Consider the following 117,797-nt stretch of genomic DNA (forward strand, 5'->3'; position numbering starts at 1 on the left):
ATTAGGAGAGGAGCTCAGTGAAAGCCCAGACCATTAGGAGCCCTCACGAGGATCTGAACAGAATGGAAGTTCCTGATGCAAACCTGTGCATTGTGACTGCCAACGCTAACATAATCCTAGAACAGAATAATCCTAGAACAGCGAGCGCCATTAACATTGCTAAGCACGCAACTGATGAAATTCAAGTATATAATATCTTAATTCGACACATTCAATTCTAAACGTGTTAATTATGATTTAATAATAAGAAAAAGTCATAAAAAGCTAATTTTCTACTTAATTTACCACTGTAATAGTGCACGATAGTGCGGTAACGACTGCAGACGGTTTCATAAGCAAAGGCTTTATTGGGCAGAGCTAAACGCGTAGCCGGATGCCGAAGATACTATATGGTCCAGGTACAAATAAGGCCACGTCAATGCCAGGTAGCAACTTTGAAAGAAGGCAGGCACGGTCTTGGCACGAGAGACGATATCAGAAAACGAAAACTCTCCAATTAATGGCAGCACGAAACTGATGCTTTCACGTGCTGCAGGTTCAATGGCAGGTCAAATTGATTTTCAACGAACGCATGCCAGTTAAGTGAGTTAACGACTGAATACACTAAAACAGAATTTAGGTACCACAAAATGAAAGAAGCTTTTAGTATCGAATTCACTGGAGAATTCGAGCTAATTCACTAAGACGTGTTAACATTATTTTAGGTTTGCTCCTCGAAATATTATGAAGATTGAAAAGCAATGTAATGGCTTCTATCTGGAGTCGAAATAGCAAACCACGAGTGTGTGGTTAGTCTTTGCACGAAGCAGAATAAATATAACTGCAAATTTTGGTAAAATATATGTATGTTACAGAACATTGATTTAAATTTTGCATAAAATTGTCAAATTGATGTTATGTCTGCATTGTAGATATGGCTACTTATTTTCCAAACCTTTAATCGTTCAGAGTGGGTAAGCCTTAAATTTGCTATCTCATTTCGACCCGCGTGCTCGAGTATCCTTGCAGCAAAAGCTCAAAATATAGAGCAAAAGCTTAAAAACCTAACGGTTCAATTCCCCACTCGATATGCTGACAAGGTTTTGAAACCAAAAGAGTCAAGTTGCGATTTCCAGCAGCTAGCGAGCGAGGCCCAACCTTTACGCTCACGAGCTATGACTAATTTGACTATACAAATCTTTTTCGTGGATTCTGACAATGAGGACTTTGACAACTTCTTGACTAACTTGCCGAGCAGACGAAGTAAAGTTGCCCTCCGATGGTCATTTAAACAGAGAAACAAGCTGTGAGATGACCGCACAAGTGATGGTAGTCCAAAATATGACGCATCTGCTTCAGTCTGATAATAAATTACATAATAACCTTTCAGCATTTAAATATCATGTCGATAATCAAGGTTTTCACTCGAAAACTGAACACCAAAGTCAAAATTTGCGCTAGAAATTTGACTTTTTCTAATTTTTAACGTCTTAGCGGTAACTCTGAGAATAGTTTGAAGAGAAATTCATTGAAAGGATTTCTCCTGAGAGATGTTGTAAAAAATTATAGTCCGAAAAGAATTTTCAAGAGTTTGTTTTCGTTCGACCCGAAAAAAAATTCAAGCTGGGAAGCCCAAATTGCACATCATGGAAGTTAATGGAATTAAAAATCAACATGAACATTTTTCGGCTAACATGAAGTAGTACACAAGATGAGGTTTATATTGGAAATGTCAATCAACAAACTACAGAAAAACAAGCTCCACAGGCAGGCAGCCACATTGTCTGTTCAGCAAGATTGGCAAGCGGCCAACAAATTGTACATTAGGCAAAACGGTGGCTGTTTCATAAGCTTTGTTTTTAGCGCATTTTCTCATTTATGGAAAAAATGCACTATTGTGCTCGGCATGTCCGTCTGTCTGTCCGTCCGTGACTTCACGTTTTCGTCGACGAGAACATGCGCTTTCGCGATCTGTCACTCACTGCAATGAGTACTGAGTTATATTTTTTTGATAGTATTTCTAACAAATGGTCGAAGTAATATAAATAATGGGTGGCAAGAAGATGATAAAATCATTCAAGATTTAATTCATGAAAACATAAAGGCTGGCTTCGCTAAAAAATAATTTATAACCACAGAACTTATAATAATTCTATATTATATTATAAAATTTAATTTAAAAAACATTCAGTGCAACAAACATGATTATCAGTCCATATTTGTATATACTTATATGATATAAAGCCAATAACGGTATTTCCATCACATTCATATCGAACAATAAAATACAGATATATTTGTGGTTAACAGTCCTAAAGAAGACAACTTTATCAACAGCTACAAAATGAAATTTAAAGTTTATGAAAATTAACAAAAAAATATAAAGAATTAGGAACAATTTTACGGCCAGAATTATTGTTCCGGCAACAACAACAATAGCAATCTAGCAAGAATCTGATGGTGCAGCAGCAAAACGACAAAGATTTCAACCAAAACAATTCAAAAACAACAGAAAAATAATAAGAGGATGAGAATATAATTTCCTCCAATTTGCCCATCGTAGAAAAGCACAAACGATGCGCGGGATGACGGATGAGTCTGTAAATTCATCTCGAAGTTGGGCTCGACGCCAGGATACGGAGACGCGCGCTAAGAAAACATCAAACACATCTTTAAAAAATACTCATTATTTGTGGAGCCAACAAATATAGTGGCATCAACGCCAGCCTGAGCAGGTAACCAGCACGCTGGCAACCTGCCACAAGAATGAACATAGGATAATAATGTAAGTGTTCACAGTGAAAACCTGTACGAACAGGCTTCTGTATTCAATGGTTTCGCAGGCGCCAGCCTGAGCAGGTAACCAGCACGCTGGCAACCTGCTTTCACTGTGTGCGTACCCTTACGCTCACGAGCTATAACTAATTTGACTATACAAAACCTTTTTCGTGGATTCTGACAATGTGGACTTTGACAACTTCTTGTGACTAACTTGCCGAACATAATAACCTTACTTGCAGCATTCAAATATCATGTCGATAATCAGGATTTTCGCTCGAAAACTGAACACCAAAGTCAAAACTTGCGGTAGAAATTTGACTTTGTCTAATTTCAACGTCTTATAGCGGAAACTCTGAGAATAGTTTGATGAGAAATTCATTGAAAGGGTTTCTCTTGACAGATGTTCATATAAAAAATTATAGCCCAATAAAGAATTTTTAAAAAATTTTTAGTTTTCGTTCCACCCGAAAAAAAACGAAACTTCAAGTTCGGGAGCCCAAATTGCACATCATGGAAGCTAATGGAATTAATAATCAACATGAACATTTTTTGGCTAAGAAGAAGTAGACAAGATGTTTATATTGAAGATGTCAATCGACAAACTACAGAAATACAAGCTACAAGCGCCACAGGCAGGCAGCCACATTGTCTGTACAGCAAGATTGGCCAGCGGCCAACAAATTGTACATTATAGGCAAAACGGTGGCTGTTTCATAAGCATATTCGCTATGCAGAAGTTCGTTCAACATCGGTTATATTTTCCAGTGCGTTTCACAGCAACCATAACCAAACTTTCATGGTGCCAACGCGAGAGTAACGTTTTCTCTTTCGAGACGTAGCACAATCTAGTGTATGTGTTACGGTAGTTTATTTAGTAAATGGGACAAGCTATAAATCAAATCCTCCAATGAAACAGATATTTTTTATCTCATGTTTCTGAGATCGGAACACTTTACACAAGGCAGCAATAAACCTAACCCTGCATGGTCTGGCGTGCTTAACATCAGCCAGCGTGACTCACGGCTCATCAAAACACGTCTGTTATTTCATAGCTGGTATTTCCCACTACAGATGCCGGCGGTTTGTACAGGAAGCTGACCGCGTGATAGCGGCATGCACAAATACGCTCGATATTTCCTTCGTCATTTTACGCCAACAGAGATGGTTTAACTAGCTACGATTTTGAACCTTTCTGTACGGACTCGTACAATCTGCACGCATTACAACGTTGTTTTTAGCGCATTTTCTCATTTATGGAAAAAATGCACTATTGTGCTCGCCATGTCTGTCTGTCCGTCCGTCCGTGACGGATATTTTTTTGATAGTATTTCTAACAAATGGTCGAAGTAATATATATAATGGGTGGCAAGAAGGTGATAAAATCATTCAAGTTTTAATTCATGAAAATATAAAGGCTGGCTTCACTAAAAAATAATTTATAACCCTAGAATTTATAATAATTCTGTATTATATTATAAAACTAAATTTAAAAACATTCAGTGCAACAAGCATGATTATCAGTCAATATTTGTATATATATACTTATAAGATATAAAGCCAATAACGGTGTTTCCACCACATTCATATCGAACAATAAAATACAGATATATTTGTGGTTAACAGTCCAAAAAAAGACGACTTTGTCACCAGCTACAAAATGAAATTTAAAGTAAACCAAACAAAAGACTTTGAGCTTTGTTTCGGTATCAGCGATACGCATGAGACTATAAAACCTAGCGATGTGGGCCTATACTTTCAAAACTCGCTAAGTAAACGTAAGTACTTACGCTCTATTTTCTTGTCTTTGATTGGTGGATTTTGCTTGAAAGGCCATCAATGATTGGCTGATTAACTTAGGATCTCTTAAAAAACTCGCTAAGTGAACGTAAGTACTTACGCTCTATTTTCTTGTCTATGATTGGTGGATTTTGCTTGAAAGGCCATCAATGATTGGCTGATGAACTTACGATCTCTTTCCTTTTTTGAAAGTACGTATAGGCCATGGTCTACAGGTCGACAATGTGTCGATTTCCGCTCGCACTGACCGATACCTAAAAAAGTCTGGAAAGTGTTACCGTATATAACCACATGAACAGAGGGAATAGAGTCGTTTAAAGTAGATTTGAGGCTGAAAGTCAAGTGCAAAAGATAAAAAAAATGCATCAACCGCGTATTTTTACGGCTTTTTGGGATTTAACGATAAATACTGCAAAATATTTTAAAATTCCCGTCCGTAAAATTGTTGTCTATGCGTGTAAAATTAACGTTAAAATAGAGGTTTAAATAAATGACTATAATGCAAAATATTCCTTTCAAAATGAGGGTGTGAAATCCTTATAACATTAAAACGGAACCTAGATATATACAGCGAGTTACAAACAAACTTCTTAATTTGAAATAGAATCATAAACAAGGTACTATTAATAAGATGATATTTACACGGTATACTTGGCAAAGCAACGCCCGGGATATCGTATAGAGAATATCGTGCCAACCACAAGAGAGTAATCAATTGCACCCACTGCCATTATCAACAAACATCTCTCTGGTCAAATAATTTAATTATTAATGTAAAACACTCGTGAGGGCATAGAAGAGCGCTCATGGTACAATGCACGTATATCAATTATGTAGTTAGGTAGTAAAGAGCAATTGTAGTAAAGAGCAATTGTAGTAAAGAGCAATTCTATGGGAGGGAAAATTATGACATCAAATTATGTAGGAAGTTGAACGTCGTTTCTCAAGCAATAATTTCTTGTTTCATACGTGAATAAACGCCGATCATCGTAAGTAATTTGAAATCCCGGCATCCCGTAATTAAACCTCTGCATTCTTCAAGCGCTAACGATGACGATATTTTGCCTCAAACAGGGCGGTAATTTTCTGGTGGAATCTTCAAGAACTTAACTCAGATAATCAAGAACGGAGTGAAGATAGCATGTGAGTTGGGCTGCAAATATATGGCAGAGCAGAGCATTAGTTAAGGAGACTTGCTAAGCTCGCTTTATGGGGCGCTAAGCTTGCACGAAATTCTAATCAGCGTTAAGTTTTCTCGTCGCTCGGCCTGCCAAGCTTAGAGATACAGTACAGTGGAAATACCTGCGTCGAGATACTGGGCTTCATCACGGGGAATACGCTCATGTCCAAAAACTTCTCTAGTGGACATTCACTAGAGAAAATATAACTCAGTACTCACTGCAGTGAGTGACAGAGAGCGCATTTTCTCGTCGACGAAAACGTGAAGTCGCGGACGGACAGACAGACGGACGGACGGACAGACGGACATGACGAGCACAATAGGGCATTTTTTTCCATAAATGAGAAAATGCGCTTAAAATATGCCATAACAGGTTACTGAAAGCCAAAAGAGTCAAGAGCAATAGCCAGGATGCGAGGAAATTCCCCTTAAATGCAGGGTACGTATGGAAATAAACGAGTCATTGGGTATGATGGCCCTTGTGTATGATGAGCTTTTAGAATGAAGTGCAACACAGTACAGAAACATAATAAAATGTCGGTAAACATCAAGAGTGTACTGAATATCCTAATACAAATCATACACCTCATGTGACATCCTTAATAATTTTGTGCTGAAGCCTACACGGATGAATATCCCTGCATTTGAGCATTCAGAGTGTAGTAATTATACAGAATTTGTAAAAGCCAAAATCTCAACACAGATCAACCTTGAATTCTACGCACATTATGAACCATAGTCGGCATCGCGGGTATAAGCACGGAGAATAAATCCGTCAGGAAATTCGAGGCATATTAACAGTGCACTGTTAGTAAAAACGGTGAAAAAACGGTCCCACCGGCATCCTAGTGGCCGGTCGCCCCGTGAAAATAAACTGTTTCGCCGTTTTTATCAGATGTTTTACGGATTTCTGGTGTTAAATTTGAATAAAAACGGCGAAACGGTGTTTCTTTTCACGTTCCGACCGGCCACTTAAATGCCGGTAATACCGTTAACGGTCATTTTTTCTAACAGTGTGGCCGTTCTCCCGTCGCCGACTCCCCGACCTTGGCACGCCGAAAATTGTGAACAGGAAGTCAGAACACCTGTCGCGGTGACTGTCATGAGCGCAGGATAAATGAGCTTGCGAACGCAACACATGAAATCTATCTATTATTGGCGGGGTGCCAGAGCCTTCATAGAAAGCTTCAAATTTAGACAAATAAAATATTTTTCGTTGAAACTTGTGTTAAAGTGATAAGCTTCAATTGAGAGACAATTCTGCGAATTAAACGTTATTTCGTTGAATTAAACGCTTTTTCGTTGAATTAAACGTTGTTTCGTTGAATTAAACGTTGTTTCGTTGAATTAAACGTTGTTTCGTCGAATTAAACGTTGTTTCGTCGAATTAAACGTTGTTTCGTTGAATTAAACGTTGTTTCGTCGAATTAAACGTTGTTTTGTCGAATTAAACGTTGTTTCGTCGAATTAAACGTTGTTTCGTCGAATTAAACGTTGTTTCGTCGAATTAAACGTTGTTTCGTTGAATTAAACGTTGTTTCGTCGAATTAAACGTTGTTTTGTCGAATTAAACGTTGTTTCGTCGAATTAAACGTTGTTTTGTCGAATTAAACGTTGTTTCGTCGAATTAAACGTTGTTTCGTTGAATTAAACGTTGTTTCGTCGAATTAAACGTTGTTTTGTCGAATTAAACGTTGTTTCGTCGAATTAAACGTTGTTTTGTCGAATTAAACGTTGTTTCGTCGAATTAAACGTTGTTTCGTTGAATTATACGTTGTTTCGTTGCATTAAACGTTGTTTCGTTGAATTAAACGTCATTTCGTTAAATTAAACGTTTTTTCGTTGAATTAAACGTCATTTCGTTGAATTAAACGTCATTTCGTTGAATTAAACGTCATTTCGTTAAATTAAACGTTTTTTCGTTGAATTAAACGTCGTTTCGTTGAATTAAATGTTTCGTGGAATTAAACGTTGTTTTGTTTAATTATACGTTGTTTCATTGAATTAAACGTTGTTTCGTTGAATTAAACGTTGTTTCGTTTAATTAAACGTCATTTTGTTAAATTAAACGTTGTTTCGTTGAATTAAACGTCATTTTGTTAAATTAAACGTTTTTTCGTTGAATTAAATGTCGTTTCGTTGAATTAAATGTTTTTTCGTTGAATTAAACGTCGTTTCGTTAAATTAAAAGTTGTTTCCATTAAGTAACGTTACTCAAACATTGCATCAACGTAATTTTTCTGGGAGGATATATCTCTAGTGGAAAGATCCCTAGCACCAGCCGCGCATTATTCATCCTAGAAGCTGTTAATCAATCGCCAATGAAGAATATAAGGATGGCTAATTTTATATTATGATAATAGAAGTAAAAAAACAACTCGAGATGGGAGTAATGAAAATAACGCTATTTTAAAGGGCTTCAGATGACACTGACCTTTCAGTGTAATTTTCGACTCTTATAAACGTCGGCTCTATTTTAAATGATGAAAATTAATTATCTGCATCCAAAAAATTATTTGTCAACATAATGAGTAGGTAATGAACATTATAATTGAATAGTGTAAACGAGAAAAAAAAATTCGAAAATAAAGCACATCCTTAGCAGTAGGGCTCCGTATCCTGATTCACTCGTGAAGACCAAATTCCTCGCACGTTCACCAGCGCAGGGTTGGTGATTTTTTTGATTTTTTTTAAAAAATCAAAAAAATCAAAAATCAATGATTTTTTTTATTTTTTCAACTTTTTTGTCTTTTTGAAGTGTTTTTTTTTATGCTGCAATTAGCCTACTAACAATAACAGTATATGGATCATAATGGATGGCTAAAAAGGGCACTGATTGCCTTCAATAATGGCCAACAGGCCAAGGTGGTGTTTACCACTTAGGGATTTTTGGGTAAACAATTATTGGTAAGTCTATTCATTAGCTTTGTAAAGTTAGTATGGAGCAAAGTAATGAGCTAAATATTGACCATTTAACTGGCTTCAATATACAAAAACACTTCAGGATGCAGATCTTCAAAACATTGAAGAGTCACACAACAGATAGGTAGCTGATAGCACAGTGCACAGCACTATCAATAGATCTACTAGTTTTATGTCCTATAAATCTACCAGACTCTACCCTCTATACACACCGACTAGTAGTGACTGAGTGACTGACTGCACTGTTCCTATTTAATTCAGACCAATAAACCAATACTAAACATAAACTGAATGATAACCAAACAAACCTCATACGACTTGAAACGAGACTTAAGTTATGAGAAAATCTATTACTGTTTGAAATAAACATGTGCACAATTCAAATATTTTATATCCATTCACTGCATTCAATTGTTTTATATATAGTCTTATAACTGTAATTGTTTTGTTTCTAGTTTTAAATTCACATATTTAAAGATTGAAATGAAGTATTTTAATTAGAATACTCCTATTAAGGTGGAAAATTTTTCTAATTGCCTAAAAGGTCAATACAATCTCAACCTCTCAATATACAGGGTGGGGGAGAACCGATTGATCAGTTTTGAGGTAAAATGAAAGAGTAATGGAGGTACATAAAGAAGAAAGTTTATTTTCCTAGAGGTTAGCATAGCATACCATGTAGAATACTTATGTTTTTAAAACAATATCTAGAAGATGGGGGCCGTTAGCATACAACACACTGTTGGAGTCGTTCTCGGAGTAGGGAGTAATGGTAACAGTGAATTCCGATCGCTATGTTGCAATGTTGCAAAATTTCTTGAAGCCCATGATGGAAAACATTGTTGAAAATGAAGCATTGGGAGACGTGTGGTTCCAGCAGGATGGGGCTACAGCTCACACAGCCTGAATGTCACTCTAATAAGAATTAGCTAAGCTGCTAGCTACGTACAATGTATTGCACACTTGATGCCTCTGTACCAAAAACATTCAATTTATTGGAACCTAATACACACTAAAGGCAACAAGTTTATATACCAATTTGTCATTCATATTACATTTATACTAAACCATGAATAACAATACCTCAATATAAATTAAAGAATGCCACTCAATATATTTAAATATATGAAAAAATAAAAAAAATCGAAAAAATCAAAAAAATCATAATTTTTTTATAAAAAAATCAAGTGATTTAATCACATGATTTAATCATTTTGATTTAATCATTGCCAACCCTGCACCAGCGTCAGTTCAAAATCGAATTTGCAATTGATTGAAGCCTCAGAAGAGGATTTTTCAAGACCTGAGCTCATATTGCGAATGGTCTACAAGCAACAGGCGTTTCTTTCCAATTCTCTTAAAGCCTATCGGAAAAAAACCTGGGTCAATTGAAAAGGCTTTGCAGCAACTGAAGAACGCAAGCCAGTTCATATATACTCATCTAAGCTTCAGAAGCTGGAGCCCGGAATTGAGCGAGATATAAATGACAGATAGAATTGAGACTGAATTGAAGTAAGTATCTATGCATGATTTATTGAACATTTGAAAAGAATTCCCTCTTTCTATCAGTAAAAATTAATACCAGCCGGTGAAAACATGAATGTAATGCGAAACGGTACGTCAATGCAAGTGATGCTTGCAGCTCATACAATGACGAATAATTGAAATTTTGATTCAATTTTTCTCTACATCTTAATGACCTAAAGCGCTCATTATATTGAAATTAAGGCGTTTGTAGAACTTTAAATGAACCGGCACCTTTGCGCCTATAATTTAGCATGTAATCAGTTAAAACAAGCGTTATTATATTTTCTTATTAATAAATCACATATTAAATAGATTTAGACACTGTTGGGGGAAGATGAAGGCAAAAAGTAAATGTTTTAAAGATCCTCCTTGCTGTTTTGAAGATCTTTGTTTGAAGTTAAAGTTAAATATAACTCAAAACTGAGCAAGCAATGGCTAGAAGTGAGCAATGCAGAAAGATTTAAAGGAATGAGTTTAAGAAAGATCAGCTCTGATCTTTTTCTGAGCCCACTATACAGTCAGCTTCAAGTCTAACTTGAAAATCGGGTAGGAATACCATTAGAGAACGTTGACCACTTGCTGCTGTAAAGTGCGTCAGAGCATCTCAAGTTGAACGCAACATGCACATGTGAGCTAAGTGGACATGACAGTCAAGTTTGGTGTGCTAGTGAGGCTAGTGAAGTGGTAAACAGGATGAAGACATCAGAGTCTGTAGCACCGTTTGCGCCCTCAGTTTGTACACACGAGCCGCGGATTGCATCGCGTCAGGGGAATTGCTGCCTTGGACTTACATATCAAATCACCAACACTTCAAGAGTCAGAGACTCGAGTCTCGACTGCAAGAAATTTTCGAGGAAGATACACGTTAAGTTTAATATTGAGCATAAAGACCGTTTTTAATAGCAGTTGTATAACAATATAGAAAATACTCTGCACGCGATGAACGAATGCATGAAAAATGCAATAATAATGAACAAATGCAATTATAGACAAGTCTCAGAACACACCTATGAAGAGATCACGGAGAGATGAATCGAAGACATGGATGACATAGCAGCATGTGATGGTATTTCAAAGATTATTTCACTTTAAATGTTCAAATTCTTTAGTAAAACACGCGGAAACCAACAATACTCGAATAATCAATAAACCTTAAATAAACAAATATTTATCCTGTAGGAGACACATGGTTGGAGATCAGGGTCAGGGAGAGTGGCGTCTCTAACAATTACCGAATTAACGTCCGAAGCCATGGCAATCATTTAGGAAACGCATTACTTAAATAGCCAAGAAGATGAAAGTGTGCTTTATTGCGGGTTGATTGGGTACACACGTTCAGAATATGGGTAGACTTCGTCAAACAATAATTTACTGAAATAACTAGATCCCTTCATGAAGTTGGTCTGAGATACCATGCAAAAATTGTGGCACACTTAAGTAAATTCTATCGTTTAATCGTCAAAAGTTTTCAGTTTTATAAGAAATTGCTCGGTTTTTGATCATTATGTAGAGCCTGCATTCACTCAAATTGTACATCAGCCATGACTACAAACATTTAAGAGGTTAACAGGCTAAAACAAGCCGCTGCTCCGGCCACGAGAACATCAACCAATCATTGGTAAGCATTTATTACACAATACCAATCAAGTCAGCGATAAAATTGATTAGCTGATGAAAAATATGTAATTCACGTTTTTATACGGTTAGCGGCTTAGCGTTTCTATACTTCTAGCGTCTCGATCACAGCGGCGCGTTGAGAACATCATATAACTATTCATATGAACTCTTCACACAGTACTAGAAGCGTCGGAACTAAAATGATTAACACGCGACTCATATGTAAGCGAAACGAGTCACGTTACACGGTGGCGCAACTCGCGAGCGTCTCGCCAGGCGTGTGACTCTCTCGCAGCACACGCTACAACTGCAGCAGCTGTGAGGCTGTGCATCTGCTTCCTCCCATCCCGACAAGCAGCTGTAGTTAAGCTCGCAGCTGCACTTACACAGCTCTAAATCCCTCATTCACCAACTGCGACTCGCGGACAGCGCAGCTGCCGGCAAGCCAAATAAAAGTAGGTACATGAGCGAGTTTCAGTTCAGTCTCTCCACATGGGTAATTTTCAAGCTGAAGAGCGGCAATTTAACACAGCTGAACTCGCTTATGGCATGTCAGTTTACACAAAAATTTCAGGCCATTTTGTAGCCGCTTTGGTCTCCTCTTTTCGAAATGGTAAAAAACAATCGATTAAAGATAATAGGTATGTTAAAGAATCACACATTGGAAAACACAGGCTCCAGTCACCATGGCAACACGTTGGACTTGCACTTTAAGAGCTGTTTTAGTTATGTACTTACGATTGACGCACTATACCACACTACAGTACCGTCACCGTTACATACCTGCAAAGAAAAACATACAAAATTATAGAAGATATAGTACCTAGCACACACGCTGGTAATTGTCACGAAATATAAGATAAATTGCATTGGAAGTTTGATCTCAACTAGGACGCTTGATAAAAAAAACGAAACCCAAATACCCGCGACTCCAACACCGTGCAAGAAGCATTGTTTCAATTTTCATCATTAACCCAATCAAAATAGATAGATGCATTAGATCTATCAACGTTCTGTTTTCACTTTGAACAAAAGCTCAGGCATTATTACGGGCACAGTGTGCCAGGAGGGAAGGTCGAATCTATGATAAGCGAAGCTCACATGCGAATTTTATGCCGAAATTTAAAGACAAACGTTGTATCGAAACCATCGATAATGCACCAAGAATGCAGTCATATATGACGGCATTCTGTGTAATGAATGCAGCGAATCCTTAGTCAAGTGTAATTAAATAATTGAAGGACATAACATCAAAAGATAAATTCAGAGTGAAGTTTATAAACTAGTTGATTTAAAATCTATAAAGTTGCATAAATTGACCTCTATCCCGAATATGCAATGAGGACTGAGAAGAGCAATAGCAATTTTTCAACTTTTGTGTAAAATCAAATGAAAACCCTTCAACAAAAATCCAACACGAATATACCACTGGCAGAGAGATACACAAACGTCACTCGGAAAGGAATCGAAAATCGCTTCCAAAATCGCCACAAAAATCACATGTACGGTACTCATTTAGATCTAATTAAGTAGCACCTTATGATTGTAGACGATATGAAACTAAAGGACACATAAGGAAAGTGTCACCGACCCCCATTCAACACGATGGGCAAATTCTTCAAGTAAACTACTTCACCTCCGCGGAAATCAAGAAGCTCATAACCGAAAAAGTCTCGTCTTGACCGCATCAATGATGATCAAGCGACACTCTTGTACTTAAAGTTGAACGTCCGTGATGCTGCTGACACAACCGAATATGAATAAACATGTTACGTTGATACAATGTGTACGCAGATTTCCAAGATCGCGCACATTCTTAAAGTGTAGTTCATCACAGATAAAGCCTAATGTTATAAGCTTGCCAAGTGCTTGTAATAAAAGGGTGCACGTCCTGAAAAATGAGAAATATTGATAAATATACAGTCTAAATGAACAGTATATTCGAGTTTTAAGTATTTGCTGGGTAATGTGACCGATGATGCAACTAAAAGTGTACCAACACTACTGCCGCATGGCAAGCTGTAGGCTGAACAAAACCCCAGTGAATGGATTAAACTCGGTCACAGCTGCACCTGAACGCTACGTAAAGTGCTTCGTTAAGGAAGGTGTTGGTACTGGCAGCTATGTGATCTTGATCACACTCTGTCATGAAGTGTTACTTGTACAGCGCACATAGTATGAAATATGCGTTTAAAATTCACTTTCCTTAAAACTTTTATCATTTTCATGTTATGAGGACAGCGCCACATTGAAATGAATCGAGTTAAGACTTTGACTTCGATTGCTTCATCTTGTTCACTGCTTCATCTTTTTGGTAGGTACTGTTTTTAAACAGGGTTGCCAGACGGTCGTTTTTTCCGGACAAATTCCGCGATTTAGTTTTTCTCAATTGCGTTGGCCGGCTACAATTTATGATAGGAGTACTTACTAATTAAATTTTAAATACTGCAAAAAGAAAATAAATGGAATTTTTAAAGCGGAACCTACAAATAAACTAGTATATATCGAACTATTGGCTTTTTTGGCCTTTTTTCTCGGATATGGCCGATTTTAGGCAACCTGAATTATGTACCACTACGTCCTGGAGAAATACATTTCGTGGTATGCATATGTACCACTTCAGAGTCAACGTGTTAAATTATATACCTACGACAATACAAAGGCCGGTCGACATATTTGCGAGTTCGATAATATGTCGCAGCGTGGGTTTCAAGTCACGAAACGAAAGACTCATTGACATGACAATGACATGACTACAAAATTTTAGCTCCGACACAATTCATTCATAAACTTAAAATGATTCCGGCTTCCAAATTTATCGTGCCATAAGTAACATTAGTTGCGTCGCGCATGAAATAAAACCAGGTACGCAATGAACCACCTCGCTCACTATTTGAGTTACACTGAAAGAAGTTTTACGAAGTACCAACGTTTGCAGATAAGCAATTCTACTCCTATCTTGATTACACTCAGAACTCGCGATATTATTGCGACAGACGAAACACTTTGAAATTTGCCGTCGGAATCATAAAAACATGTATACTTTGAACAAAGATAGCAATTATGAAATAGCAACGATGATGCGGGAAATTTTTTAGGACCATATAACGACAATAATCTAAAATATTGTGCACTTATATTTTTCACACATATGCGTAAAACAGCAGAAAATTTTACAACAATTCTACAAGTTACCAAAATGATGGTGAATTATCCAGTCAATGAGGAAGTACAATAATGACAACATGAAATGGCAACCTAATTACATTTTTTTGAACTAATTCGAAAAATATAATAGTAGACGATAAAATATGTTTGCTAAATGGGCACGTACAACATCACCAGAGAGAGGTATCAGCAGTAACTTATCTCAGTATCTTATCATTCACTGATACAAGGCAGGACGATTTACACGGGCAAGGATCATGGTCTTAAGGAACGACCCAGTGCCGTTCTTGATGTGTCCTGCAAAGCTTTATTGTAGCAAGAATGACCAAAACACATTCTTTGTTCACAGTCATAAATCAATGCATGTGTAACAACAAAATCTTAGTATTTCGTGAAAGCGAACCTGAAGATTCAGAGTTCAGACGGAAACCTTCGGACAGATTCAGATGGGAACCATCTGCGAAAAAAGTGCCTTAGTATTTACAAGCATTTTCGCGAAAAAAAAAGTGCCTTAGCATTTACAAGCATTTTTGCGAAAAAAGTGCCTTAGTGTTATTGCATGCTTTTGCGCAGAATGCATGCATGGTTCTGCACATCAATGGTGAGTAAAAAAACATCAATAACATCTTTTCAGATTGTGGTTTTGTTGAAAATTAAATAACAATGTTCCCATTTCAAATTCAGGTGCGGCCAACTCTTATATCATCATAAGCTACTCTTCATTTAGACTGCCCAGGTAACAGCAAAATATCGACAGAACTAACAGATTGAAATACAGATTAAAAGTATCGAATACAAATGGTCAGGCAGGCTTAATTAACGAAAGACAAAGACATCAAAGAATATTTAATTCCATTAAAGTCCAATGGGAGCTAAAAATTACCATGAATAGGAGTGTTCAATGTTTAAATGTATTGAAGCATAATGGTAAATTCAAATTGCAAGAGGAACCTAAAGAGTTAGTGCACGAATATGTGCTCTGCATGGTTGTCTCAAGAATGCAAGCCGAAGGCCACATGAGTTAGGAGTAAATATCACGCAATTCCCTCAAGGCTTACAAAATTAAACCGATTACAACTGATCGACGAAAGTTCCGGGCACCGACACATACACCCGTGGCACGATCACACCCGTGACGCTTACTGAATACAAAGTATGAAATACCGCGTCAAATAAATAAATAACGCAGGTATAAATACCGCGTCAGGAGCTCCTGAATAAAGTACAGAGCCGATGACAGCCGATCGACGTATCGTAATGACAAACGATACGTTATTGGCACTATCACACCCGTGACGCTTACCGAACACGAAGGAGGAGTTGAATTAAGTACCGCATCAGGCACTCCTGAATACAGTACTGAACCGATGACAACCAATCGACGTAGCGTATTGACAAAAGATACGTTATTGGCACTATCACACCCGTGACGCTTACCGAACACGAAGGAGGAGTTGGAGTATGCAGCGGCGCTTCAAAATTAAACCGATTACAACTGATCGACGAAAGTTCCGGGCACCGACACATACACCCGTGGCACCATCACACCCGTGACGCTTACTGAATACAATGTATGAAATAACGCGTCAAATAAATAAATACCGCAGGAATAAATACCGCGTCAGGCGCTCCTGAATACAGTACTGAACCGATGACAACCGATCGACGTATCGTATTGACAAAAGATACGTTATTAGCACTATCACACCCGTGACGCTTACCGAACACGAAGGATGAGTTGGAGTATGCACCGCCCCAAGGGCTCGTGAATACAAGTCTGAACCGATGACAACCGATCGACGTATCGTATTGACAAACGATACCTATATTATTGGCACTATCACACCCGTGACGCTTACCAAACACGAAGGAGGAGTTGGAGTATGCAGCGGCGCTTAGGCGCTCGGTGGCGGACGGGGGACCACTTCGAGGTCCCGACCCGAGCGGCGACATGGAGTTCGGTGCATGACAATCAGGGGTTCCCAGCACCAGGGCTGATGGCGACATTACTGTTGATTTTCGATCAGGACTGGCGGACGATATGCTAGTTAAAGAGCACTCTTTTCGATCAAGAATTTCACTTAAAGCCATCGAATTCCCGTTCGAAGTTTCCAAGTCAAGATTTTCAGTGGATGAACCATTGCTTTTTGTCGTCATTTTACATCAGTTGGTGACTTGATTTATACAGATCATTGCGATACACATTACTGATATGCGAACTCATTTGCCGTTCCACTGATCCTATTAATAGAAGATTAACGTAAATTTAAACGATGAAAAGCCGTCCATAGTTGCCGTATTAATCTATGTTATTCATCAACTCGAAATACTAGTTCATGGTCGCAATTAGTGGCAACGTTAAGGGTTATCACGAAAACAAGTCTATCACACAAAAAATAGTCATAGGCGGCAAGACAAGACCTCCTTCAACACAATAATAAATGCAATCGTCACGCATATAGATGCATATCTTAATAGCATACGAGTCATGCCACATCGAGTCATATCTTAATTGAACGCAACAATTATGCAGCCCCACTCTGCCCCAGCCTAAGCGATACACTAGCCATTGTATCCTGTAATCTGAGCCAACACAACTCCAGGAATTCAAGAACAACACAACTCCAGGAATTCGAGAACAAAACAACTCCAGGAATTCATGAACAACACAACTCCAGGAATTCAAGAACAACNCAAGTTAGCTGGCGCGTTATTAACTGCGATGTTCCGTAACAATTTTCCGGTCAGAAAAAATATATTGAAATTGCGATTCAATTCTTTAAACTAGATGAACTGAAATCGTAAAATCATTAGGCAGCCACAACGAACTATGCCTAACAGTTTGCTTCGACCTCAATTTAACCGCTTCTAGACCGGTTCATAGAGCCATAAATATGCACGATTTCTCACACAAAAGATAGAAGATTGTAAGACAGCACAACGCTATATACGTGGCATCTATACAGCTACTTGATGAAAACTGTGGAGGCATGATACATACCAGTACCAAAAAATGCAATGTAAGCGGCTGGCTAATTAAGGATTAATTAACTTTATTGCATCTGTACAATGATAAAAAAAAGTATAGAACCCTCAGCAATATACCTACCGTAGGCAGGCACACGCTTGTATCTAATTGTTTTTCTCGCCATCACAGAATTAATTACATAAAGTTATGCCATCAAAATTCAAATCAAGTACGGCACACATTTCATTTTACACATGAATGCAATAAGAATTGCAAGGCGTAAAACGTTCATGATCAGAATAAAAATGCTTCCTAAGTCCCGAAATTATGGCGATAAAAACAAAACAAGCAACAGGGCTGTTAATTGATCGAACTTTTTGTGTCACCTTCAGTTGATCTCATTAACGAGCGATAGAGTAGCAAATAAATGCCATAATTGCATACATTTCCTAATCACTAAAGTCTAAACACTTAGGAAACATCTAAATACTTGAGAAATCTAGATAAACTTTTTATTAATTCGGATTAATTGGGAAGAGATGTGCCACGGCACGACACACACACTGTACTGCGATAGCAATACGGTCCTGAACAGCCTTCTTCAGCAGCTGCATGGACAGCTCTAAAAACCAGTCAGGTCGACCGGTACGAGTGCCTCAGGCTGAACGCTTGCAAGTTTTTATTCCTACACCTACCAAACTCAATGAAATTTATAACACAATAAAAACTTCATATTCAACACAAAAATTTTATTCTGGATCACTAGATGCCGGCTTTTGCACAAACAGTGCAATACAAATTCGCAAATATGCTGCTGTACGTGAAGCTTTAACATGCAAAGCCGCATAACGACATAAACTTGACTCAAATTTTCATGTTCGTAAACAAATTCATGCGACTACAACAAATAAAACAATCACGCTCTTACGAATATCACTAATAAATATAAATATTACGAATAAAGTCAATACGCGTGAACGTAAACAATATAACGACCACAACGCATACGCCCGATCAGCGGCAGCAACGTGAGCAGAGCTGTTGTGTGACGCGGGCGCTTCGCGTTGCTAGGGCAGCACTGCATACACGTCGATGCATTGCCACGTTTTATAGCTTCCGACCAAGGCAGCTGGAAAAGGTCGAACTCTTCGTAATCGTTAACGTAATCAATCGGCAAGCAGCTGCGTAGAGGCAATCGATCTTGAAATGCAGCTAAATAGAGGATAAACTCACGTGTCTCACGCACAGTGAGTCACGGAATGTAAATAAATCCATCCGAATATCGGTTGTCAGGGTAACACTAATCTCAGTTCGTACTGCAAACACAAATAAACTACTTACGCAAGCGTTCATAAACAAATTATGATTATTAAACTAACCATTTTTAGCGCATTTTCTCATATATGGAAAAAAGACGCTATTGTGCTCGTCATGTCCGTCGGTCCGTGATTTCCCGTCACGGACGGACGAGAAAATGCGCTCTCTGTCACTCACTGCAGGGAGTACTGATCTAATTTTTAAAATAATGAAATAAATATGGTATTTTTCAGAGATTCCAAATTGGAATGTTACAATGTAACCGATACACCTAAATCAACAGGCATATTTCAGGCACAATTATATAGTATGTAGACATTGAGATAGAATCTTTGATAGCATAGTTATGATTTGAGATACTTTTGTTGGTTTTCAAACTGGAGTAGACCAATGTAAGCAGCCAGTTGGCCAAATATGCCTAGCATAAAAGCATAAAAAATATTTTTTGAGATCCTACTTTATTTCAGATTTCCTGATCAAGTTTAAAATCTTATTCAAAATCTATCTATGATGATACTTGGTGTCTATTATACCTTACTAGTCTACTCAGTGAACTCAAAGCAAAAGAGTCTAAGGAAGTCTTAGCTTGTACGCTATTACATACAACTAGCACACATCAAAAAATATAACTTGGTACTCGCTGCAGTGAGTGACAGAGAGCGCATTTTCTTGTAGACAAAAACGTGAAGTCACGGACAGATGGATGGTCAAACAGAAGGACAGACATATGGACATGATGAGCAAAATAGGACATTTTTTCAATAAATGAGAAAATGTGCTAACAAAATCGGCTTGCAAATTCATCTTTGTATGTCATATTCAGGTGTGTCATTAAATAGTGACAAACCAGAGATTTTTTAGAAGCAGTTCATTTTTAATTTCTTAATTTAAACAAGATTTGGACCAATTTCTTATGTATTATAATGTTGGTATCCATGATACTTTGCTGGTCTACTTACAGGACTCAGAAATGAACTTGAGGGAGAGTCTAAAAAACTCTCTGCTTTGCCACTATGTATAATAAATAACGTAAGCATTCTGCTAAGTTTGTAAATATTCTAGAATAGCAAAATTCGCAAGTATTGACAGTCATTATGATGCTTTGTTGTGTTTCAAGCATGGTTAATGGTTTGGACCATATAGGCCTATATACCGGTATCACAATCTGAAATATCAGGCTAAATTTTCCAACTATTGAATATGAAAATATTTCACAGGTGATTTCCAAAAATTGTGGCCAAAAATATGGCAGATCTTTTAATTATTACAAACAAAATTGGTCAAGGGAAACAAGAATGTATTAAATAAACTATAAGCACATGTCTTTTATGCATGCATGGGCATGGCCATGGGGGCAGGGCATGGGTGGCTTCTCAATTTTTCAGTTTGGCACTTACCTAATTAAAATAAAATGCACTGTATGGTAGGTTACCGTAGGTATAACAAATAAGTAATTCTGATGATAAAAATTTTAATGCTGCTACATTGCCAACAATTTTCAGACTTAGGTAGGGTAAACGCGGTATATTCTGACATCGTAGGTAATTCCGTCACCTCTCCAGCTTTTCCTTTATATTAAGCTTTGTTTTAGTTCCATGCGTTTAATATGGTAAAAGCCATCTGTAAACCAGACAAAAATGCCCTAGCTTGCAGATATTTTCACCTATTTTTATAGCATGGCCAGGCCAGACTAATTTCATGAAAAACATAAGAATTAAACCACTATGCCAGTTGCTAGGTATTTTTTTTAACTTAAGGAAATCATGAGTTCTTAACAGTATTCAATAAAAAATTCTGCAAAATATTTTCTGCCACAAAAATAAATCAAGCGAGGCAAATAAAAATAAATTCTTCCTATGACATTATAATTTTCAAAAGTGCTTCAATATTAATTAGTCTCACCTCGAAACAGGTTGTCGACGTCGGATCTATTGGTACGGTGAAATATGTCCATTGGCATGAATAAACGATGCTGATATCAACACTTTTCCAAATTATTTAAATATTTGAAAACAAGTGGCACTTCTGTGTTATGTAAATCATATTGAATGAACGGTTTCCAACTCGCTAGGGGGAAGTTTGAAGGTAGCAGCACACACCCTAATCTAGACGCAATGAACGATGCAATCACACTACCCGTCGGACTTCTCGGATGTTGTTGACCTAAACTAAGCATCCGGCAAGAAAGCAGATAACATTTTAAAATAACACAATACATTTCCCAAGTTAATTAATATTTATTGAAAAATTCAATGAATAGTTAAGACTGCAACCACTTATGGTCTCGTACTGTTTCTTTTATGCAGCCTCCATTTAAAGAATTCGTTTATATCGTGCTAACGCTGACATTTTAAGAGGTCAAAATCTCCAAAATTATTCAACCTTTAAAAAATCCAGCTTTGTTGTCTTAAGATTTCATGCTGAATCTGAACGTGTTTGGGCTAATCCCGTAAAATACCAATAATGGTAAGCAGCTCGACGGTTCGAGTGGTTGGAATCATGGTTGAACTGTTCACTGGGAGTTCAGCGTGATGTCACCTGTGTTAGTCATTGCGGGCTGTATAAAACTAATTATTTTTCATAGCGCGCTTTATTCTGTCCATCCAAAATATACCTCAAAATAATGCAAAAAAATTGTAATCCTAACTGCGTCGTTAGGTTTGGTTCACGTCATGGTTAAACAATATAAGGTTGACCCACGAGTGTTTCCGTCTTTCAGTTCAGCTTTCCTGTTACGTCACCGAGATCAAGAAACGTAAACAAACCCGTCATTCCCGTGACGGACTGGTTGACTGGTTAGATCGCATTTCGGGGCTTGCTTAATGCCCGTGCCGTCACTGAGATCAGTGAAGTCAAAGGCGGGCAACGTACTACATCCGCAAAATGAGCTTCTCATGGGTAAACCTAATAGTAGTTCAACCATGCTATACTGCCAGGCAAATGCTAGTCGAAGTCCGTTCCCCGCCAGGCGCATTTACATGTTCAATCCGGTCACGGGACGTCCTCACTTCATTTCCGTTCGTATCACTTGTCATTCCAGTCACGCAGCGTTACTAACTGGTATATTGCTAGCCAGATTTGAGAAATCTAGCATGTTCAGATGGTGTCATATATGGATATTTTTTATATGATAAATTCTCTAAAATCTGGTATGTTAAGGGGAGCGAGAGCGAGCGACTACCCTAAAAATCGAAATTTTCGGCTTTTCCGCTTTTTAAGCTCATCTTAAAGCTTACTTTCTCTCGCATCGAACGGTACTAGAACCATCTCTGCACGTTGATTTATGCGTTTAGGACAGATCCCGAAAGGGGGAGTGTGGTGGGGTCGAAGTCTATGGGGATAATTACGGCCAAGCCCTATAAAATGTGCTCTCACTGTAACGGCAGCTCAGTTACCACTCAGCCATCATGCGGAAAGGTGTTGATGTAGTCGTCCTATGCACTGCTGACTGGCTTTGAAGTGAGATAACGCTTACTTTTTATTTAAATTTAATACTTATCACAAGAAAAAATCTTGAATTAAAATGGATGATGTATCCTATATTATGACCGAGATTTATTCCTCAAAATTTTTTCATGGCTTGGTCCTAACTGGACCGTGCCTTACATGGCAGATGCCTTGCACGGCTGGTGTTAATGCTCCTATAGAAATGCATTGAAAAATATTGGACTGGACCGTGACTGTCTGCTGACAGAGGGAGCGCAGCCGTGGGTAACAAAATTGACTCGTAAATAGGCCCTGGGCCCAACGCCAACCATCAGCATGCAATGTCTACTCATAGCCTCAGATCAATGAGCTGTGGGTAACTCCGGCTAACAGTAAATCCGCTTTGCACAACACAGCCATGCACTGCTTCACAGCGCCGGAGCACAACTGGCCGGAGCGCAACAGGCCCTACCGCAACAGGCGGCGCAGGTTAGGTTAGGTTATATTATGTATGTATCATGCTGGTTTTTAAATAATATTTAATACTATTAAGTAAAATCTAAAGGCTTTATCTATAAATGTAGCGGTAGCGCTGTAGTTGCAAAATCTCGTATCGCTACTTAAATATGTAGCGGGCGCTACTGCCTTAAATGTAGCGGGCGCTACATTGCATATGTAGCGGGCGCTACATTGCCTTAAATGTAGCGCCGCTACCGCTACATATAGCGCGCTACTGCCCACCTCTGGAAGTGAGATAACGCTTACTTTCGGTCTCTAAGCTACGTTACATGCCTTTACAAAGCGCGCCGCGGTTTTTCGCCTCTACGGAAATGTTTGAAAACCTCTCTCACGGCAAACCTATTTCCTTCCAGAGTTTTGAAGCTACAACAATGAGACATATATCATTCGATTCGCACATAAAAGATCTACAAAGTTGTGTAGGCGTTTTTATAGTTTCGTTATAGTTTGGATTTTATTTAGTAAAAAGTGAGGAAAAAATCTAAAAATTTACGAAAAATGGCCCCCACCCACAAAAATTAGAATTTAAAAAACGCCTACCCAGTTTTGTAGATATGGTCTTTACGCATCGAATGATATGTGTTTCGATGTTGTAGCTTAAAAATCCTTGAAGGAGATAGATTTCAAAAGTACCCCTTTTTGGCTGTTTTCTAAGAATTTCACGTTTTCTTTCGTTTTTTGAAAAATTCACATGAACAAATGCGAGTTTTTTTCCATTTTATATATGTATGTATACCAAGTTTCAGAGTGACCCATCTGTAAATAGCCGAGATAAAGTTTAGGGCAGTCTGACACAATAGACAAAAAATCATTGGAAACGCTGCTCTCGTGTCCCGGTCAAAATTTTTTCATGGCTTGGTCCTGACTTAATGCTCCTATGCTCCTATAGAAATGCATTGAAAAATATTGGACTGGACCGTGACTGTCTGCTGACTGGCACCCGCCAGCCAATACGGTGTAAACCACGCCTTACATGAATTGTCACTTCATTTTTATCGCTGAACATATTCAATGAAAAGGTTTCAGTGTACCTTTCCTTCTATTCTCAATATTTTGTGCCGATATCACTTTAATAAGTTTAAAACTGGTGTGGAATGCTTAAAATATAACTACTACTAGTACTACACTTGTTGCATAGTCATCATGGACTCGACGAGTGTCTTTCAAGCGTTGTATGTGATTCCAGGACTCAAAAATAACTAACAAAAATAAGTATAGTATCGCCTTTACGAGGTCAATGACAGTATTAGCTTAAATATGAATTAAAGACGTGCGTTTTCGGCTCCATGAACAAGAGCGTGGGCAAATGGCTGAACCTCGACATGACCTGTTAATAGAGTTAAACCCATTAACTTTTTTGCAACCTGAGGTCGCCCAACTTCTTTAATCAAGTCACAAATACTTAGATCATTAATTATGGAAAATTGCGAGATAGAGACAAATTGCCAGACAAATGGGTAAATTGGTGGATAAAATTCCAATCTGCCATGTACTTTCAATCTGTCATGTACATACCTTTCAATCTGCCGTGTACACACCTGTCAATCTGTCATGTATATACCTTTCAATCTGCCATGCACACACCTGTCAATCTGTCATGTACATACCTTTCAATCTGCCATGTACATACCTTTCAATCTGACATGCACACCCCTTTCAATCTGCCATGTACATACCTTTCAATCTGCCATGCACACCCCTTTCAATCTGCCATGTACACACCTTTCAATCTGCCATGCACACCCCTTTCAATCTGCCATGTACATACCTTTCAATCTGCCATGTACATACCTTTCAATCTGCCATGTACACACCTTTCAATCTGTCATGCACACACCTTTCAATCTGCCATATACATACCTTTCAATCTGTCATGTACACACCTTTCAATCTGTCATGTACATACCTTTCAATCTGTCATGCACACCCCTTTCAATCTGCCATGTACATACCTTTCAATCTGCCATGTACATACCTTTCAATCTGCCATGTACACACCTTTCAATCTGCCNATCAAATTTTCATAGAAAATGTTTCGAAGTCCTGCTCCATCGTCAGCTCCGAATTAATTGAACTTATGATCGAGCTGGTCTCCGCAACATTTTGGATCGAGACATGATGACTCCCTTTTCATTTTCTTTCCTTTTAAACTCTTGGATATTTAATTCAGAGAAGCGGAAAATTTGATAACATATATTATACACCTTTCAATCTGCCATGTACATACCTTTCAATCTGCCATGCACACCCCTTTCAGTCTGCCATGTACATGCCTTTAATCTGCCACGCACACCCCTTTCACTCTGCCATGTACACACCTTTCAATCTGCTATTTACACACCTTTCAATCTGCATTGCCCCGTGGCCTTCACTGTACCACATCGGTAATTGTAATAAGAGTTCGCGCAGATAGCAATTCGTTGCAATTGCCGGTATTGCCAATTCATGACGAACGCCGGCCTCTAGGTACCAGCGCAATGCCAGTTTGATGACGCAAACATTTCATAATGGCCATTTCCCTAGCCACTGGCATCAATTAAATTTATTCCTTAAATGATTTAAAAGTTATGGATAGACCTTAAATTTCCTTCCTTTAATTAGTTAAATTAGGTACATTTTAATCTGACATTAAAATTATAAAAATTGTTGAAGGAATTTGAATGAAAAATGTATGATATATTTTTATAGTATGACTAAGAAATTTAATAATCGCCAAAAGAACTTTAAATTAAAATATATGTGTGATTGCATGGTATGACCAAGAAATTTAATACGCACAACAAGAAGAAAAGAAGAATCTTGAATTAAAATGTATGATGTATCCTATATTATGACAGAGAAATTGAAAACTCAAACTCTTATTTTGCTGTGCTTAACCGCCCGGTCCCCTCGCAGATTCGACCAGAACTTAGGCTATGCAGAGTTGGAATCGAACACGCATCCGGGTCGCCTGCCGAAGACCACAACTGCCCTGGATGTAATGGACCATCATGATTCCTGCCTTCCGGAACGTAGCCTTCAACACTTCAAGCCGTCCGTATCTAGGCCGTGGGTCGAATCAGCCCTAGGTCCAACGGCAACTTGTCGAAGGACGATAAATTTTGGAACAGAACTATGCTATCTGAAACCTAACATCAGATGTGGTGAACGTAAAATTACGTAATTTAACGATGCCCGGAAGTCAGATTCAATCCGCGGCCTGGTGGTGCACGGCAGGTGGTGGTCAAGGCCGGAGGAGGACAAAGCCGAGTGGTGCACGGCTGATTGGTGGATATCCGAAGAAATCCAAGGCGTTCGATTCAGGGCTTATTGGTGCACAAAATTGGTGGTGCACGGCTGCGCTCCCCCCGCATCCTAGTACTCAGGAGCCATACTTCCAAAACTCGCTAAGTAAACGTAAGTACTTTATACGCTCTGTTTTCTTGTCTATGATTGGTGGATTTGGCTTGAAAGGCCGTCAATGATTGGCTGATGAACTTACGATCTCTTAACTTTTTTTGACCGAACTGTGACCACTGGGCCACCTTGCCATACACCGAAAAAATGCGCTGTTGTGGTGGGCGCTTTGTGTCAAAAGCCGTGAAGATGCCCGGCTGCGTTACACTCGGGAAGGTATATGAATCGCAATGTGGACTTGGGTTATGCTGACCTCTAGCTATCCACCCCTGACAGACACCCGCCAGCCAATACGGTGTAAACCACGCCTTACAGGAATTGTCACTTAAGTTTTATCGCTTAACATTTTCAATGAAAAGGTTGATATGCGTAATTTTTGCAACAACACAATGTAATCGCCGATAAATTCGGTGTACCTTTCCTCCTATTCTCAATATTTTGGGCCAATATCACTTTAATAAGTTTAAAACTGGTGTGGAATGCTTAAAATATAACTACTACTAGTACTACACTTGTTGCATAGTCATCATGGACTCGACGAGTGTCTTTCAAGCGTTGTATGTGATTCCAGGACTCATAAACAACTAACAAAAAAAAGCATAGTATCGCCTATACGAGGTCAATGACAGTATTAGCCTAAATATGAAAGACGCGCGTTTTCGGCTCCATGAACAAGAGCGTGGGCGAATGGCTGAACCTCGACATGACCTGTTAATAGAGTTAAACCCATTCACTTTTTGCAACCTGAGGTCGCCTAACTTCTTTGATCAGGTCACAAATATTTAGATCACGAGTTATGGAAAATCGGAAGATAGCAACAAATTGCCAAATAAATGAGTAAATTAATAAATGATATGCAAAGTAATAAATACATAAAATGCTAAGAATTAGTAAATAGCATGTCAAGTAATTAATATATAAAATTCAAAGTAATTAAAAAATAAAATGCCAAATATATTCATCAAATTTTCATAGAAAATGTTTCGAAGTCCTGCTCCATCGTCAGCTCCGAATTAATTGAACTTATGATCGAGCTGGTCTCCGCAACATTTTGGATCGAGACATGATGACTCCCTTTTCATTTTCTTTCCTTTTAAACTCTTGGATATTTAATTCAGAGAAGCGGAAAATTTGATAACATATATTATACACCTTTCAATCTGCCATGTACATACCTTTCAATCTGCCATGCACACCCCTTTCAGTCTGCCATGTACATGCCTTTAATCTGCCACGCACACCCCTTTCACTCTGCCATGTACACACCTTTCAATCTGCTATTTACACACCTTTCAATCTGCATTGCCCCGTGGCCTTCACTGTACCACATCGGTAATTGTGATAAGATTTCGCGCAGATAGCAATTCGTTGCAATTGCCGGTATTGCCAATTCATGACGAACGCCGGCCTCTAGGTACCAGCGCAATGCCAGTTTGATGACGCAAACATTTCATAATGGCCATTTCCCTAGCCACTGGCATCAATTAAATTTATTCCTTAAATGATTTAAAAGTTATGGATAGACCTTAAATTTCCTTCCTTTAATTAGTTAAATTAGGTACATTTTAATCTGACATTAAAATTATAAAAATTGTTGAAGTAAAGGCCGTCAATGATTGGCTGATGAACTTACGATCTCTTAACTTTTTTTGACCGAACTGTGACCACTGGGCCACCTTGCCATACACCGAAAAAAATATAACTCAGTACTCACTGCAGTGAGTGACAGAGAGCGCATTTTCTCGTCGACGAAAACGTGAAGTCACGGAGGGACAGACGGACAGACGGGCGGACAGACATGAAGAGCACAATATCGCCTTTTTTCCACAAATGAGAAAATGCGCTAAAAAGTTTAACAGAAATGCATTATATTCCATAGATTGACCAATAAACTGAATACTCACCACAAAGTTTGGTATGTTGTCCAGAGGTTACAGGCGGCTGAAGCTTGCCTCTCCTTGGCGGCGGTGGGGGAGTCTTGCTCTGGCGAGGCGTGCGAGGTGAACGAGTGACGGGCGTGCTGCCCCCTGAACTTTTCCGCTCCACTACAACTTCTCTCTGAAGATATGAACAGATAAAGTGAGTCACCTTACTTGTATTCTTGCTAAAATATTCAGTTTATTGGTTTAGGATACAATGAATCATGATTGAGACTTCAACAATTAATATTAATAGTTCAGTAGCCTACGTCGTTGATTTAGAAGGATTACTGTTCTAGGTAAAACTCCACTTAATCATTCTGTGTTATATAGACCATCAAAATAACCAAGTCTTATGTGATTAGTATTTAATTGTCTTATTAACCTTGTAGCCCGCTGTGAGTTCTGTGATATTAGACCGTCAAAATAACCAAGCGACATGTGATTAATTATTTAATTGTCTTATTAACCTTTTAGCCCGCCGTGAGTTCTGTGATATTAGACCGTCAAAATAACCAAGTCTTATGTGATTAGTATTTAATTGTCTTATTAACCTTGTAGCCCGCCGTGAGTCTGGGTGGTGGGGGAGGAGCGCCATCTCCGGCCGCCGAGATGACGGCGCCGATTCTGGGCAGACCAGCGCCGCCCTGAGCTGCCGAGTCCCACAAGCCACCCTGGCGTCGCTCGTTTTGTTCCTCTCGAGCTTTCCCCATGAAAATACAGGAATTTTTACTTATTTCAATAATATTTGACTGTGCAAGACAATATACCAAGATAAATTTAAATCAATAGTTGATCATAAATATTTAAAACAGTCATGTCCAATAGTCCAATTCCGTAACTTTATTTGCTCGAAATCGTATAAATAACTGAGAAAAATTAGTAAATCATCAAGTTTCTAAGTGGCTGCTAGGACTTGAGACAAATGGCCAGGTCATAGGTTCAGTAATGCAGAAAATCATCACGTCTCTAAATGGCTGCGAGTATTTGCGACGAATATATATATATAGCCAGGTTTTGGTTTAGCTCAGTCCAACAATCTTTCGTTCAGCTAACGCATTTAAACACGAGTCACCATTCAAATCGCAACTCAACACTAATTTAAAGTCTTTGTGTTCAAATTTTTTAGAACAACAATATTGAAAAACGTTTTTGGCTTTATGCTGTCATTTGAGTTGAGTTTGATCTACAAAATTAGTCTTTATGGATAGACCAGTCCCAAAGCTTTTATAAGAATTTCTCTCGGCAAGCGTCTGTTCAAAGCGATCGAGTTCGGCCACTAATGATGTCCGGCCGCGACTTCTAATTGATTAATAGCGAGCTGGCAAACATGCTCGCTTTCGAAGGGAGAACTCTTTTCCATACATAGCAGGCACTAAATTATCTGGAGAACATGTTATATGAATTCTGAAATCAACACGATGGAGTAATTTAAATGACTTTAATTGTCTTGGTAGTCACGATAGCTTAATTGTTAAAAATAGATATGGTTGCCGTATCGATTAGTACGCATTTCAGCGCTTCCAAAAAACACGCCTTATAGAAGTGTAAATATTTATTCATCTGGTTGTGCATTTTGATATGCTACTACTACTACAAGTGAAGTTGATACGATCTACATTTGTATCAGGTTTATAGTGAAAAGTTTGCACAATATATGGAGTTCAACACTTAAAGTAAATTCTTAATTCTCAATGACTGTTGACACTCGTAATAATCACCTTTCTGTTTGGCCTGCCACGCCTCGAGATTGGACTTGGGTTGTGCGGAGTCAGATTCGTATCGCAAGTTATCGTATCCTTGCGAAGCATCGAGTGTAACGTTGAGCGGTCGCTCGGGCGATGGTACCTTCCCGGCAAGGGCCGTAGTTTGGATGAAAGTGGTAGTACTAGCGACTGGCGACGAAGCAGTAAAGGTGCTAAGGGTAGACAAAAGGTTTGCATCTGGGGGCTTGAGGGTCGAACCTATGGAAGTGAAGGCAGAAAGCGGGCTACTGCCAGGCTCTCTGAGAGACGTCGGATTAGAGATCGTGTAAATACGTGAAGAGGAAAACGTGGTCGCAGGCAATGTGGTTGGGGTTGGTCGGACGGACAGAGTTGCCAACGGAGTTGTTGCAGAGTACCTGCTTTTGAAGACGGACTCATACCGAGGGTATGATGAAGGAGTCGCAACTGGACTTGACGCAGCAGGAGTAACAGTACTTTTATGAGGCGGAGGAGAAGAGACTGGCGGCTGGAGATTTTCAACTCCGAGTCCTGGAGAGATCTGGGAGAGCGTGAAGTCAAGATGCTCCATAGGTGTGGTAGTGAACGTAGCAGGAAAGCTTGTAGGCTGAGGAAGAGAAGGATTACAAGAGTTGTGGGGAGCAGGAGTAGAGAGAAGGCCGATAGTGTAGGGACCGTGTGATCGGCGCATAGAGGAGCCACGGTCGCCTAGAACTTCTCGTCGGTAAATGGCTGCCTCTGATGCATGAAGAGGTTGCCCTCTTCATGACGTGCGCTCCTTGAAAAAAAAACTGCCATGAAAGGCACATTAAATTAGTTACTTCGATTGACAGTTATAAAATTCCTATATTATATATAAAATGGATCAAATCCTCCAAATGCCTCTATTTTGATCCGATAATAAATTCAAAACTAAAACGCGAAGAGACAACTTTTGAATATTTGTTGTTTTATTAAAACACTCGCAAGTTTCTTATCAAGTTAAACTTATCAAACTTTCAACATTTTGGTCTCAGCATGAAAGCAGAGCGGATGATTGACTTAGCAGCATTTGTACTAATATAACTCGAATAGAGGCTACAAAATCTTCCTGCCTTCATACTCATAACGTTAGCTCAATTAAACTTCCATTAAAAAAACTCAAAAAAGTTAACGAGGAAGTTTTCAACCAATAAAAAATCAGTCACGTTTTCCGCAGTTCTTTCATGAATACATGGAAGGCTAGCTGAGCTTTGAGTAGGAAATTTTACAAAATAGTTGGCGAAGAATTATCCCGATATTGATTAATATGAGCCGAATAATGGCTTCATCCATATTAAGGATAAAACTTGAATTTGGCTTTACTCTAAACAGTATGTAAAAGCTTTTTACAGGAAAAGGGACAAAACGTATTGTTGACAATGTAGGAAACGTTTTACCGCTACATTTTCAAACAACTGCATATCAGAATTTATAAATTAAATCCACGGAAAACTCTGATATTAATTCTTGACAGTCACCAAAAAGTTTTTGTCTTTGTTAACGTACGTAAAAACGCACCTTGTTCGATGATGCCTCAGCGTCACCAACTTGGGCTCTCAGAACCGATCAGGATCATGCTGCAGGATGGTTGCTTTTGAAATTGATGATTAGATTGATATTATTGATGCTGATGATAAGATTAAATAATTTAACAATTTTGAGCTATGGTCTTCTGTGGTTCACTAACTTGTGACTCACATGCTCTCTATTAGTCTTGTTTCAGAGCTGTTTAAAACTGTCATCACTTTCTTAGTTTTCGGATTTAATGAATAGGGCGCCTTTTATTCAAAGTTTTAAGTGCCCTTACTTTCCGTACGGGTAGTTTTACAGCATTTAAATTATTTCATTAGCACTACCGTAGATTCACAATTAGGCTTGCATTGACTTTCTTCAGGGGCACGGTTTTCGATAGTTGATTTTCTCGAGACATGATTTGTACTAAAAGGCAGTGCGGAGTTGTCACATCACTATTAAAGTGACGATAAAACAGAGAAAAGTCATAATTCGATGGTTCGAATTAATTACGCACTATTTTAGTTTAATAATACATGTGAGGGCACTTTGAGAACGTCGTCATGGACTAAACCATGAGACGAATGGCACAAGACGAAGGCACTGGACAAATAAAATTAATTATACGTTTTTTTTAATCAGTTCATTTAATATACTTTTAGCAATGAAGGAATACCCTGGAAGGAATAAATTTTTTTAAGTTACATGACCAACGATGTGTCTATTCTTGTCTATTATTCCTTTATAATATCCACTATCCCGAACATGTCCCATATCTCGCATTTTCGGCACGAATTATCGCGAGAATTATATTCATATTAAATGATAATAAAAAAGCTGCTTTTTTTTCTTTCTTCGAAAGAAAAAAAGATGCACAAGATTATAATTTTTCCGTAAGTAATCTTTTTAATTGTTTTGCACAGCATTACAAAAAAGTATAACTCCAGTACTCACTGCAGTGAACGACAGAGAGCGCATTTTATCGTCGACAAAAACGTGGTCACCGACGGACAGACGGACGGACATGACGAGCACAATAACGCCTTTTTTCCATAAATGAGAAAATGCGCTAAAAAGGTTATAAAAAGCATTATGCTGTTAGATGAAACATAAGGAAAATGTTATTTCAGAAATAATCTTGCACAACGCCGCAACAAGCGCCCTGCATGATTAATTTTATTTTTGGTACAATGAATTTCCCAAATTTGTCGACATGAGTTTTGAATTATTCACGGTACTAAATGATATTACTCCCGTAACCTAATTCTTATATTCCACGGAGCTTTACAGGAACAAGAGATAAGCGGGCTGAAACCATTTGTCTGTTTTATTTTTAGCAGGTATGCCTGGACGAGGACAGGGAAGAGCCACACCCTGCGCGGTATCGACTGTACACGGCAGACTCCTCATGTTCTCGTCCCTCTCTCGCCCTCTCCTTCTCTCTCTCTCTCTCTCACCTCTGGGCCCATATACTTTCAAAACTCGCTAAATGAACGTAAGTACGTACGCTCTATTTTCTTATCTATGATTGGTGGATTTTGCTTGAAAGGCCGTCAATGATTGGTGGATGAACTTACGATCTCTTAACTTTTTTTGAAAGTATGGGCCCAGGTCTTATGTAGGTCCGCCGGTGCGGATGTGCAAACAACCGCCCCGAGGTTCCGGGGCTAAATGATTCGCTTCATCTTATCGCCTAAAGAAATAATATACTTATAGCACAATGGGATTTATCCCGTGATTGGGATAAATATTGATTTCATTTTTTTTCAAATGTCTAATGTAATAATTTCAATTTGCCTCGAATTCATTATAAAATAGCGCAACCCCTGCGACGAAGTCAGTTAAACCTAAAAATTTAGTTAGTAAAGAAGCAAACTATTATTTTTTAGTGCAATATTTGTGACATTGCTTTGAAATACCCTTCATTACTGAGAGTCAGAAATAAGCTTTTTTGGTGTAAATTACCTTAAACACCAAGAAATTCGCTTCGAAAAGTTTTTTTCAAACTTTTGTTTGATTTATATAAGAATAGCGGGCATTGCGTGTTCGCATATGAAATGACCAGGTGAATGTTGTGAATATGAAGTCGTATTCCCAGTTGTTTGCAAGACACAGAAACTCCCCATACATAAAACATTTCACCTTTATCAGCAAATATTACTCGGTGATCACTTATTTATTTCTTTTTTTAAATACAGTCTTCATCACAGACAAGATGTTTATTGTTTATTAAAAATTTAAACCGCTAAACTAACTCTTCTTTCGGTTGTTTGTCGGCTCGAAAACTGCCAGTGTTTGATTGTCTAAAGGCAGCTACGATTTTTTGTTGCTTTTTTGAATTTTGTTGTATTTTCGAATTTTGCTGTATTGTTAAATTTTGAAGAAACCTTCCCTGATATAACCAGAGCGCCTACATTAGAGCACATGACTTGAAATATACAACAAGAAATCATTGTTATGAATTACTGCAGCAGGGCTTGAATAAATTAAATAATATCGCTGCGAATAAATTATGAAAATTAAAGCTAACATTACGCACCTCTCGATACTATCGAATACTAATAATGCCAGTGTAAGTGTATCCACATGGACTAATAATAAATTTTAAACTTATTACTATTTATTCAAAAACAATATCTTATATTGAAAAAATCCACCTCACACGTTTTTCATTCTTTCCTTAACCATATTCACTCTTAGTATTTATAATGTTTCACTCAAAAAAGGTATACACCGTAATCCTAAAATTCTCGTCAATTAACTTAACGAAAGTATCAATTACTCTGCAAAACGCCATGACACAACAGAACGTTTGGAAGACCGAGTGTCGCATGTCACTGTCTTGCGTGCGTGCTAGAAATCTCAACCTCTTGCACAGATAGAACTCACTTACAGCCAGTTCACTTTGCTCTTCTATTTAATTTCATATGAGTTTTCAGTTGAAAGTTCAGTTTAAAAAATTCCTGCGTGTCGGAGATAAATGAACGTACTTAATACGTTCAACGTTTCTGATTCGTAACGTTAAATTATGCGTGGCTGATTAACAACCTGAAAAAACATTGTCATTACAGTTATAAATTTCTTATAAACTCACACTATATTCATTTGCTCAATTAGACTAATGTCCAAAGCTTGTAAACATCACCTAACAGACGATCCAATCGCTTCTAAATTTTCATCTTCAATTTCCAAACTTTAAATCGCTTCACATTTCCAGTTAAAAGTTCTACGGTAGTTAAATAGCATAGGATGTGTCTAATATTTAAAAAATTAAAGAATTTTTTGCTCATTTGTCACCAATAAAGCCCTCAGCACGATACGACTCCGCAGACAGCCTCGCCGTAGCGATGGTGCTGCTGCTGCTGCCGCTCTAGTTCTCTCGCGGCTTCTCGTGTCGGGGCTCTTACCTGGACCAGCAAAGCTCTTTTTCCAACTGCCCTAACCCTTCCCTTGTGACCTCTTTCCATGCTGGGTTCCGCGCCTGGATCCTTCTATCTACCTGCATAGACCTCTAGCTCTACCCCTGGAGCAATATCTGGAGGTGGTCGCAATGATTACATGTAGGTCGATTATTTTCAGACACGAATATGTAAACATCTTGGAGATATCATCAGTGCGCCTTCATGATACCCACTAAAAATACATAATGAGCAACTGTAGTTGTTTACATGCTAAAGCTGCTTTTACTTCAAGTGTAGATAATCGAGATGTTTCATAAATTTAATGCAGTCGACAATACGACCAGTGTCATTTATTTGAAAATATAAATCAATTGGCAGGTCAAATATAAAATATGCCCTATCTATGTGTCTTGAAAGTCAAATATATGAATATTTTCAATGATTCGTATCGTCCAATCACCTTTGGATTACACCCACCAAAATCTTCCCAACAACGTCGACAAATAAAAGATAAATAATAACAGTTATTAATAATGTAAGCGATTAAAAGTTCATTTTTACATTGTTCGCATCGGTGGATGGCACAATTTAGGGCGAATTAGTTTTCGTGTCATCGCTAGGCTCGTTTCATCGCCGTAACGATGGAAGAAAGTGCCAGTAAACTAATTCTGATTAATCGACAAGATTTGTGAGGTAGAAAGTCGAACCGTAAACATTTCTAGTGGCTTTCAACACGGATATGAAGAGGGGTCGACGACGGGATGACTTTCCATCGCATTTGGATGAACGCGGACATCTTATAAACTTGAATACTATGTACAATTCCACTCGTGTTACGTAATTTTGTGTAGGTAAAAGATTAATGTAGAAACATTCATGGTTCACGACTGTAATTACTCAAATTTTCATTCTGGAGGCATCCAATTAGATAAAAAATACGAGATAATTTTCACCAAGTGGTGAATAATATAGTTGCTGTCTATGGCCCAAATCTAAATAAGAATAAGCAGATAAACGGTCCCCAATTCTGAGGGAGAAGTTATTTTTCTTATAACACTTGGGACCATCGACCTCGAGACCTCGAGGTTAGGGCCGCCCTCTTTGTTCTGACCCGAGTTACGGTGACCCTTTCCGATGCAGGGGAAAGGATGAGAAGCAACACTCATTTGCGATTGATACAGCGATACTCATTCATTTTATGTACTAAATCGCGAGAGCTGGTTTGAACGAATCGATAAATGATTATTAATACTTTGCTATTTATTAAAATTTGTCAACGATAGGTCCACTGCCGAATCAACTCTGTTTTAATAAAGGCAAATTGCCGACGTAAAAAAAGTCCTGACTGTGCGTCTACCCAAATTTGTTTGCATGTATTGAACTGATTAGGAACACTCACTAGGTTGATACATAAGTTCAAAGCCATCACTGTTTTAAATTCTACATCAAACTTTAAAAAATATAACTCAGTACTCACTGCAGTGAGTTACAAGAGCGCATTTTCTCGTCGACGAAAATTTGAGGTCACGGACAGACGAACGGACAGACAGACAGACAGACGGACATGGCGAGCACAATAGTGCATTTTTCCATAAATAAGAAAATGTTCTAAAAATATCAAAATTATTTATTTTTTGACATGCGATGCACACCAACCGAAGTAATGTCTCAAAAGACTGGTTCATCGACGGCAACGCGTGGCGAGAGGGTGGAGGCACAGAAGCGACTTCTTCAACAATGTTAATTAAGGAAACCCATCAGGGAAGTGAGACATCACATAACCATAACAATTCCATGTATATACAGCCAACTGCTAGTAATCCATGAATTTTTAGAAATATTATATCTAAGGAAATTATTTTTCCGTCGTTTATGTGTCGCAATAATTAAATTCAACTGATTTACATATTACTAGTGACCAAGGGGGAACTATATGGATGAAGGATGTATAGAAAAATTCCTAAGAATTAAAGACAACTGCTACCGAGATCATTGGTAGATTTCGATTTTAGGCAAACCTTCGTTAAGGTACCACTGGGCAGTATGTCCATGTGTTAACAGTTCAGAGTACCAGGATTAGAGCAGAGAGGTGCAGGTTCGATCCTAGCTCTGTGTGACAGTTTATGGTCAGAATCGGCGATGGCGGTTAAGCTCAGAAAAATTGTGGCAGTGATTTGCGTGTTCGAGACCACAGTAATCTGTGAATGCTCTGCGATGTTAAGAATCGGCGTTATGCCTAAAGGACTCATAAACGCTGAGACCGCTTAAAATAAATCATGATGTGCATTGCTCCTTTGAGCCTTTATAAATAACGCAACCGGGCAAAATCGTTTGCATAGGGTGAAACCTTGCCTGTCATAGTTATTCTCATACATCAGTGGTTCCCAGACTTTTCATACTGGCGCCCCCTTTGGTTCTCCAGTGGATCTCAAGACTCTAGCGCCCCCCACCCGGACAGACACATATAAAATCAAATGCCTCTCTCTTGATTATTTAGTCCGCTGCAATTTTAGAAGAGAAAGGTTAAACACAAATGTATGTTTCACAAATAGAACCCCCATTTAGTAAACTAATATATTTTTACAGTTTAAACTGTTTCTGCATGGTTGAACTATAAGTTCAACCATGCTGTTTCTGCACTAGAAATTCAAAAGGGCTCGGACAAATTTCCGGCTGGACTCAAGGCCGGTCTTACGGCCAATCTCCAAATCCAGTGACCAAGGAATATCTCCCAAACTAAGGAACGCAGCTCGATAAAACTTGGAACACGTATTCATGAGGACCTAACGGTGATGTTTAGCTTGGGAAAATTGTTTAAATTTCACCTTCATTCTAGAGTTACATGGCGATAGCCGATATGGGCCGGAGTTCGCAGCGATCAAAGAATTTCTTCCAAACTACAGAACAGGAACGAAATGTTGCCAAACGGTGATTTTCAGCTTGAGAAAATTTATTCGATTCGGAGTCATGTTCTGCATGTGTTGTCACGTTCAAATCGTCAAACAAACGTGCGAACTTAAGACTTCGACTTCTGGGACTGCCGCCCCCCTACTGCCCCTTTCTTCCTTCCCCCCCTCCAGATCTTTCCACCGCCCCTAGGAGGACGATATCACCCACTTTGGGAACCACTGTCATACACTAGCTATAAGGTTTCCAAATTTGAAACAAATTAGGGATCAATATGCAGCTCAGACAACATATTGACCATTGTACTCAAGTGCCAACGATAATTCATTGTGTCACCAGCTTGTTAATGCCTAACCGGGAAGACAAAGACACGTTTGAAGGTGAAAAGCGTCTGCGATCTGCATTATACGGTAGATGTATAAGTCTTAGTTTTGAAAGATAAGAAGGAATAAACATTTTCTTCGATGCAAAATACGTGATACGCGAAGGATAAACATGCATCATTAGGTGATGCTAAATAATTTTATTCATCAAACCGAATGAGATAATTACGAACAACCTTCCAGAGTACAACCATGCCACCATCAATCTTATTCCCAACTTTCCGCTAATGATTACAATTTTCCAACTGATAAGTAAGTGATAACCGATAGGCGCGATTATAGCTACGCGATAGAGTAGCCGGAGTGCCAGTGAGTCAGTCTAGACTGCACTGGTTGCTAGGCCAGCCGCCGGGAGAAGATTATTGCTCTACAGCCTCTACGTAATATAAATATAGCTGATTTGGGGCTTTCCGTGTACATTTGAATAGGCATAGGAGAGATTCTTCATAATGAAAACTGTTGGCATTATCGGAGCTGGAGCTGCTGGACTTTGTGCCTTACGACATGCACTAACGGCCTCACCAAATATTGTTCCAGTTATATGGGAACAGTCCAAGGTTGTTGGAGGCACTTGGGTCTACACTGACAACATTGATAAGGATGATCATGGCCTGCCTGTGCATTCAAGCATGTATAAATCTCTCAGGTAAATTTAAATACTTTTTCATTTTGCTTTTCAAATTTCAAGTGCAATGGTGGTTGGTGGAGCTGTACGGCCTGTACCAACACCAAGACTAGAGGGCAGAGGCTAAGTGGCTAGAGCTAGACTGACCATTAAATCAGCAGTGAGCAGTATTGTTTTTTTGAAATTAAATTTTTAAATTTTGTTTCACCTAACTTGGTTGCTGTTTTTTAAATAATACATGTATTCTACTCAGCTGTCAGAGACTGACACTGGAAAACACAATTATTTATGAGAGACATTATATAGGTACCTAGTACCTACCCATAATTGGGACTTGAATATATTGACTGTTCATCTGTTCTGTACCTAGGTATGTAGGCCTAGTATGAGGCTATAAACCAATCTGAAATATCAAGCAGATTTTTCTGGAAATAGTAGATAAAAATTTATTGACATTTAGGAAATAAGAAGTAGTAAATATGAACGATATTAAAAAAATGGTAGATTAAAATCTGAAAATGTGCCATATTTTTTTTGTAGGCTATGAAAGAAATCAGACAAGGCAACTTAGGCAAGGACCATAAAAAAGGTTGAAATTGACTGCAACTCTGCAAGTCATATCGCCTACGGTCATTTCTGTTTCATTTACAGGTAGTTTCTGCCTGATTTTTCATTTTGAAATTCAAGCCAGATTTTAAATTCCCAAATATTCTTAGATAGAAACTTTGCCTTAACAAACAAAGCCCTTAAAGTTTTTACCCGCTTCAAATTACTTATCATTGCATTTCTGTGCTCCTTGGATACTTTTTTATACTTACTTTAACTTGCATATGTTTTAATATTTTTCATGGAAATAAGTCTGCCTCTACTCTACTTTACTAATGATTAAAATGTGTTCAAGTAAGATATGATGCATTTACTTGGCATTTATATATGTTTTAATATTGTTGATTAACTTGCAATTTAAGCAAAATAATGAAAAAATAATTGAAGTTCTAGTATATTATTGTAAGTTTTGAATAATTGAGTGTTTATAATTACTTTTTTTATTACAGAACAAATCTACCAAAAGAAGTCATGAGCTTCCCCGACTTTCCTTTTCCTGCGGAGGGAGATTCTTTCATACCCCACGCAGCTATGCTCAGATACTTGCAGGATTATTCTCAAAATTTTGACCTTGAACGACATATAAAGGTAATGGAGTAACAATTTGTCTTTGAAGAAAATTCTTGAAATCTTTACTGACTGTCTTTAAGAAGATAATTATTATATTTCAAGTAAAAGATATCCAAATTTGGTCATATCACACTTTTAAGGCAGTGAATGATCTATTTTGATTTTATTGCTTTTGAATAATAGCTTTCTAAAACCTTTAAGATTATTATTTTCAGTTTGAACATGTGGTACTAGAAGTGGTGCCAAGCAAGCCTGGTGCCAGTGACACAGAATGGATTGTGACAGTTCGTGACTTGACGTCAGACAAGCTCACCACCACACTCTGTCATGCTCTGCTAATCTGTAATGGGTCAGATTATATAAAAAATTGTTGAAGGATTTTTTTTACCATCACTAATTGTAGAACTGTGAGCAGAGGCAGATATTGCTGACCTTCAAGAACATTTTTTCCTTTAGATAGGTAGGATATCAATAAATATTGAATCAATTTGTATGGCAAACAAAGAGTCTCATTTGCCTTTACTCATTTAAATTTAATTTGTCACATGATATATGTATAGGTAATACATTTTTATGTTCCAGATTGTGTACAATTTTTTAGTTGTCTTTTATTTGATGAGTGTGGAGATCGTGACTGAAATAAAGAATTATATCTAATATTTTATGTGCAGCCACTACTCAGTTCCATACATTCCTTCCATTGATGGCATTGAGAACTTCTGTGGCTCCACAATGCACAGTCACAGCTACAGAGAAGCTTCACCTTATTCTGATCAAACTGTTGCTGTGTTGGGGGCTTCTGCATCTGGTTTGGATATCTCTGTTGAACTTTGCTCAGTTGCTAAAAAGGTAACTAGTATCTTATTGATTTTTTATCTAAAACAGTGTAAATGTTGACTATGAACATTTATGTTTGTAAAATATATAAACCCTGTGCATGGGATAAATGTGGCGTAAGTTTAGTGTTGAACAAGTATGTTTTTTACAATTTTTTTGTGAGCAAATTTATATATGCCATTTTCTGATTAAGTATTAAGTTTTAACTGAATTATCAGTGAAATGTAGCAATCGATTAATTTTTTTATTTTTGAATTTGATGCATAGGTGTATTTGTGCCACAACCTTCCCATCCCTTTTCCTGCTGCTCTACCCAGCAACCTGGAGCAGAAGGCTGGCATTGTTGGAGTGAAGCAAGGCACCAGCAACACTTTGGTGCTCAAAGATGGCTCTGAACTGGAAGTTGACGCTCTGCTTTATTGCACTGGTAAATAAAACCTTGCATTCTCCTGCTAATGTTCATAAATATGTTATTTTACTAGATTTGTTGAAGCATGAAATGTACCATGTTGTAGGTAATGTAGTAGCAGGGTGGCCCAGTGGCATAGCAGGGTGGCCCAGTGGTTAAAGTTCAGAGTCCCAAGATTGGCGCAGAGAGGCGCGGGTTCGATCCCAGCTCTGTGCGCCAGTTTCTGGTCAGAATCGGCAAGGAGGCCGGGCGGTTAAGCACAGCAGAATTGTAGCAGTGAGTTGCGATATCAAGCCCATAAAATGCTGTGAATGTTCTGCGATGTTAAGAATCGGCGACAGGCTTATGGCCTAATAACGCTGAAACCGCTATTATTATTATTATTATGTTATAAGTACCTTATTAATTTACTGATATTCATGTGATATGTCAGTTTATATGCGTGCTTCTTGCATTTAGTAATGCATTGCAGGTAAAACATATTACCGGTATCTCTTATTTTATTCAGGTTACTACTACACTTTCCCATTCCTTGCTGATTCCTGCGGAGTGACTGTTGAAGACCAGCAAGTATGGCCGCTCTACAGACACCTCATCCACTGTGACTACCCAACCCTTGCATTTGTGGGCATTCCTACCAAAATCCTTCCATTTCCCCTCTTTGACATCCAGGTGGGTGCTGTCGTTTATTGCTAAATTTATTGATAAAATTCAATTGTAAAATAACTACTAATTGACAAGCATGAACATATTTTTCATTATAAACTTTTCCAATCAATCAAATTTGAAAGTAGGCACTTTATGATCGCCTACAATGTTTGGACACTTAAATGTTTGTTTTGCTTATAATGCACATAAATATTGTTAAATTATTCATACTAGTCAGTATTTCTTACTTTCTCTGTGTACTTATACTGGTATCTTGGTATAAAATATTTTCTCTCGTCAATGGTGATGCTTTTGCATTTGAATGGTGAAACATGGGATTATTAATTGCTTGCTACTCTGTTCACTCTTCAGCTAGTGTTCGTTTATTTTTTTGTTGACGCACTTTTCTCTGCTCTTAACTTCTATGTACTATGAGATTTATTTTTTCTTGTTTACGTAGATTCCTTGGCTTGATGTGCTTGTGATCACTACAGGTGCGATTCTTCTTGCGCTTCTTGACTGGAGAGATGAGCTTACCGTCCTGTTCAGAGATGCATGACGATGCTTTAGCGTACCATAACCGCTGCCTTCAGGAGGGTTGCCCTCCTAAACAGTTACATCTCTTAGCGTCCAAGCAGTGGGATTACGTCGCTGAACTTGCCCGCCTGGCTAACTTGCCCAACATTCCTAGTGAAGTTCGACAACTTTATGAACTTGTCCATGGCATCAGGAAATATGACTTGCTCACGTTCAAACAAAAAAAATTTGTTATTGGACAAGATGGAATTTACAGAGAAATGTAGATTTGGTTTTGTAGGCATTTTTACTTTTGTATGTACAATTAGATGTGGTACTCAGAAACTGTGAATTATTAATTGGAGAAATTATCAGTGCAAACATTTCTTAGCAAATTTCAAGTGTGAACGTTTTGTGACTACACAACTTTAGGGAATCATTTTATTTTTTTAATGCACATTCTCTGTCCCTTTAATTTGCTGGGTTTTCCTGTTTCTTTCCCTGTATAGTTTTATGCTTCAACGTCTCAATATTTTATTCGTATTTTCATGACACATCTGGATTGTTTGTTTTAATATTCTTCATATTATCACACTGTTTTTATACTTTGTGTGGAAAAATTATGCCCAAGTGTTTGGCGCTATTTAGCTGCTGTGCCATTTGTAACTGTCTGTGATAGCTTATACGTATAATACATGGGTCGGATTGTTGTGGCACTCTGCTGAGAGAGGAACACTAAAAAACTGAAACGTTGGGATGGCGTAATTTTTTTAATCTGTAGTAGTACGGCAGTTATTTATGGTAAAGAAATCTTGTTGGTTTTTTTCTGTCGTGCCATAAAAACCTTAACGACTTTTGGAATGCGCCGTTGAAATATTCTTCACCTAAGTAGTTGACTTTTTTTATGATAATTGTTGACGGATTTTTTGAAAAATACATGTTTTCATAACGGCCTTATACCAGAGTACCTCGATACGTCCACTGAAAAAATTAAAATAATTTTATAGACTTGACAAGATAACCTATGAGGCGGGAAATGAAAATTGTTCTTCAAGTTCTCGTGACAAAAGAGTAACCATCAGGTCCGATATGTAATCGCTTGCCTTCTGGGACTTGTGCGTCTTCCGTCCTGCTCTGATATGAGGTCAGCAACTGAACAAGACGTGAAGAAGCGAGCTGCTTGGGGACACCCGTCGCGATACTACCACAAGATGGTGTCCGATGACCTTCTCTGGGGATACTTCTATGATTTACAGGCATGCACTTGTTCTAAGACTACCGTTACGCTTTGTTTTCAATGAACTGATAAGCAAATATTTTAGAAGATCTAATGTCATGGAACTGACATTACTATTATTCATGGTAGTCGGTCGAGATAAATTTGTGTCGTCTGCAAACGTTTGTGTTGCTACGTTTACGTTTGTAAAGTGACCGTATGAATGATTTGGTTTAATTTCAATATAGAACAAAATTGATTGTACGAATTTGAAATGTGAAAAACTTGTTGATAAGCTGTATGAAATTTTTTCATTTGCAGGATGATCTCCGCTGTGCCAAGAAGACCGCCCTCAAAGAAGGAACTCCCTGGCCGCTCACTGCTTCTACTGACGACGATGTCGTGCGCCTCAAAGGAATTTGGGAGATTGTTTATCTCCGACTTGTTTTCCAGGTCTTATCCTTCAGAAATTATAACTACAGGCTTTGTAAGACAGACCATGCAAATGCGACAAGCAAGGAGTTACGTGTAGAAGAAACGCTTGATGGAAAAGTCACGCGGCCATTTCCGGACATGTATTGGTGTATATGCAAACGGCTGCTTCCGCTCGTTTGTTGCAATTTCTTTAGTTTCGCTAAGTTTCTTTGCAAGACAATATACTTTAGCTTCAAGAAAAACATTTGGGGTTGGTAAAGGAACGTATTGTGTACAAACACATTCACTACTGTTTGCTTGTTGGTGAAGGTTGTTTTAATCAAGGGACCATGTGATGTTTTAATATGTTACTGAATATATAGCATTCTTTAACTGCCAATATTTGCATGTTAACTCGTTAATAAAATATTTGTTTGGGTAATATGAGTTTATTTAAATGAGAAAATGTTCACGCAACGCTGGTTACTCATCTCACCGAGGAGCAGATTTTCGTAAATTGTTTAGTTTTTCCGATTTGCATTTGGTCGTTCAGACCTCTTTTGTCGGCAAAGATCAGATGATCATATATCGAAAGATCAGATGATCAAATGTCGAAAGATCAGATGATCATCTGTCGAAAGATCCGATGATCATATGTCGAAAGATCAGACGATCATATGTCGAAAGATCAGACGATCATATGTCGAAAGATCAGACGATCATATGTCGAAAGATCAGATGATTTCATATGTCGAAAGATCAAGCGATCAAATGTCGAAAGATCAGGCGATCATATGTCGAAAGATCAAGCGATCAAATGTCGAAAGATCAGGCGATCAAATGTCGAAAGATCAGGCGATCAAATGGCGAAAGATCAGGCGATCATATGTCGAAAGATCAAGCGATCATATGTCAAAAGATCAAGCGATCATATGTCGAAAGATCAGGCGATCACATGCCAAAAGCTGACACATGCAAACAAGGAGAAGAACCATCCCGGAGTTCAGATACCAATCTATTCAAAACTACTAATCCTGTTTTTCATGATTCAGGGGAAAACATTTTCTATGATAAGCTAAACGACTACCAAGTTAAGATCAACAAAAAAAACAACAGATTTTATATCTAGGACGACGCATTCGCTTTCAGTTGGTCAACAAGCTAAGACACTACAACGTTAATTGGACCCCAAATATAGGTTCAGAGAGCAACAAATGTAACAGAATACAACTCGTACAGTTAACCCTCCTGTTTCCAATGTGCTAGTACTTCTGTACCAGACCATATGAAAGCAATGATCGAAGAAAAAAACATTGTCTAGCCGTTTCCAAGGGAGTTTCTCATCTTCACCAGCGTTCAACTGCAGGCTTCAGCACGCTCACCCCTTCACCGCCTTGTTTTATGATGGTCCTGGTTTCTCTGCCCCTGCCTTGTGGACCAACCCACTTGGTTTTAATGGACCCCCACCCCCGTGATCCTGGAGACGCGGTTGCCACCACCTCCCAGTTGTGGACCGTCGTACGCCCGTTCTCTACTTCAGTAGGCGCTGCTGTAGAAAATGTTTACTTGACATTAATTGATGAAGAGATAGAGCGTACTTCTCTTACATAATTCTTGTAGAAAACATTCTCACGGAGACAGAGAATGTTTATAAATGATCGTAATGTAGGACATGTTGCTGAACTCGCTGTTATTTTTAGGAGCCACTCTGGACTGCTGTAGTAAACGTTCATGTGACATTAATAGAAGAAGAGCTAAAGCGTAATTCTCTCGAACGAAATTCATGCGAAAAATATTTTCTGGAAAACCAAGAAGATTTTTACATAAGCCGTATGAATTTTTTCATTTGCAGGATAATCTCCGCTGTGCCAAGATGACCGCTCTCATAGAAGGTTAAGAAGTACGCTATGGGCAAGTAATATAAGCTATTTTCCTGAATTTAAATTTATTTTTAGAAGCATTTTTGGACTTACTAATTTTTTCACCACATGCTATTTGACGACCATACAGAGTGAACGTCGTGGTTTCCGCAGAGGATGCATTGAACTGAAGCGACAAGTCGCCGTTGCCTGCAAAACTCGTGAGCACTGGAAAAGTATGCATGATCAGTGTTTCTGCGTTAAAATAATGACTATTTGGAATTACCTTGTTTAATGCTAACGCATTGGCATCATTTCACTGATTCAAACACATAAATATTATTTGATCTATTGAAAAACATCATCATCCATTGATTAATTATTTCATTCAATTCCTGTTTTTTCCGTTTCTTAAAAATGGAATCGTTTAATTTAGTACATGGAAATTTGGCGCAACTACTAGGATATATTTACAAAACCATTTATTTTGATGCTCAGTACCACAATAAACTAATTGTATGGAGGTTGTCTGCATTTAGACCTGCAGTACAGCGATACTGACTGTGTACGGAGGGTTCGTCAGAGCAGCGGGCGTCACTGGAGTTGCGGCAGTTTTCGTTAAATTGAAGGTCTTGTACCTGCAGCACGAGAGAACACCTATCTGCTCCACTCCTGCAATAAAAAATTAGCTCAATTTTCTATTTGAACAACAACTTAGGGCATGAGTATTATAATTAAAATGTCACTTACAACGTCAATGCACACAAATTGAGAGATGTCAGGAACGGATAACAGAGCTTGTTAGCTGCGACAAAAAAAGTGCAGCGACGCTACAAACGTAATAATCAATTATCGTCATGAAGACATTGCCATTTTATTTCTCAATAATTCATTTCAAATATTACATAGCCCAGTAACAAAAAATAAACCACTGAGACGTGGGCATTGAATTGTCAACTTGCTTTGCGATATGATAGGTGCATAATTGAGGTCCCTTGGAAGACACGTGGTGCAGCGCTTCGGAACTGTCGATGTGGAACTCTTCTTCCATAATGCGTCGACCACAGCCACTCACGGTCACGGTATTAACCAAGGACTCTGAAGCGAGAGGCAGCTGACTTATGTCACTAAAACCACTAAAATTGTCAGTAAAGTCTTCGAAATGGTCAGAAGTAGATGAACTGGAAGGAATGATTAAGGCTGGAATGGCTTTATTGTGACGAGGGGACGAGATTGAGTTTGTTGGCCCAAAAAACGGTGGTGGAGTAGCAGTGATTAGAACGGTCGGTGGTCGAAATGGCCTTACTGTGGCCAGTCCGGCTACATTACTGGATGGAGAGACATGTATATCAGGGAAACTTATTGCTCGAGGGGTCGTGTGTACTGGAGGAAAGTTGATGGGTCTTTGATTGATTTGCTCGGTCGGTGGGTGTATAGGTGTAGGGGTTATGACGTAGTCTGGAGTTATTGAGGAGTCCGTGTATACTGGAGTTGTAGCATAGCTGGATGATCCGCTTGTGGACCAAAAGGGCCTGAAGCCTGGACGTGCTGGAGACACTGAGAACAAAATTGAAAAAATATTTAGAGATTCTGCATCAAATAGTAACTTTGCTTGGCGTTTTCCGGAACAGATAATCACGTTAAAAAACTCAAATGAAACAAAAATTAAGGCAAGGCAAGGCGAGACATAAGCATTTAGACGATTTGAATTATCGACAGGAATACATTCTGGCAGATAATATAATTAGTCTCACGATAATGTTCTCATCATGTTCACCTGATTTGTCGCCTGTAGTGACTGCCTCACCGAGTATAGGTTTTACCGATCTTTTCGGATTAGAAGATTATTAACTTAAACACATCATATATATACCTGATAAGTAGCCTGTCTGCGGAACGTGGTGCGCTTGATGGCTTGGCACGACAATATAAGCGTTGTGTTGAGGGTAACGGGCTCCTTGACTGCTCCAAGGTCTTTGAGTGTACGGTGTTTGAGTATAAGGTCTCTGAGTGGTTGGTACATAGGTAGTCGGTCTCTGGGTCTGAGGGTAGACCTGAGGGTATCGGAACCGAGTGGGACGAACGTAGCTCCCGGGTTCGGGCGGTCTGTAGTACGGGTTTCGGATGAATATGTAGCGGTAGGGACGGTGTTGATAATTAGATCCTTCATAACCAACATTCTGGCTGGTTATTTTCAGGGGTCGAGTCGGTCTCGGTTTATAAGTGGTTGTTGTCGTCGTCGGCCGATATTTTCGCTGAGGTTGAGGCCTTGGTTCAGGCTTTTCATAATGAACATCAACTTGAGCGTCACCCGATTCCCTTGTCTTCTTGTAATCCTTCCTGAAAATATCCTTCATTTTCTTGAATTTACTCTTCATCATCGCGAAAAAGTCATATTTTTCTTTTCCTTGATTTTGGTTACTTGGAGGAAGTTTATTTTCTCCCTCTACTTCAACAACTTGAGGAGTCGGCTGGGGCAAATAATAGTACACGTAATGATAATCTTTATCAAAGTGTCCCTGAGGTTGTGGATGATGTTTGTGATCAGTAACGAACTCGGGGTAGTTGTCATATTCATGACCATTATAATGCACAGATGTGTCAGAGGTTCCGAAACTTGTATTGATGAACTGCTTATCTGATCCTATTTGTGAGCTATTTCGGGATGGTGCTGGATCAACATAGTGGATTCCGACATCACCAATATTTCCTCCTGCGAATATTCCTCCATTACCGCCTTGCTTAGGATGAGTCCAAGAAGTTCCATGTTGCGGTGGGGAGGTGAAAATTTGAGGTCCGGTTGCGGTATGTAATCCGGAAAAAGTTCCTATAGGCTCGAAGTTCCCGCATTGCATTTGGTACACGGTGATGTGGAAGCCACCATCTCGCCCCTCAGGATCCGAATGGAATATCAACTGCATCTCGTTCTCTGAGAAGTGGTAGGTCCCTGCGGAGAATATATGAGTGTATGGATGATGTTTCAGATTTAATTTTTGTTAACTTTATATAGAAAACAGACATATACATTATTGAGGAGTCCGTGTATACTGGAGTTGTAGCATAGCTGGATGATCCGCTTGTGGACCAAAAGGGCCTGAATCCTGGACGTGCTGGAGACACTGAGAACAAAATTGAAAAAATATTTAGAGATTCTGCATCAAATAGTAACTTTGCTTGGCGTTTTCCGGAACAGATAATCACGTTAAAAAACTCAAATGAAACAAAAATTAAGGCAAGGCAAGGCGAGACATAAGCATTTAGACGATTTGAATTATCGACAGGAATACATTCTGGCAGATAATATAATTAGTCTCACGATAATGTTCTCATCATGTTCACCTGATTTGTCGCCTGTAGTGACTGCCTCACCGAGTATAGGTTTTACCGATCTTTTCGGATTAGAAGATTATTAACTTAAACACATCATATATATACCTGATAAGTAGCCTGTCTGCGGAACGTGGTGCGCTTGATGGCTTGGCACGACAATATAAGCGTTGTGTTGAGGGTAACGGGCTCCTTGACTGCTCCAAGGTCTTTGAGTGTACGGTGTTTGAGTATAAGGTCTCTGAGTGGTTGGTACATAGGTAGTCGGTCTCTGGGTCTGAGGGTAGACCTGAGGGTATCGGAACCGAGTGGGACGAACGTAGCTCCCGGGTTCGGGCGGTCTGTAGTACGGGTTTCGGATGAATATGTAGCGGTAGGGACGGTGTTGATAATTAGATCCTTCATAACCAACATTCTGGCTGGTTATTTTCAGGGGTCGAGTCGGTCTCGGTTTATAAGTGGTTGTTGTCGTCGTCGGCCGATATTTTCGCTGAGGTTGAGGCCTTGGTTCAGGCTTTTCATAATGAACATCAACTTGAGCGTCACCCGATTCCCTTGTCTTCTTGTAATCCTTCCTGAAAATATCCTTCATTTTCTTGAATTTACTCTTCATCATCGCGAAAAAGTCATATTTTTCTTTTCCTTGATTTTGGTTACTTGGAGGAAGTTTATTTTCTCCCTCTACTTCAACAACTTGAGGAGTCGGCTGGGGCAAATAATAGTACACGTAATGATAATCTTTATCAAAGTGTCCCTGAGGTTGTGGATGATGTTTGTGATCAGTAACGAAGTCGGGGTAGTTGTCATATTCATGACCATTATAATGCACAGATGTGTCAGAGGTTCCGAAACTTGTATTGATGAACTGCTTATCTGATCCTATTTGTGAGCTATTTCGGGATGGTGCTGGATCAACATAGTGGATTCCGACATCACCAATATTTCCTCCTGCGAATATTCCTCCATTACCGCCTTGCTTAGGATGAGTCCAAGAAGTTCCATGCTGCGGTGTGGAGGTGAAAATTTGAGCTCCGGTTGCGGTATGTAATCCGGAAAAAGTTCCTATAGGCTCGAAGTTCCCGCATTGCATTTGGTACACGGTGATGTGGAAGCCACCATCTCGCCCCTCAGGATCCGAATGGAATATCAACTGCATCTCGTTCTCTGAGAAGTGGTAGGTCCCTGCGGAGAAAATATAAGTGTATGGATGATGGTTCAGATTTAATTTTTGTTCATTTTATATAGAAAACAGACATATACATTGCAAAACTGTTTTCTGGGGAGTAATGGCATGAAATTTTGTTCGAAAACTTGTGAGCATTCAATTAAAGTTTCTATAAGATGCTTCTTTATATATCTGGACGCATAATTCAAAGCTTCAGGCACCAAGAACACCACACAACAAACAATTTTAAAGCGTTTGTTAAGTAATAATTTGACTCACGGACTTCCTTATTCTTGCGGATGCCACACAGTCTTTGTTGAGACCCAACCTGGAGGAAGCTGCGACCGCACTCAATCCTTGAGCCCATCTGCAGGTTTTCGATCTGTTGAAGAAGTTCAAATTAATTCTTGTCACGGATAAAATGCGTTTATGAACATTCATTTTCATAATTTTATTGTGATTTTTGATGTGATTAGAATTTTTATCGATCTTGGCACATCAATTTTATCTATGGTATCTGATAAGTGATAACATAAGTTTTCGCGTTTAAAATGGGTACATTATTTATATTTAGTCATGCGACAGGTACCAAAATGATACTTCTGTATAAGCCAGAAGTATTCCGTTATTCCGTTTTTAATCATAGAATTTTTATTGATGGCCAATTCTCATACATTTTCATGTTTTTAAAAATTGAAATATATTAATCTTAATTCCTTGTACCTCAATTTTTAGCTGGCAAACGTCGTTGCTGGATTTTTCTATGGTGTAGACGCAGTGCAGGTCTTGCTCAGGCGGTTCAGGGTATCCTGGTGACTTGATTGACACGATTTTCTGGTTTGTCGTGTCTCCGCACTTGGAAATTGTGGGCACGCTCGCGTCTGGGACAATCTGAGGGGGCGGCCGCAATGTGCTTGTTGCCCAAGACCCCGGGAATGGGTGAGGGGAACTGGAGGGAACAATCACCCCTATAGCGCTGAAAGGTGGGTAAGGGGGCAAAGGAAGAGGCCGGGTTGGGGGAGGTGGTCGCGAAGATACGGGCTGGAAAGGTCCGGGAGCTTGGAATTTGTTTTGTCTCACGTGGATACGATACCCGCGATCTGCACGTTGACCGTCAGACTGGAACAGCAACTCCAGCTCGTCCGATGGGAATTTGTACGAGACTGGAAAGTGGAGACAGGAAGTCTAATTTTCCACAGTTCAACGTATCAAATTTAATTTTACTCAAATCGCACGTTCACGCTTTATTATTTTTAAAAATATACATTTATGCTCATAAAATCGTGCAATTTGGAAACATAATCTTACTTTTTTCTCCAGAACGCGGACCGCAGATCCGAGCAGATCCTACAGCGAAGTAGTCCTTGGCACATTGTTGAGAGTCCTCCAAGTAGAAGTCCTCCAAAAACAACGTGATGCTGGAATGCGGGCAGGACTGACATATCAGAAACACAATATACGATCTTTTATTTAGCTCGCGAATAACGGTGTCCAAATATCAAGCTGAATATTATTGCACCTAAATAAGACGGAGAAAGAGCCTTGACGTCTATGCTCTATGCCATGATGATGAAAAGAAATGCAGCATATATCGAAAAATAACATTCATGATTGCTTTTACATCTTTTTGTCTAATTATTACCTCTGAATTTCAGGGGATGCCTTGACTACCCGGATGAGACAGTTGGCGTCGCTAGGATAGTAGCCAGGGTAGTGAGGGCTTTGAATGATGGCCTGCTCACTAGTGATGGTCATGTCACACTTCACACTCGAAGAAATTTGTACCTCTTCTGAACTACAATTGTCGCCTCGGAGCTGAAGAATCCGAGCCTACGAACAAGCAGGAATTGGATTCTAATCTATCACGTACATTGGTATCTTACGTGTATTTATATTATTAGCTTAATTAAATCACTTGTTTTCTTGAAGTTTTGAACAGATAATAAAGCTAGTCTCCGGAAAGTTTACAAGGAAATTCTGGTGAATTTACCTGTCTTTCAAATCCTTAGTGTCGTACATGTTGGATATATTCTGTTTACTCAGTTGAAATAGAAGACCATTTGAATACAAAATATAACTCAGTACGCACTGCAGTGAGTGACAGAGAGCGCATTTTCTCGTCGACGAAAACGTGAAGTCACGGAAGGACGGACGGACGGACAGACGGACCAACGGACGGACCTGACGAGCACAATAGTGCATTTTTTCCTTAAATGAGAAAATGCGCTAAAAATTGATCTAATAAAAATGGATCTAAAAATAGGATCCGCAGTTCAGTAACGGAAATATGGTACATTACATGCGGAATCATCAGTGCTTGGAAGTTTAGAGTGAAGTGCGCGGCAGCGCGTGTGTGTTAGGTATTGATGCGTGAAAAATCTTTCTGGAATACATTGTGGTTTTCATTTGGTGTAGCAGTGTCAGTCATTTGTGTCTGTTTGCCGGAAAATGTATGGAAAAGTAAGCCTGGAAGTTTTTAAATTATAACAAAATTAGCACTCCCAGAGAAAAAAATTGTTGAGTAAATCTTTCGGTGAATTGCGATTTCGGTCTTTAAGAAGTTTCGTTATTGAACAACGCATCACAAGAGGCCTAAGAATTCTAAGAAGGAACTACCAGAAATTTCATCAATGGCAACTTGGCAAGTACATAAATTTTTGATAATTTTATCCATAAAAATGCCATTATTTGTTAAGTTCTATATTATTGTGGTCAACTTAATCAGAATTATTGTACAGCAGTTAGTTGAGAGTAAAAAGGTACCCTTTTACTCGCTGTAACTGCACTTGGTTGACCCTTAGCATGGTGGTATTGTTAATGAGGCATAATTCTACATCATGGGCAGTTTTATTATTGCTCACGCCAATAACCAGGAAGGTTGTCACCGGCATGAAAAGCTGATTAAAGCAAACTTCTTTATTAATGTCCGCTATATATTTTAACGTTATTCTTTAACCGTATTTTGCAAGTGGCTTTATGTTCGATTTCGAAATTCCCCGATTTGCTGTGGATAGGTGCAAGGAACACCGTTGATTCTTTAGACAACTTTACTCACTGTGAAGCCTGTGTCGGCTGAGGGGTCGTCCGAATGTAGGTGTAATCGAACCATGGGTGCCGGGTATCCGATGCTGACTGCAAAAATACTTTATGCAATTTGGGATCGGAATTTGTCGATGCCGATTGAAAAAAAAGCATTGTACAAAATAAATTTCGCAGTTTTTCATTATTTTATAAAATTGTTATAACGTCGTCGAGAAATTTCACCGTGTCGCGAGAGTTGAAATGTATTTCGTTTACATTTCTGCCCATGGTTATCAATAAAAACTGGTTAGTGTAGGCTGGTCACTTTGAGTTTCAACTAATAAATATTTCAACAATTTACAATTAAATTTCTCATCTTCACTTTAAATCCTTCCGATACAATAACAGTTCTGCTATTCCTTACTTTTTTCATCCTCGTCTCCACCACAGAATTTCGTGGCAGCGACTTGTACGTAATCCGTGACACACTCGCCCTTACTCGTCTTCTTGGCCAAGTTCATGTCCATCAACATGATTCGTATCTGCCAAAAACCGAGGAAGGAGACGAATTAGTCAATATGAGGTAACCGAATTATCCCTTGAGAGATTGGAAAGTTTGATCCAATAGAAAGGAATTTTAGTTCGAATGATGCAGTTTGCGAATTTTATCCTGCAACGTCTAAATCGGGGAATTTAAAGAAATATTACCATCAAATTGATATATCGTGAAATAACGCTTGAACTAATTTTTCCGTTTTATACGTATCTTTACACCGTGCATGTAAATTTACAAACAATTTGTTGAAAAATTTACCTCGCACACGTCACGTGATGCTCTTTCTATGAAAAAGGTGCAGTCGACTGGCCTTGGTAAGTCGTTTGTGATCCTAGGGCTTCTTAGCGTGAAAGAATCTCCGCTGAAGACTTCATTGCAAACACCTAATTCACCTGGGCTAGTTGCAGAGATCGTGTTGCCCATGACTGACAGGGTGGGAGTGGGAACGCCATTTATAACCGAGGTGTCCGTTGAAGACGTAAGAGTAGCAGAATCCGTACCACTCTCCGTCGAAGTCTGCACCGAAACAGTATTGGGAGGGGAAGTATTTGGGGAAGATGTAGAGGATGTTGTGGGTACTTCAGTTGCGGAAGAGGTAGTGGTCGTGGTAGAGGTTGTGGCTGTGGAAGAAGTTGTTGCCGTGGTCGAGGTTGTGGGAGTTAAATTTTCAGTATCAACAGTGACTTCGTTCCCAGGCTCATTGATGATCGAAGTGACTGCGACCCCTAAATCAGTAGCGGAATCAGAGCTCTCAGTTGAAGCTTCTTGCCCAAGTTGCCGACCTAAACTCTCTCGCGATTTTTCATCCTCACTTGGTTGTGATATGCCTCGACTGGCGAGCGACAATATATATTCAATGTCATCGTCATCCTGTGGAACAAGAGAACCCTTTGTGCTACTCGGATTGCTTATTAGACCTGCGCTCAATAATTCCTTTCTACTGGTAGTGGCTGAAATGAAGTCCATGTAAGTTTTAGGGTCGTTGTATGAATCTTTGAGAGTCGCAGCCTCGTCGCAGGTCAGTTGCCGACCTGACATCATAAAGCCTGGTCTTGTTATGGACTCGTCGCTACGGAATCTGATCGATAGCCTTTCGTCTTCAAAAGGGAAGTAGTCTGGAAAATTAAAAATTATTTTAAACGTTGAAAAATATGACCTGCTAAGCATGAAGTGATACACATTTGATAGAATTTTGCACTTCCAATATTATTCAATGCTAAAAATTTTCTACAATTGCGTGCAATCCGTATTGACACCGATTGGCAATCGCAATTGCCAATCGGTGTCAATATTTTTGAGTTATTTAACTAGTAACTTGGCAATATATGTTTTCTTACACTTGGTGCCAGTGGTTTTTGTTCCGCAAATCCGCTTGTGTGCGGCTTCCACATAGTCGAACATGCAGCTAGCAGCTTCTAAGGCGAAGGCCTCGACTATGAGCTCTACTCCGCACACTTCAGCGTTCCGCTTGTGGACGTGGAACCAACACTCCGAGTTGTGGGGGTACGGCGCCGGATAGCCCGGGGACCGAATACTGAAACGGTCCCCTCTGAAAGACCTGTCGGGCACAGCAAACGAGGTTCTGATGTGTTGCGATAAAGCCTCAAATGAGCGGGGGCTGCAGAATAACGGTATCTCGAATGAAATGCACTTCGTGAAGGAAAGTTTTTCCACTTCCAGAAACTTACTTGACGACTTCATGAATTTTTTAATATAATCTCTTAACTGATAGCTTTCATTCGCTAAAATTCAAAGCAATTTGCCTTTTAAATATGAATGTAAATTCACTGAACGTAAAGCGAGATAATTTCTTTCAGTTTGTCAAGAATAGAAAGAAAATCATCAAAAGAAGCAAACTTCTGTCCTAGCTTGTGCGCAACAGCGGTACGGTAAAGAGCCTAACTTGTTATGATAGGGCGTTTGTCAAACGTGACAGAATTCTCATCACCGTTTAATAGACTTGACGTACGCCTGAACTCCTGAATAGACCTAACGTTCGTTTTAACTCCTGAATAGACTTTGCGTACGTTTTAACTCCTGAATAGACTTGACGTACGTCTGAACTCCTGAATTGACTTAACGTAATTTTAGGAAGAGTTCAGAGTCATTGTGCACGAAGAATTGAACATGCGTTAGGAGTAAAGTTTGCTTATGAGATCAGACGAAGAAAAGAAATATTCTCAAATTACCTTCAGATGAATGTTACCTGACACACTGCTGAGGTGAAGCAAGAGGTCGGCTTAGCTGTCGAGTTTGCGTGCAGTCGGTGACCTGTCGTCCCTGTATGAGTAGACCTGAAGCTCCATACCCAGCGCCGGTCTCGAGTTGAAGCTTCAGCAGCAGTCCGGGGAACAGTACCAGAGCTGAAAATATGTGTAACCTTACTATGATAATCTAACTTTAGTGGTGCAGATGCAGTCAAATTTGAACAAATAACTGATACATTTATCATCATTATTGCATTTATCGTCATTATTGCAACCTTATAACTTATGAGTTAGCAAAATATAAAAGATTTTGGATCTCATCTGAGTTTTGCGGCTTCGGACATGACGGAAGTCTAAGCACAAAAACTGTTTAAGAGCGAATTAAAATGACCTAAAGCGAAGTAATCACAATGAATTTTAAAGACGCATCTTTGATCAGATGAATTTTTTTAATTCAGTTAAGACTACACTTGATTGATGAAATAAAAAAGCAAATGACCCAATATGAAACGTAAGTAATCCGACTTAGCTTTATTTCAGCCATGCCTAAGAACTGTTTTTTTCACAATTTTCATATGAATAGAATTTTATATAGGAATTATTTTTTGTTAACATTTTGCGATTTCATGATTTTTTCTGCGAAACAAACACCATTCTGATCCCGAATGATTGATCAATAGGTTTTTCTAACCTTTATCGCCTCTTTGGCGTCTGCCACAGAACGGACGGTCCTGGATCTTGAAACTATCCACGCAATACCCAGACTCAGGGTCAGGTCCGGCGAGGTCGAACCTGTCGACCACAAAAATTAAATATTTTGACTGTGAATTTTGCTAAGAATGTGATAAAATATTTATCACATTCAAATATATTCAAATATTTATCAATATTCAAAAATATATTCACATTTAAATATTTTGAATATGAATTTTGCTAATGAATGTGAATTTTGCTGAGATGTGAATTTTGATAATGTGAAAGATGTGAATTTTGCTAAAAATCAAACGAATATAATTTGAACATCACTTCGTGGAAACACTGCAAATGAACATTTCTCTTATCCGTAATTGCGACGTTGGTTTATTTTTTGAAACCGTCATATCGAGTTCAACGAGCTATTAATTTTATTTCTTCTGAAGTATACTACAGTTTAGCAAAAAAGGCTTGGATTGTTGTAATTGGTTTTAGAAGAAGAATTATTTAGGGTGGCAGCTGTTACGGTTGCTTCCACCAATTATTGGTGATCATTTCTTATAGGTTATTCTTCAGAAAAAGTCGATGACTGCGAAAAAAATCGTCAATTCAATATGCCGTTTTCAATATCAGCCCTACTTCTAGTTTTAAGTTTAGTTTAATGGTAGTTACTTGGAAACTGCTGAAAAATCAATATGACGTTTTCAATATCAGCTCTACGTCTACTAGTTTCAATAGTGTTATTGTAGTTACTTTGAAACTGCACTTAAATATTGGCAACCTTATTCTTTAGAAATAATGGTTAGTAGTCCGTTAGATAGCATAGTATTACTTTTAGGTATAACCCAAGTAAATTTCTCAGGTCGGTATACGTTACCTCAGGACGGTGAATTCAACCCCGCATACATCAGCATCCCGTCGGTACACCTGGAACTCGCACGTCGTGCTGCACCAATAATAATCATTAGGCATTATCATTATTATTGGGGATAATCAATGATGGCCGATTTATCAGGACTTGTCAACTTTCATTAGTCATAAGATTTGGGCTACTGCTGAAAATCAAAGTGTCTCGGTAGTGTCAACTTAATTAAAGAACAACTTTCTTAAGGCTTTGATTGCAAGTAATTGTTATGAAAGCATGAAATTGTACGCTACAGTTTTATCACAACCATCCTACATCAGATAATGCAACAAACTTTTGCATTCTGAAATTAAAACACACCGATTATCAAATCAGCTTAAAAAGATTACCCAAAAATTACACGACTGAGTACTGTAGGGGAATTATTTTATACAATAATTTTATATAAATACTAAATATATGCTGATTAATTCTTTTGAATTTCGAAGGTCACTGACTTTGGGGGGTAATTGTAGGGGTAGTTGGGGGAGCGGATGAAGAACTCCTCCGTGGTAATGAAGACGTCGCATTCATGGGAGCTGCCTCCTGCAAAAGCCGGACGTTGCACTCAACAAAACCCGGATATTCTTGCAACAACACACAGGACCAGAACCATATATGTAACGTGGCAAAAACAAAGTTCCAAGAATCAATTGGACAATGAGAATTTCCGAAGTATATTTTCAAGTTCCGACGTAAATATAAAAGCTTCTTGTACGGAACGCACATTTTCGTTACGTTACGTAGGGGCAGGTGCAACAGATATTCATGCAAATGTAGCGCTCACACGAATTTTTTCTACAAAATTTATATAATTGAATCTTCCTTGGAAAAACTTCAATTTTAATGCTAATTGTCGTTGGGTCAAACTTTTCAAAGAAAGGTTCTTACTGAATGACGAATGTGAGTGTAAGAGACATGATAATTTCATATTCTTACTCGTAAACTTTCATGAAACTCAAAATATGGGAAATGCCCTACCTGCACTTGACAAACATCTGCTCTGAAACACTCGGCAACAGTGAACATTGTAAATTGATATTCATTATTTCTAAAGCGGGATGAATGATATAATATTATTATTGATACAATGACATTATGTAAGTGAAGTTATCTCAATTATACATGTCATTACTGGCGCAAGTATGAAGAGTCTCTCTGTATCGACATTGACGGTTTATGTAAAAAAAATGAGAGAGGAACTTACAGCAAGGAAAACTGTTTAAAATTATTGGCGAGACAATGGAAGAATGAAATGATTGTTGAGCCGTATTAATTGCAGCTATCAGTACTGACTTCTGTCGGACATAATTGCGTTTGCTGAATTTGTTCCACTTAAAATTTCGCCTCATTGTCTAGGCAAAAAGTTTTGATCAATTGTAAAACAAAAATTCGGCGCTGCAAAATTAAAAAAAAATCCCTTAAAGTGAATCTATATTAAATTTAATTCCACAAATTTATGCCGACAAAGGCAATCCAGAAATATTGAGGCACCTAAAAATTATTAATGCAAGTTGTTACCTGAAGAACCATCGGTTGCTTGGGCTTGTGCTAGAGCTTTGAGTTTGAGGCTGAGGTCGTCCTCTCGGCTCAAGCGAAGAGGGTCAACAACTTTGAATTGTCTTTCCTCGGCGTCTATGGGAAGTGGTGCGCCTCCAAACGCGTCCTGGAGCGAGAAAATGTTGTAAACCGAGTCCGGCAATAGAGGAAAAGGATGCTGGAAATGGGGAGACAGTTCCGACCCACTATGCGGGATCGTCGTCTGTTGAACTGGGCCAAAACGTGGCGGTAGAGACGTGGAGCTGGGACCGATGACTCCCATTCTGTTTTCAAAATCAGAATCTGCTGGGATGTCACCCCGAGTTTTTTGTAAAGTCAAAAATCGTACTTCAGCGGATGAACCTTCCGTTTCATGGGTCTGGGTTTTTGAATCTTGGCTTCTTAGATCGCTCTGACTCCGAGCTGCTGCGAGGACGTAAACAAATAATACGCATGCAAGTGATCGCATGGCGGTGGTTTATGCCCAGACTCTACAAAAAAATCTTCACTCGACGAACGTGAATACGAAATATAGAAATGCTTAAGCTTTAATAGCCAGTTATTTTTATCCTATGCACCATACAATAGCAATGTATAATGTGTTTCACATCTTGTGAGTTATGAAACGTCAATGTGAATAATTAATTCGCCGCCTGTAGATCAACCAAGAAGCTCAGTTATTATACTTCCTTGTAAAATCATAAATCTCAGCAATAATTTTACCACTCGTGTAACTATTCCCTTTCAAGCTCTTGAAAACAATGCACTTCTGAAAAACCTCTACATCCATGGACCGGAGTAAGCTTTTCTACCGCCAATCTCTACGGCGGTTGGCATACGAATGGAAGCGACAACTTGAACCGCCTTATGCCTTGTATCGCGGTCCGCTATTTGAATCACACATCTGGGTGGCTCCGGTGGAGTGGGTTGCTGACTGGTTGGGATATGAACATTATAATTCTGTTGAGAGACTTGTAATTCAGTTTGTTGATGCCGTTATGATAAGAATTTATCCATATGTGCGAATACAAATACATATAACAGTTTGTTTAAATTTGGTTATTCGGGCTACTCGAAATGTAGTTTAATTTCAAGGAATCATGGGGCTGAGAAACATTAGAGATTGATAGGCCTTTATTTCTAAAATCATTAAAGTCTGCTTGAGACTTAGAACGTTGCTTATTTAATTTCCTACCATTATTGATAATTTAGCATTGAAACTCCGTATGTCTTTTCATTGCATATCTTCTTGAAAATATTTTTCATCTGTTTCTTAAGAGACATAATGATCAGTCGTTCAGCTTTAGGTAATTGCAGCAAACTCGTTCCGAAGACCGATAAAAGGTTACTACATGAGTGACTCCAATGCATTTAGCAAAATTATTGCTAATATTTAAGTTCCTATTTTACATTCTTCATGTTTTTAGGTAAAAATTTCTTGACATAATATCAAGGCAATACCACCTCAACATTATCCCCTACTGGGAGTAAATCTCTCTTGTTAATTTATCATTATTTCGAGGGTAATGGAGGGTATCATAAAATGTATGGCTTTTATTTGCATATGTATCAACGTATAGATGTTTACAACAATGGTGTTAAGCAAAATACGATTAATGTGGCACCTTATACTGTAGTAAAAAGATGAAAATAATTGAGTGCTGCTAATCTACTGCAAACATTGCACTATAATCCATACAAATTCAAAAAGAAACTGTGACTTAATTCTTCATACTCATATTAATTGTAATTATGATGATGGAGGTAGAATTTTAGCTCTTTTCGACGGTGAACTTGATTGCTCGTCCAAATCATTTTTCAATCATAGAATACACGTACTATGGCATCGCATAATTGTGAAATTTTATGAAGTGAAAGTTGGTCAGCCCGTTGTGCAATAACTTCTAGCCTTTCAATATTTATCACAACAAATTAATGCAATGCTTTACTAAATGCAGCGTATTGCATAAATTGAAAGTCGGTTGCAATGTCAGCCCTCTTGCCGTCGCGTAATATGATTTCGTCGTAAAGACATCTCGTGATACAGAGCTCTTTCCCAACATGCTGGTCTACCAGCAACCAATTTACTAGGAGTCCCACTAGTATTAATCAGAATGAATGTCGGTAACGGAGAAACAGATCAGGGGCCATACTTTCAAAACTCGCTAAGTGAACGTAAGTACTTACGCTCTATTTTCTTGTCTATGATTGGCGGATTTTGCTTGAAAGGCCGTCAATGATTGGCTAATGAACTTACGATCTCTTAACTTTTTTTTGAAAGTATAGGCCCAGGTTAGGATATAGAAAATTCTTTCTCGTACTCTTGCTGCGACTCACCGAAACATGTTCTCCACTCGACAAACATTATGTCGCGGGTAAGAATTTCCTAACATCAGGGACATCCTGATATCCTGAGGCGCCTCCTTAATATATTGTTTCTCTTTCACTTGACATGATTATTGATTGCATTGAGCTCAAGGTTGATAAGAATTCGCTGTTGTTGTCTGACATGACATTTTCGACTGTGACCTTGTGAATGCGCAACTCGTGCAGCCAGTCTAGTCCATCTTTTTCGCAGCACTGTAACCTGGTTGGCCTAATGGTTACCGTTCAGAGTCCAAGATTGAGCAGCAAGTTGCGGGTTCAAAAACTAAACAAGCTATAAGAATTCTGCACTATCAGCACTATTAACATAACGATTTTGTCATGTTCCCAAAAAGTATATTTTTTCGCGTTGATCCCTTTGAGGTCAATTAGTTATTTTACGTATTCGTAGATAAAAAGTGCATTTACCTCCTGATTTTGTTTAATTTTGCATATTTGTATCCAAATTTATGCATGGAAATTGTCACTCATTTACTTCAGTTGTTTACGAATGATAATCTCGAAATTCATTCATGATCTGCGCCATGCAGTGACCTAATGTATGTTATCTATAATACACATATTACGATTAGCATATTAGTCATACATACACGTTATGTATGACATGCTTACAAAATTTCGATCTCATTTCATGAATCATAATTTTACATTTAAATTTCAATTCATATATATTATTGAAATCGTTCGAAATAAGTGAATGAATTTTTTTCATGTTAAAAACTGTCCAAACATTATAGAATCGCAATTTTCTATTGTTTTCGAAATAATCGTTGAAGATGCAATAAAAAATCAGATTTCTTACTGGAACTGAAAATTAGTTTAAAATTAGCGCACTTTGCGCTAATTTTAAAATTAGCGCATTAACTTAAAATTAGCGCACTTTGAATTCACCTCAATAGTTAAACTTATGATGATTGCAAAAGCTTTTATTATAAGTGTTAAGTATCGCGACCGCTCAACGCTGTCGCTCGACATAGCCTTGAAACTGCGGCAACGAATGAGTCAATCTTCCGGTATAGCGACGACACAATGGACGGTGTCTTCTTAAGAGGCTCTAATTAAAGTTGCTTTATGCAACACATAATTAAATCTAGGGATGTGTCTTGGCAACACAGGATGCACAACAGGATGATCGAGAAGGATCATATGGAACTGAAAACAGGAATTTCAAAGCAAAAACAATACCACAAAAATTTACCATATCTTTATAAGAGAAACGACTATAACGTTTTCTCTTATAAAGATATGGTGAATTTTTGGGGTATTGTTTTTGCTTTGAAATTCCTAGTTAACTTGCGATTTAAGCAAACAAGTGATTTTAGAACTGAAAACAACTATAGGTGGCGACCGGTTTTGGGCTGAGTATCGCCTATGAATCAAGTTTGTTCATTAGATAAGGTATTGTACATTACTAACTTTTGTGATCTTTGAAATCTTACATCTAATTCAACCTTATTAACAATCTCATTTTACGCACACGGTAAACATGAAGGTCCGATAACATGCTCGTATTTATAGTGTATTTATTTTGGAGTATTTTAATATTTTAACGCGTACATTAACACAAGTTCGGCGCAATATTTTATCTTATAATTCTGTATAAAACAAGTCAATCGTTTCGCAACTAAACAATCAAATGTCTCCCGGGTCGTACATATTACGTATGTTTAACTCGAACAGCTGATTAGTTAATGTACTCATATCTTCCAATTACAGATACAATATACCATCAAAACTTTAATCATTGAAGTGGTGAGTTGGCGTTACGTGTAGTGTACATTTTTAAAATTTAAATCAATTGTTCTCTTTATGTATACAATATGCCCTGAGGTAACTTGCTTTATAAATAACGAGAGAAGAATACATAACACCTATAAACTGACTTTATAATAATTATAACCCACAATGAATGCCTTGTGCCCAGCTCCTAATATTGATCTTTAATAATAATGGTTATATTAATAAAGCTTAATTAAGGTTGGCAAGTGACAGTGCTGAACGCATCAGAGGGCACACAACCTCCGTATGTGATCGCCACAGTAGTAAGGCTGTCCGTGACAGTAACCGTGGATGTCTGAGTTTCAAACACGGACCTTGTCAAAACGATCATGGAAAGTCCGGAGAACAAGCGAGCGGTGCGGGATGCTTGGTTTACGGCTTCTGTGTTCCCTGAAATACTCTTATCTTGCGCATCTTCATTGTTTTCCTCAAGTTGCTGTAGCTGGACATCATTCACAGCTTCGGCGTGATGATCTTCGACTACGTCGCTGTTTTCATTTAGAGACTGTATCAGTTTTAAGGGCTTTTGAATGAAGTTTGAAGTTTCTTGGACACCGGTCACTGCCTGTGCCGGTACGGACGACATTAGTGGAGTAACGATGGCCGAACCAATTTCCATGGACGTGGCTCTGCAAATTGCGTTCTAAGTTAGTAATAGTGCCTAATAATAGGCTTGCAATACACTCATTTCTTAAACTTAATTACGGATCAATAGAATCAAGCGCCGCCCTCTGTATAGTTCTTATCTCTGAAAATCTCCGCCGCTTCAATTATTAATATATATAATCTGATGTAACATGGTTGCTATGGACATTAGCTCTATTATAACAAAGAGCATGATTGTATTAAAACCTTGATGATGCGATTTTCATCGTAATCTCGAACTTCTTTACTTGCTAAATCTTATCTAAAGCAAAGAATTTTAGCCGATATGTGAGAATTTGACTGGATCTTAGTACGGCGATGACTAGGGAGAGTTCAAAATTCCCAGAATTTCTTTCGTGAATGGGGTTCATGAAAGTACAATGGGGAGTTCATCGACTCTTGCCTAAACTTTTAATGAGGTATTTCCTTGCTATCACAATGCAGATGCATCCGTCTCTCCTTCGCGGGAAAGGAAGGCTAATGTGTGTTGTAGCTAATTAAGTATTTGAATCAAGTTAACGTCATCAGAACGTGATGAAAAATTAGTTTCGAATTTTGAAGAGTATATGATTTTTGGGAGGTAATATTGGCGCACAAAAGGGAGCAAAAATTGGAGGAAAAACTATCTATTCATATATATTGTTTAAGACGGAAATCATCTCTCAATTCAATGAGACAGATATGTTTCAATTGATGTACAACTTCATTGTCGAACGATTATTATTCATAAGCGTTAGAAATGGTATGCCTTCACTCGTGCTATTTGTAAGGGCAGATGATATTATGGGCATCGAAATGCATGCTCCAAGTCCTAGAAAACGAATCTACCATCCATAAACTAATACTGAAATTATTTTCACTGCTACGACAAAAAATTTAAGCATGCGACTCACGTGACGACGAGAGGACCATGAGACTGTGCGCATGGCGGCGTGCCGGGGCGCACGGCAGTGCACGTGTGATAGTGCACGGCAGTGACCGTGTGCACGACAGGCACGGTCAGTGTCGTGTAGCTGAGGTTCAGAGGTTGTGTGTGGAAGTGTGCAGGGGAAGCTCGGGAGTAACGCGGAGCCACCAGAGAAATCAGGGACATGAGGTCGACGGACTCGAGAGGCTGGCCGCTTGAAGTCCCAAGTGCCAAAGTTGACAACAGGAGCAACGCCGGGAAAGCTGGACGCATTGCCATCTGTTAAGAATATTGTACGTAATATCTGAAGGCTGGGTTCGACAATAAAAGATCAATTATGAGATGACGGAAAAATTCTGATTCTATTTACTGCCAATCTCATTCAGTACGCGGTGTAGTATTGGTTATTTTAGTCATAAACGTGGCCGCCAAGTTAAAATTGTAAATAGTAAGAGATACTGAATGGGTGGGTTAACGCTATCGATTCTCCTGTTGTTTGCTTCATGCTCGCTCCTGAAAATTATTTTGTACGTGACATAAATTTCTCCATCACTTCATGATATATTAAGGGCGCAAAAGAAAACGTTGCTGGTGTACAAGAAATCTCACACGACTTCTTGAACGAATTTAAGGCGGCCTCTCACGTTCACATGTAGGCCGTAACTCAGTCAAATATAGCGAGCGCTGTCTGGCCAGGCATTTATGAACGTTGCTTGCGATAATCAAGAAGCGCATTATTGGCTCCTGAGGCCTCTTGTGTCGTTAGTGGCTTCGCAAGGTGGACAATGGAAGCCGCACAGAAGCGTTTAAATGAACAGCTTTAATGGGACCAAGTGCGTGGTTGCATGCGAGGAAGGACTGATGGGAGTGTCTGAGGGAACAAACATGCAGGCGGTTTACGTTGAGCTCGAAACGAAACGTAGAGCTGCTAAGCACTTGAAAATTAAGCTAAATTATTAATAGTGGACCACAGGCAATTCGACTTTTAACGACAGACACGTATAAGTTTTAAAGAGACATGTATGTATGCAGTGTTATCCATAAAATTGAAGGTTTATGGAGAAACTCATGGAAACGCTATTTAACCCCAATTTCCATGGCAATAATCAACGCTTGCGGCTAGCAGCGGTGGAAAAGTATTGAGAAATGAGAAGATAACTACTTAAAAGGCGTTGAGGTTTCGAAAACATTTTTATCAAATAATCATATAGCATAGCTTGAAACAAACATGTAATTTGATGAATTTTAATCTATATAATGCGGTCTGTGGTATATGCCGCTCGTAGCGAGAGATGCATGTCGAACGTTGATTAGATTAGAGAACTGTGCTTAGTGACGCGCATGCGTATCATGGTCGGTAGAATTATTTTTTTCTTTGAAAATATTGTTTGTCTTCCCCNTGGTCGGTAGAGTTATTTTTTTCTTTGAAAATATTGTGTGTCTTCCCCATAAAACGTTGACTCCGATTGCTTCATCTTGTACCATTATTTCATTTTTTGTATTATTATGAAACACGGTTTCCAGACGATCTTTTTCGGATAAATTCCGCGATTTATTTTCTTCAACTACGCTGGCCGGCTAAGGGATACTTCCTAATTAAATTTAAAATCTTCAAAAGCAAGAAATTGAATTTCTACACCGGAACCTACAAATATACTAGTACATAATGAGTTATAGGCCTTTTTGGCCTTTTTTCGCGGACTTGGCCGTTTTTAGCCATCTGGCGACCCCGAATTATGTATCACTACTTCCTGGAGAAATACATTTCGTGGTGTGCATATGTACCACTTCGAAGTCAACGTGTTGAGCTGTATTGGGAATGCGGTCGACATCGGAGTGCTGCTACGGGGCCAGCGGCTAAATGCAACGGTGACCATTGGTATGGCGCAACTCTAATTTGAGTGAGCCGTTTTGAAATTTTAATTTCAGAAGTAAACTTTTTCCGACTTTATATTCCATTGACATTTTAGCAGATCCACGCAATTTTTTACTTTGGACGATGCTCGACACAGTCTAGTTGTGGTGACGCTGTTCCTAAAAATTAGTTTCTGATCTATATGAAATCGTTTCACTGAGAATACTTGTCAGGTTTTTTTGGTGAGGTATGCTTCTCATTGTAAAAGAAATTAAATGTAACATTAGTCAGGTTTTTCGTAAAATTGGTAACATCTGAAAATATTGATAAGCTGCACGGTTCGTTCAACATACATATGCAAGTTCATAAAAGATCTCGAGAAAACCGAAATCGCTTCTCTATATAATAGCATATATACTATACACTTAGTATACAGGGGCCATACTTTCAAAACTCGCAAAGTGAACGTAAATACTTACGCTCTATTTTCTTGTCTATGATTGGTGGATTTTGCTTGAAAGGCCGTCAATGATTGGCTGATGAACTTACGATCTCTTAACTTTTTTTGGAAGTATAGGCCCAGGTCACCGAGTACGAGGCAGACGGATGCCTGCTCATCTTACCAGATGTTGCTGAGCAACAACTGCTCCTGTACGAAGTTCGGGACCAGACCAAATATGGATGGTAACAGGTTTAATTGCCTCTTTTCATGTTCAGAGTCTCATCGGCTAATAGGTGATCCTGTGCCAATTTTTCATCCGGTGGCATCTCTGGAATTGAGCCGACCAGCGATGGCAATGTCAGGTGTTTTTCAAGACTCCATTTTCGCTGATTCGTTGCAAGAAAATCTTGACGAAAGTTCGAGGATCATTTATAATTGTACAAGTTCGATATTCATTGAAGGTTTGATATCGAATGATATGAAGGTCTGGAAGGTCACTATCGAACTTGTTATATGAAAGATACATTCAACCATTCACTTAAAATATTTACGGTGTTATTTATTTCATCAACACAGCTTACTGCTTTACAAAAACATGTTTGTTCCTGCTATTTTTCTCAGTTCTAATCGCTCATCTCGCCGAATTTTACTTAGACCATTGAGTTCTATTCTCAAAAATTTTAATTATATGAATATTCTTGGTGCGGAATAATATAAAACCGATTTCCGCAAGAACTGCTACGCTCTATGAATTTCTGCGTATCTTTCAACGTGCGAAATTAGTGCCTTTATTAGTGAGCCGTTAATTTGTACGATGTTTTTAGCCGAGCAACTCGAGGTACACTGCGGAGGAATGCGCCCCTGGCCTGTGTTGCGGAGCCTGCAGCGACTACCTCAGGGCTCACGTCCCACGAAACCGTTGCACTGTCGTAAAATCTATCGTACTAATACGATAAAAGGATGCTTTATCGATAATTTACCGTTTCTTTGTTCTTAAATCCATCGTATTAATAGATAAACCGATGCTCAATCGATACTTGGCCGCTTCTTTGTCGTCAAATTTCTCGTATTAATGCGGTAAACGGAAGCCCCATCGATATTTTACCGCTTCTTTACCGTTAAATCTGTCGTATCAATACGATAAATGGGTGCTCCAGCGATACTTTACCATTTGACTTTAATTATGTCTGTCTAATTCTTGTTTCATATACAAGGCAATTCGGTTACGATGACCGTATTCGACTATAATAAATTTAAAACGTAATTAGGGGAATCGTTTAAAATATTTATTGGGGACAAATAACGGTAACATAAATTCTACTATGAAAAATGGTAAACTTGTTCACAATTCAAGCGTCCTAAAAATATTATGGTGTTCGATTGCAATATTGCTTATCAAATTCTAATTCTTTCCGTTTAGGCATACAATGCTCTTAATCAGTCATATAAGACCTCTATAAGTTAAATTTCGTCTTAAGGTGTTTCTATTCGATTAAAATACCTCGCTTAATTATATCGCGGATTAGACCAGACGTGAAATTAATTAATTTATCACACATTCTGACTCATAAATTACAAAATGTCACAATTTCGGAGTTAACGTTCAATACAATGAGTTTTTTACGATTTCTCTGCATTGACTTTCTCAGGAATGATTTGGCCTCCGAAAATATTTCCCGCTCCATGATTGGCATGTATCAGCCCACGGGACAAGCTTTGTTCTTGACTCACAAGTAAAGTAAACATCCCTGAGGAGTTCTGTGAACAATGCGGTTTAGCACGGAAGTTCCTCGTCGACGTACGTTTTTTTTCAAGTCATTCCTTTTCTCGAGTGTAAATCTCAAAGTTTTTGCTGCGGCTTGGTCGATGCGATTTTTAGGACGCAGTTGACTAGCCGGTGTTAGCACTATGGCCGTTTTTAGCCGTTTTGCGAATTTTGGTTACAATACACACATAAATCCTGCATTTTACTCACCATCATGGGCGTCGCCGTTAAGGTAAATTTTGCGTCTTAGGTACATACAATTTTTGTGATCGAGCGTAGAAATAAATAAAATAAACATCAGTTCTTTAGCCACCACTTCAAATCTTAACAATTGAACAACAACCAATTTGAATCTTAGAGGAAACCAGTAGCATTTCATTATAGGGACATTAAGGAAAATCATGAGAAGTTTAGTTTTGAGGCAATTATAGTTGTATTAATATTTATGCATAATATATTATTTTAATCATCATTAGGTTTAGGATTAATGTTTCAATTTGATATATTTATGTACAATTTCTCTGTCCATTAGTTTTTGTTGAAAGTTAAATTGCAGAAATTTGTTGCTATTAATCCACGTTAGACCATTTGTAGTTAACAAATGCCTTAAAAATAATTCATTACTTTCAATTTATACATTCTGTACAGATTCTATTCAATGATAGATGAAATTACTCAATCTATTTATGAGATTATGCTCGATTATAATTTATAAAAATATTTGTCTTATATGTATACACTTACTTTCTTATAAAGTGGAAGATTACTGAGTATTTGCAAGCTTGAAAAGTCTCAAATTCATTAAAATTTAGAATATCTCTGGAGATTTCTTCTGTCTTTTCTGAAGAGCAACCGATTTCTTGTGGGCAAACGTCGCTGACCCTCTCTTAATGCCTGCACAGGTGCGACTGACACTGACCGTCTCGACCTAAGACGAACTATTGCCTACACTCGCACGGCGGTAGACTTTGCACGTCTCATTTCTGTTCCCGACAATATACGGCAAAGGAATTCATGCTACCATTTAATTTTAGGCTGAATTCGACTTGTTATTTGGCTCCATTTGACGTTAATGTGAATTATTCAAATCTGTTCATGATTTAAAATTAAATGCACGATAGGAGCGCTCGATCCTTTGATAGATTCAAAGCAACACTCTGTTATATATAATAGTAAAAAAAAACTCAATGCATAAGACGATTGCAAATTCAACGATTTTAAGTATTAAAATTTTACAGACCGACAAAAATAGATCGGCTTTGAGGATATATAATAACGACTGGATTGAATGGATGATGAAATTTGGGCACGTGGGGCTTTTTTGCCATTAGAATAGAATAGAAGTGTCGGCACTGAAGAAATAGGCCCATGGCCTGTTGCCGATTCTTGTACTTTTCGTGACTTTATTCACAAAGGATCCGGCCTTTGGAACCCGATCTTTCCATAACTGACGATTGATTGAGATAGCTGCTGGACTTATTGCCTGGTCCGTAAGGTGCTAGGCATTTTAAGACTGAACATATGCTCGTGCATAGCTTCGTCTAGTCTGTTCTTGAAGGCGTTCATACTCGGAGCGTCAACGATGCTATCAGGGAGGCTGTTCCTCATGTCGGTGACTCGAAGCGCGAGAAGAAATGTTGTCGCATGGATGTGTTCCAACGCTGTTTTTTAAGTTTGTAGCCGTGGCCCTTGGTGTTGGTTCTTGTTTCAAATTCTAGTAATCCTTCTGGGACCTTGTATGAACCATGAGTATGCGTGTATACTTCAATGAGGCCACCACGCAGACATCGATAACTGCGCCGTTGCGTGGGTCATTCTGACCCAGTATGGCTCGACATAAATGTGTATCAGTGCTACCTGCAGAAAAGCGTGTCACTATTTGGACAACATGACCCCTTTTTTCTGAGTGAAAGGGTGAGTTTCGTGAGACATGGGCGCTAAAAAAGCGTCTGATGCAACTCCGATTAAAGTGTTTAATGGACACTGACGGACAGCTAGAGTGCATGAGGAATAGAGGGGGATGTGAAAGAATGGAAGAGATGAACAAGAAACAAGAACCAACACCAGGGGCCACGGCTATAAACTAAAGAAACAGCGTTGGAACACATCCATGCGACAACATTTCTTCTCGCTTCGAGTCACTTATATAATAGTAAAAAAAACTCAATGCATAAGACGATTGAAAATTCAACGATTTTAAGTATTCACATTTTGCAGACTGACAGAGATAAATCGGGTTTAAGGATACATAATTACGACTGGATTTAATGGTTGATGAACGTTGGGCACGTGGGGCTTTTTCTGCCATTGCGTGGGTCATTCTGACCCAGTATGGCCCGACATAAACGTGTATCAATGCTACCTGCAGAAAAGCGTGTCACTATTCGGACAACATGACCCCATTTTTTCTGAGTGAAAGGGTGAGTTCCGTGAGACATGGGCGCTGAAAAAGCGCCTGATGGCACTCTGATTAAAGTGTGAAATGGACAAAGACGGGACAGCTAGAGTGCTTCAGGAATAAAGGGGGATGTGAAAAAATTGAAGAGATAAATAGAAAAGAGCTTTAATGTATTAGGCTTAAGAGTATGGAAGCTATGAATGATAGGAAAGGATAGCCTAAACTATATTAGATGAAAGAGATGCCCAGGTATGAATGCATGTATGGTGGTTATTGGAAAGCGGATCTAATGTTCAATGTGATTGCAAATGCCTCAAGTGTGTATAGATGTGCATTCAGGTGGAATGCCCGGAAAAAAGATGTATGATTCATGCGAGAATGAGTGAAGGAAGCTGTGCAAAGCCTGATGACGAAGTTTGATTTAAATGAGAGAGAAATACTAAAGATTTAGCGACTGATACTGTATGATGTGGTGAGTGTTATGTGTGAGAGAACGGGTAATGAATGAAGTGCAATTTTTTTGACCAGGCAGCACTGAGAGTGGAATGAAATATTCATTGAATTTAGGGAGAATGAAGAAGATTGTAGGCGGGGAGGGTGTAAGGGAAAGTAATGATAATATTAATAATTATATTTTGGAAAATTTGTTCAGTACGAACCAAAATTCCTCCGATATTAATATAAATGTCCAAATAACAGCACAATAAATGGGATAACACAATGCAATAACATATCAAATTTGTTTTTCGCTGTATCTTAATATTTATTCGTTCAAAAATGTCTTACTTGCGTTTATTACCTGGAGTCGTCCATTGCATTATCGCGTCAATTGTATAGTATATTTTTAATGCATTATTAATTCCCCTTGCAAATTTATTCTAATTCTTATATGAATCTTAAAAAGAAGGGTGTGACTAGGAGAAACTCCTTATTAAAATGATTGCCTGTTTACGACAACTTTCATGCGGAAACCGTGACATTTATTACTCTTCATGGTCCTCTTCTTGGAGGAGGATTATGAATCCTTCTCCCTGTTCCAAGGAACCGTAGTCATGGAGGGTGAGGTCCGTGTTGCTCAACTCGAGTTGCATTTTCATAAAAACGATCTCAGCCGAATTCAGCGCCCATGCCGCCAAATTCCCAATGCTGGTGACAAGCGGGCATTTATCGATGATAAGTTGCAAGCTTGGCAGAGATAGCTGCTGGGCTTGACCAAACCAAAGCTGTGTTAAATGTTCTAAAGTACTCGAGTTTAAGTGGTCTTTCAAGTCTTCGTCAGTGATCTGGTTACATTCACCAAACGACAGGTGTTCCAATACTTCGCTGCTCTTCATAAACGTACCCATCAATAATGGTGATACTGGCGTCCGGTAAATCAGAAGCTCTCTTAATTCAGGAAATATACGATAAGTTTGTGGATCGGGCGAGTCTGGAACTGAACTGATGAGCGTTACTCCGTGCAGCTCAATTCTTGTCAAGTTCGGACAGTATTTAGACAAAGATAAAATGTTGACTGTTCCAAAGATAGTCGACATGTATAAAGTTCGTAGACGTGAATGAAAATTGAGGAGCGTGAGTTCCAAATCACTCCATCTGCATTTATGGACCCTTAAATTTCTCATTTCTTTGTTCAAGTGGATTATGTGCACTGCCGATGCCTTGGGACAGTCTAAATACATTCCTTGAATTTTTGGGCATGCTTTGACTATTATCTCCATTCTCTGTTTGGTCGTGTATAGGTCATGCAAATAAATTAGATTAAATCGCAAAGTAGGATCTTCTTCAAAAAGTATTTCGACTGCAGCACCAGTTCTTTCGAATGCCCCCAAACTGTTCAAATTGGGCAAAAACCTTAATAGCAGACTGACTTGACTCACAGGTAAATGCTGGGCTCCAGGTCCACCGATGTCTACAACTTTAAGTGTCTTTGCACAGTCATTAAAGCCTTTAAAAACATCGTTAATGCGCTTCTCGTATAGACTCCTGATGCCGGACTCAGAGATGTTCTCTGATCCAGAAATGTCCAGAGTCTCGAGCTGAGGGCAGTGCTTCCCAACGATCGCCAAGATTTCGTCGTCACTTGTGTAACGAAGTGTCAAGTGTCGGATGGTATGGATGCGCCTGAAAAATTCAATAAAAATTGAAGTGTACGGAAATCAATTGTGGAAGATCAGTTAGAGAGAGTAAACGGAAATAAAGGTGCAAAGGAATTTCCGTGCAAAGGAACGGAATAAAAAGGTGCAAAGAAAGGTGCGTCAGGAGGAATTTTATGTCATATCTGAATAAATAAATATCTTATACCTCTAGACCTATATATTAGCCACATACAGGGGTTGTACAAAATAAGGGCAATATAAAAAATGTATTTTATTAAGGTGTAGGTCCACCTATTGCGGCAATTACAGCCTCAACTCTCCGAGGTATTGATTCGTAAAAATTGTGAATTGTTTCCAAAATAATTTTAATCCATTCTTCAGCTGAACCCACTCTAACCCTCTTCAGGCTAAACCCAGTTTAACCCTCTTCTACCTTTTTAGCGCATTTTCTAATTTATGGAAAAAAGGCGCTAATGTGCTCGTCATGTCTGTCCGTCTGTCCGTCCGTCTGTCTGTCTGTCTGTGACTTCGCGTCACATCTTTGAAAGCACAAGCTTTCAATTAGCAGCAAAAATACATCAAAAATAAAACAAAAAACATTAAATATGTCAAGTTTTTATTCTTTGAAACGTGTTCAAGTTTTATGATGTCGAAGTGTTATGTGTTTCCCTTATTTTGTCCAACCCCTGCAATTGTTTCACAAAAACAATTACAAAAAAAAAACAATTACAAAAATTGTCTCCCCCCCTGTAATTGTCTCACAGAAACAACGATGATCGTTTCCTCACCTAATAACTTTACAGAGGTAGAACTTGTGCATTTCCCTGACCCAAACGCCCCGGAGGTCGAGAGTTTGTAGCTGAGCAGCGCTCTCTGCGATGGCTGAGAGGATGGGGGCGTAGAACGGTTCAGGGAAGTGGCCAACCGCAAGCTTCGTCACGCCGGGCACCAGCAGCAACTGCACTGCCGTGAACCGCACGGTCGCTTCAACTGCCTCATTGCGCTCCAAAATTGTATTTAGAAGCTCCTGTAGTGGGAATATTGGATATTAATATACATTTTAAAAATCATTTCGATATCAATAGTCGTGGATTTAGATGAAATGGATTTAAATTTGTTCGGGGCAATAATATGAATAATGAAGCATTGATATTTTTCAGAGTTTTTGGTTCACTTTTTCTAATATCTTGAATAGGCCAAATTGTTTTTTTTTTTGCAAAGGATTTTTAAATATTGAAATAATTCTGCGCAATAATGCGAACAATCAAGTAGAAATCATTTTCAAGATAATTGGTTCATCTTATCGAGCATTTTGGTTTACCAAAATGAATCTTTTTGCCCGGAGTTTCAAGTCTTCACCTGCAGCAGTTTCGGCACCAAGGCGTTACAAAGCACATCTCTGAAGACTTGCAGTCTGGGGGTGAGCACGGGGTGTCCCAGCTGCTCCCACTGCCCCTGCTCCCCGAAGAAGAGTTCTTCAAGGATCACCCCGCACACCGTGTACAATACCCTGTCGTTCGCTAGCCTTCGTAAACTGTGCACAGCCTTGTGGGGTGGCATCATTGGGCCTTTCTATTAAATTTCTAAACATTTAATTTGAAATTTACATAAAATACGAAACGGAAAGTCAAATTCAAGTTTGAAGATTTAAGAAATTATTTGAGCTCTGTCTAAAAAATGTAAAGTATAAGGTCCCTGAAAAAAATTCACTTTTAGTTTACCAGTTCAATACATGTAAACCATCTAATAAAGGTGTAAATTTAGTGAATTAAAACAGTAACTACTTAAATGACAATTCTCTGACTTGAATGAAGTTCAGCATTTGCACGTCAATTCTAGGGACTCATTGTAACTAAAGTCTGTAGTAACCACGCTCTGCTAACATTAAACTAACTTCATAATTATACAAGTTCATAAACTTCTACTACCACAGATGATTGCAAGTCTGCACTGAAGCTCAAAAGCTGGCAGCAGGCCGGTGAGCAGATGATGGTGGCTATATGCCAGATATATCCGATGCCCACTTGAGAAGTGGGTGCCAACTCTGATGGCACGGATGCGCTTGCTGAGATTTATGAATCGTCGCGGAATCAGTTGTTTTGAAAAGCTTTTATTTCTTTTAGTCCACGTCAGTTGATTTTTAAGTGTTAGACGTAATTAAGTATTAGCGGTCGATTGGAATTTTATTTGCCGATTATATGCTAGTAGATATTGCTCAATAATCGGCATATTGAATTGGGTTTCTTCTGAGACAACAATCAGTACCTTATGAGTACCAATCAAGATTGAAAAGTTCACGTATTAAATTTTATTATCCATATTAGATTTGAGTGCAATGACTCAACAACGCTGGAAATTTGGAAATTATTCCGGGCAATTCTTGCTTTTCTCCTAAATATTTTCAGTAAATGAAATGATCGGAAACCCAAAATAATTCTCAGTATTATGAAAGTGAAAATTGAATGTATTGATTTCATATTCTAGTAAAAATTTCACTTTTTCGAATTATACCAGATTTTCTATGTAAATGGTTAAATATATGAGACATTAATCGACGCCTATAGATTTTTTATATCTTAATAATCAATTAATACTTCCCTTAAGTATTTTAGTTCATATTGCGGAAACAATTTGCTAAGTTATTCTTCACCAGGGGCAGGAGTAGCCGAAAGGCAGTTGCGTTCATTGCGAAAGCACGTGTACGGTCTTGCGCTCTCAAACATTCAAAATCTCTTTTCGTATTGTTATTTGCATTCGAATTTTTAATTTCCAAAGTAATATCTCACTATTTGTAAATTAAATAGTTTTACCAACACGACTGGCTTTCTCCCTCGTGAGTCGTGGCAAGATCTACTAAAGACAACTATTTTGATGGCCCATGGTGGCAGGGAATTATTGTGAGGACTTATGCGTTTGCAAGAGCATCGACCGGTCCGGCTCAGCGGGGGGGGGTAGGAAGGGAATAACGAAAGTCTCATTTACGACTGGACTAACCCATTGAGCAACATTTTCTCAGTTATGGTCTCATAACAACTAAATTTTAAAATATGTACAGTTTCGAAGTTGATATACTGTCTCTTATACACATCTAGATGTGTATAAGAGACAGGTGTAGCTGTCAGCTGACTTTCTTCAGAAGTGCAAAAGCTTTTGCCGGTGAAGGTGTTTTACGATCGGTCCGTAAAGAAGCGTTGATCGGTTCAAAATGACATAAGAACAGGTTCTTTTGAATAACCTATGGATTGCCACCATGTTTGATGCTAATGTGAAAGTGACAGTGAAACCAAAAATCTTTAGTTATTCATTCACTCAGGCAGAAGTTTCAACTTTTGGTAAACACAATTGTCTCTCAGGTAATTTAAAAAAAAAAATAGCAGGAGGAAATGGGTATTATTTCTTATTTCACACTGGAGAAATTGTCTAAAGGCTGCAGGATTGCATGAAATTGGCCAGATTCACAGGCATTTTTGTCCAATTCACAGGTGGCTCTTGCCCAATTTTCCACTCCAGACACCTTGGGCGGGGTTGGCCTGGATTGCGGGTGACCTGGATTATTTTCATAAAATGATAAAGCATAAGACTCTCACTATAGGATTGAATAAAATTGTCCCAAAGGATAGACATTTTTCACTCATCCTAACGGGGTTTCTATCCAATTTTCTAGTTTAGACTTTGTTATGCTCATACCTATCCTATACCAGGGTTGGAAAAGTCCTACTTTTTTCTGAAATATTGTGGCTTTAATATCATAGAATTTTAGTAGGTGTGAAATCTCGCTGCTCTAATGTCATGCATTTTTGTTTGATTGAAAAAAATTGCAGTTTGCACTTTGCAAACATGTCATTTCATAAAATTTTCAACTTCCTCACTGATGGCGGAATCAGCAGTAATTCAACGCTCCTGCCAAAATATCCTGCACTGCTTAATAACAACAAGTCTACCCAAAACATGTCCTTGATGATCGCCCAGGCGGCCCAGCTGTGGTCCACTGTGCAGAGAGTGGATGAATATTGCAAGATCTTTGGCGACGCTTCAGTAGCCAAATTTTCGCCTTCAGAAGATCTTCAGCAAGCAGCCGACACATTTAGATTGAAATTCTTGCATTTAATATATTTCTCAGTCTTCGGCCAACTATTTAGAAAAAAAGTAAGGTTTCCGGTGCGTTGGATGGAATACGATGCAGCGAAGCTTGTCCGGAAATCAGTTGCAATGAGTTCCCGCAAAAAATGTAAACAACGTTTTTTTGATTGCATAGTTTTGGTCACATTAGAGCGGTCAGACTGCTTTATTACATGTTCAGTTGACACTTGCTATAATATATGGATATGGTAATGTCATATCAATAGAGGAAAAACAAGTAAAAATCATAGAAATTGTCATTTATTCTACTTCTACATCATTTACAAAGAAAAAGGAGGACTTCAGATTACTGTTAGTAATAGATGAGTATATATACTCTGCATGCTTCAGATGTTTTGCAATTTAGTTATATATCAAGTGTCCTGGATTATCTCCTTCCCAGGATTGATTCGGGACGTTTTTATTTTGCGTCTGGCATCTTATGAATAGCATATGGAATTTTTTTTAAGATGCCATGTGATAGCCCTTGCAAAGAGCTATAAATGAGCCTAAACTTGTTTATGAAATGTTTCTAGGTAAAAAGTTATCAATGAAAAATGCTCAAAACTGTCCCTTATTACCCCATTTGATGGTGTATCTTTTTGAGCATGGCCAAACAGGCCAATGGTGTAATATGGAAGATGCTATACCATTTTGATTCAATGAGTTAATTCTTGTATCTAGCTGCTTGAGTGATTGACAATGAGAGCTTTGCTATACATACACTCTAAAACTGTGTACCTATACCTGATAAACTTGAGTCTATCCCACAGGTGTATCTGAATCCATAATTCAGGTAATTGACTAGATGCTTGCTGAAAATAATTTAAATTTGAAATTTTTTGCTGTATTATTATTTTCAAAGGTCAGTTATGGAAGGTAAATCATATCAAGTTACAGTTAATCTCAAAAAAACAAGAAGTGCGCCACAAACTGCCCACAAGTCTCTGTTTGGGACATCAAATACTCGCCAGAAGGTGAGTAAAATTGCAAGATGCTTGTCAAAATTATGTCTGTCTGGGCAAGATGGTGGTTGACATGTTATCAAAGCAACAAGCTTTTAGTATTACTGGTAGTTCTCTTGCTCATTACACAGCATCAAAAAGGGCCCCAATTATATTTTGCTTTGCTGTCAATTGATTTTCAGGATTTCTTTGAGATTGTCCCCAAATCATTTAAATCTCTTTTATGATCTCTTGCATCATATGCACTAGTCATGAATGTAACATGATGTTAACATATGTTTCTAGTTGCTGCTGAAGGATGGTTATGGCTGCAGCATCCTCACTCCCTCGGAGAATCTATGGCGTGAGCAACATCTCTCACTATCAGCTGGAAAAGTTGCTAAGAAGCTAAAATCACCATCTCTGTTGAGCCATCAAAATACAGGTATATATATAAGTAGGTACTCTTTAGCAACGTTATCCATCAGGAAGTTAGGAACAAAGTGAATGTTTTTACTTAACCATAATTAAGAGAAATGTGTTATAAGTTGTGCATCCTATATATTTTGGCAATTACTTACTACTCACTCTATTATTTAGAAGATTTCGAGTAATTTGATGTACATTTGATTGCATCACTCAAAATAACTCATTGTTATGTGTGTTCTTTTACTTTAGGTGCTATTATTGATGTGTTACCTATTGCTTAAAATTCTATATACCTACACATAAAGGGCACTGTTGATGTCTCATTACACTCATGTCTCATGTTTGATAGATTTGTATGGCAAGTACCATTAACCGTATTCTGGCAAGCTTCATGTTCTCCAGTAGATTAATTTGTTTCTGCAGTTGATGATGATGTATAAATGATGTTTATGATGGCTAACTTATGTATAGACATGGAATTTTTATATCTTATTTTGTTCAGATAAAACAGATGGGGAAGGATGCATTTCATTTTGGGAGTATCAGCCATGGCAGTCAAGCACACAACGTTCATGTACTCTCCTTCCTGGCCCTCGATGCCACCAGCTTGTTTCCCTCACTAATATCATTGACTCGAGGCTTGTTGATCCTGCCTGCGTTCCACCTCTACCAACTGCTGATGCTATTGCTGAGTTTCAAGGTAAAATTTTTTCTAATTTCTCAAATATTTTATGATTTAGTCAATGAAGCAACTATGATCCAATTTTGTTAGAGATAACAACTTCTCATTCTATCTTGTTTATCCTCCCGTCACATTGGGAATGGCTAAGGTTAAAAACACATCATTTGTTTTAGTCAGTTTGTAATTTATTGCTGGAATTGTGAGTTTAGCAATATTTTGTAATTTTCATTTAAATTTCTAGTGATTCTGGCACATAATTTTTAATGATCGTTTGTTCATTGCTCAAATTATAATTTTGCACTAATTATTCATTGATATCATTTCATACAGATTCTGACCCTGAAAGCAAAGCAATCCAAGATCATGCTCCTAAGACAAAGACTCGTCAGGAAATCAAATCGAAGGGCAGGAGGAAGAAAAAGGCAACACAAGTTGCTGGTGATGACGCCAGGATGAGTCGTCAGCGGAGTATCATGGAACACTTCAATGATATGAAGAATAGTCAGGACAAAATGTGTGGTGTTGTCAGTGATTGTTTTCAGGCTGAAAATCAACGGGATAATAAATTTGATGGAGGACACAGAGACACACTTGTTCATGAGAGCAGTGTTAATACCAATGAGCAGCAAGAAGTTTTCATTATTGATTCACCATCCACGAGTGATGATGAATGTGATGATAGTGGCAATCAAAATTATTTTATTGGTCTCTGGTCAGACAATGAAAGTCTTCTAACTCCTCCTCATATTGATAATACATTGGACTATGAAAGTATTTCTTCAAACTCACTCCAGTATCTGGAGAAATTGGATATGAAACATATGCAGTCAATGGAAAAACTTGCATCCTTCATTTCTGCAAATAATGATATAAGATCACTTACAAATTTATTCCCTAAGTTGAGGGACAAAGGCAACGAATTGAGAAATGATAATATTTATGTAGAAAAAGCCAAAAATGTAAACTCCTGCACAAACTTGTCACCAAGTATTTCACCTAATGCAAATCGATTGACAAAATCATTGCGCGTCTCAGTCGCAAATATTGATTCAAACAAAGAATTTCTTGCTCAAACTCGAGTACAAGAGCCAACAGACGCCACTCCAAAAATTAAACAGTTGCGTCCTCCAGGATTAGCATCATCAACTCCTCTAGTTGAAAATTCTCGCAAGATCTCTACTACCAGTGGCTTTGGGCTTCAAAAAAGTTTATTGGCTGACGCAGAATTTCAACCGAATCGCTTGGCACCTGATTGTCCTTTGAGCTCTATCAAAAAATCTCTATTTAGTAATAATTCAGAAGCATATCAAGCTAATGATTCTACTTCACCGGTTTTCTCGTCATCCAGACCGAGAAAATTGACCAAGTTCCGCAAGTCTGCCAAATGCCTTTTCTCTGACGGCCTCAGTGTGATCCATTCAGGCGACGAAGATACATCAGAACATGGAGTGAGTGATAGCCTTCCAGATAACAGATCAACGACTGACAACCACAACAAGAATAGTCACTTGCTTTTCCCATCTGAGTTATCAGAGAAATCAAAACCAGAATTGAAAAATCATAAGGATTCCAAATTATTAAAACCTTATTCATCGAAAAAGGAAATTAGTAACGTCAGTAAAGTCGTCTCCACTGCCAGTGTACGTTACGCCGTTGATCTAAATAATGAAAAGGTGACGCCTGTGAGAAATTTTTGTTACTCGCCACCTATTCATGATCACTTTAAAGATGCGCAGAGAATAGACGCGCATAAATCTCCACTGACCTGGAAGGTTCCAAAAAATAATGTCGCCACTCCAGACCGAGTTAAGTTATCTGCGTCAAATCAATCTTGCGGTAAATCTCAAGGAAAATGTCTCAATTCGTCCACTTCTTCTGTGTCCCATGCAGTTCCTTTCGTCAAGTTTGATCTAGGAATCGCAGATTTACTAGCGGATTCGGACGTTTCTGCTATTGGATGTGAGAACGACGTCCCTCTCCAGAGAAACTGCAATTTTCTATCAAATTCCTCCAATAATTTTGATTGTGCAAGGTCCTTCAGCCGCTCAGATGCTGTGACTTCGAAGTACTCCGAATTTTTTGACGAAGAAGTTGATTCTATGTTTAATCAGACGGCTGTCTCATCGATACGATCCGTGGACAAAGAAGCTAGGCACGTTGATGGGCATACAAGGAACATTGTCAACTCTTCTCGTGTACGCGTGTGTAAGAGCGGTGAAACACGATCTAAAATCATGACAACGTCTGATTTCCGGTTGCGGAAGGAACCTCTTTCTCCCCGCTCATGTAATTCTACCACAGACCTCTTGAGCATGACCCAAGCTGCCAATTTGATCAATGAGAGCAGTGTAGCTTCTCTTCCGGAATGTTCTCCGCATCGAAAAAATATGGAACAAAAAGGTGCCAACAACGACTCCGAAATTCAGTTAGTTTCAGAAATAACTACCGTGAGTCGTGGATGTGATGCATCGTACACTGAGGATAAGATGACTGTCACTGATGAGAATCAGGGAAAGGTTGGCTGTTCAGACGTGCTCACGAAATTTGATGAAGAGACCTTACGAAAAAATAGCGAAAGAATAAAAAATGTCGAAAATATTCTAGCGGGTCGTACTCAAGCCTCTTCTTTGAAATCAACCGGTAAAAGTACCGCGAACTCAAGTTATTCATGTGTTAGTCCTAAAGCTAGTAATTTAAATATGAACCTGTCATTTGATATATTTGATGATGAAGAAGAGCCATCATTTCATGAGACAGAAGTTCGCTTTGCACCTGAAACGTTATTTAATTCTGAACGCACGCTGAAATCGTCCAGATGGTCTAGGTTAAATAACAGAAAACACAATGAACGTATCGAGAATGAAGTTTCGGAGCTCCCAGAATGGCAAGTTCAAGACTTTTCTCTAGAAGGAGTAGCAACTGCGATAGCATCTACTTCCAAACATGTTAGCTTCTCTCGGATAAAGACCAGAGATGAAAACGTGTCTCCATTAAAAAATATGAAATCTTCAATCAATCAAGAAATTGAGAGCCAAACAAAGGCTCCTTCAACGAATAAACTAGATGTTTTGGAAGCTCCAGACGATGACATGTTAACCGATGGTGTCGCTTTGGAAAGCAGGAGTCCAGTATTATCTCATGGCCCACGGTCATCTAATACACAGAGGAAGTCTGGTAAAATATTGCCTAATGCCAGGAGAAAACTAGCTTTAAGAAGATCTGCTCCTTCATCTGATAGCATCGAAATGAATTTGATACCTGCCAGTAACACGAGTGAAATATCTCACACTATTGAAACTCATGATATTGAATTAAGCGATTATTCAAGAAATGAGGTACGACCAGTGCTTCATGAAAATGAAAAAAGGAAACAATCACCAGCATCTGCAAACGAATGTTCCATGGTTAAAAGAATTAATTTATCTGGAATGAATGATGAGCAAAAAACTTCTATTAATAAACCTATATCTTCCGAGGCTGCGATCACTTCCGTGAAAAAAGTAACGCGGGTTACTTTTGATCTAACACTGCATGAAGACGTACCAGATGTGTCACTGCTGCAGGTTCGCCGGGCTCGCTCTACCAGGCCTGGCAATATCATCGACTCGGACTCTTCCACTGACAATGTTTCAACTTCACCCGGCCAAGATCGCCGGAAAACGAACTCTTCCTCGTCGCGCAGTAACGATTCTTCTGTCACTGAAACATCGTCTATGTCTCTCCTTGACAAAGACCACTCAGCGGTCTCAAAGTCTTCTTGCGCCAGCGACGGAAGCGATGAGTTCGATTTTTGTGCTCGAGCTCCTCCAAGGCGTTTTGGTGTGAAGCAGGAGAAACAAGAAATTGGAGTGCAGAAAAAGGCGAGATTTCTCATTCCCCATATTATGTTACAGTTTCTGTACACTTTACGAAACATATTACCTGAATAAATCTGTACATTATTATAGGAGCAACTTTATACTCACTTTGAATTTAAAACAATATTATCCTCACGAACAAATATGTATCTCTTTCAGCTGAAAGCGAAGCGTCGACCTCTCATCTTCGTGAACACCGAGGCAGATGTGTCCCGAGACAGCCATGTGGTCGTCAGCAGCGATGAGGATGAAGAGGCGGTCGACGAATCTGCGTACGACAAAAGTTTCGTTGATGACGATATCCAGTGCAGTCAGGTCGCTGGTACCGACATGCGTGCGGTATATCTTCGTTCCGTTCGAAGCCCTGCCGTCAAATCCAAACGAAAATTGGATCCACGCGGTGAATTACGCTTGTCTAGATCCGCAGTATGCAGTCAGCCTTATGCATATGATGACGGTGATGACGACAGCTATGCCGAAGAGGACGACACTTTCGTTGTCCCGAACGATTGCGTGGAGTACGAAACGCAATTGCTGGGTGGTGATGTTGAAGACTCGTTGATGGTGCCACGCCCTTTAGGGAAGAATAATGCTAAGAATAGAAAAAGGATTATTGCTTTGAATTCTTCGTCCAGCGATGAAAATTCGTAAAATACAAGCTTGAAATTATCTCAAATTGCGATTCTGGAACATTCATCGGTTGCTGTAGTATTTTGCCTATCAGCAATGCAGAATAAACACCAGTTTAGTTCATCTATTCATATTACTCCGTTAGAGTTAATCTTTTATACGAAAAATCTTACAGTCCCTCTCAAATGATCTCGACGATTGCTCTATATTAGCAACGTTTTCTGTAGGTTAGAGCATCGCGTTTTTATTTACGTTCGTTGTCACGTTTATCTGAAGAACAGGTAAATTCTCTATGATCGAATATTTGTTGCTTGAAATTATTTTCTGATTCTTAGCTTCTAAAGTGAACTGATTTACGTTTATTGAAGTGTTGAGTGACGTGATCTATGTTGAGTGAAGTGATCTATGTTGAGTGAAGTGATCTATGTTGAGTGAAGTGATCTATGTTGAGTGAAGTGATCTATGTTGAGTGAAGTGATCTACGTTGAGTGAAGTGATTTACTTCGAATCTTAGAAGTGATTTACGTTGAATGTTGAGTGAAGTGATCTATGTTGAGTGAAGTGATCTATGTTGAGTGAAGTGATCTATGTTGAGTGAAGTGATCTATGTTGAGTAAAATGATTTGCTTAGAATCTTAGAATTGATTTACGTTGAGGAAAAATTTCATGACCTTTAAGGTTCTGATAGACAACTTCGTTTCATTTAAGTATTTTTTAGCAGTATTTATGTCCGAGCGCAAATCTACGTGTGATACAAGTGGGTGAGAGCCTACTAAATGTAATGCTAAATAAATGTATGGTATTTATGTGAGGTGTGCTCGAATTTGATTTAATACGCTATGCAGTAATACTATCGAGTACAATATATGTGCCTTATCTGTTTTAAAAGTAGCTTAGATAAATTATTTCAATTTGTGGTTTAAGTAATATGATACATTGCAATGCTGTGATATTAAAACGCTGTATCGGTTTACGTTGTTTCATTTCAATAATGTTGGACGCAAATACCTTGTATAGAGCATCAGTTCGAATGTACATTAATAAATTATATAAATTATTAAATCCATTGATAAAATGCTGGTGTTGAGATGGATTACAATGTGGGATGCGGCTCAACGGGCAAGACTTTGTAGATCCTGTGTAGATTTAAATCATATAAATTGAGAGTTACTGATATAAAATCATTGAAGTCAAATGTGACAGTGCAATATTATTTATTTATCGTTTTATTAAAAATTGACAATTAACTCCCTTTGTATTGAGTTACATCAAAGTTTACATTCAGATAGACTGTACATTCAACTTATCATTCAGAAACTTCCTATTATTACTAGAAAAAAATTCCGCTTCTTTGCCTCGAAGTCATGCTTCCGTACCAATGAATGAGATTTAAGTTAGAATTTACGCACTCCAGGTTCCACATCTTTGAAGACAACCTTTCGCTCTTCGTGTTTTTCTGTCCGACTTTGTATGTCAGGATTGCTTTTGTTTCTGGTTTCCCTTATCCAATGTTTCTCCGAACGGTGCTCCACGTGGAAGCACCGTGCGCTCTTACATTACTGATCAAAAATAATAGTTCACTGTACAATAGGTCACTGGAGTTATTGTTTGGTTGACATCATACCGTAAAGTATATTGCGGTATCACGAAAAGTAAGTGATTATTTATTCTCTATCACTTCTTCTTCACTGTGAATGCAAGGTCCTGAATAAGATGCTTACTAGCTCACTAGTACATACGTATGTACTACCACCGTACATACTACTTGCAAACACAGCACCATTCAACCATGAGTAAAACTGTGTGCGGCCCATGAGGTAAAAGCCCAAAAATTGAACGTTTGGGCATTGTCTCCATGACATCAAGAGATGCCATTATCTGGTAAACGTTGCTCTTGAAACAACAGCAAGCAATAGTTTTTTATCCGAGCACAAAATAAGACTAGTACTGGCAGTGTGAAAAATTGAGAAGCAGGGCCAGATGTTCAGTCTGAACTGTCCCGCTACTCACCTTTAATTTGATAGTGTCGTGTGCCCGAAAGTGTAGCAGACGAAGCAAGTTTTTTATAATTGATTTGTAGGCTTAGGCTAGAACGTCTGAATTCTTTAGAAGACTAAACCAACTAACCAGATCAGCGGCTATACTTTTTTTACTTTTTTCATTTTCTCTCTTCTTCTTGCCACACATTTCCTACTACACACAGCATTCCCCCAATTGTGGCCTTTTCCTGTGTGTATCATTAGTGTTTAAAACAATCTTCCATTAGTTTTACCTAGCCAAAAAACCCCAACCTAACCTAACCGAACTGAACACAGCCTGACATTTCCTAACTTAAACTGTCCTAACCTAATCTTACCTCACCTAACCTTAATTCACCCAACCTTACCTAACACAACACAACCTAATCTAACTTAACCTATCCTAACCTAACCTAACCTAACCTAACCTGAACTAACGTTGCCTCACCCTAATCAGACCTAACCTAACCACCCTATGCGATTGTCGCCATAGGAACTTGTTCTTGACTTGAACCTAACCTCAGCAAATGACGTATATTTTACGACATGTTTAATTTCCTACCTGTTCTATTTCAATACCGTGCATGATTGTGGCCGGAGTTCGCATTTCCAACACTCACTGAACGTGTTGGAAATGCGAACTCCGGTCTCAGCTCTTCTCACGGAGGACGGGTCTCGGAAAGAGCTGAGGAGAGGACCGGATGCTGCAGATTGGTTGTTCGTCACTTAAGCTCAGGGTGTTGTGTCAATTTGTAGCTCCGGCCGGTTACCATTATGGATAACCGTCTTCCCTTCACTACTCTCACCCAAATATTAAGATACTCCTTTTCTTCCAACTGAAAATATATTCATTATTTACCAAGTTATTACAAACTTATTTTTACGATTGCCACTCAATTTAAAACCACAGCTGCTATAGGTCCGCATTTTTACACGGAAGACGATATTCTAGACTCTAATATTCAGCGTGCTCTAATTTGCTAATATATGAATTAGGTGCGTTACATTCAAATCAGTTGCATTTATTTGACAGGAATGGCGGCATGGAACTTTGCGCGTCAGTTTCTCTGTGCTCCCTGGCTTCCACCGGGCAGCAGCTCAGGCCAATCCACTTTTCGCAAGATTGTTTTTATGTTCTCATGAACACTGTTTAGAAATAATGAATTATTTAATATAAGCCGTTTCCTTTCCATATCTATTTTTGTACTAATAAATTTTTCCTTACACTGAAAAGGGAAGTCGCGCTCAAGTTTTGTACATAACTCGGCGTTGCGAGTTTAAGGTAACTATATTTTGAGTTTAGACAATAACATCAAGTAAAAGTTATCATAGCATCAAGTTCCTGAAATCTAAAGATCGTTTTTTTTTTTTTCAGTTTGACTGACTTCTGAAGTTGTACCAATGTGTTCATGAAGGGATAATAAAAGCGATAATTTATTATTTTTCTCACGTGTTATTATCAAAATTATCCGAAAACTATAAATTAAGTTGAGTTTCTTACATTATCAGTCTGCTTAAATCGCAAATTCACAAGGAATTTAAAAGCAAAGAAAATGCCAAACAGATTCACCATATCGATATTGAAAACGTTTCGGAGTCCAGCTCCATCGTCAGTTCGATAATCTAAAAAATTAATACAATCATTCTATAATTTAAAGTTCTAAGTCAGAGATTAAAACTTAAAAAAGACAAATAAAACGCAAAACAACCTTAAATCTAAAAACAAGCACCCGCGGAACACTGAGTCATAGGAGACTAGAACATAAATGGCTAAAAAAACACTAGAATAAAAAAGGCTAGCGATTCGATCACTATTCCAAGAGGATAGGTACTGAACGCATTATTGAAACATGATTTTTGTTTGAAGATACGTAGTGATTCCAAAATCCTCAAATCCGAACAGTAAGAGGTGGAACCGTGTATCCTGCAATCAATATCCGATACAGCCATTTCGCACGGTTCAACATGTGCGAAGTTGAGTTTCTCTCAATAGTGCGAGTTACTGAATATACCGCGGATTGAAGAGTATCATTTTAAAAATATTGACGGTCCTTAACTGAAAATACATACATATCTAAATTAAATAAATTAAGGAATAATTTGAATAAGGTAAGAGGAACAGACGTCAAATACATTAAATAAAATTATACGTAACGTTAACTAAACCCATCTAGAGTTCTCTCGCAAACATTCAAAGAAAATGTTCATTTGCAGAGCAGATGTGCCACACACGGTAACGTTCGATATCAACATACAATTTCGAAATGAATTTTCAACGTCATCTTATGTTTTAAATTAATTAAGATATAATTAACAAGAATTGAAAAGCAAATAAAGCCGTTGAAAAATTCACCATTTCTTATGCGATAAAACGTTTTGGAGTCTATCTCCATGGTCAGTTCTTAATTAAGATTTAAGCAATCAAGTGAACTTAATTTATATATCAGATACAATTCAGAAATACATTAATTTGTAATTAATAATAATTTGTAGATGAAATCTCAAATGAAACTTCCAAATCGATTTTCATGGCTTCAACCTCCGATTATGTGGCCGAGACGATTTACCGGTGAGCCATATTCGATATTGACTAACGCGTCGTCTTTACGTTGTTCGCCATCGCTGTTAAAAGTTTCCAAAGCCCTCAAAGGCCCAAGATCTTCTGGCATGTTCGGCCTTTTTATGGGCTTTATAGGCTTTGTAGCCTCCATAACCTCTATACCCTCCATAACCTGGATACCGGTCTTCGAGGTAGCGTCGGTGAGCTCTGTGTTTGGCGTGGAAGTACGGGACGGGTCCTCCCGCGATCAGGACCATGGCGCTCAGCAACAGCAGGAGGACGAGCTGTAGGTGATCAAGGGAGGATTATTCGCTATCAATGTTTATGGTATTTGATTAAACAATTTTTTTTGTTAAGTAAGAAGAATTTATACTACTGTTACATATTTGTATTGATTCCCTTATAGGCCATTGCTCCTTCATACATTCCCGTTCAAGCAGTCGCTCCTACCTGTTAATGCCCATACATATTGTCGGCTATGAAACTTCGATTCAAGTATCAGTAAATCACACGCGAATACATGCTCCCAGTCAAAGCATCTAGACGTTGCTAGAATATTATTTGAAGATGTCTCTGAGGCTGAATAACTTTATCCTCCTTAGTAAAGATCCATCAGGTGGTCATCCTATAAATCTTATTATTACTCTCGGTTTGACCAGTTTAGGTTAACAAAAATTTCATTCCGAGCTAGAGCGCGCTAACTGACGTCTGGATTTGAATTTTTTGATTCAATTACAAGACTCTTTTCATCAATCATCTTCAATCAGATTTTTGATAGTTGTTTCACCGTTGTTGGGCCGTAATAGTGAAGCTAAACTGGCCCAACTAACTGCGTCAATAAAGCGGCTGTGCGGTCCACCTCGGCATATGGCAGTTATTAATACTGGCGCTTTTCCAAAACTAAGAGTGACAGATCTTTTTGAGTTGATTGAAAAGTTTATCTGAGTTTTTCTAATTAAAATGAAAGAAATCTAACATTTTTTATATATGATTGACATAAGAACGACGAGTTTAATTTTGCACACCATAGCATGAGTAATAGAGGTGTGTCCACCCGATATTTCAGTAATTTGTCAATTTGCTAAGCAAAAGCACAGAAATTTCGATACTGACCGAATTGGATTTCAGAAATACTATGATAAACAACCATAAACGATCGAGTAACATAATCATCAGCAAAGTCACAACTTACCGCAAGTTTGGACGCCATCTTTGTGTATCACGCAGTCGCCAATATAGGATTTTTCAAATAATAAGCAGAGCAGCAGGCGCACTTAGACAATGCACTCAGTGAAGCAACCGGTGACGGTTTGTTGATAAACGCAAAATGCTTCTTCCTTAAGTACCTGGTTCATGACAAGAATTTCGGAGAACAACAGAGCAGTGAGCATACAAATGAATGACACTCGGCAACCGCATAACTTAAGATGGGCACCGGTTGGCGAGACTACGACAAATAAATTATTTATCCGTCTAAGAGACAAGGTCGTTCATCTGTCATTTATTTGTTAACATTCTACGCAATAACAGAGTCTTAGTGACCGCTGATTAAAAAAAATCACCTTAAACGGCTGGGGCAAATTTTTTTAAATGACCAAGTCTAGAAGCTTGGTTTGCAAGCCAATGACCATTTAGGATTCAGAGTGGATCTGGCAATAGAGAATGGTTCGTCATCTCTGAACAATGTGATGACTCGATGAATTTTCGAGAATGAACTTCCGAGATTGTTAGAATTGTTCGTTGTTTTTAATTTGCATTATTAATACAATAAATTAAGCTTCTCAATGAGTAATGTACTGTGTACAGTTTCCTGTGCATTACTCATTGTGCATTACTCATAAATAATTTGGATTATTTATCTATGTCAGAAATGAATGTCCAACCTTCCTTGAATTTTTCCTCCTGTGTATAGGGAATCATGCTGCTTCCTGGAGCCCTGTATACATTGGGAAATGACTAGCGTTGGAAATATCAGCTGTCTTCTACATCAATATTATTAGTTCCCAAGAAATGTTTTCTGGAATATTAGCGACCAAACGTAAGCCCACACCGGGCGTTCGAACAGAACTTGTGGCTGCATATAGAGCTTTCAGGTGCATCCATCGGCCATCAGCGAATAGAAGCTCATTTCCGATGGTGAGATATCAAGAATGAGTTTAATTACAGGGTTTATCTTTACGCCGTGTTGTAGATCATCGCAAAAAACTTAAAAGAGTGCCTTATCCTTGCCATCTAAATTCAATTCAATTTAAATTGGAATAGGTAGTAAATAATTTAAATACTGATGCGGCGAAAAAAGAATTAACTTTTCAACAAGTGTCTGCAGCATCGATACTAATGTAATTTAGAGCGAATGAGAATGGATTATTATCCTTAAGGGTTCTAAATATTAGTATAGGTTGGCAGAATTTGTTTCTTTAAGCAGTTTTCATTGAAGACCAGAGAATTTGTTTTATTTAAAAAATTTCCGTTAGTCTTTTAATATAGTAAACAATCTGTTTCGTTTGCACGGGTAAATTGAACATCATGATACCGCTGGACATTTTCATTTGTTTAACAACATTTTCAATGTACCAATTATTCATTATCAAGTTACATGACGCATTGAACGCTGAAATTTGAATTGCCCTAGTACAAAATCGTATAAATAGGATACTACTCAAAAATCAATTTGGTTAAAAATAATGGAAAACAAGATGTTCAAGAATTAAAGCACCAACAATTAGGCTTGGTAGAATATTTACAGCCTGGTCACCATGTCCATATTGCAGTTAAGCAAATATTGACCAAGATGTCGGATGGCAGCAGTGCGAGACGAAGCAAGTGTTCAGCTTCTTTTTACTGCTAACAGTGGAACATTACCAATATCTAGAACATTGGAACATTCGAGACATGATAAAAAAAGCATTATATCCAGATTTAATCACTTCTGTTGGAATACTAAATTGACTTTGCGCTATAATCAGGGTCGATAATATTCTGATGTTTAATCTTGATTAAATTCATGCCCTCGATCACAGTTGTACTATATCACGTTTTGATCCTACAATTACCGAATCTTTATAAAAGCTTATAGCAGCAATGCGTTATGTCCGCTAATTTATAGGTAAGTTCATTACCTGGACGTATCTGATTTTGTTAAATGCGCTGGCAAGCAAATTGTCTTTCCAATAAGGCAGTGATTGAAAATTATTATGGAACATAATAATAGCACGTGTAGAATGGGACCACGAGCTCCAATTTTACCAAAACTAACCGTTATATCGTCGAGTTCGGTTGGCGCCGTGAATATGAGCATAATTCTACCAAGACTGTTGAAGAGCCAAAAACAAAATCGTTCACAAGGTAGTTGATCTCAGGGCGATTGCGTATAAGTAAAAAATTATCTTTAGCAGGTCAATGGAAACCACAACAGCCAGGGACAATCGGCCTTAGCAATAGAGCAGCTGCTACGTCCGACGCGTCGGCAGAAATGTTTCGAACGTCCGTTTAATTAATCACGCGCCATCTTGATCCGTCCAGCGTGACACAACAGTTGAGGGACAGCACAATAATTTCGAGGTCCTTGTGGGGCTTTGGTTTTCTAGAGGACTTCGTGCACGGTGACAGCTCGCAGCCTCGCATGTTCGTTCGTAAGAATCCACACAATGCTTGAGGTGTTGTTTTGAAATCATAGTGCCGGCTTTGAAAAATAAGGCAATGAACGTCATCAGAAAATTCATAGAACCAACGAGGGGCAGGTATATGAAACTTTGAATATTTGAAGCATTGGAACACGGAAATATAACTAAAACTAGTTGGACTGAAGGAAACGCCACTTGGATCCAGATGTGAGCGGCAGTTAAATATGAAGTTTTTTGTCTATAGTTCAGGATTAACAGCAACGGTTCAGAGATAATTTTCAAGACTATGTTGGTTGGTAATGTACGTAAGGTGATTCAGTAAATACAAAAAATGCAATGAATATCCAGTAGGAGACTATTTTTGTTGGGATGACATCGCCCAAGGATGGCATCGCACCAAGGCCTATCAAGCAGCTCGCCACAATTTTCATGAGGTGGTTATAGATGCATAGGTTGACCCACGTCTTTAAGTTGAGCATTCTTGTTACGTCACGTAGATCGAGAAACGTAAACAAACCCGTCATTCACATGACGGATTGGTAGACTGGTTTGATCGCATTTCGGTGATTGGTTAATGCCCGTGACGTCACTGAGATCAGTGACGTCACAGGCGAACAAAGAACTACATCCGCAAAAATGGGCTTCTAATGGGTCAATCTTATACTAGTTCAACCATGGTCGATGCCTTCACTCTTTCTGGAATTCACTTTTTTGTGGGTTATAAGATGAGTGTGTAAATTTTTACGACAGGTACTTCAGCCCTGTCGTAAAGTCGTAGTTGTAGCATGAGTCGTAGCAGTAGCAGGAGAACGTATTTTGTTTCCGTCATGCTGTCATCAGATATTTGATAGATATAAGTATTTGAAATCGTATTAGAACTTGTAAGGTTCAGAAGTTGAATTGATTTTTCACTGGTTTTCTGCGTCCAAACTTGACAAACCACCAAACAAATTTTGATTGTTAAATTAAAAATTCTGTCATTTATATTTTTACATGCTTATAATTATCAATTGTGCCCCTTGTGGTTCGTTGTTAACTACATTTTCTCGGCGTTTTTTTTTTGGATAGCGATTATGATGGTCTTTGTAATAATACTTCTTGCAGTGAAAACAGATAATAATATTAACATGTTGACTCCGATTGCTTCATCTTGTACAATTATTTCCTTTTTAGCACTATTATGAACAATGTACCACTAATCCCTGGAGAAATCCATTTCGTGGAACGCATATGTGCTACTTCGAAGTCAACGTGTTAAGATCTAGATTGTCATCATAAAAATAAAAAAAATTAATTCATAGACAAACAAACCAGCAGTGAGACACTCTGCTATCAATGCATTTGGCCAGCTCCGTATATATGGATCTTTTTCGTTGGTATGACAATTTTAACACTTCTGATCGACCAGCACAAGGTAATCAAGTGCGTTGTTTGTATATTAATGTATTAGGTCACGATCTTACATTTCCGAATAGATAAAAAAATAGATAAATTTTTTTTATACAATAGATACAGACCTAATACATTAAAATAGATAAAATTTTTTAATGTATTAGGTCTGCACAAATTATATTTTTAATCAGTGAAGTGCTGTGGCCTGAAGATTGATCGATGGCTCATGTCGGACCAAAGTAAATGGTGCTGCACTCCTTACCAAACAGACTATTTGGTAATAGTCACGGTCGACGGCTAGAACAAGGAGAGACTTGATAAAATTGACGTCAAGTTTAGATTATTATTCAGGTAAAGAAATTAGGCTCGCCTCGTAAACACAAGGCGTCTCTTCCTCGGAAAATGACGATGACTGAATTTTTTTCCGTCACGCTACCGTTACACAAGAAATAATATCCTCAGCATGACGAAAAAATAGCTTCAATTCCGCGTGAAAGACCATTTCGGAAGGGTTTCCTATTATTATACCTATTAAAACATTTTTGAGTTGGGGCTAAAAGAAACTTCAGTATTATTGCACAGCAAAATTTTATTTCTTTGTATTTTATGACAATTCTATTTCTCCTATTCAATTATTTATAACTATAATAACGAGTATTTTTTACACGTCTGAGGTGCAGTGGCACGACGTACGTGTACGAGTCGTGCAGAGGCGCTTCAATATGTCTGTTGTGGCCATTAGTTTTATCGTCGTCGAAACAACGTCAACTATGAACAACGACTTCGTTTATCGACAAGTTCAACAGAAATATATTTTAATCATGTTTCCATCTCTATAAACTCATTGAGTCTCTGTTCCAATATTAATCCATTATCAAGAAAGTTCATTAAATTAAGAAAGTCAGCCTAAAATATTTTTATTTACTCAGACTGAAGCCTCGGTTGGAAACTTGTCAAGCTGAAATTGAAATTTATGTAGTGGTAGCAAATTGGAATGAGCTCGTGAGACAAGCGAGTCGCTGCTGCTGACATTTATGGCATTGTGTACAATTTTCCTCAATGAACAAGAAAAAATTTCTCATATGGCAGCACATTGTTTAAACAATCAATGTATGTGTATGATCATGAATCAACCCTGAACTATTCTTTGCGTTTTAAAAATGCTATTCGTTGATTCATATACAGTACATATAATACAAACAATTATGTATTATTAAACGTATTAAAGGGCAATTTTAATGCCTTGCTACTTGCACGCGTTTTACTTAAATTCGCTTGGTAAATACGCCGTTACGTGTTAATTAGATGTCTATCAAATGACGTGATATCAAATGACAAGTTTAAAAGCGCTTCTGTTCCTTTTTATTTCCTGTTGGACATAACACGTCTCCATAGTTAGATCGATATAGTCCTCCACAGGTTGATGATTGCTCCTAATGATTTGAGCAACTTTATTAGGATCTTTAATGCATTGGTCGACTTGACGAAGGTTTGAGGTTTGAGGATGCAACGACGCGGTCGGCATGTGGATGTTTGTGTTCATTTGGTGAAAATTTCAATCAACTTGTACTGTTCCGAAACTTGAGCCTTTCAAAAATTACAGCAGCTATCTCAATCAATCGTCAGCTATGTAAAGATCGGGTTCCAAAGGCCGGATCCCTTGTGAATCAAATCACAAAAAATTCATGAATCGGCAACAGGCCATGGGCCTATTTCTTCAGTGCCGACACTTCTATTTTATTCTATTATATTCTTGTCACATCTACTATTGGCTAGATTTATTGGAAGAATGTTTAACTTGTCGGGTGAATTGTGTAAAGAAATGTAAGATATTTTGCAATCTAATGGTGATCACTGGACATTAAAAATATTATTAATGTACTCGGGTTTCAATTAAATGAAAATTGGAAACCATGGCCTTGCGATAATATAAAGGTTTTATAATTTGTCTGAAGTAGCTATTGATATAACTGTTATAGGTTTTTTATGATAGGACGAACATGGATTCAAGATATCGAAGTTATCGTATAGTATTCATCCATGGCTTTCAGAAGCTGATTTGAGTCATTGTATGCGGATACATTTTTGATGTATGCGCAAAATTCCACAGATATTCTGGTGATTAAAGTGCTAAGTCAAGATGTTAAAGTCTTGATTGCGATGCTTGGTAGTTTACAAGAACGTAGGTAGCCACCGTGCTGAGTACCTGTGAACATGGATAAATACAAATGAAATGTATTTTTTTTTTGTTATTGTTAGATGCGCTACATTCTTAACATTTTTCTGGAAATTTATTTGGTAATTTTTAGACGTTTTTTTTATTATATCGAGTTTATTTTCGTCTTATATTGTTACAGTTATAGACACGGATTGAAGACGAGAGAAACCCACGGGTAGAATAGCGTGCGGCCCCAGAGTGAAGAGTCCGTAAATTGAAAAGTCCGGCATGGTCTCGATGACTTCAATACCTGCCATAATCTGGAAAAATGAATTGATTAAATAAATGAAGATAACAAAGAAAAATATTAATAAATTGCTTAATGTTAAGCTACACATACTAACTTAGTAAGCGTAAGCTCACGTGGGTAATAGGATTAAGTTTTGACTTACAAATTCTATAACTTGCCTTGGGTTTGGCTGCGGCTTGCACCCGGACGTGAAGCAAACGTAGTAAATGTTCGGCTTCTCGTAACTGCAAGAGTTTAATATACGATCATTAGTTTCTCAAGACAGTTCAGAGACAACGGGATTTCTTGATATACTCTATCTTTGCAATATCCAATTCACATTACGGTCTAATAAAAATTGTTTAAATGTTGATGACGCAAGTTGTGGTCAATTTGATGGTGTTCATCTAAACATGGCGTATGAAGGTCCGTGAATTGAATACTATTTCTTGATATTTTTTAGATAAAATCATGGTTAGATTTTTTCATGTAATAATATTATTAAACAATTTCGTTGATTAATGGGTGTTAAAGGCAGTTTAAAGGGAAATTCATTAATATTTAAAATACAAACTTTCGGGCTTAGACAACCTATATGCATCCAAACCGCATTAAAGTGACGAATATGACGAGAAGCGAATTGTACTTGAGATAAATATGGAGCGACAGCGTTTCTAATTTATGAGTGAAAAAACCCTCAACCTTTAATTCTGCCGAAACTCACGCTTTTCTGAATCCCAGCTGGCGCCGTGAGGATCATAGCAATTCTTGCAAAACTATTGGAGGCAAAAAGAATATCGCTCATTTTGGCTGTCATTATTGTAAATCCAGAGACAGAAAAAATGAGTTCCAGAAGGTCAATCGACACAGCAACTGCCATAGGCAATCTGCAGAAGCAATAGAGCAGCTGCAACGTCCGACGCGTCCGCAAAAATGTTTCGAACGTCCGACAAACTTGCTCGCTTGTCAACGTGATCCGTCCAGCGTGACACAACAGCAGAGAAATATCGAGGTCCTTGTGTGGATTTGGTTTCGTCCGTGCATTAGAGCCTGACGATTGTTGAACTCTTGCCGAAATGTCATTTCCAAGTTTAGTCATCCATTGACGTACGTAATGGTTTGAAATATAAAGGCCGACATTGAAAAAGAAGGGAATAAATAGTATCAGAAGAATTCGAAAAGCATGAAGAGGTAGGTAAATGAAGTTTCGTATATTTGAAGCATAGAATCTGGGGTACACGACGAAAATTATTAAGACGCATGGACACGTGAACAGGATCCATAAGAGAGCGTCAGCTACTGAAAGTTCCTGATGATTATTTAGAATTAACAACAATGATTTGGACGCGAATTTCAAGATTCTATGTTGGTGTATGCAGTAGCTTGTTATGGTCATAAATCCTATTTGATTGAGAAAATGCAAGGATATTAGCAAGAACTCCATGGTTGACTCAATTTCCGTTGTGACGAGATCGTCCACGAGCTGCATCGCACTTAGGCATAGCAAGCAGCTCGCCACAATTTTGGTGAAGTGGTCGATGCCTTCGCTGCGTTTGAACTTCACTGTATTCGAGTGACAAGATTTGTACGAGCGCACAAATTTGTACGGCAGGCACAACAGAACTTGCATAAGTCGCAGCAGCAGTAGGAAAACAGGTTTCATCTCCATGTTGCTTGAATGCGAAAATAAAAAAAAAATCCAAATTTAACTGGAACAGGGAAGTTTCAGCAATAAATTTTGTTACTTTCCCACTCCCAGTCCTTTTGATTGATTAAATGGTTTAAAACTGATGATTACTCTGCGCAACAGCTTTCGCTTGCAGTTCAACTGTATAAATACAGGTAAATTAATTTTTTACGTTTCATTCGCAATGAAATGGGGATTTGGTTCACGAACTCTTGTTTAGAAGAACGTCCACGATGCGACCACCTCCATCTGCCCTGATGGAACAACCCGATGTCATTCGCCTTCGAGCTGCACGAGGGGCTCTGGAAAGCTGTTTGTAAATTAATTAATCAGGTCGGGACGACTTGTTATTTTAATAAGTGAAGTGCTGTGGCTGATGATTGTTCGGTTGTTTGTGTCGGAGCGACGGTCATTAATTAATCTTGTCCTTAGCTTGAATGAGACCATGCGATATCGAACTCAGCGACCCATTAGAAATATAAACGGTCGATATAATAATGATAAATTTAGAGCATCTTTTAATTTCAAAGTGCTGTGAAATTCACAGATAGCGAAGGGACTTCTTTATTGAGTATTTATTTACAGATGAATGCATTATGAACTATGATTACACAATATATTTCGTCACTTCATTGAAGCGTGAGCAATTGTATGTGTAGAAAAAAAATGTATCGGGTAAAACTTTAGACGAGCTTCGACTCCTATAGCAAAAATCATGATGGAAGTCCTGGCAAAGTTTGAAGTTTGTCCACAAGAAACTTTGTCATTATCGCGCGTTATTAATTTTTTCTCAACAAAAGTCCTTCCATCTTTACGTGTTTATTTAATGGAATAATCTAACCTTCGTGATGCCTGAGCTTCGCCTACACTCAAGCTTTCGCATCAAAAGTCGCGCTGAAGGCCAGACAGATGGACTTTCACGCAGCAAACGCATACAGTGACTGTTTCAACATCAACGCGGTCTTTACATAGGTGTGTCAATGTTCAAAACCTACATCGAGAACCTTTGCACCTTGGTGATAAGTTATAATTTGGACGTGTCCATGTGTTGAAATCTTGAAAAATCAATAAAAGCTGGTAGACTAGTGGTAGTAATTAAGTAAAATCATGTCACGACCGTCGTTCGTCTGATCTTAGATCAGACTTAAACTGGGTTTAATTATGTGAAAACTTAATTTTGACAATTGACATTAAATCATAAAACGGAAAGATGGAAAGGAGGGAAACGAGTAAGTAAGAATGATTTTAATGTTCGGGCATTTCAAGTTCCAAAAGCTTAAATTTATCATTAAAAATCGACGGTTGTTAGACTTTTGTCGCATCTACATATTTCTGTTTTGCAACCATCAGCCACATTTTTTCGAAAACTCAAAATTACCAATTTACTAAATAATTTGATTTAATCGGTCTAAATTGTCTTGAACATCTTTTTGGCGCTGTAGAGCAGTGATAATTTTCTTTCAGGGATGGGTGCTCCGTATTCTTCTAATACGTGTACACATCTGACTTTAGTACAAGTTGAGAACTGAGTTCATATGTAATGCTATAGCTAAATATTTTTGAATGCACCTAAATTTCGTTCATAATTCGAATCTGTTGTTCAAGTTGGAAATAACTGCATAGGTTAGGAATGCATCGTATTCTGTCATTTTATTTTATTATAAGCAATATTATTCATTGTGAACATCGCATATTTAGGTTATGTGATGACCAATATTCCAAGCTTATGAGAGAAAAATAATTTAGAAGAGACTGAATTGAAGGGGGTTACATCCAAAAGCGATTAGGGTATCATTGTACAAGAAATTTTACTGTTAACAAGAACCTCGTTGATGTGAGGCTCGTTGCTTACACCATTTTCTCATCGAGTATGAGTTATGCTAAATGGTAGCACCGGATTGATCATCATAAAAAGTTTTGTTTCAAGTCCAACTTGAGAATATTTCAACGGAAATTTGCATCTCAGAATATTTTAATGGACAGTTGCGTCTCACAGAAACACGGTGCAGTTTAAGCAGTTTCTCCAGATGGGACACTGAAACTAATATCAAACCACAGGAAAAATTTGATCCTAAATTTTTCGAACTGCGATCGAAAACTTTATTAGCAAGCAGGCAAATTTGAGCTATTGTACCACATCCAACTTTGTGCTGGGGAGGTGAGTTTCGTAGACAAGATAGGAGAAACTCATCAATAAACTTTTTGGAGCGGTACCTCAATACATTATATATAATATAATTAATAAATAGTATATTCTTGTAATTCTAAATTGAAGAAGAAAAGAGTTGATTTAGATGAGTGATGAAAAAATTTTTTTATTGATTCCAAATCTACTGAAATTCCTCGTAACAAAAGCAAACCTTTTCACATGCAGAAAGTTAGGTGCTTAAATTACCCGCCAAGTGTAAGTTTACGAGTATACTATCACGACTCATAAGTATAGGGGCTGAATTAGGAAGCCCAAAACCTAACTTAGTCTGGCGAAATACTGACCACTCTTCTACTTCTAACTACGTAAAGTTCTACTGATTAATCAACTGCCTTAAAATTATACAAGGTCAACAACACGACCAGATTTGAAAGACTAGATTGTAAGTATTGCTTCATGATTTTGTGCTACTTGGAACTCTACTTAAGACTACAAAGTGCTAGTAAATAAGCTACGGACAAAAACACTGGAGCTCAAAATGAGCGAAATTCCAAAATCCTGTCGGTAGAGTGAAGCACAGCAAGCGGCTTCAAGACATGGAAATTTGAGGAAAAAATACTCGTCGTATAATAATAATGAATATCGAATTAGTGACACTGAATTAGGGAAAATACAATCACAATTTGGAATAAAATCTTTTCGATTTTTTTTAGAATAATATCTTTTTAATCCGGTTAACTACTTATACATTTTATGTACTTATACTTTTGAGAGCAAGAGATGGCAGTTGAACGCCGCGAAGCTTTTATAGATTTTACCTAGATAATATATATATCTTAAATTTCAATTATTACATTACCGTGAAAACACTGGAATAACTATTTTCAAGTCAGTCTACTAGACCGCAAACAAATAATGAAGCTGAATGATTATTGATTACATAAAATAATAAAAGGGCAGGGAAACCCAAAGTGCAGAAGTGGGCTCCCAAAAACACTTCCAGAAAATGTGCTTCCAACGAATAGGATAATCAACAGTAACCTTAATAATCTTCGAAGAAGATAATAGTAAGTCATAAAAATATGACTTTTGGCTTCGTTGTAAATCTTGAGCTGCATCTTTACGACTAACAACAACGGACTTCTATCAACAACCATTTAACTCAACTCACGCATATCTTCCCATACTTCCCACCACCAATGACAACGAATATAACTTAGAAATTCTCAAGTTTGATACTTAACGAGGCTTAAATTCCCACATTATCGCTCTGGCAAATCTTCAGCGAATATTCAGCAAGATGCCAATAGCTTACATATAGCTTTTTCGCATTGGAAATGTAAGAGTGAGATACTGTAACAAGACTTGCACACATATTGCTTTCCCCAAACACGGTCAACGAAAAATTTACCAATAACATTCATCTACATACATCAAGGAAGCTCAAACATGTGTACACTACAGTATTTACGTGACAAGAGATACAAGTGCATCGTGGTTGTTCGGAAGCTTTCATGAACATGAAAAATATATTTTAAAGTGAGCCACCAAGTGCTTGGTGGCTAACTTTACACACGTACGATATTCGTGCAAGATACGTCGACTTGAGAGAACCTTAAGACTGATTTGTGACTAGACTATCATGCAGAACGAAGTGACTAGACCGTATAAATTACGTTAAGTAATGGCATTAATTACATAAATAACATACACTGATGCTTACAGAAATGCCTATAATCGTTAAATAAACCAAGGGTATCACATAATTGCTGATAACAAGTTTGACAAGTCTACTTACCACAAGTAGGTATTTACTACAGAATTATGGCTGCGCTGTGGTTTCTTGGACGACGCAATTTTTTACTCAAGAAACATACGAAACATACTTCGATTAACGATTAAACATCTAAAAAATCTTTCCAGACATAGACAAAAAAAACCTGAAAATTCGACCTCTTAATCTATTATGTAAAAACAAATTAAAACAATTTATACTTTACCAAGTCCACAAATTATCCAATTCTCAAATAATACAATTATAGTTTTCAGCATAGAATGGCACGAGATCTGATCCTTGTTATTTTGATTGCGTCATAAAAGCAAGTGAGAAATGGAAATTCCGTTCAGAAATGCCGTAGTTAGATCGTGACCGGAATGTGGCCTCACTCAACGACGCATGGACTGGCTGCGATGTGGCCTCACTCAGCCACACGCTTGGTTAGTCGCAGCCACACGCCTCACTCTGCCACAAGCTTGGCCAGTCGCAGCCACACGCCTCACTCAATGATTGTGCAAGCGCTGTGAGAGAGGAACTTGAATGCCTCTCAAAACTTTAGTATAAATATTTTAATACGTAAAATTCAAACAACTGTCCATTGAAATCTTCTATTTGAACGCTGAAAAAATCCCGTTTCTGTTATCATTAGGATGATTGTGCAAGCACTGCGAGGGAGGAACTTGAATGCCTCTCAAACCTTGATTATAAATATTTTAATACGTTAAATTCAAACAACTGTCCATTGAAATGTTCAGAAAATCATGACAAACCGATGCAGTTGCGCGGGCCGCTACCGAATGGCATGTACACGGCAGGGGGCGGACGGCTCCTGCCCTGTCCGGAGAAGCGCTCAGGGTCGAAGCGGTCCGGGTCTGGGAAGTGCCGAGCGTCCCGGTGGATGCTGGCGGGGGGGACAGACAATCAGTTGTGATGGGATTGTTGAATTAGTTGAACAATCAGTTGAGATTAGATTGTTGAACAATCAGTTGAGATTAGATTGTTGAACAATCAGTTGAGATTAGATTGTTGAACAATCAGTTGAGATTAGATTGTTGAATTAGTTGAACAATCAGTTGAGATTAGATTGTTGAGATTAGATTGTTGAACAATCAGTTGAGATTAGATTGTTGAACAATCAGTTGAGATTAGATTGTTGAACAATCAGTTGAGATTAGATTGTTGAATTAGTTGAACAATCAGTTGAGATTAGATTGTTGAATTAGTTGAACAATCAGTTGAGATTAGATTGTTGAATTAATTGAACAATCAGCTGAGATTGGATTGTTGAATTAGTTGAACAATCAATCGAGATTGTATTGCTGAACTACTTGAACAATCAGCTGAGATTGGGTTGTTGAATTAGTTGAACAATCAGTTGTGATTGGATTGCTGAATTAGTTGAACAATCAGCTGAGATTAGATTTTGTTGAATTAGTTGAACAATCAGTTGTGATTGAATTGTTGAATCAGTTGAACAATCAGCTGATAAAAAATGAGTTTATTGTCCATGTCATAATCAAAATTTTTGAAGGAAAATATGATTTTAACCATCGTTAATGTTTTCATTGGAAAAGCTGATCTATTAGTTACAACTTAAATTGTACTAAGTAATATAAAGTAATAAAGAAATTTTATACATTACACTGACAAATTTAAATGAAAGACCTAATCTAAATAGGCAAAGGAAATTTTCAAACAAAAACTTAAAAATGTAATTAATTACATATCGAAGATTTCAGAAGACTTGTTAGGAAATTCTGAAAGTGTTGGAATGAATAACATAATTCGAAAAGTATAATAGTAAAAATTACTCAATATTAATCACCGAAACATAATATCGCTCAGTTTCTTCCTAAAAATACGATTACTAATACAATTAGGGATATGGCAAGATGATGCGAGGCAGACCTGTAGATGGGGATGGTGATTTTAGTCCCGGCGGAGATGGTGACGCGGGTGCCCGGGATGGTGTAGTCTCTGGTGCAGCGTCGATCAACCCGCGGGGCGGGAGGGAACAACCGTAATGTTTCTGTAACCAAGCAGCACGTCAGGACGAAGCTGACAGCACGTCAGGACGAAGCTGACAGCACGTGTAACCAAGCAGCACGTCAGGACGAAGCTGACAGCACGTGTAACCAAGCAGCACGTCAGGACGAAGCTGACAGCACGTGTAACCGAGGAGCAACCACCACTCTATCACTACCAAGCCAACCATAATGTATTTTGCATGCCGAACGATAGTAAAGTCTTAGCACCAAAGACGCCGAAATATAACAAACGAATTAATTGCATCTAATTCTTGAACAATAGGGGAATTCTCGTGATAAAGAATCTTAAATAGAAGTTTAATTACAAATCACACCAAAAGAAGAATGAAATATCATAGAGATATGATATTTTTGCCAATAAAGCCAGCAATTAATATATATTGTAAAGCCACTTCCAGGGTCAAGTCACCGAAAATTAGCACTCCCACACAAAATAGATAAATATAATCGACACAAGACTCTACTCAAAGTTCTCCATGTCTTATAAGTTCGAATTAAAGTTTGATCATTTTTAAGCATTCAGGGGCCATACTTTCAAAACTCGCTAAGTGAACGTAAGTACTTACGCTCTATTTTCTTGTCTGCGATTGGTGGATTTTGCTTGATAGGCCGTCAATGATTGGCTGATGAACTTACGATCTCTTAACTTTTTTTTAAAGTATAGGCCCAGGGGCAAAACTTTCATAATTCGCTAAGTGAACGTAAGTACTTACGCTCTATTTTCTTGTCTATGATTGGTGGATTTTGCTTGAAAGGCCGTCAATGATTGGCTGATGAACTTACGATCTCCTAACTTTTTTTTGAAAGTATAGGCCCTGAACTCGAGTTTCTCACCAGAGAAAACCATGTCCAGGTATGGCATCTCCTGCAGAGCCTCGTACGTCACGACGTTGTTGTGGGCTTGCAGCACCTGCGCGACGTGGCCACCAAAATTTAATAACAATAAGCAACATTAAAGCAGAAAAAAATTCATAAATCCTAGATGATGATGCAACATTATAAAATATAAGAGTATACCTTAATAGCATTTATACAGTCGTAGGCATTGAAAGTCATGTCAATAGATGAAATTAAAGCAGATAACATTTTATCAAACCTATTTGATGCATCTTGATATTGTTTAATAAATCGTAGTCATAAAAAGTAATGCCAATTTATAGAATAAAAGCAGATAAAACTTTATTAATCTTACATGATGATGCACCAATATAGGAGTATCTTGATAAGCTAATACATCGCAGGCTTAGTAAGTCGTGCAAATAAATCCAATACAATAGAGTTTACCCTCTCGCCCTCCTCCATGAGCCGCTGCTGCACGGCAGGATGCAGAGCAAGGCAATAAGACACGTAGCTAGTCATGCAAATAAATACAATAGTTTACCCTCTCGCCCTCCTCCATGAGACGCTGCTGCACGGCAGGGTGCAGGGCGAGGCAATAAGACACGNGTGCAACATGTCATCAGACTAAATAAATACTAAATAAATAAATAAATTCTAAAGGGTGAGTGCAACATGGCATCAGACTAAATAAATACTAAATAAATAAATAAATTCTATAGGGTGAGTGCAACATGGCACCAGACTAAATAAATACTAAATAAATAAATAAATTCTAAAGGGTGAGTGCAACATGGCATCAGACTAAATAAATACTAAATAAAAAAATAAATTCTAAATGGTGAGTGCAACATGGCACCAGACTAAATAAATACTAAATAAATAAATAAATTCTAAAGGGTGAGTGCAACATGGCATCAGATTTAAATAAATAGTAAATAAATTCCAAAGGTTTATAGGTTTTTAATATTATAAAATAACTGAAAAAGTGGTAACTTAAGTGCATTATGAAAAAATGATTTTATATCCCCCTTATACATTGAGGTTTGTATACCTTTGATATTAAAAATTTAATGAACTTGAGGTATCTTAAATGTTTTATAAAGGTAATGCCCTAAAGTTATACTTTTATTAAATGTAAGACACTGTAAGTAACATCGGTAAAATAGGAAGACATTAGTCAAATAATAGTCAGTGAATGAATCAAAATCACCCATTTCACAAATTTTTAGTAGCTCTGTAGATTTTTAGTAGTAGTGGTAGTAGTAGCAAACGTCCAAGAAAATCATATTATGACCAGAAGTTTCATAAGATCATACCAGGCTCCGTAGCATCAGTTGATTTCTGAGAGCTGGAATCAGCCTGGTTTTGCATGCCCTGGGAATTTTCTGCAGAAATTGAGTCAGGCACAAAACTTTGTTCACGTTGACCGTCCACAAGCTTTGCTCGAGGAGGCTTGGCTCCTGCTGTTGCATTAGCGCTGCTTCCGTTGCTCTCTTCGAAACAATGGTGAGCAGAGGCTTTATTTTTGCTATTATTTTTCTCGTTATTGTTGGTTTTTTCTTGGAGTCTGGCATCTAGAAGCAACTGGAGGAAGTCATTGCGCCTAAGTTGATGCTGTAGCCGGTAGTTCATAGTGTCAGACACAACCTGTAGTTTACGAGGTCATCATTATTAACAATAGTGCGGTAATTGACGAGGAACAGATTTAAGAACGGAAAGAAAGTATAAAGAAAAATTGTAAAACAATAGTAGTCACATATGAGAGCTAATAATTGGTAATAATTTACATTATTAATGACCAAATTATTTGCATGGCTGTGGACATTATTTATTCAGTCAGAAAAACCGTCAAATGAGCAGTAATAAATACATTTTCTATGAATAATGAGAAGAAAATATGCATGAAATACATATACATACCTATATGAATACATATCAATGTATTCAAATACATTATAAATTCGATTTGAAACCATTAAATTAAAAAAAACCATAATCATCACATTAAATTCAACGAGCATCACTTTTACTTAAAACAAAAGAAAAAGAACTACCAGAAATATTCAGAAAGTCACATAAAGTCTTGACCTTTGAGAAGAAATGAATAGGCGTGCGACTGAGAGAAGCAAGACCCAGGGACCGCATGAGCTGTGGAGCGCACCACTGCAGCCACAGCAGCGGCTTCTGCCACGACTGCGGCTCTGCGAAGAAGCGTGCTGCTGCAGCGCTAAACTCATCCTGCACAAACAAAACTATAAACAAATTGCAAAATTAAGCAAGGTGAGTTATAGGAGGGAAATGTGAAAAATGTTTTTGAAGTGAGAAAAGTTACGAGCACAAACAAAACTATATACAAATTGCAAAATTAAGCAATGTGAGTAATAGGAGAAAAATGTGAAAAATGTTTTTGAAGTGAGAAAAGTTACGAGCACAAACAAAACTATAAACAAATTGCAAAATTAAGCAAGATGAGTTATAGGAGATAAATGTGCGAAATGTTTTTGAAGTGAGAAAAGTTACAACAGGATATATAAATAATACAGTAAACACAGGAAGCTCAAGCTTTGGTAAACCATGCAATAATTCAAAAGAAAGTAAGGACATTCAAGGTAGTCTCTCAATATTAATCAAACACTTCTACAACATGGAAAATTATGCATAATTTTTCATTAGTAACAAAATAATGAAGTTAACCCTCTCATCAATTGATAGACAATAAATTTCAAGTTTTCATTAAATTATCTTAGGTAAGAAAGGTGAAATTGCTTCAGAATTAGAATTTAAACACACTTGAGTATTATTGAGGGAATCACTGCTGACGCCAAATGCAATACTGGCAATTGTATCCATGGTGAACATCCCGTAGACGTCTTTCATCTCGAACACGGACACACTGCTCAGGAAAACACATTTTACTCTCCACTGTCCTGGCATCAGGCTGATTAAAAAATCTGCATTCACAACAGGTGGACAAAACAAATCCATTAAATTGTTACTTGATTTTATATGGTAAAATTTTAACGCCCTAGCATCAGAAAAATTAATGAATATTTCAAAAATACTTACGGAGTTTTTAGTGTTACTTATAATATATAAAGATTTTAGGGAACCTTTATTTGACTAACAAATTTTTGTTTTAAATTTTATACTCTATAAAATAATTGTTATTTGTTTTGAATGAAATTACATGGCAAATCAGCTACTGACTTTTGGTCAAGTTTCTTGTTGAAGTAAGTGATGAGGTTTGATGCACAGTCTCTCACAAGTCCAAGGGTCTGCTTGATTTTTCCGCTACTGAAGGTGGGCGTCATGACAGAGCGAACTCGCTTCCAGATGTTGCCTTTGAGACCCAATAGCATGTGGTCCATTACGGGATCATTGAATGTTACAAAGCTGGAAAGAAATGCATACCACATTAATCTTAATAATTTTCATCATAATTTGCAATAGGATTAATGTTGAATGTTGTAAGATTAATGCATACCTACAGCATTGATCTCGTACAATGAATGATGGTAGTAATAAAAAGTATTGTAATGAATGCTGATGGAAGCATCAGGTATCTATTTAGTAGGTTGTAAACATAGTACTGGAATCGTCTGATAACCGACAAGAATCAAATATTAGCTATACCTAGAAAGTTTTGTTACAAACTTTAATAGAAGAACATGACATGAGGATATTACCTGCGATCACAGAAATGATCAAAGTCACGAATCATGATATGCTTCAGCAGTTCGGGGTCTCCCACCATCAGCACGGGCTGTGTAAACTCGTAAAATCCACAAAACCTGTCATGATAAAAATAATTAAGCAAAGAATTTTAAAATTTGTCCTAACCTAATTTGTATATAAATGTTTAACATAAAATTAAAACATTCAAGAATTACTGATATTTTAGCAAATAAGATTCAAAAATAATGGTAACATTAATAATTTTTATGGTTAAACTGGGAATGTCTTCTTGCCCATTTAGCCATGGTAAATTTACATTGTTATCAATTTATGCAATAATAATTGAACTGTACTTATGGTATAACATATTTCTCAGAGTCAGATAAAATAAGAGAGGAAAATAATCCAAGGGGACATTTACCTTCAATTTGTAATGTACTACATAATATAATAGCATTAGCAAAGCTTATAAAGGAAAAAGATATTTAGAGGCTAATATTTTACCTGCTTCCTCCACACTCTCTGTAAAGCCAGCGATCAAATTCAGCCATGCACATGGTGGGTCTGAGTCTTGGATACAGATTGCCTAGTCCCCAAACCGGATCGGGACTCCCCACTCCTCGTGAGCTCCAGTATGAGTAACAAGATCTGGAGAAGCAAGAACCAATTTTTTCTTGACTTACAGAAAATACAAGGATTCTTAGTTGAATATTTAGCTCAAACAAAGGCCACAAGTTTTCTATATAATTGGCTGTAAACCAAAAGAGCATTTACATCATTTGATTGCATGCAACTGGAGCCTTTCAAAGCCCCTGTGTATCTGCATGCAAGTAAAATCCTATCTCTCTCTCTCATGTGTGCTTTAATGAATCTGATCAGATACCTACATCAGTTACACATCATTTATAAGCATTGTGTGAAAACTTTTTGAACTTAATGGAATTAATAAATAAATAAATAAATTACCCACTTGATACTGATAGCATTATTCAAATTATTTGAACAATTTTCAGCGAAATGTAAGCTCAATAAAAAATTTAAGAAGTATTAAAGGCTCGTTATGGCCATTCATAATTTTGATGTACCTACCTAACGAGTTCCCCTACCTGTTATTGGAATTTTATTTTAAACTCGCTGAACACACAAAATATATCCATAAGAGAGGTAAAAACAAATGCACTTACCTAAAATAAACAACAGCAAGTGCCAGGAGTAAGGCAATTACCAACAATATCAGAGGAACTATGAGCCATCCTACTGGCGATGTTCCAGGATTTGACATTCTGCTCTCGAAATAAGACAATGTAACTCACATTAATTTTAATTTAACATTTCAGCAAAAAACTATTTTTTTTACTTAAAATTTAATACATTTTCTGTTGAAAACAAAAATGATTACAAGAGTTTTTATAGAAATAATATTCAAGTTATAGTAATATTAATTTCGAATCATTTGCCAGGATTGCCAGATGGTCTTTTTTTCCAGACAAATTGTGTTTAGTTTTTTCAATTGTCTTTGCTGGCTAAAATTTATGATAGTGATACTTTCTTATTAAATTTCAAAGGTGCAAAAAAAAAAAAGGAAAATAAAATTATTATACTAGAACTGTTGAATCTATGTATAATCCTCCAGTATAAGAGAGAGACCACATAATATATACGTATTTGTGTTCAGCTATCTCGTGTGTTATGCCCATTGATCATAAAGCCCCACGTCTTATGATGAGTTTAGGACTTTGTAGTTCACAGTCAAGCTGATGATGCTCTGCCTTCATCATCCTCCATCGTCCTCCCTCTCCAAGTATTTGCTAGGCAGGTTACTCAGCCCATCGGTCCCGGATGTAACGTTGGACGTGTTCCATCTATTTGCCCTTCTTCAGACCAGGTGATGAAAGATGCTGTTGCTTGTCACTTGCTGAGGGTACATTGCCATTACTGGACAATCTGGGATCTTCTTCAGAAACTTATCCAGTTGTCTCTTGAAAATTGCAAGGGTAAACTTCCCTCCTCTCAGCACCTTTGGTAAGGCGTTTAACAGCCTTGGTCCTACCACGGCCGTCGGCCAGTGATCCCTCACAAAGTCTGTACTCGGGCCATGGCTTGGTTATTGAATGGGGGAAACCTGCAGAGCCTCCCCCTCCCATTGTTGTAATGTGTCACTATTCTGGAGCTCTCACATTCAAAGTTAGGAGCCAGTTTGGTTATCATCTTCCAAGTGTACAGTATGATATACCTCTCTCTTCTCTCCAGTGAGTACAGTCCCAGGTGTTTCAGCCTTTCCCAGTAGTTCAGGTCCAGCTCCCTCATGCCACTGATCCTGTACATGAAGGTCCGCTGCACTGCCTCCAGTTTCCACACTGCATCCGCCTTGAGCAGTGCCCAAAGCTGACAGCAGTATTCAAGATTGGGGAGCACTAGGGCTCTGAAGAGTGTAATCAATGGTGCTGCTTCTCTTGTTCAAAATGTCCACCAGGTCTACCCCATCCTTTGTCTCCCTCACGCAACTATTTCCTTGATGTGGTCATCAAACATGGCTTCAGTACACATCAACACTACAAGATTTTGAACTACCATAGTTGCTTCTCTTCAACTGGCTGATTGATGCAGGCCATCATTTGCTGGTTACAGTTCAAGCTAAAGTCAGGGTATGAAGTGATGATTCAATATAATCCTCAGTGGTGGACAATCATTACACTCAGGGCTAAACAGGGGCCAGGGCTATTCGCTTCAGAATATGGTAGAGTAAAGCTCTGATATATTAATGATATTTAAAACAAGATGATGCCATGGGCTGGTTACTGATGGCAAGATTAATACACAGCTGATTGGTGGCCTGACGGAAATATGACAGGCATTCTATTCAGGGGTCAGGGTAGATTGGTGCACAAACTTGGTGGTACACGCCTGCGCTCTGCCACTCCCAATGAAGGCAACTGCTTTACTCTTTTTTTCTTATTTATTCTTGGAGGAGCACTGGAAACTGGTCCTTCATCCATGCAGGGATGCAGCCCCTTGCCTTAACTGGGTATAGTTTGTATTTAATAGTCAAATATATAACATCTGAAAATAAAAATCTGAAAGAGAGAAAACACACACACACACAAAAGGAAAAAAACTGAAGAATAATAACTGCAAAAAGAACAATAACAAATGGAAAACAAATTGGGGAGAGAAACGAATGAGATAAAAGAATATGGTTTATGATAACAATAGCATGGCTGCATGGCTAAATGTTTATGTACGTACAGAATAGGTCAATGGGTATAGCCTTATAGGGGATACAAATTTGAGCATTGGCTCTAGAGATCACCACATGGAATGTGCTCCCAGCCTGGTTAGTTGTAGTATCCATGCCTTGTTCAGCGCCTCCGCCTCATATGGGCTATGGGCCCAGGGTTGTATAAGTTAATGACAAGTTACCAAAGGTCCAGCCTGGAGCTTCATTGGATGATTGGACTCATAGCTAAGGCACAATTCTACTTTGATCACGCACACCAGAAAAAAACATGACCGCCTATGAGCAGGACTCTGAAGAAATGAGCTGTGTGTGTGTGTCAAACTTTATTACTACTTTTTGGTTTTTATATTAAGTTTTTACACAAATTAAGTACTTAATTTGCTCCTAAGCTTGCTAAACTAATGATTAAAACTTTGTGTGGATAATTGCCAAAGCAGCTAGCTGAGCTAGGAGGAGTAATAACCCTTCTGTCAAATTAATAATAAGTTCACCATCCAATATTTAAACTTTGAAAAGGAGACTAAGTATTTATGTCCAATGAAGGGTCAAATACAATAGCCAATAGATGATGAATTTTTCTATAAGAACAGTGTCTGTTTAGCCTGAGACTGAGAGGTGGCATTTTTGATGCAGAATAGGTTTCTGTGCAGTTGGAAAATATTGATAATTGATGCTGCATCTCCTTGTTCGTTTTTCTTACGTTTAGCTTTGGGCTTAGGCTTTCTGCTGGTTTTTTGTAGGCTACAAACCCACACTCCAACTAGGTGCCCATCTCTAAATTATGACTATTTTCTATTTATTCACCAACTGTCAAATAAATGGTATTATATATAGGATAGGCCTTCTGTAATTTTCATTGACTCATGTTTTGAGAAGTAAGCTAACATTTTCAATAAGTAGCTATTGAATATCAACACTAGACTGGCCACTACATCACATTTGTCAAACATAATTATATAACTATTACTAAAATAATGCTATTATGCTACTACTATATCCTAAAAGCAATAGAAACGCTCCTACTAAAGAATTTCTTGTCCAAAATGAGATGTTTTTCATCCCCGCGCATGCAGATTGCAGAATTTGTTGTCTGCATCCGTCCGTCATGGAGGCAAAGTGCGGAACATGTGGCGAACAATGGATCGATCAATTGCGGCGGAGAATCGGGCAATTCCGTAATTTAAGAAGCTGATACTTCAATAGAATATCATCATATGACACTGATATCAAAAGAAACACAACCTTTTATATTATATTGAAACAACGATCTTAAACCATAGCGTTTGAGCCAGATATGCCCGTTTTCTCCTTGAACATTTGCTTAGAACCTTTCATTTCTAGTGAAACCTACCGATCATTTCAGGTTCCACAGGTGCAACGCTTATATCTCAGAAAAATTTCAACCGAAAGAGTTCGGAGTGATGGAATATGGTGAATCAATCACTTATTCAATGTAAATCACCACTCCACACTCGACAATAAAGTCAATAACATTGAACACTCTCCAATAGTGCATGGAGCAAAACGACCTCTTACGGTTTAACTAGTTCAACGCTTATATCTCGAAAAGTATTAAGGCCAGAGAGCGGGGAGTGATGAAATGTCGAGAATTAATCACTTATTCAATAAAAGTAACCACTCTGCACTCTCTGAGTTTGATATTTTCCGAGATATAAGCGTTTAATTAGTTAAACCGTAAGAGGTCGTTTTGCTCTAAGCCTAAAGGCGAGAGCCAAATGTTATTGTCGAGTGCGGAGTGGTGATATACATTAGATAAATGCTTGATTCACCTTACTTCTACACTCCGCACTCTCTGTGTTGAATGTATTCTGAGATACAAGCGTTGAACCTGTTAGGCCGTACCCGTTCATACTACTTCAAGCACTGTTAGCGAGTGCTACGTTTTATTGACGAGTGCTGTGTGGTGGTTTGCATTAAAATATGATTGATTGATTTCCGCATTATCTCTATTAGATGCTTTTGTAGTTATAAAATTCGACTATTCAAACCAAGACAAGGCTATAAGTTTAATCATGTGAACATGAGTAGTGTCGTTTTTAGCATTTGTTAATGGTAAGCTTTTTTTAATTTTCTCTATATGTAGAACACAGAAAGGAGATAGATATGCGTAGTTTCTCTGCTTTATTTTTCAACATGCGATAATCACAACAGGCCATGGGCCTATTTCTTCACTACCGAAACTTCTTTTCTATTCTAAAAATCAAAAATATATGTTCAGATTTGAAATGCCTAGCTGAGGCTAGCTCGGTAGCTCCTTATCGAACCCGGTGGAAGTCTAGTACTACTAGTAGCTACTTCAAACTACTATCGTCAGTCATGAAATGATCCGGTCAAATGACACGATTTTAGATCTTCTGTGAACATGGCACGAAAAGGAAAAGAATCGGAGACAGGCCACATCAGGCCTACGCTTCAGCGCCGAGATGTTATGTTATAATCAAAATAGTTACTTTACTTCTTGTCAAATTCGCGGAATTCGTTCAGCCGCGGCATTACATTGATCAATCGTTCGCCACGTCAGCGTCTTCGAAGTATGAATTCGACAATACGTCAGAGAGAGAGAGAGAGAGAGTCAGCTGCGTGAATTGAGTAAACATCTCTAGTGTCTATCGCCCTTGATTTCGTAAAATTACCCAGCAAATAATCATCTATAACTCACATATTACTTGATCTTGGACTACTATGTATACCACGAGTATATTTAGCAAAGGGTCTTTCCAGCGTTGAGAACCCGGCTGGCTCTGAAGAAGAGGAGGGACTGGGCCCTCCCCCAGTCCCCCCCCTCTTCTCTTTATGAGAAGAGGCAGTAGGTTTGTAGGCCAGCCAAGGTTAGGCAGTTGAAATTCTTGCATTGTATTACAACATTATAATCATTTTCTAATTAAGGCTGGATTATTCTTTTGAAACCTTGGCTTAGTTAGCCTTAGTATATCATTGTGTAGCTTGTCAAGTTGTCATCTGTACTTATTTATCTATTATTAATACTTTGTCATCTGTTAGAATCATTATTACCATGGTCAGGAACTAGTATGGAATATATCTACTTGGCGAGCCGCAACTGAATTTTTCGAGCAGTGGTTTTATGGATTTGCCAGCCTTGATTCCATTTCTACAAGCCGTGATTCTATTTCACCGAGCCGTGAATTGCATATCTCGGCCATGAAAAGTCATTTACGAGGTGCGAATGCAAATTTATTTACAAAGTTTATGCACGTGTTACCCCAAATCTCTAATTTTACCCTTAAACAGTCAAACGGCAACAACACATCACACTCGAAGTCGAAGATCGAAAATGCACGTGTCATACGATGTTGCCATTCCATTCAGATGAAAATTGTGTCTAAATCAGAACTGTATCGGACGGCTCCGCGCCGAGTGCTGCGCGGCGTGAAATCGATGACCGTAATTTACGCGAACGTCTGCGCGAAGAAAATATAATTAGATTATATTACGCCGAACTGCGCTGACTTAGGGCTTTAAAAACTATATATGCGCGGGAATTTTCACCGTTTATATACATCTTCCTGAGTGTGGGAATCATACATATACTACAAATGTGTCAAGTTTATATTTTATGTCTCAAGACCTAGGTAGAATTCCTGCATAATTTTGTAGCTTGAATATAACCATTACTTTTGTTATCAATATCAAAACTCTTTTGGCTCTGTTTTGCATTGACTAATTGCTATGTAAAATTGTTACATCCATACTAGCCTAGCCTATACTTCATGACTTCATCTTTATATCACTATTAGGAAAAAATTGTGTTTGTGTTGTTTTTGTTTACCTATTTGCTCAATATACTTGTCCCAGTCTGTAGAGTATGCAGTATGGCCTTTTTGCTTGAAATATCGGCATCTTTTGAAAATCTTTATTATCCATCAGCGTCCAGCGTAGTGACAAAGCAGAGAGTTTTTTAGACTCTCCCTCAAGTTCATTTTTGAGTTCTATATGTAGACCAGTAAAGTATCATGGATACTAGCATTATCATACTTGAGAAATTTGTTTAAAAATTAAATCTTGAGTAAATGAGGAAATTAAAAATGAACTGATTCTAAAAAAGCTCTGGTTTGCCACTATGTCCACCAGTGGCATCTTTTGAGGATCTTCACCAGCCATCTTGACCTTACATCAGCATCCTGTCGTGGTTGCCAGTTGCCACGGTTTGGAAGGTGCGGCGTGTGTACTGGAGGCCGCCGGTGGCGGAGGCCCATTTTGGGATGTACGCCAGCACGCCAGGAAAGAAAATTGCCAGTATGTTTGCTAGAAAAACAAAAGTGCATATCTGACCAATGTCTGATGATTGATACTGAGGCGCATGCTTTACGATTGATTCAGCAGTCTGGCACATCATCATCGCACATGCCTGACAGTGATGCACACTGAAGAGGAGCATACTGCCCCTCTTAGCTTTCTTGTTAAATTTCCAGTCCCTTGTACAACTTTCATTGCTGGACCTATGAGGCTATGATTTATCATGATATTTTAGATCATGCTACTTAATATTGCTTTCTTTCACAGGAAAGGAAGGGTAAAGTGTGTTCATCATTGCACATTAGTCACATCAGACATAAAGCACATGCTTTGGCAATTGGTCATTGGCAAAATCGATCGTGAGCGTGAGCATCAGAATTGATCATTGGCATTGGCCACATCAATCATAAAATGCGTGCATCCATGTAAATCATGCCACATCCTTTGCAAATTGTGAGCGTTGGAATCGATCATTGGGCATCAGCCACATAAATTGTAAAATGCATGCATCCATTTCAAACATGCTGCACCCTTCGCAAAGCGCGTGCGTCAGAATCGATCATTGGGCACTGGCCACATCGATCATAAAATGCGTGCATCCCTGTCAATCATGCCGCATCGTTTGCGAGAGCGTCTGCCTCATCAAAAATTTAAATGGCTACTGTAAATTTTAATTCCATACAATGAGCAGCTGAACAAGAATCCCACCTTGAAATCTACCAACTCAACTGCAATGGTCTCAAGGGTAAAGTTTCAGAACTTAAGATCTTCCTATATGTACACTAGGATGCCAGATCTGGTTTGTTTAAACACATTGGCCCCTTACTCAAGCCTGGAAAGGACCCAACCCAAGTCAGCTCCTACAGACCCATCACCCTGCTGTCATGCATAGGTAAACTTATGAGAGTAAACTTATGAGAGAGAATTATTCAAAGGAGAATTGAAATCTACAGTCTACATTGATACCAAGCACTTACTGCCACCTACCCAAATGGGATACAGACCTAGCAGGAGTGCCATGGATGTTTTGGCAGTGCTAACAGACACCATTAGACAGGCAACTATGGAGGGAAAGCACAGTCTGGTAGTCTGTCTTGACTTCCAGGTTGCTTTTGACAGTGTATGGCACCAAGGCCTCATCTACAAGATGATCAAATTGAAGTTTGAACCCCAGCTAATCAGATGGATGTATCATTACCTCAAAGACAAGACCACCTCTGTGCAGGTTGGCAAATACCTTTCTGAGATGAAACCTCTTGATAGGGGGGTACCCCAGGGTGCAGTTCTCTCTCCAACACTCTCCAACATAATGCTGAGTGACCTCCCAAAATCTCTTCAATTGAAAATCCTCTCCTACACTGGTGACATCACATTTGTTGCTGTCTCCAACTTGGTGGGAGTTGCTCAGCAGAGGATGTAAAGTTATTTAGATTCACTGGGTTATTGGCTTGAAAAATGGCAGTTCATGGTAAACCCATTAAAGTGTTCTCTCCAACTCTTCATGCAAAAATGTAATGTCCCTCCATTAAATGTAATTATTGCAAACCAAGCCATTAAGT

General features: G+C 38.2%; 7 protein-coding genes and 1 long non-coding RNA gene across 10 annotated transcripts; 3 read left to right on the plus strand and 5 right to left on the minus strand.

Moving 5' to 3' along the window:
* Positions 1-28,499: 28,499 nt before the first annotated feature.
* Positions 28,500-29,247, plus strand: LOC125177579. The gene is made up of 2 exons (XR_007156584.1): positions 28,500-28,676; positions 29,078-29,247. It is a non-coding gene; the product is annotated as an uncharacterized LOC125177579 (long non-coding RNA).
* A 940-nt stretch (positions 29,248-30,187) lies between these two features.
* On the minus strand, positions 30,188-30,931 carry LOC108678314 (anti-sigma-I factor RsgI2-like). The gene has a single exon (XM_018166694.2). The coding sequence runs from the start codon at positions 30,929-30,931 to the stop codon at positions 30,188-30,190; it is 744 nt and encodes a 247-aa protein (XP_018022183.2).
* A 7,839-nt stretch (positions 30,932-38,770) lies between these two features.
* LOC108678321 (flavin-containing monooxygenase FMO GS-OX-like 4) lies at positions 38,771-44,747 on the plus strand. Of its 2 annotated transcripts, XM_018166701.2 has the most exons (8): positions 38,771-39,110; positions 40,145-40,283; positions 40,481-40,614; positions 40,937-41,114; positions 41,370-41,529; positions 42,020-42,183; positions 43,758-43,931; positions 44,213-44,747. In XM_018166701.2, exons 1-8 carry the CDS (start codon positions 38,914-38,916, stop codon positions 44,582-44,584), a joined length of 1,518 nt encoding a protein of 505 aa, XP_018022190.1. In that variant the 5' UTR covers positions 38,771-38,913; the 3' UTR covers positions 44,585-44,747. The 2 variants fall into 2 exon arrangements, with proteins under 2 accessions (XP_018022190.1, XP_018022191.1); XM_018166702.2 differs by lacking the exons at positions 43,758-43,931; positions 44,213-44,747 and adding an exon at positions 42,654-43,502.
* Positions 44,748-45,307: 560 nt separating this feature from the next.
* LOC108678320 lies at positions 45,308-49,105 on the minus strand. Of its 2 annotated transcripts, none has more exons than XM_018166700.1 (5): positions 48,038-49,105; positions 47,127-47,721; positions 46,727-46,836; positions 46,279-46,392; positions 45,308-45,851 (listed from the first exon to the last, which is right to left on the minus strand). In XM_018166700.1, exons 1-5 carry the CDS (start codon positions 49,083-49,085, stop codon positions 45,652-45,654), a joined length of 2,067 nt encoding a protein of 688 aa, XP_018022189.1. In that variant the 5' UTR covers positions 49,086-49,105; the 3' UTR covers positions 45,308-45,651. The 2 variants fall into 2 exon arrangements, with proteins under 2 accessions (XP_018022189.1, XP_018022188.1); XM_018166699.1 differs by having other exon boundaries at positions 45,308-45,854.
* Positions 49,106-63,467: 14,362 nt separating this feature from the next.
* LOC108678319 lies at positions 63,468-70,730 on the minus strand. Its single transcript, XM_018166697.2, has 3 exons — positions 70,099-70,730; positions 65,279-65,571; positions 63,468-64,369 (listed from the first exon to the last, which is right to left on the minus strand). Exons 2-3 carry the CDS (start codon positions 65,569-65,571, stop codon positions 63,934-63,936), a joined length of 729 nt encoding a protein of 242 aa, XP_018022186.1. The 5' UTR covers positions 70,099-70,730; the 3' UTR covers positions 63,468-63,933.
* Positions 70,731-71,569: 839 nt separating this feature from the next.
* Positions 71,570-75,538, minus strand: LOC108678312. Its single transcript, XM_018166692.2, has 3 exons — positions 75,208-75,538; positions 74,637-74,875; positions 71,570-73,873 (listed from the first exon to the last, which is right to left on the minus strand). The coding sequence occupies exons 1-3, from the start codon at positions 75,409-75,411 to the stop codon at positions 72,736-72,738; spliced, it is 1,581 nt and encodes a 526-aa protein (XP_018022181.1). The 5' UTR covers positions 75,412-75,538; the 3' UTR covers positions 71,570-72,735.
* Positions 75,539-78,745: 3,207 nt separating this feature from the next.
* On the plus strand, positions 78,746-85,033 carry LOC108678324. The gene is made up of 5 exons (XM_018166706.2): positions 78,746-78,944; positions 79,218-79,356; positions 79,843-80,040; positions 80,353-83,882; positions 84,039-85,033. The coding sequence occupies exons 1-5, from the start codon at positions 78,840-78,842 to the stop codon at positions 84,528-84,530; spliced, it is 4,464 nt and encodes a 1,487-aa protein (XP_018022195.1). The 5' UTR covers positions 78,746-78,839; the 3' UTR covers positions 84,531-85,033.
* A 4,119-nt stretch (positions 85,034-89,152) lies between these two features.
* Positions 89,153-110,081, minus strand: LOC108678317 (cytochrome P450 6k1-like). The gene is given in 12 exon segments (XM_047879524.1): positions 89,153-89,371; positions 102,883-103,063; positions 104,071-104,191; positions 105,045-105,120; positions 105,592-105,659; positions 106,367-106,697; positions 107,139-107,288; positions 107,841-107,943; positions 108,258-108,443; positions 108,737-108,841; positions 109,230-109,373; positions 109,910-110,081. Coding segments are annotated over 12 exon segments (1,782 nt in total). The 5' UTR covers positions 110,008-110,081.
* Positions 110,082-117,797: the final 7,716 nt, after the last annotated feature.

This window comes from Hyalella azteca, unplaced genomic scaffold, assembly GCF_000764305.2.
Source record: "Hyalella azteca isolate HAZT.00-mixed unplaced genomic scaffold, Hazt_2.0.2 contig3273, whole genome shotgun sequence".
Taxonomy (NCBI): Eukaryota; Metazoa; Arthropoda; class Malacostraca; order Amphipoda; family Hyalellidae; genus Hyalella; species Hyalella azteca.

Coding starts and splice junctions, on each gene's coding strand:
- LOC108678321 (XM_018166701.2), top strand. CDS start 38,914: ATGAAAACTGTTGGCATTATCGGAGCTGGAGCTGCTGGACTTTGTGCC. Junction 41,115..41,369: donor TTTGCTCAGTTGCTAAAAAG/GTAACTAGTATC, acceptor TTTGATGCATAG/GTGTATTTGTGCCACAACCT. Junction 41,530..42,019: donor CGCTCTGCTTTATTGCACTG/GTAAATAAAACC, acceptor TATTTTATTCAG/GTTACTACTACACTTTCCCA.
- LOC108678312 (XM_018166692.2), bottom strand. CDS start 75,411: ATGATGCCACCCCACAAGGCTGTGCACAGTTTACGAAGGCTAGCGAAC. Junction 74,876..75,207: donor TGGTGCCGAAACTGCTGCAG/GTGAAGACTTGA, acceptor TTCCCACTACAG/GAGCTTCTAAATACAATTTT. Junction 73,874..74,636: donor TACCTCTGTAAAGTTATTAG/GTGAGGAAACGA, acceptor TGAATTTTTCAG/GCGCATCCATACCATCCGAC.
- LOC108678319 (XM_018166697.2), bottom strand. CDS start 65,571: ATGGCAATGCGTCCAGCTTTCCCGGCGTTGCTCCTGTTGTCAACTTTG. Junction 64,370..65,278: donor CATGGTCCTCTCGTCGTCAC/GTGAGTCGCATG, acceptor CGCAATTTGCAG/AGCCACGTCCATGGAAATTG.
- LOC108678320 (XM_018166699.1), bottom strand. CDS start 49,085: ATGCAGTTGATATTCCATTCGGATCCTGAGGGGCGAGATGGTGGCTTC. Junction 46,393..46,726: donor TGACGAACCCTCCGTACACA/GTCAGTATCGCT, acceptor ATACTTTTCCAG/TGCTCACGAGTTTTGCAGGC. Junction 45,855..46,278: donor AGCATGTGGTGAAAAAATTA/GTAAGTCCAAAA, acceptor CATTTTCTACAG/CAGCGCCTACTGAAGTAGAG.
- LOC108678314 (XM_018166694.2), bottom strand. CDS start 30,931: ATGCGCCGATCACACGGTCCCTACACTATCGGCCTTCTCTCTACTCCT.
- LOC108678324 (XM_018166706.2), top strand. CDS start 78,840: ATGGAAGGTAAATCATATCAAGTTACAGTTAATCTCAAAAAAACAAGA. Junction 79,357..79,842: donor GTTGAGCCATCAAAATACAG/GTATATATATAA, acceptor TATTTTGTTCAG/ATAAAACAGATGGGGAAGGA. Junction 80,041..80,352: donor TGCTATTGCTGAGTTTCAAG/GTAAAATTTTTT, acceptor CATTTCATACAG/ATTCTGACCCTGAAAGCAAA.